Source organism: Eucyclogobius newberryi, unplaced genomic scaffold, assembly GCF_026437365.1.
Source record: "Eucyclogobius newberryi isolate DKJ021-1_F unplaced genomic scaffold, fEucNew1.0.hap1 SCAF_23, whole genome shotgun sequence".
NCBI classification, from domain to species: domain Eukaryota; kingdom Metazoa; phylum Chordata; class Actinopteri; order Gobiiformes; family Gobiidae; genus Eucyclogobius; species Eucyclogobius newberryi.
Genome location: NW_027315868.1, coordinates 745,947 through 890,125, shown reverse-complemented (window position 1 = coordinate 890,125; position 144,179 = coordinate 745,947). Strand labels below are relative to the sequence as shown.

At 46.9% G+C, this 144,179-nt stretch overlaps 4 protein-coding genes across 4 annotated transcripts in view; 2 read left to right on the top strand and 2 right to left on the bottom strand.

The window, feature by feature from the left end:
• LOC140372417 (phosphatidate phosphatase LPIN3) overlaps positions 1–54,464 on the bottom strand; it is an 89,613-nt gene extending 35,149 nt beyond the window's left edge. Inside the window, exons 1-10 of the mRNA XM_072459513.1 lie at positions 54,285–54,464; positions 35,026–35,120; positions 25,055–25,320; positions 23,209–23,478; positions 20,606–20,741; positions 5,026–5,115; positions 3,742–3,850; positions 1,100–1,676; positions 356–449; positions 105–283 (exon numbers count right to left, since the gene is read on the bottom strand). Coding sequence (XP_072315614.1) covers positions 105–283; positions 356–449; positions 1,100–1,676; positions 3,742–3,850; positions 5,026–5,115; positions 20,606–20,741; positions 23,209–23,478; positions 25,055–25,320; positions 35,026–35,120; positions 54,285–54,464 — 1,996 coding nt within the window. The remainder of the gene's footprint in view (positions 1–104; positions 284–355; positions 450–1,099; positions 1,677–3,741; positions 3,851–5,025; positions 5,116–20,605; positions 20,742–23,208; positions 23,479–25,054; positions 25,321–35,025; positions 35,121–54,284) is intronic.
• A 19,955-nt stretch (positions 54,465–74,419) lies between these two features.
• Positions 74,420–92,709, top strand: myl9b (myosin, light chain 9b, regulatory). The gene is made up of 4 exons (XM_072459540.1): positions 74,420–74,497; positions 84,216–84,418; positions 85,836–85,997; positions 92,495–92,709. The coding sequence occupies exons 2-4, from the start codon at positions 84,235–84,237 to the stop codon at positions 92,668–92,670; spliced, it is 522 nt and encodes a 173-aa protein (XP_072315641.1). The 5' UTR covers positions 74,420–74,497; positions 84,216–84,234; the 3' UTR covers positions 92,671–92,709.
• Positions 92,710–93,850: 1,141 nt separating this feature from the next.
• Positions 93,851–111,252, bottom strand: LOC140372416 (uncharacterized). Its single transcript, XM_072459512.1, has 7 exons — positions 111,212–111,252; positions 107,272–107,381; positions 107,062–107,161; positions 106,842–106,927; positions 99,442–99,662; positions 96,068–96,682; positions 93,851–95,974 (listed from the first exon to the last, which is right to left on the bottom strand). Exons 1-7 carry the CDS (start codon positions 111,250–111,252, stop codon positions 94,961–94,963), a joined length of 2,187 nt encoding a protein of 728 aa, XP_072315613.1. The 3' UTR covers positions 93,851–94,960.
• An 11,124-nt stretch (positions 111,253–122,376) lies between these two features.
• LOC140372415 (scavenger receptor cysteine-rich type 1 protein M130-like) lies at positions 122,377–132,038 on the top strand. The gene is made up of 4 exons (XM_072459511.1): positions 122,377–122,386; positions 122,435–122,749; positions 124,845–125,171; positions 131,968–132,038. Exons 1-4 carry the CDS (start codon positions 122,377–122,379, stop codon positions 131,988–131,990), a joined length of 675 nt encoding a protein of 224 aa, XP_072315612.1. The 3' UTR covers positions 131,991–132,038.
• The last annotated feature ends 12,141 nt before the right edge of the window (positions 132,039–144,179 follow it).

Here is a 144,179-nt window from a genome sequence, read left to right as displayed (position 1 = left end):
ATGGCGCTGCTGGTATAAGTATAGTAGTAGTAGTAGAAGTAGTAGTACCTTTGCTGATGGCGCTGCTGGTATAAGTATAGTAGTAGTAGTAGAAGTAGTAGTACCTTTGCTGATGGCGCTGCTGGTCCCGGGCCCGCACAGGGACAAACTCACGTTTGCAGAGAACGACATGGAGTCAGAGAGATAATCTGTCCCACTGTCCAAGGTTCCACTGCCCACAGACTGAGGCGAGAGGGAGCCTGAGAGGGAGTGTGCCCCTAGAGGCGGGGAGGACTCCTTACCCCTGCGGGACACCAGAGCTTTAACACAATCTGAGCCTCTCACACGGCCACGCCTTTCCTCGCATGTCACTCACGTTTTGGGGAAGTAGAGGACGGCGACCTCCGGGTCCATGGAGGTCAGATCGTCCAGATAAATGTCCGACGTCCCGAGATGGTGGCTCCGCTTCTCTGCAGCACGGGGACAGAGAAAGGAACGGGTTCACGGGCCGTAAACCCTAACCCTGACCCTAACCCACCCTAACCCTGACCCTAACCCACCTTAACCCTAACCCACCCTGACCCTAACCCACCCTAACCCTGACCCTAACCCACCCTAACCCTGACCCTAACCCACCTTAACCCTAACCCACCCTGACCCTAACCCACCCTAAACCTGACCCTAACCCTCCCTAACCCACCCTAACCCACCCTAAACCTGACCCTAACCCTCCCTAACCCACCCTAACCCTAACCCACCCTAAACCTGACCCTAACCCACCCTAACCCTAACCCTGACCCTAACCCACCCTAACCCTGACCCTAACCCTAGCTACTGAACACTTTTTAAAACACATTTTCAACCAGATAAAGGTGTAAATCTGTGACAGAAGTTTCTAGAGAAAGGATTTATATACAAATAAAGTGTGTTGTGAATTTGGTTATTCTTTTATGACATTTTGATTAAATAATGCCACTGTCTTTGTCATGTTTTTCAGACTGTTTCATGTTCAGTTGATTAAGCCACCCCCTCTAATTGCTATTAACCTTGAATCAAATGGAAATGAAAAGAAAATGGCTTAAAGATGACAATAATAAGTTTGATATCTGACTGCACGTACCCTTCTTCTTTTCCTCAGACCTGGGGGCGTTGCCGCTCGCCGCTGTCGCGTTTAGCTCCTCCCCCTCCTCGGCGTCCGCGGCAGGGTCAGAGTAACTGTCCGGCTCTTTTCCTCTCTCTCTTCCGTCTTCTCCGATCTGACCGCTCTGAGCTGCTCCTCGTAAGCGCTCCTCGTCCTGTCCATCCACAGACGCCACGCTCTGTCCGTCTTTTCCGATCAAAGCGTTTTCCCACTTGCTTTCCGCACAATCTCCCGCTGTTTCATCGCTCCTGACCGCGCCGTTTGACTGAGCGGCATCTGAGACTCCGGAGCTAAACGTTGAAACGGCGGCTTCGTTTAGAGGTGTATTCTCCGGTTTGCAAAGAGGATGAAGCGGTCGGAAGGAGCAGTTGTTCAAATCCAGAGACCTTGTCCGGGCTTTGGGTCTGACCACGGTCACTCTGCCGGGCCTGACGCCGCTGGTGAGGGGCGGGGCCAGTCCCAGGTCGAAGGAGTCCTGCCGCTCGATGGTGCGGAAGTGAGCAGCGGGTGCAGAGGGTAAGCAGACGTGAACGGGGGAGCGCTGCGACTGGCATGGCTGCAGAGACGGAGAAAAACAGCACATGAAAGTGAAACATTTCCATCTGCTCTTCCTCAAAGCTGTTCAGGAGCAGGACTCTGTGTGTGATCCTGAAACTGAGGGAAACTGAGGCTGTGAAAGTCCCTGAGCACCAGTGACTACGGCCTGAAATAATAAGACATTATTGGTAAAGAAAGGATTCATTTGGCGGAGGAGGAAGCCGAACAGACTTGGCCCAAGCGCATTGTGAGTGTCTGTTGGGAACGTCTTGAGGAGCCCTCTGTCATCAGGGTCTTCAACTCACACTTCTAGGACAGCTTCTCCCAGATCCCGGGGGAGGCTGGGGACATCGAGTCTGAGTGGACCTCCTCCTCCATTGTCAATGCGGCTGCTCGGAGCTGTGGTCGCAAGGTCTCTGGTGCCTGACGCGGCGGCAACCCCTGAACCCGGTGGTGGACACCGGAAGTAAGGGACGTCGTCAGGGGGAAGAAGGAGGCCTGATAGGCCTCGTTAGCTTGTAGGTCTCCTGAGGTCGTTGACAGGTATCGGCAGGCCAAGCGGGTGCAGCTTGTGCTGTCGCAGAGGCAAAAACCTGGGGATGGATGGAGTTTGGGGAGGCCATGGAGGAGGACTATCTGTGGGCCCCAAATAAATTCTGGCAAACCGTCCGGCGCTGCAGTGCTTCACCAACACCATTTACGGTGCGGGTGGAGGCCTGCTGACCTCGACTGGGGATGTCGTTGGACGGTGGAAGGAATACTTTGTGGACCTCCTTAATCCCACCGTCACGTGTTCCGAAGAGGAAGCAGAGACCGAGGACCCGGAGGCTGGCTTGTCCCTCAACCAAGCTGAAGTCACTGAGGTTGTTGGCAAACTCCTCAGTGGCAGGGCTCCGGGGGTGGATGAGATTCGCCCTGAGGACCTAAAGTCTCTGGATGTTGTAGGACTGTCTTGGTTGACACGTCTCTGCAACATCGCGTGGCGGTCGGGGACAGTGTCTCTGGACTGGCAGACCGGGGTGGTGGTCCATCTGTTCAAGAAGGGGGACCGGAGGGTGTGTTCCAACTACAGAGGGATCACACTCCTCAGCCTCCTGGGTAAGGTCTATTCCAAGGTACTGGAGAGGAGAATCCGACCGATAGTCGAACCTCAGATTCAGGAAGAGCAGAGTGGTTTTGGTCCTGGTCGTGGAACACTGTACCAGCAGGAGCTGTGTTCACAGTCAGACCTGTTCCCAGTGCACGAGGGACTACTCAGGGCAGGGGGTCGGAGGGTGTGGTCAGGGGTCGGAGGGTGTCCGGTTTGGGGACCACAGGATCTCATCTCTGCTGTTATCAGACAATGTTGTCCTGATGGCTCCATCAAACCTGGACCTGCAGCTGCACTGGGACGGTTTGAGCCGAGTGTGAAGCGTCTGGGATGAGAATCAGCTCCAAATCAGAGGCCATGGTTCTTGACTGGAAAAAGGTGGCTTGCCCTCTCCAGGTGGGTGGGGTGTCCTTGCCCCAAGTGGAGGAGTTCAAGTATCTCGGGGTCTTGTTCACGAGTGAGTGAAGGATGGAGCGTGAGATCGACAGTTGGATCGATGCAGCGGCTGCAGTGATGCAGTCGCTGCATCGACTGTTGTGGTGAAGAGGGAGCTGAGCCGAAAGACAAAGCTCTCTATTTACAGGTCCCTCTACGTTCCTGACCTCACCTATGGTCCTGAGCTTTAATGACCCAAAGGACAAGATCGAGGATACGAGCAGTCGAAATGAGTTTCCTCCGCCGGGTGGCTGGGCGCTCCCTTAGAGATAGGGGGAGGAGCTCAGTCACATGGGAGGAGCTTGGAGTAGAGCCGTTGCTCCTCCTGGGGAGGTGTTTCTGGCATGTCCCACCGGGAAGAGGCCCCGGGGAAGACCCAGGACACGCTGGAGGGACTATGTCTCTCAGCTAGCCTGGGAACGCCTCGGGATCCCCTGGAGGAGCTGGAGGAAATGTCTGGGGAGAGGGAAGTCTGGGAGTCCCTGTTTAAACTGCTGCCCCCGCGACCCGGCCCCGGATAAGCGGAAGAAAGATGGATTAATTTGCCGTTGTCACTGACCGTGGGAAAGCCGCCCCAGTTCCACTGAATCTCGGGTCCTGAAGATCCTCGAGGTCCAACACAAAGCTCTGAGTCGCTCTTTGGAGACGAGGGACGGCTCAAGAACACACTGCAGAGAAACACACAAGGGACGGCTCAAGAACACACTGCAGAGAAACACACAAGGGACGGCTCAAGAACACACTGCAGAGAAACACACAAGGGACGGCTCAAGAACACACTGCAGAGAAACACACAAGGGACGGCTCAAGAACACACTGCAGAGAAACACACAAGGGACGGCTCAAGAACACACTGCAGAGAAACACACAAGGGACGGCTCAAGAACACACTGCAGAGAAACACACAAGGGACGGCTCAAGAACACACTGCAGAGAAACACACAAGGGACGGCTCAAGAACACACTGCAGAGAAACACACAAGGGACGGCTCAAGAACAGACTGCAGAGAAACACACAAGGGACGGCTCAAGAACACACTGCAGAGAAACACACAAGGGACGGCTCAAGAACACACTGCAGAGAAACACACAAGGGACGGCTCAAGAACACACTGCAGAGAAACACACAAGGGACGGCTCAAGAACACACTGCAGAGAAACACACAAGGGACGGCTCAAGAACACACTGCAGAGAAACACACAAGGGACGGCTCAAGAACACACTGCAGAGAAACACACAAGGGACGGCTCAAGAACACACTGCAGAGAAACACACAAGGGACGGCTCAAGAACACACTGCAGAGAAACACACAAGGGACGGCTCAAGAACACACTGCAGAGAAACACACAAGGGACGGCTCAAGAACACACTGCAGAGAAACACACAAGGGACGGCTCAAGAACACTAAAGAGATGAGATAAAAAGAACATTCAAAACCCTTTTTGTAATTCAAACTGTACTTCAAACTGTATTCAGCACTCAAACTGTACTTCAAACTGTATTCAGCACTCAAACTGTACTTCAAACTGTACTTCAGCACTCAAACTGTACTTAAAACTGTACTTCAGACTGTACTTCAAACTGTACTTCAGCACTCAAACTGTACTTAAAACTGTACTTCAGACTGTACTTCAAACTGTACTTCAGCACTCAAACTGTACTTAAAACTGTACTTCAGACTGTACTTCAAACTGTACTTCAGACCGTACTTCAGAGCTCTGTGCACCCTGTCCTACAGGGAGCACTAGGTGGCCCTGCTGTGCACTAGGTGGCCCTGCTGTGCACCCTGTCCTAAAGGGAGCACTAGGTGGCGCTGCTGCACAGATGTGGAGGCATCTTACTGTTGGTGTGGGGTCTGTTCTGAGTCGGAATGAGCGTGGGCCTCTCTCGGCTGCTCCAGCTCCTCACACATCGAGAAGTAGATGGATTTACTGCAAAACCAGACATACATTTACATTTAGTTTGATGATAATAATGAATAAAAAGTAACATGGCTCAAACTGTAACCATCATTACATGATTTTGTTTGTAAAACTGTGACTAAAACATGTCAGTAGATATTTGGACATGAATGCAGCTCGGACCCCGGGTCATTCTGCCAAATCTGTGCCTTTTCAACTTAAGTAAAATAAAAGTTATGTATGGCCTAATCTCTAATGGTAGGCGGGGCTTAATCTCCAATGGTAGGCGGGCGGGGCACATTTAACTATGGGAAATTCACTGTTTTTGAAATAAATATCTAAAATAAAGTGTTTCTTTCTGAAGCTTTTGTGAAAAACGTTGGAAAGTCAGAAGAGTCGGAAGATAATTCCCCTTTAGTGTTAAAAAACTATTAAATAATACATTGTTGTTATTAGTATATAATATTCCGATATGAAGAAAAGAAAGAGGACATAAGGAGGCCATTTCTGTTGAAAAAATAATCTCTCTTTAAGGAAAGGAGGTTCAATCTTCCCTCAGTTGATAGCAGTGTTCTAAAGCCATAGGCCATCAGCCCTCGTCATTCAGATGGTGATCAGGTACAGGGTACACGCACCCTAAACACACTATTACATGGTGTATAAGCCTAAACATACTATTACATGTGTATAAGTCTAAACATACTATTACATGGTGTATAAGTCTAAACATACTATTGCATGGTGTATAAGTCTAAAACACACTATTACATGGTGTATAAGTCTAAACACACTATTACATGGTGTATAAGTCTAAACACATTATTACATGTGTATAAGTCTAAACACACTATTACATGGTGTATAAGCCTAAACATACTATTACATGTGTATAAGTCTAAACATACTATTACATGGTGTATAAGTCTAAACACACTATTACATGGTGTATAAGTCTAAACACACTATTACATGGTGTATAAGTCTAAACACACTATTACATGTGTATAAGTCTAAACACACTATTACATGGTGTATAAGCCTAAACATACTTTTACATGGTGTATAAGCCTAAACATACTATTACATGTGTATAAGTCTAAACATACTATTACATGGTGTATAAGCCTAAACACACTATTACATGGTGTATAAGTCTAAACACACTATTACATGGTGTATAAGCCTAAACATACTATTACATGTGTATAAGTCTAAACATACTATTGCATGGTGTATAAGTCTAAACACACTATTACATGGTGTATAAGTCTAAACACACTATTACATGGTGTATAAGTCTAAACATATTATTACATGGTGTATAAGTCTAAACACACTATTACATGGTGTATAAGCCTAAACACACTATTACATGGTGTATAAGTCTAAACATACTATTACATGGTGTATAAGTCTAAACACATTATTACATGGTGTATAAGTTTAAACATACTATTACATGGTGTATAACTCTAAACATACTATTACATGGTGTATAAGTCTAAACACACTATTACATGGTGTATAAGTCTAAACACACTATTACATGGTGTATAAGTCTAAACACACTATTACATGTGTATAAGCCTAAACATACTATTACATGGTGTACAAGTCTAAACATACTATTACATGTGTATAAGTCTAAACATACTATTACATGGTGTATAAGTCTAAACACACTATTACATGGTGTATAAGTCTAAACATACTATTACATGGTGTATAAGTCTAAACATACTATTACATGGTGTATAAGCCTAAACATACTATTACATGGTGTATAAGTCTAAACACACTATTACATGGTGTATAAGTCTAAACATACTATTACATGTGTATAAGTCTAAACATACTATTACATGGTGTATAAGTCTAAACACACTATTACATGTGTATAAGTCTAAACATACTATTACATGTGTATAAGCCTAAACATACTATTACATGGTGTATAAGTCTAAACACACTATTACATGGTGTATAAGTCTAAACACACTATTACATGGTGTATAAGTCTAAACACACTATTACATGGTGTATAAGTCTAAACATACTATTACATAGTGTATAAGTCTAAACATACTATTACATGGTGTATAAGTCTAAACATACTTTTACATGGTGTATAAGTCTAAACACACTATTACATGGTGTATAAGTCTAAACACACTATTACATGGTGTATAAGTCTAAACACACTATTACATGGTGTATAAGTCTAAACACATTATTACATGGTGTATAAGCCTAAACACACTATTACATGGTGTATAAGTCTAAACACACTATTACATGGTGTATAAGCCTAAACATACTATTACATGTGTATAAGTCTAAACATACTATTACATGTGTATAAGCCTAAACACACTATTACATGGTGTATAAGCCTAAACACACTATTACATGGTGTATAAGTCTAAACACACTATTACATGGTGTATAAGTCTAAACACACTATTACATGGTGTATAAGTCTAAACATACTATTACATGTGTATAAGTCTAAACGCACTATTACATGTGTATAAGCCTAAACACATTATTACATGGTGTATAAGTCTAAACATACTATTACATGTGTATAAGCGTAAACACACTATTACATGGTGTATAAGTCTAAACATACTATTACATGGTGTATAAGCCTAAACACACTATTACATGGTGTATAAGTCTAAACACATTACATGGTGTATAAGTCTAAACACATTATTACATGGTGTATAAGTTTAAACATACTATTACATGGTGTATAAGTCTAAACATACTATTACATGGTGTATAAGCCTAAACACACTATTACATGGTGTATAAGTCTAAACATAATATTACATGGTGTATAAGCTTAAACATACTATTACATGGTGTATAAGTCTAAACACATTATTACATGGTGTATAAGCCTAAACACACTATTACATGGTGTATAAGTCTAAACATACTATTACATGGTGTATAAGTTTAAACATACTATTACATGGTGTATAAGTCTAAACATACTATTACATGGTGTATAAGCCTAAACACACTATTACATGGTGTATAAGTCTAAACATACTATTACATGTGTATAAGTCTAAACATACTATTACATGGTGTATAAGTCTAAACACACTATTACATGGTGTATAAGTCTAAACACACTATTACATGTGTATAAGTCTAAACATACTATTACATGTGTATAAGCCTAAACATACTATTACATGGTGTATAAGTCTAAACACACTATTACATGGTGTATAAGTCTAAACACACTATTACATGGTGTATAAGTCTAAACATACTATTACATGGTGTATAAGTCTAAACATACTATTACATGGTGTATAAGTCTAAACACACTATTACATGGTGTATAAGTCTAAACATACTATTACATGGTGTATAAGCCTAAACACACTATTACATGGTGTATAAGTCTAAACATACTATTACATGGTGTATAAGTCTAAACACATTATTACATGGTGTATAAGTCTAAACACACTATTACATGGTGTATAAGTCTAAACACACTATTACATGGTGTATAAGTCTAAACACACTATTACATGGTGTATAAGCCTAAACATACTATTACATGTGTATAAGTCTAAACATACTATTACATGTGTATAAGCCTAAACACACTATTACATGGTGTATAAGCCTAAACATACTATCACATGTGTATAAGTCTAAACATACTATTACATGTGTATAAGCCTAAACACACTATTACATGGTGTATAAGTCTAAACATACTATTACATGGTGTATAAGTCTAAACACACTATTACATGGTGTATAAGTCTAAACACACTATTACATGGTGTATAAGTCTAAACACACTATTACATGGTGTATAAGTCTAAACACATTATTACATGGTGTATAAGTCTAAACACATTATTACATGGTGTATAAGTCTAAACACACTATTACATGGTGTATAAGTCTAAACACACTATTACATGGTGTATAAGCCTAAACATACTATTACATGTGTATAAGTCTAAACACACTATTACATGGTGTATAAGTCTAAACATACTATTACATGGTGTATAAGCCTAAACACACTATTACATGGTGTATAAGTCTAAACACACTATTACATGGTGTATAAGTCTAAACACATTATTACATGGTGTATAAGCCTAAACGCACTATTACATGGTGTATAAGTCTAAACGCACTATTACATGTGTATAAGTCTAAACATATTATTACATGTGTATAAGCCTAAACATACTATTACATGGTGTATAAGCCTAAACACACTATTACATGGTGTATAAGCCTAAACATACTATTACATGGTGTATAAGTCTAAACATACTATTACATGGTGTATAAGCCTAAACACACTATTACATGGTGTATAAGCCTAAACATACTATTACATGGTGTATAAGTCTAAACACATTATTACATGGTGTATAAGTCTAAACACATTATTACATGGTGTATAAGCCTAAACATACTATTACATGGTGTATAAGTCTAAACATACTATTACATGGTGTATAAGTCTAAACATACTATTACATCGTGTATAAGTCTAAACACACTATTACATCGTGTATAAGTCTAAACACATTATTACATGGTGTATAAGTCTAAACATACTATTACATGGTGTATGGGCCTAAACACACTATTACATGGTGTATAAGCCTAAACACACTATTACATGGTGTATAAGTCTAAACATACTATTACATGGTGTATAAGCTTAAACATACTATTACATGGTGTATAAGTCTAAACACACTATTACATGGTGTATAAGTCTAAACACACTATTACATGTGTATAAGCCTAAACATACTATTACATGGTGTATAAGTCTAAACATACTATTACATGGTGTATAAGTCTAAACACACTATTACATGGTGTATAAGTCTAAACATACTATTACATGTGTATAAGTCTAAACATACTATTACATGTGTATAAGCCTAAACACACTATTACATGGTGTATAAGCCTAAACATACTATTACATGTGTATAAGTCTAAACATACTATTACATGTGTATAAGCCTAAACACACTATTACATGGTGTATAAGTCTAAACATACTATTACATGGTGTATAAGTCTAAACACACTATTACATGGTGTATAAGTCTAAACACACTATTACATGGTGTATAAGTCTAAACACACTATTACATGGTGTATAAGTCTAAACACATTATTACATGGTGTATAAGTCTAAACACATTATTACATGGTGTATAAGTCTAAACACACTATTACATGGTGTATAAGTCTAAACACACTATTACATGGTGTATAAGCCTAAACACACTATTACATGGTGTATAAGTCTAAACACACTATTACATGGTGTATAAGTCTAAACATACTATTACATGGTGTATAAGCCTAAACACACTATTACATGGTGTATAAGTCTAAACACACTATTACATGGTGTATAAGTCTAAACACATTATTACATGGTGTATAAGCCTAAACACACTATTACATGGTGTATAAGTCTAAACGAACTATTACATGTGTATAAGTCTAAACATATTATTACATGTGTATAAGCCTAAACATACTATTACATGGTGTATAAGCCTAAACACACTATTACATGGTGTATAAGCCTAAACATACTATTACATGGTGTATAAGTCTAAACATACTATTACATGGTGTATAAGCCTATAACACACTATTACATGGTGTATAAGCCTAAACATACTATTACATGGTGTATAAGTCTAAACACATTATTACATGGTGTATAAGTCTAAACACATTATTACATGGTGTATAAGCCTAAACATACTATTACATGGTGTATAAGTCTAAACATACTATTAGATCGTGTATAAGTCTAAACACACTATTACATGGTGTATAAGTCTAAACACATTATTACATGGTGTATAAGTCTAAACATACTATTACATGGTGTATAAGTCTAAACACATTATTACATGGTGTATAAGCCTAAACACACTATTACATGGTGTATAAGTCTAAACATACTATTACATGGTGTATAAGCTTAAACATACTATTACATGGTGTATAAGTCTAAACACACTATTACATGGTGTATAAGTCTAAACACACTATTACATGTGTATAAGCCTAAACATACTATTACATGGTGTATAAGTCTAAACATACTATTACATGGTGTATAAGTCTAAACACACTATTACATGGTGTATAAGTCTAAACATACTATTACATAGTGTATAAGTCTAAACACACTATTACATGGTGTATAAGTCTAAACATACTATTACATGGTGTATAAGTCTAAACACACTATTACATGGTGTATAAGTCTAAACACACTATTACATGTGTATAAGTCTAAACATACTATTACATGTGTATAAGCCTAAACATACTATTACATGGTGTATAAGTCTAAACACACTATTACATGGTGTATAAGTCTAAACACACTATTACATGGTGTATAAGTCTAAACATACTATTACATGGTGTATAAGCCTAAACACACTATTACATGGTGTATAAGTCTAAACATACTATTACATGGTGTATAAGTCTAAACACATTATTACATGGTGTATAAGTCTAAACACACTATTACATGGTGTATAAGTCTAAACACACTATTACATGGTGTATAAGTCTAAACACACTATTACATGGTGTATAAGTCTAAACACACTTTTACATGGTGTATAAGTCTAAACACACTATTACATGGTGTATAAGTCTAAACACACTATTACATGGTGTATAAGTCTAAACACACTATTACATGGTGTATAAGTCTAAACACACTATTACATGGTGTATAAGTCTAAACATACTATTACATGGTGTATAAGTCTAAACATACTATTACATGGTGTATAAGTCTAAACACATTATTACATGGTGTATAAGCCTAAACACACTATTACATGGTGTATAAGTCTAAACACACTATTACATGGTGTATAAGTCTAAACACACTATTACATGGTGTATAAGCCTAAACACACTATTACATGGTGTATAAGTCTAAACACAGTATTACATGGTGTATAAGCCTAAACACACTATTACATGGTGTATAAGTCTAAACACACTATTACATGGTGTATAAGCCTAAACATACTATTACATGTGTATAAGTCTAAACATACTATTACATGGTGTATAAGTCTAAACATACTATTACATGGTGTATAAGCCTAAACACACTATTACATGTGTATAAGTCTAAACATACTATTACATGGTGTATAAGTCTAAACACACTATTACATGTGTATAAGTCTAAACACACTATTACATGGTGTATAAGTCTAAACACACAATTACATGGTGTATAAGCCTAAACACACTATTACATGGTGTATAAGTCTAAACACACTATTACATGGTGTATAAGCCTAAACACACTATTACATGGTGTATAAGTCTAAACACACTATTACATGGTGTATAAGTCTAAACATACTATTACATGGTGTATAAGTCTAAACACACTATTACATGGTGTATAAGCCTAAACACACTATTACATGTGTATAAGCCTAAACACACTATTACATGTGTATAAGCCTAAACACACTATTACATGGTGTATAAGTCTAAACACACTATTACATGGTGTATAAGTCTAAACACACTATTACATGGTGTATAAGTCTAAACACATTATTACATGGTGTATAAGTCTAAACACACTATTACATGTGTATAAGTCTAAACATACTATTACATGGTGTATAAGCCTAAACACACTATTACATGGTGTATAAGCCTAAACATACTATTACATGGTGTATAAGTCTAAACATACTATTACATGGTGTATAAGTCTAAACATACTATTACATGGTGTATAAGCCTAAACACACTATTACATGTGTATAAGCCTAAACACACTATTACATGTGTATAAGCCTAAACACACTATTACATGGTGTATAAGTCTAAACACATTATTACATGGTGTATAAGTCTAAACATACTATTACATGGTGTATAAGTCTAAACACATTATTACATGGTGTATAAGTCTAAACACACTATTACATGGTGTATAAGTCTAAACACACTATTACATGGTGTATAAGTCTAAACATATTATTACATGGTGTATAAGTCTAAACATACTATTACATGGTGTATAAGTCTAAACATACTATTACATGGTGTATAAGTCTAAACATACTATTACATGGTGTATAAGTCTAAACATACTATTACATGGTCTATAAGTCTAAACACATTATTACATGGTGTATAAGTCTAAACATACTATTACATGGTCTATAAGTCTAAACACATTATTACATGGTGTATAAGTCTAAACATATTATTACATGGTGTATAGGCCTAAACATACTATTACATGGTGTATAAGTCTAAACACACTATTACATGGTGTATAAGTCTAAACATATTATTACATGGTGTATAAGTCTAAACATACTATTACATGGTGTATAAGTCTAAACATACTATTACATGGTCTATAAGTCTAAACATACTATTACATGGTCTATAAGTCTAAACACATTATTACATGGTGTATAAGTCTGAACATACTATTACATGGTGTATAAGTCTAAACATATTATTACATGGTGTATAAGTCTAAACATACTATTACATGGTGTATAAGTCTAAACATACTATTACATGGTGTATAAGTCTAAACATACTATTACATGGTGTATAAGTCTAAACATATTATTACATGGTGTATAAGTCTAAACATACTATTACATGGTGTATAAGTCTAAACATATTATTACATGGTGTATAAGTCTAAACATACTATTACATGGTGTATAAGTCTAAACATATTATTACATGGTGTATAAGTCTAAACATACTATTACATGGTGTATAAGTCTAAACATACTATTACATGGTGTATAAGTCTAAACATACTATTACATGGTGTATAAGCCTAAACATACTATTACATGTGTATAAGTCTAAACATACTATTACATGTGTATAAGCCTAAACACACTATTACATGGTGTATAAGTCTAAACATACTATTACATGTGTATAAGTCTAAACATACTATTACATGGTGTATAAGTCTAAACACACTATTACATGGTGTATAAGTCTAAACACACTATTACATGGTGTATAAGTCTAAACACACTATTACATGGTGTATAAGTCTAAACACATTATTACATGGTGTATAAGTCTAAACACATTATTACATGGTGTATAAGTCTAAACACACTATTACATGGTGTATAAGTCTAAACACACTATTACATGGTGTATAAGCCTAAACACACTATTACATGGTGTATAAGTCTAAACACACTATTACATGGTGTATAAGTCTAAACATACTATTACATGGTGTATAAGCCTAAACACACTATTACATGGTGTATAAGTCTAAACACACTATTACATGGTGTATAAGTCTAAACACATTATTACATGGTGTATAAGGCTAAACACACTATTACATGGTGTATAAGTCTAAACGCACTATTACATGTGTATAAGTCTAAACATATTATTACATGTGTATAAGCCTAAACATACTATTACATGGTGTATAAGCCTAAACACACTATTACATGGTGTATAAGCCTAAACATACTATTACATGGTGTATAAGTCTAAACATACTATTACATGGTGTATAAGCCTAAACACACTATTACATGGTGTATAAGCCTAAACATACTATTACATGGTGTATAAGTCTAAACACATTATTACATGGTGTATAAGTCTAAACACATTATTACATGGTGTATAAGCCTAAACATACTATTACATGGTGTATAAGTCTAAACATACTATTACATCGTGTATAAGTCTAAACACACTATTAGATGGTGTATAAGTCTAAACATACTATTACATGGTGTATGGGCCTAAACACACTATTACATGGTGTATAAGCCTAAACACACTATTACATGGTGTATAAGTCTAAACATACTATTACATGGTGTATAAGCTTAAACATACTATTACATGGTGTATAAGTCTAAACACACTATTACATGGTGTATAAGTCTAAACACACTATTACATGTGTATAAGCCTAAACATACTATTACATGGTGTATAAGTCTAAACATACTATTACATGGTGTATAAGTCTAAACACACTATTACATGGTGTATAAGTCTAAACACACTATTACATGGTGTATAAGTCTAAACACACTATTACATGGTGTATAAGCCTAAACACACTATTACATGGTGTATAAGTCTAAACACACTATTACATGGTGTATAAGTCTAAACACACTATTACATGGTGTATAAGTCTAAACACATTATTACATGGTGTATAAGCCTAAACACACTATTACATGGTGTATAAGTCTAAACGCACTATTACATGTGTATAAGTCTAAACATATTATTACATGTGTATAAGCCTAAACATACTATTACATGGTGTATAAGCCTAAACACACTATTACATGGTGTATAAGCCTAAACATACTATTACATGGTGTATAAGTCTAAACATACTATTACATGGTGTATAAGCCTAAACACACTATTACATGGTGTATAAGCCTAAACATACTATTACATGGTGTATAAGTCTAAACACATTATTACATGGTGTATAAGTCTAAACACATTATTACATGGTGTATAAGCCTAAACATACTATTACATGGTGTATAAGTCTAAACATACTATTACATCGTGTATAAGTCTAAACACACTATTACATGGTGTATAAGTCTAAACACATTATTACATGGTGTATAAGTCTAAACATACTATTACATGGTGTATGGGCCTAAACACACTATTACATGGTGTATAAGCCTAAACACACTATTACATGGTGTATAAGTCTAAACATACTATTACATGGTGTATAAGCTTAAACATACTATTACATGGTGTATAAGTCTAAACACACTATTACATGGTGTATAAGTCTAAACACACTATTACATGTGTATAAGCCTAAACATACTATTACATGGTGTATAAGTCTAAACATACTATTACATGGTGTATAAGTCTAAACACACTATTACATGGTGTATAAGTCTAAACATACTATTACATGTGTATAAGTCTAAACATACTATTACATAGTGTATAAGTCTAAACACACTATTACATGGTGTATAAGTCTAAACATACTATTACATGGTGTATAAGTCTAAACACACTATTACATGGTGTATAAGTCTAAACACACTATTACATGTGTATAAGTCTAAACACACTATTACATGTGTATAAGTCTAAACATACTATTACATGGTGTATAAGTCTAAACATACTATTACATGGTGTATAAGTCTAAACATACTATTACATGTGTATAAGTCTAAACACACTATTACATGATGTATAAGTCTAAACACACTATTACATGGTGTATAAGTCTAAACATACTATTACATGGTGTATAAGCCTAAACACACTATTACATGGTGTATAAGTCTAAACATACTATTACATGGTGTATAAGTCTAAACACATTATTACATGGTGTATAAGTCTAAACACACTATTACATGGTGTATAAGTCTAAACACACTATTACATGGTGTATAAGTCTAAACACATTATTACATGGTGTATAAGTCTAAACACACTTTTACATGGTGTATAAGTCTAAACACACTATTACATGTGTATAAGTCTAAACATACTATTACATGTGTATAAGCCTAAACATACTATTACATGGTGTATAAGTCTAAACATACTATTACATGGTGTATAAGTCTAAACACACTATTACATGGTGTATAAGTCTAAACACACTATTACATGATGTATAAGTCTAAACACACTATTACATGGTGTATAAGTCTAAACATACTATTACATGGTGTATAAGCCTAAACACACTATTACATGGTGTATAAGTCTAAACATACTATTACATGGTGTATAAGTCTAAACACATTATTACATGGTGTATAAGTCTAAACACACTATTACATGGTGTATAAGTCTAAACACACTATTACATGGTGTATAAGTCTAAACACACTATTACATGGTGTATAAGTCTAAACACACTTTTACATGGTGTATAAGTCTAAACACACTATTACATGGTGTATAAGTCTAAACACACTATTACATGGTGTATAAGTCTAAACACACTATTACATGGTGTATAAGTCTAAACACACTATTACATGGTGTATAAGTCTAAACATACTATTACATGGTGTATAAGTCTAAACATACTATTACATGGTGTATAAGTCTAAACACATTATTACATGGTGTATAAGTCTAAACACACTATTACATGGTGTATAAGTCTAAACATACTATTACATGGTGTATAAGTCTAAACACACTATTACATGGTGTATAAGTCTAAACATACTATTACATGGTGTATAAGTCTAAACACATTATTACATGGTGTATAAGTCTAAACACACTATTACATGGTGTATAAGTCTAAACATACTATTACATGGTGTATAAGTCTAAACATACTATTACATGGTGTATAAGCCTAAACACACTATTACATGGTGTATAAGTCTAAACACACTATTACATGGTGTATAAGTCTAAACACACTATTACATGGTGTATAAGCCTAAACACACTATTACATGGTGTATAAGTCTAAACACATTATTACATGGTGTATAAGTCTAAACATACTATTACATGGTGTATAAGTCTAAACATACTATTTCATGGTGTATAAGTCTAAACACACTATTACATGGTGTATAAGTCTAAACACACTATTACATGTGTATAAGTCTAAATATACTATTTCATGGTGTATAAGTCTAAACACACTATTACATGGTGTATAAGTCTAAACACAGTATTACATGGTGTATAAGCCTAAACACACTATTACATGTGTATAAGTCTAAATATACTATTTCATGGTGTATAAGTCTAAACACATTATTACATGGTGTATAAGTCTAAACACAGTATTACATGGTGTATAAGTCTAAACATACTATTTCATGGTGTATAAGTCTAAACACACTATTACATGGTGTATAAGTCTAAACACAGTATTACATGGTGTATAAGCCTAAACACACTATTACATGGTGTATAAGCCTAAACATACTATTACATGTGTATAAGTCTAAACACACTATTACATGGTGTATAAGCCTAAACATACTATTACATGTGTATAAGCCTAAACACACTATTACATGGTGTATAAGTCTAAACACACTATTACATGTGTATAAGTCTAAACATACTATTACATGGTGTATAAGTCTAAACATACTATTACATGGTGTATAAGCCTAAACACACTATTACATGTGTATAAGTCTAAACATACTATTACATGGTGTATAAGTCTAAACACACTATTACATGTGTATAAGTCTAAACACACTATTACATGGTGTATAAGTCTAAACACACAATTACATGGTGTATAAGCCTAAACACACTATTACATGGTGTATAAGTCTAAACACACTATTACATGGTGTATAAGCCTAAACACACTATTACATGGTGTATAAGTCTAAACACACTATTACATGGTGTATAAGTCTAAACATACTATTACATGGTGTATAAGTCTAAACACACTATTACATGGTGTATAAGCCTAAACACACTATTACATGTGTATAAGCCTAAACACACTATTACATGTGTATAAGCCTAAACACACTATTACATGGTGTATAAGTCTAAACACACTATTACATGGTGTATAAGTCTAAACACACTATTACATGGTGTATAAGTCTAAACACACTATTACATGGTGTATAAGCCTAAACACACTATTACATGTGTATAAGCCTAAACACACTATTACATGTGTATAAGCCTAAACACACTATTACATGGTGTATAAGTCTAAACACACTATTACATGGTGTATAAGTCTAAACACACTATTACATGGTGTATAAGTCTAAACACATTATTACATGGTGTATAAGTCTAAACACACTATTACATGGTGTATAAGTCTAAACACACTATTACATGGTGTATAAGTCTAAACATACTATTACATGGTGTATAAGTCTAAACACACTATTACATGGTGTATAAGTCTAAACACATTATTACATGGTGTATAAGTCTAAACACACTATTACATGTGTATAAGTCTAAACATACTATTACATGGTGTATAAGCCTAAACACACTATTACATGGTGTATAAGCCTAAACATACTATTACATGGTGTATAAGTCTAAACATACTATTACATGGTGTATAAGTCTAAACATACTATTACATGGTCTATAAGTCTAAACACATTATTACATGGTGTATAAGTCTAAACATATTATTACATGGTGTATAGGCCTAAACATACTATTACATGGTGTATAAGTCTAAACACACTATTACATGGTGTATAAGTCTAAACATATTATTACATGGTGTATAAGTCTAAACATACTATTACATGGTGTATAAGTCTAAACATACTATTACATGGTCTATAAGTCTAAACATACTATTACATGGTCTATAAGTCTAAACACATTATTACATGGTGTATAAGTCTGAACATACTATTACATGGTGTATAAGTCTAAACATATTATTACATGGTGTATAAGTCTAAACATACTATTACATGGTGTATAAGTCTAAACATACTATTACATGGTGTATAAGTCTAAACATACTATTACATGGTGTATAAGTCTAAACATATTATTACATGGTGTATAAGTCTAAACATACTATTACATGGTGTATAAGTCTAAACATATTATTACATGGTGTATAAGTCTAAACATACTATTACATGGTGTATAAGTCTAAACATATTATTACATGGTGTATAAGTCTAAACATACTATTACATGGTGTATAAGTCTAAACACATTATTACATGGTGTATAAGTCTAAACATACTATTACATGGTGTATAAGCCTAAACATACTATTACATGGTGTATAAGTCTAAACACACTATTACATGGTGTATAAGTCTAAACACACTATTACATGGTGTATAAGTCTAAACACACTATTACATGGTGTATAAGTCTAAACACACTATTACATAGTGTATAAGTCTAAACACACTATTACATGTGTATAAGTCTAAACACACTATTACATAGTGTATAAGTCTAAACACACTATTACATGTGTATAAGTCTAAACACACTATTACATGGTGTATAAGTCTAAACACACTATTACATGGTGTATAAGTCTAAACATACTATTACATGGTGTATAAGCCTAAACATACTATTACATGGTGTATAGGCCTAAACACACTATTACATGGTGTATAAGTCTAAACACACTATTACATGGTGTATAAGTCTAAACATACTATTACATGGTGTATAAGTCTAAACACACTATTACATGGTGTACAAACAGACATTTGAATATTGGCTTCCCAAAACTTAATGGAAATGATAAATAAACACAAAGACATAGTACTTTAAATGTTTTACCAATTGACACTGTATAATACACAATAATTCACATTGGTACAGTTTTATCTCATGGCAGTATCAGGCTGAAATCATTTGGACACATCAACTCTTTGTGTTTTTTTCATCCATTGGACACAGACTCAGAGTCAGGACCATCAGGGATATTTGGACCTTCAGTTCCAGGAGCATCAGGTTCTCCAGCATCTTTGTTGACAGAGAACTCCTTGACTTGGTCTTTATTCTCCCTAAAGTGGAGAACTCCCTCTCACAATCTGAAATTGAGAAATGACCACATTGAGATCGTCTCAAGAGGATGAGAGAGTGAGAAACTCATGTTTCTTGCCAAAACAATATTACCAGCAGTAGACACAGAAATCAGCAAATACAATTTTGACAAGGTTGCTAGACTTGGGAATACTCCAGCAAGTGGGCTGTTCTTATTAGCTAACATTTTCATGGCCTCACAAGCTGTCAACAACTTCATGTTTTCATCTGCAGCCACTGTGTGCTTGAATAGAAGCCATTCCCTCTTGGTTTCAGTCTTGTCAAGGTGTGGCAGTGCATGGAAGTGGTCCAGGATCATCTGCATGGAAAAATAAAATGTTCAGCTATTTTCATTCATAAAAACTGTATATAACCCTCACCTTGACAGTAATTCAACTTACACCAATTGCTTCATCCCCATGTGTGTTCATCCTGAGGGAATTTAGAGGGATCCAGGACAGAGAAGGCGTCAATGATGTTGACATCAGGAAATCTCTTTTACAAATGGCTTAATAAGTTCTGGAGGAAAGGTTTTTTAAACCTGGAAAAAATAGTTAATAGGTGAATTAAAGCTTGCCATTGATGTTTGTGTTCTTTTCAGGTAAGAATGAGCAACAAGTGTCTACCTGGTTATTATAGGTTGTGAGAGCTTCTTCTGTTGGGGTAACTTCTATGATGTCCTGGTTGTCAATAAGGAACTGTGGAAGTTGTCTCATGTATTCTCCCTGTTCAGTAAGTAATCCACGGATTGTTGCTTTTGTGCCTTGAACAAGTGGCTTTACCACAGATTGATCAATTACTGATGCCTAAAACAAATTGTGAAAGGTTGAATAGAGATTGAGAACTTTAAAAAACCTTGATACCTATATGAAGCTTACCTGAAATGCTTTAGAAAGCTGTGAGAGGTGATAGAACATCACTGAATGTGTGAATTGATGCTATGAAGTTGTACATCTGAATACATTTCACTAATCCTAGGGCTTGGGCATCATTTCTCTCCTGTGCTTCTTTTGACAAACTACTGATTATAGCAGGTAAATATTTTCTTACAGCACTAACAGCCATATCATGGGAGAACCAGCGAGTGTCACAAGCATGTTTGAGCTGGAGCTGTGGTTGCTCAAGTGCTTTCTGTAATGAAAACTCAGCAGGATTTTTATTCATTCAAGAATCATTTTTATGAAAATTGACAAATACAGTTACCTGAATTTCTGCTAGCCCAGCTGTTCTGACAGCAGAACATTTGTAGAATCTGTAGAGCTGGTCCAGAATTGATTTGAACTTGTTGAGGTAGGCAACACTGCTTGAAGCCTGTCCAGCAGCAGGAGCCAGCTGATGAGCGACACAGTGATGATATCAGCCATGGTACTGTTCCTTTGATTCTAGCAGCTACACCATTGTTACGGCCAAGCATCACACTTGCTCCATCACTTCCTAAAGCAACTGGTTCGGGATCAAGTCCTAAGTCCCTTATCTTATTCATGACAGCATCTGTGATTGTTTTTGCACTCCCATCTGGTATTGGCAACATGGACAAATAACGGACATCAGGAGCACCATTGAAGATATACCGGCAGTATATGATGAGTTGTTTTTTTATCTGTTGTCTCGAATGTCTCGCAGTGAATACAGCTTGGAGTCATTGATCTTTTCAAGGAGGGGCTGAGATACTGTGTTTGCCAAACAGCCAACTAAATCCTGGATAGTTTTGACTTTGATAGTCAACACTTCTGACTACTCTCAGGTCATCTAAATAATCACATCCAAGAGATTTTGCCAATTTAATCACTGATGGGAATTTTGTAGATTGGGCTATCTCCTGCTGGCAACACCAATACATACACTTGAGCTTTCTTTTCAGCTGATGTCACTGGATTTTCTTCTGGTCGAATCAGGGCTTGATCCCGAAAGTAGACCTTCTATACGAACTGTATCCTGGTGACAATCAGATTTGGCATGTTTTTGGACCACATCCATCCAAATTGATACACGCCACATCAACCCAGGGAACTTTTCCATATACAGCCCTTTTTGGCCTCTTCCCATTTTCCCCAGTTTTCTGTACAACAAGCACAGCTTTCCTCCTGAAATAAAAAATACATTGTTTTAGAGTGTATGAATGAAGTGAATTTCAGATCATTTGCTTGCAATGCCATAATCCAAATTCTTGTGAGAACCAGAAGAGTGTGTGTTCAATGATTAACAAAAGAAGAATGTATTAACACTTTATTATCATTTCATTATTTGAATGATTTTATTAGCCAGCTGTTAAGTGGTATCAACATCCTTTACAATCTATTTCGCCAAAGCAACCTCCTACATCTGTTCAGCATGTTCAAAAGTCATTAAATAACATCATGATTCAGTAGACATGGTAGGCCTACTCGGTTACTGACATTATCAAATAATATTGTTCTGTCATCACTGACTGTTCATTGTTGGTGCTTATACAAAAACGTGTCGGGCCTCACTTACCTTCTGCTGCTGAGATCCAGGGGATTTTTTCCTTCAAAGCAGAATCAATCCCAGAATTTTGTCCATGAGCAGGTTTTTTTGAACTGTTGTCATCTTGGACTTGGTTGTGTTCACCATCGTCACCCTCCTCGACCCCGGGCTCGGCAATCACCACATCAGCATTTTCAACAGGGGCAGAGGGAGTTCCACTTTCTTCTTCAGCAGCCTCAGCCCGTTGTTGACCAAATACAATTTCATCTCCCGCATCCTGTGTTGCTGGCATTAAACCATCTTCACAGGAGAAATAGCATTTCTCAGTTGATTTTTTAAAAGAACCTGTAATATTCAATTGTCTGCGTTTGGACATGCTGTCAGAATGACTGAAGCAGTGCACGTGCTTTCGTCTCACGTCTTCTGTGATTGGCCGAAACCTAATGCGGGGTTTCTTTTGTTCCTTCTTCCGGGCAGTGCGTAGCACGTCACTAGAGCGTAATCTCTTGATTGGTTGCTGCGCCGCATCTTTGCCGCAAAAAATGGTTTTCCAACTTTTCTGTGCTAGCCGCGCTCCCCGCGCTGGCCACGGCACCGCCCGTCGCGCGCTGGCCACGGCACCGCCCGTCGCACGCTGGCCACGGCACCGCCCGTCGCGCGCTGGCCACGGCACCGCCCGTCGCGCGCTCCCTGCCCGTCGCGCGCTCCCCACCGCCCGCTCCCCACAGCCCGCCGTGCGCTCACCGCCGCTCTACGTGCCGGATTGTAGGGATGGTTTATATTCTCCCCATGTCAAAACAGATGGTGGGCCATTTTGATTTATCATGTAAGGCAGTGGTCCCCAAACTTTTTGACTCAAGGGCCACATTGGGTTCTAAAATTTGGCCGAGGGGCGGGGCCAGGAGAGGGGCGGGGCCAGGAAAATATGGTGTGTTTGTGTGAACGAATGAATTACTATAAATGACACGCAAGATTTGACCTGTAACTTGTAACAAAGCAACAAATGCATTAAATAATGATTAATTATCTACTGTCTTCTACTGTCCACATGAGTCTTCTTCTGTCCACAAGAGTCTTCTACTGTCCACAAGAGTCTTCTTCTGTCCACAAGAGTCTTCTACTGTCCACAAGAGTCTTCTACTGTCCACAAGAGTCTTCTACTGTCCACAAGAGTCTTCTTCTGTCCACAAGAGTCTTCTACTGTCCACAAGAGTCTTCTACTGTCCACTAGAGTCTTCTACTGTCCACAAGAGTCTTCTACTGTCCACAAGAGTCTTCTACTGTCCACAAGAGTCTTCTACTGTCCACAAGAGTCTTCTTCAGTGTCAAACACTTGTGCTTCCTGCTTGATTGGCCCCAGTGGCCGTTTGTGGTGAATTTTATTTTCTGCGCGCCATAGATTTTCTTGTGCGAGCAGTGCACTAAGTGCGAGCAGTGCGCAGCTGCAGCTTAGAGGGAACAGTGCCATCTCTTGGGGAAATGTGGGCATTACAGGCCAAAGGTAAAATGAACGGCCACAGTATCGTGAGTTTGAATCCCGACTCCTTTCTCTCTCATCATTCCCCTTCCTTTCTTTCTCATTCCATCTACTGTCTAATAAAGCCTACGGCAAAAAAATAAAAATAAATAAATAAAGATATATTTTTTTTTTAAATGTTTAATATAACGGACAAGCTTGGCGGGCCGGATTGAAAGGCCATAGTTTGGGGACCACTGATGTAAGGGATGGCGGGGCGAGACCCCTGGCCAGGTATTAAGATCATGGCACGCAAACGGCACGGCACGAATGAGGGATTACACCCAGTGAGTAATACATTTACTGTATTACTGTACTAGGTGAGTACTTGTAAAAGGAGTGTATGTGTTGCAGTGTCACACCTGGACTGCAGCGCTGAGCTGGACCCATCCAGCGCTGAGTTTGACCCGTACAGCGCCGGGCTCGACCTGTGCAGCGCCGGGCTCGAGCTCTCCTCTCGACCCTCGGAGGAACTCTCGTCTCTCGGGTGACAATCCGACCGAAAACGTTTCTTCCTGCGCTTCCGCCTGCGTCCTCCGCTGGCTGTGGCGCCCTCTACGGGCTCCTGCTGCTCCTCCAGCTCGCGGGGGATCGGGGACGTGCACAGATGAGCCGGGACCTCACACAAAAAAAGGATCGTTACAGTCCAAACTCGGGCAGAATCGTGAAATCAGGCTAATTTCAGTGAATTACAGCGTTTAACACCATCGACCACAACATTCTATTGCAGAGGCCCCGCCCTCAGCTGCTTTACATCCTATTTATCTGATAGGTACCAGTTTGTCCATGTAAACCAGAGCTCCTCCCCTTGTTCTAAAGTAACTTACGGTGTGCCTCAGGGGTCAGTACTGGGTCCAGTTCTGTTTCCTCTTTACATGCTGCCGTTAGGTCACATGATCAGGTCACATGACATTACCTTCCACTGCTCTGCAGATGACACTGAGCTGTATTTATCAATGAACCTGATCAGAGTAATCAAGTAACAGACTTAGTGCTTGTGTGAAGGAGATAAAAACCTGGAGGACACTTAAAGGTTGAATGGACGATTTTTTTGGCCCAAAAATGAGGCTCATTTCCTCGTGGCGTGGACTGCCTATTAGTCCTGCCACGTAGCAATCATAAAACGCACCTACCGCTCACCTGCAGCCGTGTGCGGCTCGTCCCCACGTTTCCGCATGTCTAAGCGCATTGATCTATCATCATATAGTTCCCTTAGTGTACGGGACAAAATGAAGACAGAGAAAGACTGTTCGAGCTGACTCAGAAGAAGACGGAAATCTATGGGAGACGAGAGATGCGATGCGATCCGTCGCGCTAATAAACAAATGCACGTGTGTGTTGTATCAGTACGCACGGGGGAGTGCGCATGCGCACTTCCACCTGCGTGCTTCTAAACCCTGAAAAAAACGAGGTCATTGTGCTGGTCTTAAAAATGTACGAGATGCTCTATCTGAGCAGATAGTCACACTGGACAATGTCAGTGAAGCCTCCAGTTCTACTGTAAGAAACCTTGTAGTCTTATTTGACCAGGAGCTCTCATAACCTGTTACCATCCACCTATTTCGACCTATGCACAATGGTTGGACATACCCAAATGGCATTGCTTTTTTTTATTGCTTACAGCCCACATGCAAGTGTGATGCATCATTAGAAAGCTTAGGCCTTCTAGTTTCTGCAGATAAGATAAGATAATCCTTTATTGTCCCACATGGGGAAATTTCAATGGTGCAACGCAGGAAGATACAGAGGTAGATACAGAAGAAAAGAACAGATCACTTATAGGAAGTTTGAAAAACACTTTCAGTAGAAGATCTCTTATAAACAAAAACTCCCATAGACAAAACCCAACAAGGGATGGAGGGGAAAAAATAATAAAAATAAAAATAAATAAATACATAAATACCATTGCATGTGATCCCGACAGTAATTGCACATGAATATGTGTCACGACGGCACATGGATTGCACATGAATTTCACAGTAATTGCACATGAATCACAACAGTAATTGAACATATGACGGAATTGCACATGGTTACATCAGTATTGCGAGTGTTCAGGACTAACATTGTTTGTTATAAAGTCTGACAGCAGCAGAAGGAAAGACCTGCGAAACCTTTCCTTCACACAGCGAGGGTGGATCAGTCTCTCACTGAAGCTGCTCTCCAGAGTGGACAGAGTGTCCTGCAGGGGGCGACACTCATGGTCCAGCATAGATGTGAATCTAGCCAGGACCCTTCTGTCCCCCACCTCCTGCACCGAGTCCAGAGGACAGCCCAGGACGGAGCTGGACTTCTTGATGGCACCACGAGCGAGCGGCACCGCTTCTCCTCCGCTGCACCAGCGTTTCCGTGTCCGATCACCGGCTCCACCACGAGCGGCACACACCACCACGAGCCGCACGCACCACGAGCAAGCGGCACCGCTTCTCCTCCGCTGCACCGGCGTTTCCGTGTCCGATCACCGGCTCCACCACGAGCGGCACACACCACCACGAGCCGCACGCACCACGAGCAAGCGGCACCGCTTCTCCTCCGCTGCACCGGCGTTTCCACGTCCGATCACCGGCTCCACCACGAGCGGCACGCACCACCACGAGCGGCACGCACCGCCACGAGCCGCACGCGGCTCCGCTTCTCCTCCGCTGCACCGGCGTTTCCACGCCCGAACACGGTTCCGCGCTCCCGCACCCGTCGCCCCGGAGGTCTGTACCTGGGCGAAGGTGTGGCCCCAGCCCGCCACAGGAGCAGACACGGAGAGCGGGGCACCGGCTCCACCCGGAGAAAAGCAGCCCCATACAACCAAGGTACAGCCCCGTTTCTCTGCTTTCCCCCGCTCCACAGACGGGGGCGATCTGGTCACAAAACTGGACTCAAATGCGTCTTGATTGGGCTAGAGCAACGCCGGCGTCTGGTATGTGGACTGCCGCTTCTGTCCCAACGTCTTTGTTTTGTTAGTCGTTTCCATTGTTTTGTTTTGTTCCCGAGTCTCTGTGTTGTCTTCTGTCTACATCCCTGTTCCTTCACTTCATCGGACATTACTGCACCGTCCATCGCTCATCTCCTCCCTCACTCCTGGACTATCTACTGCCCTAGCCGCCAGCTAACAGCTGGCTTAACACCTGCTGAGGTCCGTCATGGTATCGCGGGGCCTCCCTGCTGTGCAGACAAGGTCTGGGGCAACCAACGCCACTCACTCCACCAGCTTCAACACCCGGTCCACTGCTGCTTTTTCACAACTCTCTGCCCACCAGCTTCTAGTTAACCAGCCTCTAGCCACTGCCAACATACTAACTGGATTACTCTCATCTGCTGCTACGTTCCATCTCCTCCTCGGACTATCACTCCCGCGCCTCCAGGCCACCGCTCCACCAACTTCTCGCCTACTCACCTACACCGCTGCTGACCTTCACCTCCTCAACCATAACCACTGTCTCCCAGCTGCTGCTGCCTCTGCAGCTAGCTCAGCTGGGATCCTTCGCCGGCCCCGCTACATCCACAGGGGCTCTGGTCTCTCCCATAACCAACACTCCAACGACGGCTCACCTATCCCCTCACTCTGGACTAGTTTTCGCCCCCCCCGTCACCCCCACCTGCCGCACTGCCAACCTCAGCAACCTCCGCCCCTCCACCCCTGCGCCCCCATCCATCTCCGAGTCCCCATCCATCTCCCTTGCACTGCTGAACTGCCGCTCCCTCTCCAACAAATCACCTGTTATATCTGAATTGCTACTGGACAATAACATTGATCTGCTTCTCCTCTGTGAAACATGGCAACAGCCCCCGGACTTCTATGCTCTCAACCAAGCCACTCCCTCCAACTACACTTACACTGCCAAACCCCGCCTTTCCGGGCGTGGGGGAGGTCTTGCTGTTATTCATAAAAAATCTACATCCATCACTGAACTGAACCTCAACCTTCCATCCATCTCATCATTTGAATACCTCGCCTTCTCCCTCCCCAACTCCATCACCGCTATCCTGATCTATCGTCCCCCAAAGCCCCACCCCTCTTTCCTCACTGAATTGTCTGAACTCCTCACCATCGCATCCTCTCTCTCTGCCCGCCTCCTACTCACTGGTGACTTCAACATCCACATTGACTGCCCCAACGCCCCACTGACATCCGACTTCCTCTCTCTCCTGGACTGCTTCCATCTCACCCAACATATTGACTTCCCCACCCATACCAAAGGCCACACTCTGGACTTAGTCTGTTCCTCTCTCCTACCCATATCTAAGCCCCACCCCCTCCCCTTCCCACTCTCTGATCATCTCTGCATCCTTTTCTCCGCCCCCCTACCCTCGCCCCACAACCCCAAAAAACGCACCATCACCTACCGCAATATCAAGTCAGTCAACCCCCTCACGCTCTCCCAGCTCATATCCTCTGCTTTCCCCCCTGACTCCCCCCCCTCTTCCCCCGACGACTATGCTGTCATGCTCAACACCACCCTCTCCGACTCCCTTGACTCCCTAGCCCCCTGGAAAACCTCCTCCGTCTCATACATCAACCCCGCCCCCTGGTACACCCCTGAACTCCGCACCATGAAGCAGACTGGCCGCCAACTCGAACGACTCCTCAAAAGAACCCGCCTCACCGTCCACGCCGAAGCTTTCAAATTACACATCTCCTCCTACCGTGACGGTCTCCAAGCCGCCAAATCTGCCCACCTCTCCACCATCATCAGCAGCTCCCACCGGAGCCCTCGCACCCTGTTCTCCACCGTCAACAAGCTGCTCCAGCCACCGGACATCACTCCACCCTCCTCCCCTGACCTCTGCAACTCTTTCCTCCTTGCCTTCAATGACAAAATTTCCAAAATCAACAGCTCCATGACTGCCGTCTCCATTAACTCCATCACCACCCCCACCCCTGCCACCCCCCCTCTCCCTGACCACCCACCCTTCCCTCCCCTCACCACCTTCTCCTCTGTTAACTCCTCTCATATCATAGACCTCATCACTGCTTCCAAAACCACCACCTGCTCTCTCGACCCCCTCCCAACGACTCTAACCAAGGCCTGCCTCCCTGCTCTCATCCCCCATCTCACCACCCTCTTCAACCAGTCTTTATCCCTCGGCCATGTTCCTTCCATCTACAAACTGGCCTCCATCACCCCCATCCTCAAAAAACCCACCCTAGACTCCGCCAACCTCTCCAACTACCGCCCCATCTCCAACCTGCCGTTCCTCTCAAAAACGCTGGAACGCATCGTCGCCGCCCAACTTCACACCCACCTCCAGTCAAACAACCTCTATGAACCCCTCCAATCTGGCTTCCGCCCACTTCACAGCACTGAAACAGCCCTGGTCAAAGTACTCAACGATCTCCTCACCTCTGCAGACTCCGGGGCCCTCAACATCCTGTTACTACTAGACCTCAGCGCAGCCTTTGACACTATAAACCATTCCATCCTCCTACAAAGGCTGCGCCAACTGGGTGTTGAGGGCTCTGCACTTGACTGGCTCACATCCTACCTCACCAACAGGCAAGAGTTCATTTCCCTCTCCGGTCACTCATCCACCCTCTCCCCAGTAACGCAGGGGGTCCCCCAGGGCTCAGTCCTCGGCCCCTTCCTCTTCATCTGCTACATCTTCCCCCTTGGTCACATCCTCCGCCAACTCAACCTGGACTTTCACTGCTACGCTGACGACACCCAGATATACCTCACCACCAAATCCACCCAAAACCCTCCCCTCAGCCACATCGAAACCTGCATCTCTACAATAAAATCATGGCTCACTCTCAACTCACTCAAACTGAACAGTGACAAAACAGAGCTCCTCCTCATTGGCACCAAATCCACTCTCAATAAAACTGGTCCCTTTTCACTCAGCATCGACACCTCGACCATCACCCCCTCTACCCTGGTACGCAATCTCGGCGTCATCATGGACCCCACCCTCTCCTTCACTCCACATGTCAGCCACATCGTCAAGACCTCATACTTCCACCTCCGCCGCATCGCCAAAATCCGACACTGCCTCACCCTCCCCGCTGCTGAATCCCTCATCCATGCCTTCATCTCCTCCCGCCTCGACTACTGCAACTCCCTCCTCACTGGCATCTCCTCCCATTCCCTCCATAGACTCCAAATGGTCCAAAACTCCGCTGCCCGCCTCCTCACCCACACCCGGTCCCGTGATCACATCACTCCCGTTCTCCGCTCTCTCCATTGGCTCCCCATCAAGCAGCGCATAAACTTTAAAATACTCCTCCTCACCTTCAAAGCTCTTCACCACCTTGCCCCCCCCCCACCTGTCTGACCTCCTCATCCCCCACCGCCCCACCCGAGCTCTCCGATCCTCCTCCTCTCTCACCCTGACTGCACCAACATCCCGACTCAAAACTTTTGGCGACAGATCATTCTCCCGAACAGCACCCCGACTCTGGAACTCCCTCCCCCAACCTGTCCGCCACTCTCCCTCACTCACAACATTCAAATCCCGCCTAAAAACATACCTCTTCACCCAAGCCTATGACCTCCCCTACCCCATTGCCTACTCTTCTTCCCCCTGTTACATCCCCATCTTTTTCTCTCTACTTCTTCTGTCTTGTTCATTTTATCTGTATATTAATGTGTATTGTACGTGTTGTCCCCCGATGTCTGTAAATACCCCCCCCCCCTTTTTTATTATGTTCAGTGTCTTTGGGTCACTGAAAAGCGCTACATAAATAAAAGTTATTATTATTATTATTATTATTGATGACTTTGTGCAGCTTCTTCCTCTCCCTCTCTGTGATGCTGCTGCTCCAGCAGGCCACACCGTACAGGAGGGCTGATGCCACCACAGAGTCATAGAAGGTCTTCAGGAGTGGCCCTGTGACTCCAAAAGACCTGTGTCTCCTCAGGAGGTAGAGCCGACTCTGGCTCTTCCTGTACAGTGCGTCTGTGTTATGAGTCCAGTCCAGTTTGTGGTTCAGATGAACACCCAGGTACTTGTATGAGTCACTCTCTCAATGTCCCATCCCTGGATGTTCACTGGTGAGGGGGCAGTGGGGTGGCGTCTGCGGAAATCCACCACCATCTCCTTGGTCTTCCTCGCTTAGATGAGGAGGTGGTTCCACAAAGTCCTGCTCCAGTCCTCTGCACTCCGCATCATCGTCGTCCGTGATGAGTCCGATGATGGCAGAGTCATCAGAGAACTTCTGCAGGACACAGCTGTCCGTGTCGTGTCTGAAGTCTGCAGTGTAAAGGGTGAAGAGAAAGGGCGCGAGGACAGTGCCCTGGGGCGCCCCCACACTGCAGGTCCGAGTGTCAGACACACAGTCCCGGGCTCTCACAAACTGGGGTCGGTCTGTGAGGTAGTCCAGGATCCACTCTGCCAGGTCATACTCCACACCAGCCGTCTCCAGTTTGTCCCTCAGGAGCAGCGGCTGGATGGTGTTGAAGGCGCTGGAAAGATCGAAGAACAGGATCCTCACAGAGCTGCCAGGCTTTTCCAGGTGAGAGAGAGAGCGGTGCAGCAGGGAGATGACGGCATCCTCCACTCCGAAGCCAGGCCGATATGCAAACTGCAGCGGGTCCATGGCTGAGCTCACGGTGGAGCGGAGGTGGTCCAGGACCAGCCGCAGGTGGGACGTGAGAGCCACCGGCCTGAAGCTGTTGAGGTCTTTGGCACAGGTACCAGACAGGAGGTCTTCCAGACCTGTGGTACCACCCTCAGCTTCAGGCTCATGTTGAAGACATGCTCCATAACTCCACACAGTTCATCTGCGCAGGACTTAAGGAGCCTGGGGCTGATGCCGTCAGGTCCTGCTGCCTTCCTCACTTTAACCCTCTTCAGCTCACTCCTCACCTGTGCTGCTGTGACAATCAGTGGTTGGCAGGGGGGCTGCGTGCTGGGGGGATGGGTGAGTCCAGGCGAAGTGGGGAGCTGATGGTCCGGGGCAGAGAAGTGAAGAGGAACAGATGCAGGGCATTGTCCAGCTGTGGAAAAGGGGGAGGGGCGGGTGACCGATCAAATCTCAAGAAGTGAGCATTTAAATCATTCACCCACTGTAGATCCCCCTCTGTCTGGGCAGGGGGGATTTTGAAGCCCGAGATGGTTTTCAGGCTTCTCCACACTCCCTGAATGTTCTTCTGCTGCTGCAGCTGCTCCTCCATCCTCCTCTTGTAGCCGGCCTCGGCCTTCCTGATCTTCCTCCTCAGCTCCTTCTGCACAGTCCTCAGCTCCTCCTTGTTCCCTGACCTGAAGGCTCTCTTCTTCTCCTTCAGCAGAGCCTTCAGTTCACGGTTAGTCCATGGCTTGTTGTTTGGAAAATACTGTCCGGGAGGGAATAATGTTCTCAAAACAGAAGTTGATGCAGTCAGTGATGCACTCTGTGATGGTGTTGATGTCCTCCCCATGTGGGCCATAGAGCTCAGTCCAGACAGTGGTGCTGAAGCAGTCCCTCAGAGCCTCCTCACTCTCAGCAGACCACATCCTCACCTCAGGGGACACCACAGGCTGACTGCGCACGATGGGTTCATACACAGGCCTCAGATGTACAAGGTGGTCCGAGCTGCCCAGGGGAGGGAGGGGGGAAGAAGAATAAGCCTCTTTGGTGTTGGCAAAAAACAAGTCCAGTGGTTCTATTGTTTCTGGTGGGGCAGGTAACATACTGGGTGTATGTTGGTAGAACAGAAGAGGGAGGAGCGTGGTTAAAGTCACCAGAGACGAGGAAGAGAGCCTGTGGATGCTGTGTTTGCAGCCTACAAGTGCAGGAGAGCAGTGCTTCACAAGCATATTCAGCATTGGCAGACAGGGCCACATAGACTGCAATCAAAATCACATGTGAGAACTCCCGGGGCAGATAATATGGCCTCATGCCAATAGCCAATAGTTCAATATCCCTGTTACATAGCTGCCGCTTCACTGTGCAGTGTTTGGGTTTGCACCAGCTCGTGTTCACATACACAGCCAGACCTCCACCTCTTTTCTTCCCGCATTCTCTCGTTCTGTCCGCCCGCATCAGATGAAAATTGTCCAAACCTACAATAGAGTCTTGCATTTCTGCTGTTAACCAGGTCTCTGTGAAAATCAAGACGCTGCTGTCCCTATAAATCCTCTGGGACTGCATGAGGCTCGCTATTCCCGTCATTTTATTTTGAAGGGACCTCACGTTACCCATGACTACGGCGGGAACAGGCTTTCTATTTCCTCCTCTCTTCTCTTGGATTTTACGTCCAGCCCTTCTGCTTCTCTGTGTTTTCCTAAGGATGTCCGCCGGGATAACGTGACGATCTCCGGGTAAGACGACGGTTCTCCGCAGTTTCATAAGTTCTTCCTTTGTGTAAACGCGGTACGGCGCCGGCCGTGGGGCGCGGGGGGGCCGGGGGGCTCGGAGCCAAGGCACATCGCGACCAAAACACTCAATCCAGCCGAATAAAGTCAAAACAAGTTGAATTAAAGCGATTCCAGTGCGTGTCCCGATCGTTCGTGAAGTTCCTCTTTTATATAAACGTGTACCGGCGACATACTGTACATCAGCGGCGACCGGAGGGCGCGGGGGGGCTGGGGGCTAGCTCAGAGCTAGCTCACATCACGATGACACAACGAAAAACACTCAAATCCAGCCGAAAAAAGTCAAAAACAGTTGAATTAAAAACGATTCCAGCGCGTGTCCCTATCGTACAAAATATATACAAAATATAGCAGATAAAGCACAATAAGTGTGAGAAAAAAGAGGAGCGTTTACACCGGGCTGCCAGCTGTACCAGCGCCTTATGACGTATCCTGCACATGTGCACATGAACACTGTCAGGGCTTCAGAACTTACACTACAGAAGCCCAAACATAAACAAAACATCCTTATTTTAGTCTCGCCTGAATATTGGGGTAAAAGCTCATATAAATCAAGCCTGTAAAACAGCCTATTTCCATTTGCGTAATATAGATAAAATCCGAAGAATCCTGCCTAAAAGCGATGCTGAACAACTTATCATGCATTTGTAACGTCTAGATTAGACTGTAACTCCTGCTCACAGCGTGTCCTAAAAGCTCCATAAAAAGCTTTCAACTGGTTCAAAATGCAGCAGCAAGATTACAAACGGAACTAAAAGAAGAGAGCTCACGGTGCTGGAGTCTCTTCACTGGCTCCTGTCCAGTTTAGAATCACATTTAAACTCCTCCTCCTGACTTACAAACCCATAAATGACATGGCCCCAGCTCAAAGATGCTATGCCAGTGTGAACATGCAGGGACTGACTCTGGCTCAGATCAGGTTCTGACAGTACGAGAGCTCGAAACTCTCTCCCGCCCTGTCAGCGAGTCAAACACGAGACCTTCCTGCTGTGAGGCCGAAGCACTAACACCTGCCACTCCAGAGTAACTGTTCTTCACTCACCTCCAGGTCCTCGTTCTCCTCCACAAAGAAGGCTTCTCCGTTGTCCCCCAGCTTCATGTGGAGATCCACTGGCTCCCCGTTTATCTCGATGTCCACCTGAGACCAGAGAAAGGAGAAGAGACTCACACACTTCTAGAGAGACTGCTGAGAATGAAGCACAAATCCTGTTCATAGTTGACTCTGGTTACCATGGGGATGCTACAGTTTTTCCTGGAATGTTGGAAAGTATGGTATTTTACATCTATTCGACTGCAGGTGCTAATGTCAAATAATATGGTTGTTGAACATGCGCTGTGCTGTGAGCAGGGTCACCTCCCCACAGATCTGACTTGTAACTAGGTCTAATTGTCTCCATGCCATACTGTGGAACCTTCCAGGTCAGCTCTCTGGAGACGAGCTCCTGCTCCAGGAAAGTGACTGTGCAAATCAGACCCTTTCATAACATAAAAACGAAGGACAGTGAAGCGGGAAATGAGACTGGGGAAGGACATGCAGCAAAGTGGAACTCACGCTGCTGACGACAGCCCAATGCACTAGGGCTGCAACGATTATTCGAGTTAATCGAATAATTCGATTACAAAAAAGCTTTGATTATTATATTGATTTGATGCTTCGTTAAATTTACATATTTTTATTAAAAACATGTGAATCTGTGGCGCGCGGAGCGCACGGAACGACTTGTGGCGCTTTTGTTCCCCACGGAGCTTCTTCTTGAAGCAGCTGAAGCACAACAGAGAGAGCGGCGTGTTTTAAACTCAGGAGTGTGACCCATGGATCTATTATAGGTGCGACCGGGAAGAGTTTTGTTGTGTGTCCTCACCGCGGACCCCCGCTCCACACTCGCTCCACACTCTGCTTCCCAGTCACACTCGTACGTTTCAAACATGCCACACGCTCGTCTGCAGCGCCTTGAAACTTCCAACACATCTATGGAAACAGCAGGAGGAGCACGGCCGTGTTATAATAATCTGATGTGAAACAGAAAGTCCGCGATGACATGGAGCCAACGCCGTAAGTAGAGCCACCACTCCAAACAGCAGCATCACTGTCCCACACACAATGTTTTACAAACTAATATCTTATTTTAAGTTATGTGACAGAAACGCAAATGAATTCAAACTGTAACTGTTACAAACAGTCTGGTGACAAGTTAATTAGCCCTTGCACTCTCATTGATAGAGCTGGGTTTCGATTCAAATTTCAAGAATCGATTCGATTCCGATTTTTACATTTCAAAATCGATTTTTTCCGATTTTCTCAGATTCCATCCGATTCGCTCCAATTTTGATCTGATTTCCGATTCGATCCGATTTCGATTCGATCCGGGGGTTAATGTTATTAAAAATTAAAAATGTATTTGAACCGTTTCCTTCACTTCATGACTGTGTAGAGAAGCAACATATTAAAACTAGAGATGCACTGATTCCAAAATTCTTGGCCGATACCGATTTTCGGTTTTTAAGGAGGTCGGACCTGCCAAAACCGATTTTTCCGATACTGATTTTCTATCTAGCCACTGATTTCCCCACAAACTACCCAGTATTATATTTGTGAAAAAGGTGCATGTATACAGGACACACGTTTTATAATATAAAATGTAATTTATTTTGTGGAAAAATAAATATATATATATACAGAAGTATATACTAACTAGTATATGTCCTGGAGAAGAGTGGGGGACACAGAGGAAAAAGGAGTCCATTTCTCCTGCAGAAGATGCAGCTCCAGTGGTTCCAGATTGAAATCAAATGAACTATTTTCATATAGTAATTTATACAATTGTAATTTTACACATTTTGAATGAGCTGGAACCTTCTGCAGGAGAGGAAGCAGGTGGAACATGAGGAGAAGGTCAGTCCCAGAGCGCTGCCAGCACCTCCCTCTCAAAGCTGGAGGACTCTGGTTCCAGCACCTCCCTCTCAAAGCTGGAGGACTCTGGCTCCAGCACCTCCCTCTCAAAGCTGGAGGACTCTGGCTCCAGCACCTCCCTCTCAAAGCTGGAGGACTCTGGCTCCAGGACCTCCCTCTCAAAGCTGGAGGACTTTGGCTCCAGCACCTCCCTCTCAAAGCTGGAGGACTCTGGCTCCAGCACCTCCCTCTCAAAGCTGGAGGACTCTGGTTCCAGCACCTCCCTCTCAAAGCTGGAGGACTCTGGCTCCAGCACCTCCCTCTCAAAGCTGGAGGACTCTGGCTCCAGCACCTCCCTCTCAAAGCTGGAGGACTCTGGCTCCAGCACCTCCCTCTCAAAGCTGGAGGACTTTGGCTCCAGCACCTCCCTCTCAAAGCTGGAGGACTCTGGCTCCAGGACCTCCCTCTCAAAGCTGGAGGACTTTGGCTCCAGCACCTCCCTCTCAAAGCTGGAGGACTCTGGCTCCAGCACCTCCCTCTCAAAGCTGGAGGACTCTGGCTCCAGCACCTCCCTCTCAAAGCTGGAGGACTCTGGCTCCAGAACCTCCCTCTCAAAGCTGGAGGACTCTGGCTCCAGCACCTCCCTCTCAAAGCTGGAGGACTCTGGCTCCAGCACCTCCCTCTCAAAGCTGGAGGACTCTGGCTCCAGGACCTCCCTCTCAAAGCTGGAGGACTTTGGCTCCAGCACCTCCCTCTCAAAGCTGGAGGACTCTGGCTCCAGCACCTCCCTCTCAAAGCTGGAGGACTCTGGTTCCAGCACCTCCCTCTCAAAGCTGGAGGACTCTGGCTCCAGCACCTCCCTCTCAAAGCTGGAGGACTCTGGTTCCAGCACCTCCCTCTCAAAGCTGGAGGACTCTGGCTCCAGCACCTCCCTCTCAAAGCTGGAGGACTCTGGCTCCAGCACCTCCCTCTCAAAGCTGGAGGACTCTGGCTCCAGCACCTCCCTCTCAAAGCTGGAGGACTTTGGCTCCAGCACCTCCCTCTCAAAGCTGGAGGACTTTGGCTCCAGCACCTCCCTCTCAAAGCTGGAGGACTCTGGCTCCAGGACCTCCCTCTCAAAGCTGGAGGACTTTGGCTCCAGCACCTCCCTCTCAAAGCTGGAGGACTCTGGCTCCAGCACCTCCCTCTCAAAGCTGGAGGACTCTGGCTCCAGCACCTCCCTCTCAAAGCTGGAGGACTTTGGCTCCAGCACCTCCCTCTCAAAGCTGGAGGACTTTGGCTCCAGCACCTCCCTCTCAAAGCTGGAGGACTCTGGCTCCAGGACCTCCCTCTCAAAGCTGGAGGACTTTGGCTCCAGCACCTCCCTCTCAAAGCTGGAGGACTCTGGCTCCAGCACCTCCCTCTCAAAGCTGGAGGACTCTGGCTACAGGTCCTCTTCCTCGTGGTTCTACAAAAAAACACACATTGCAATTTAGATGACACGGGCTAAAAAACAAACTGTAATCCAACCAAATGCTTTTACACCTGTGGGTGCAGCAGAAGGGCCAGCATCCCCTGAAGGAGCAACAGGAGCAGGAGCAACAGGAGCAGGAGCAACAGGAGCAGGAACAACAGGAGCAGGAACAACAGGAGCAGGAACAACAGGAGCAACAGGAGCAGGAACAACAGGAGCAGGAACAACAGGAGCAGGAACAACAGGAGCAGGAACAACAGGAGCAGGAACAACAGGAGCAACAGGAGCAGGAACAACAGGAGCAGGAACAACAGGAGCAACAGGAGCAGGAACAACAGGAGCAGGAACAACAGGAGCAGGAACAACAGGAGCAGGAACAACAGGAACAACAGGAGCAGGAACAACAGGAGCAGGAACAACAGGAACAACAGGAGCAGGAACAACAGGAGCAGGAACAACAGGAGCAACAGGAGCAGGAACAACAGGAGCAGGAACAACAGGAGCAGGAACAACAGGAGCAGGAACAACAGGAACAACAGGAGCAGGAACAACAGGAGCAGGAACAACAGGAGCAGGAACAACAGGAGCAACAGGAGCAGGAACAACAGGAGCAGGAACAACAGGAGCAGGAACAACAGGAGCAACAGGAGCAGGAACAACAGGAGCAGGAACAACAGGAGCAACAGGAGCAGGAACAACAGGAGCAGGAACAACAGGAGCAGGAACAACAGGAGCAGGAACAACAGGAACAACAGGAGCAGGAACAACAGGAGCAGGAACAACAGGAGCAACAGGAGCAGGAACAACAGGAGCAGGAACAACAGGAGCAGGAACAACAGGAGCAGGAACAACAGGAACAACAGGAGCAGGAACAACAGGAGCAGGAACAACAGGAGCAACAGGAGCAGGAACAACAGGAGCAGGAACAACAGGAGCAGGAACAACAGGAGCAGGAACAACAGGAACAACAGGAGCAGGAACAACAGGAGCAGGAACAACAGGAGCAACAGGAGCAGGAACAACAGGAGCAGGAACAACAGGAGCAGGAACAACAGGAGCAGGAACAACAGGAACAACAGGAGCAGGAACAACAGGAGCAGGAACAACAGGAGCAGGAACAACAGGAGCAACAGGAGCAGGAACAACAGGAGCAGGAACAACAGGAGCAGGAACAACAGGAGCAACAGGAGCAGGAACAACAGGAGCAGGAACAACAGGAGCAGGAACAACAGGAGCAGGAACAACAGGAACAACAGGAGCAGGAACAACAGGAGCAGGAACAACAGGAGCAACAGGAGCAGGAACAACAGGAGCAGGAACAACAGGAGCAGGAACAACAGGAGCAGGAACAACAGGAGCAGGAACAACAGGAACAACAGGAGCAGGAACAACAGGAGCAGGAACAACAGGAACAACAGGAGCAGAACAACAGGAACAACAGGAGCAGAACAACAGGAGCAGGAACAACAGGAGCAGGAACAACAGGAGCAACAGGAGCAGGAACAACAGGAGCAGGAACAACAGGAGCAGGAACAACAGGAGCAGGAACAACAGGAACAACAGGAGCAGAACAACAGGAACAACAGGAGCAGAACAACAGGAGCAGGAACAACAGGAGCAGGAACAACAGGAGCAACAGGAGCAGGAACAACAGGAGCAGGAACAACAGGAGCAGGAACAACAGGAGCAGGAACAACAGGAGCAGGAACAACAGGAGCAGGAACAACAGGAGCAGGAACAACAGGAGCAGGAGCAACAGGAGCAGGAACAACAGGAGCAGGAACAACAGGAGCAGGAACAACAGGAGCAGGAACAACAGGAGCAGGAACAACAGGAGCAGGAACAACAGGAGCAACAGGAGCAGGAACAACAGGAGCAGGAACAACAGGAGCAGGAACAACAGGAGCAACAGGAGCAGGAACAACAGGAACAACAGGAACAACAGGAACAACAGGAACAACAGGAGCAGGAACAACAGGAACAACAGGAGCAGAACAACAGGAGCAGGAACAACAGGAGCAGGAACAACAGGAGCAACAGGAGCAGGAACAACAGGAGCAACAGGAGCAGGAACAACAGGAACAACAGGAGCAGGAACAACAGGAGCAGGAACAACAGGAGCAGGAACAACAGGAGCAGGAACAACAGGAGCAGGAACAACAGGAGCAACAGGAGCAGGAACAACAGGAGCAGGAACAACAGGAACAACAGGAGCAGGAACAACAGGAGCAGGAACAACAGGAGCAGGAACAACAGGAGCAGGAACAACAGGAGCAGGAACAACAGGAGCAGGAACAACAGGAGCAACAGGAGCAGGAACAACAGGAGCAGGAACAACAGGAGCAGGAACAACAGGAACAGGAACAACAGGAACAACAGGAGCAGGAACAACAGGAGCAGGAACAACAGGAGCAGGAACAACAGGAGCAGGAACAACAGGAGCAGGAACAACAGGAGCAGGAACAACAGGAGCAACAGGAGCAGGAACAACAGGAGCAGGAACAACAGGAGCAACAGGAGCAGGAACAACAGGAGCAGGAACAACAGGAGCAACAGGAGCAGGAACAACAGGAGCAGGAACAACAGGAACAACAGGAGCAGGAACAACAGGAGCAGGAACAACAGGAGCAGGAACAACAGGAGCAGGAACAACAGGAGCAGGAACAACAGGAGCAGGAACAACAGGAGCAGGAACAACAGGAGCAACAGGAGCAGGAACAACAGGAGCAGGAACAACAGGAGCAGGAACAACAGGAACAGGAACAACAGGAGCAGGAACAACAGGAGCAACAGGAGCAGGAACAACAGGAGCAGGAACAACAGGAGCAGGAACAACAGGAACAGGAACAACAGGAGCAGGAACAACAGGAGCAACAGGAGCAGGAACAACAGGAGCAGGAACAACAGGAGCAGGAACAACAGGAACAACAGGAGCAGGAACAACAGGAGCAGGAACAACAGGAGCAGGAACAACAGGAGCAGGAACAACAGGAGCAGGAACAACAGGAGCAGGAACAACAGGAGCAACAGGAGCAGGAACAACAGGAGCAGGAACAACAGGAGCAGGAACAACAGGAACAGGAACAACAGGAGCAGGAACAACAGGAGCAACAGGAGCAGGAACAACAGGAGCAGGAACAACAGGAGCAGGAACAACAGGAACAGGAACAACAGGAGCAGGAACAACAGGAGCAACAGGAGCAGGAACAACAGGGAGGACTGAAGGCAAATCCAGATCTTCAAAAAGAACATTGTACAGCAGTTATATTTTAGCCCAGTACATTTACTGCAATATCATTCAAACTTTTACTATTATAATACAGTATATTAAATGAGGCACATATGTTGCCAATATCATGTTCCAGTTTCATCAGCTCTTTGATAACTTCACACGCTCACTAGAAGCACAATCAGCTGTGCACTATAGAGTCTAGAGCACTATAGAGTCTAGAGCACTATAGAGTCTAGAGCACTATAGAGTCTAGAGCACTATAGAGTCTAGAGCACAGCTGATTGCGTGAACATTTCTTTGAGGCTGTGGGACAATGAAATAGTCCTGACATTAGATTGTAGTCACTCATTTCGCTCTTCGAGTCAGTAATTTAAGTTTTGTATCTACATCATGTGATTTCAAATGCATCAAAGTATTTTTAAAGTCTCATTTCAGGTGGATGAGATCTCTTGTTAGCATTAGCTCGTAGCCTAGCTCTCTGCTAGTTGAGCAGAACAACAACAACAACAACAACAACAACTAACTCTTCTGACAGCCCTGCTGCTGCTTCTTCTGGCCCCTTCATGTGTCCCTACTCTTCTGCAGATGTCCTCTGTCTTCTGGCCCCTTCATGTGTCCTTACTCTTCTGCAGATGTCCTCTGTCTTCTGGCCCCTTCATGTGTCCTTACTCTTCTGCAGATGTCCTCTGTCTTCTGGCCCCTTCATGTGTCCCTACTCTTCTGCAGATGTCCTCTGTCTTCTGGCCCCTTCATGTGTCCTTACTCTTCTGCAGATGTCCTCTGTCTTCTGGCCCCTTCATGTGTCCCTACTCTTCTGCAGATGTCCTCTGTCTTCTGGCCCCTTCATGTGTCCTTACTCTTCTGCAGATGTCCTCTGTCTTCTGGCCCCTTCATGTGTCCCTACTCTTCTGCAGATGTCCTCTGTCTTCTGGCCCTTTCATGTGTCCCTACTCTTCTGCAGATGTCCTCTGTCTTCTGGCCCCTTCATGTGTCCCTACTCTTCTGCAGATGTCCTCTGTCTTCTGGCCCCTTCATGTGTCCCTACTCTTCTGCAGATGTCCTCTGTCTTCTGGCCCTTTCATGTGTCCCTACTCTTGTGTAGATGTCCTCTGTCTTCTGGCCCCTTCATGTGTCCCTACTCTTCTGCAGATGTCCTCTGTCTTCTGGCCCCTTTCATGTGTCCCTACTCTTGTGTAGATGTCCTCTGTCTTCTGGCCCTTTCATGTGTCCTTACTCTTCTGCAGATGTCCTCTGTCTTCTGGCCCCTTCATGTGTCCTTACTCTTGTGTAGATGTCCTCTGTCTTCTGGCCCTTTCATGTGTCCCTACTCTTGTGTAGATGTCCTCTGTCTTCTGGCCCTTTCATGTGTCCTTACTCTTCTGCAGATGTCCTCTGTCTTCTGGCCCCTTCATGTGTCCTTACTCTTGTGTAGATGTCCTCTGTCTTCTGGCCCCTTCATGTGTCCTTACTCTTCTGCAGATGTCCTCTGTCTTCTGGCCCTTTCATGTGTCCCTACTCTTGTGTAGATGTCAAACACAAACCAGCGCAAATTATTTTGACTGCATCAACTATCAACACGTAGATTGTAATTGTCTCAGAGTTATAATAACTTACCCCACAGTCCAGTCTCCTCTGATCCTCCTCCAGGCTCGCTCCTTCTGGTGTTCCACCAAAGTTGAACAAATCTGAACTTTTCTGCCACGAACGATTTTAACGCTTTGAAGCTTATGCGCCTGTCAAAGCGTCTAGAGCGGAAAACACCAAAACGCACCCACCGAGCCGCGCGCCGCGCTCCACGCCGAAAAAGCAGGACTCGCGCCGCGGGAAACGCAGGAGGTGTTCGACACACGTTTACGCAGACTTGAGTGTAAACTGGACGCTTTGGCCGCCGCGCTCTGAAAGAGTCTTGTAGTTTTTAGCTGTTTTGCTCTGGGCGCGTTGAGCTGCTGCGCACCGCGCATGCGGGTCAGTTTGGATCGGCCGAAAACCGGCAATTACGACATGGACCGGCCGGTCACCGATTCTGGCCGATTCGACCTAAAACCGGCTTTTTTTAATCGGCGGCCGATTGATCAGTGAATCTCTAATTAAAACTAGTATTATATCAAGACTAAACAGCAAATCTTACAAGTATTGGTAGTTACTGATGGAAGACTGATGAAAAGGTTAAGGGTCAAGCTACCTTCAAGAAAGATCATCCAGGAGTCCTGAATTATCTTTCTTGAAGGTAGATTGAAGTTCACTGAGGGAAATGTAGAAAAGAATTTTAATTAAAAAAAAATCATTCATTAATATAGTCATTAATATGCAAATCGATTAAAAATCGGAAAATCGATTATTTCAACCCAGCTCTACTCATTAACATGCACTCTCATTAATATGCACTCTCATTAACATGCACTCTCATTAATATGCACTCTCATTAACATGCACTCTCATTAACATGCACTCTCATTAATATGCACTCTCATTAAAAACTCTCATTAACATGCACTCTCATTAATATGCACTCTCATTAACATGCACTCTCATTAACATGCACTCTCATTAACATGCACTCTCATTAATATGCACTCTCATTAAAAACTCTCATTAACATGCACTCTCATTAATATGCACTCTCATTAACATGCACTCTCATTAACATAACTCTCATCAACATGCACTCTCATTAACATGCACTCTCATTAACATAAACTCTCATTAACATGCACTCTCATTAACATGCACTCACATTACCATGCACTCTCATTAATATGCACTCTCATTAACATGCACTCTCATTAACATGCACTCTCATTACCATGCACTCTCATTAATATGCACTCTCATTAACATGCACTCTCATTAACATGCACTCTCATTAATATGCACTCTCATTAATATGCACTCTAATTAACATGCACTCTCATTAATATGCACTCTCATTAATATGCACTCTCATTAACATGCACTCTCATTAATATGCACTCTCATTAACATGCACTCTCATTAACATGCACTCTCATTAACATGCACTCTCATTAATATGCACTCTCATTAAAAACTCTCATTAACATGCACTCTCATTAATATGCACTCTCATTAACATGCACTCTCATTAACATGCACTCTCATTAACATGCACTCTCATTAACATGCACTCTCATTAATATGCACTCTCATTAAAAACTCTCATTAACATGCACTCTCATTAATATGCACTCTCATTAACATGCACTCTCATTAACATAACTCTCATCAACATGCACTCTCATTAACATGCACTCTCATTAACATAAACTCTCATTAACATGCACTCTCATTAACATGCACTCTCATTACCATGCACTCTCATTAATATGCACTCTCATTAACATGCACTCTCATTAACATGCACTCTCATTAACATGCACTCTCATTACCATGCACTCTCATTAATATGCACTCTCATTAACATGCACTCTCATTAACATGCACTCTCATTAATATGCACTCTCATTAATATGCACTCTAATTAACATGCACTCTCATTAATATGCACTCTCATTAATATGCACTCTCATTAATATGCACTCTAATTAACATGCACTCTCATTAATATGCACTCTCATTAATATGCACTCTAATTAACATGCACTCTCATTAATATGCACTCTCATTAATATGCACTCTCATTAATATGCACTCTCATTAACATGCACTCTAATTAACATGCACTCTCATTAATATGCACTCTCATTAACATGCACTCTCATTAACATGCACTCTCATTAATATGCACTCTCATTAACATGCACTCTCATTAATATGCACTCTCATTAACATGCACTCTCATTAACATGCACTCTCATTAATATGCACTATCATTAATATGCACTCTCATTAAAAACTCTCATTAACATGCACTCTCATTAACATGCACTCTCATTAACATGCACTCTCATTAACATGCACTCTCATTAATATGCACTCTCATTAACATGCACTCTCATTAATATGCACTCTCATTAAAAACTCTCATTAATATGCACTCTCATTAATATGCACTCTCATTAACATGCACTCTCATTAATATGCACTCTCATTAACATGCACTCTCATTAATATGCACTCTCATTAATATGCACTCTCATTAATATGCACTCTAATTAACATGCACTCTCATTAACATGCACTCTCATTAACATGCACTCTCATTAACATGCACTATCATTAATATGCACTCTCATTAAAAACTCTCATTAATATGCACTCTCATTAATATGCACTCTCATTAACATGCACTCTCATTAACATGCACTCTCATTAATATGCACTATCATTAATATGCACTCTCATTAAAAACTCTCATTAACATGCACTCTCATTAATATGCACTCTCATTAACATGCACTCTCATTAATATGCACTCTCATTAATATGCACTCTCATTAATATGCACTCTAATTAACATGCACTCTCATTAACATGCACTCTCATTAATATGCACTCTCATTAACATGCACTCTCATTAATATGCACTCTCATTAATATGCACTCTAATTAAAATGCACTCTAATTAAAATGCACTCTCATTAACATGCACTCTCATTAACATGCACTCTCATTAACATGCACTCTCATTAACATGCACTCTCATTAATATGCACTATCATTAATATGCACTCTCATTAAAAACTCTCATTAACATGCACTCTCATTAACATGCACTCTCATTAACATGCACTCTCATTAACATGCACTCTCATTAATATGCACTCTCATTAACATGCACTCTCATTAATATGCACTCTCATTAAAAACTCTCATTAATATGCACTCTCATTAATATGCACTCTCATTAACATGCACTCTCATTAATATGCACTCTCATTAACATGCACTCTCATTAATATGCACTCTCATTAATATGCACTCTCATTAATATGCACTCTAATTAACATGCACTCTCATTAACATGCACTCTCATTAACATGCACTATCATTAATATGCACTCTCATTAAAAACTCTCATTAATATGCACTCTCATTAATATGCACTCTCATTAACATGCACTCTCATTAACATGCACTCTCATTAATATGCACTATCATTAATATGCACTCTCATTAAAAACTCTCATTAACATGCACTCTCATTAATATGCACTATCATTAATATGCACTCTCATTAACATGCACTCTCATTAATATGCACTCTCATTAATATGCACTCTCATTAATATGCACTCTAATTAACATGCACTCTCATTAACATGCACTCTCATTAACATGCACTCTCATTAACATGCACTCTCATTAATATGCACTCTCATTAATATGCACTCTCATTAATATGCACTCTAATTAACATGCACTCTCATTAACATGCACTCTCATTAACATGCACTCTCATTAATATGCACTATCATTAATATGCACTCTCATTAAAAACTCTCATTAATATGCACTCTCATTAATATGCACTCTCATTAACATGCACTCTCATTAACATGCACTCTCATTAATATGCACTATCATTAATATGCACTCTCATTAAAAACTCTCATTAACATGCACTCTCATTAATATGCACTATCATTAATATGCACTCTCATTAACATGCACTCTCATTAATATGCACTCTCATTAATATGCACTCTCATTAATATGCACTCTCATTAATATGCACTCTAATTAACATGCACTCTCATTAACATGCACTCTCATTAATATGCACTCTCATTAACATGCACTCTCATTAATATGCACTCTCATTAATATGCACTCTCATTAACATGCACTCTCATTAACATGCACTCTCATTAACATGCACTCTCATTAACATGCACTCTCATTAATATGCACTCTCATTAACGGCGCTCTGCAGGTGCGAGTAGGGGTGTGTACAGCTACGACGGACCGGATCCGGACTTGTAAAAACGTTTCGGTTCAGGTCCAAAAAAAACGAAACCCCGGTGATTCGGTTCTGGACTCATTAAAAATCTACCACTCACATTCTATATCCTTTACGTTCTAGAATCTAAACCATCTGAAACCTTCCATAGATCGCTGTCAATGGCGCACCCGGAGCCATCAGCGACGCACGCGTCTTCCCCGCGGCAGAAGTTGAAGCCGGTGAAATGAGTTTAAAGAAGCAAGAGACCGAACATTCGGGAAGATCGCTGGCTTATTTGAAGCGTTTGAAGCCGCCGCGTGCGTCGCCGCTTGTGCCGCTCCGTGAGTTAGTTTAAGACGTTAAAGGAGCGGGTTGTGCTTTGGTTTGGGTGTAAATATTGTAACTTCTTGCTCAGGTCAGTAATGCTGGTTTAGTACTCACAAGTTGTCACTTTATGTCTTGAACAGAGTTGGTTACTGTTGGCCGTAACCATGGCGATGGAACAAGAAAATCAAAAACCACCTTGTCTCCTGAGCCCGCTCTTAGCTCCGCCCCAGAGACCGCGCACGCGCACTAGAGACTAGGGTCGCTACAATATGAGTAAAATAACTGTTATGTTGTGATGTAGCATTTATTTAGGTGGGTTAATGTGCAATATACATATTTATACATCTAAGTAAATACTAAGTCAAAGTAATATTGTTTAATTGCTGGATTCATTAATTGGAGCTTTTGTAGATAGAGATTTAGTAATTAGGCCCGAGCCCCAGCAGGGCGGAGGGCCTATTGCAACTGTCTGACCAAACATGCGGGCACAGCCCGCATGTTTGGTACCCCGTCGCCCCTGGCAAGTACAGTGAACTAGCCCATGCCGAAGGCATGGATCATGCATACTTACTCCTGCTATGACAGAAATAGTCAACAATTAGTGAATGGGCGTAGCCCATTCACTAATTGTTGACAACAGCAGCGCGAAGCGCTGCATTCCTCCAAAAACCCTCCTGGCATCGTCCCGTACGCGAGAATCCATGCCACAGGCATGGGCCATGCTTGTATCTGCTCAAATCAATGGAAGTCTATGCGGAGTGGGCGGGGCATCCCGACGGAATAGGGAGTGACGAGCGCGTAAGCGCTCGTAATGATGATTCCACCCCATGGCGGCATCGAGAAGGCTTAGAGCTTTCAAACGATGTATAATTTGTTGTTATAGTGGAAACGGCTATATTGTTTTTGCTAAAAATATTATTATTATTTTTCTTGTTCTTCATCGCTTTGATCTCTAATTTGACCCCCTGAACATGCTCAAAAACTCACCAAACTTTGCCCAAAATTCAGAATCGGCGAAAAATTTTATTTTTTCTGGGCCATTTTTTTTTTCGTTAAAAAATGGCGCGACAGCGCCACCGACAAAAGTCAAAATACATTGCGCCTATGGGAGACGCCCCGAGGTCAACTTTGGCGTAAAGCTACGAAATTCGGGACACGCATTCCTCTCGTGAGGACGAACAAAAAAAATCATTGTGGCCACGCCCCCAGACTTACCCTATGGCCGCCATCTTCCTTTGAAAATGAAAATACGCTGTGTTAGTCATTTTGTTCACGTCAAACTTTGACGAACTCCTCCTAGGGCGTTTTGCCCACCGACTTCAAAATCGGCGTACGTCCTCTGGACAAGTGGGGCATCTAAAGTTATTAAATTTTTTGAGATACCTTTAACGGTCTGTGTGCGGCGCAGCCGCAAAGTTGGACAACTTATTTTGGAATATTGCAGATCTAAAAATTGCTCCCATTTGATCAAAACCAGTCCGATTAGGACCAAATTTGAATCAGTTGTTAAACTTTCTAGTTTGGACCAGTTTAGGCTGACAAAATTGAAATGGCCGCGATAGCGCCCCCTACAGAGTGACCTTTAAATTAACATTGAAGGTCAAAAATTAGTTTTATCAAAATTGTCTAAACTTTACCCAAAATTCTATTTTGCCGTCCCGATCACAAAAGCCAATCACAAAAATGCCTAAATTTTTACGGCGTAGTCGTAGCGATGACAGAAACCTCCCATGTTATCCCTATTGGAAAACCACCAAATCTCTCAAATTACCACATTTTTATGTTTTACACTTCAACGAACTCCTCCTAGTGCGTTTTGCCCACCAACCTCAAAATCGGTGTACGTCCTCTAGACAAGTGGGGCATCTAAAGTTATCCAAATTTTAAGGATAACTTTTACGGTCTCTGTGCGACGGAGCCGCAAACGTTTCCCAGAATTCTGACTATTTGGCCTTCAGAGTGGCCTATAAACAATAGAGTTTTTCCAAATGACATGATATTTTGAACAAAATTCTAATTTGCCATCCTGATCATAAAAGTATGAGAGCCAAAGTCATATTTTGTACGGCGTAACCGAAGCGTTGACAGAAACATCCCATGTTATCCTTATGGGAAAATCGTAGAATCGCTCAAATCACCACATTTTTACACTTCACACTTTAACAAACTCCTCCTAGGGCGATTGTCCGATCAAGCTCATATTTGGGGAAAATCATCTACACAAGCGGGCCATCAAAACTTACCCATATTTTGATTCTAAGTGCTACGGTCTCTGTGTGGCGGACCCGCAAATATATGTCAGAAATGGGAAAACAGCGAAATCTCTAAAATGACCACATTTTCACGCTTCACACTTTCACCAACTCCTCCCAGGGCGATTGCCCGATCAAGCTCATATTTGGGGAAATCATCTACACAAATGGGGCATCAAAAGTTATCCATATTTTGATTTTAAGTGCTACGGTCTCTGTGCCGTGGAGCTGCAAATATACTGTCACAAATGGGAAAAACGCCAAATCCTTGAAATGTTCACATTTATGCTTCACACTTTAATGAACTCCTCTGTGGGCAATAGCTCGATCAAGCTCATATTTGGGAAAAATCATCTACACAAGCGGAGCATCAAAAGTTATCCATATTTTTATTCCAAGTGTCACGGTCTCTGTGCGCTGGAGCTGCATATTTGACCGACATTTGTGTTCATTTGCACTGGTTGTCCACATGTCCAATGTGTCGCTGTCTTAGTTCTTAGATAATTGCGTTAGCGCCATCTCTGTAAAATGCAGAGAGCAGAGTCGGAAGGCCGGCGGCCCGCGAGGGCCGTTGGATGCCGCTTGCGGCTTTAATTTTTATTATTTTTCTTGTTCTTCTGCTTTTTGAGCTCTAATTTGACCCCCTGAACATGCTCAAAAACTCACCAAACTTTGCCCAAAATTCAGAATCGGCGAAAAATTAGATTTTTTCAGGGCCATTTTTTTTTTCGTCAAAAAAATGGCGTGACAGCGCCACCGACAAAAGTCAAAATACATTGCGCCTATGGGAGACGCCCCGAGGTCAACTTTGGCGTAAAGCTACGAAATTTGGGACACGCATTCATCTCGTGAGGACAAAAAAAAAAATCATTGTGACCACGCCCCCAGACTTACCCTATGGCCGCCATCTTCCTTTGAAAATGAACACACGCTGTGTTAGCCATTTTGTTCACGTCAAACTTTGACGAACTCCTCCTAGGGCGTTTTGCCCACCGACTTCAAAATCGGCGTACGTCCTCTGGACAAGTGGGGCATCTAAAGTTATCCAATTTTTTGAGATACCTTTTACGGTCTGTGTGCGGCGCAGCCGCAAAGTTGGACAACTTATTTTGGAATATTGCAGATCTAAAAATTGCTCCCATTTGATCAAAACGAGTCCGATTAGGACCAAATTTGAATCAGTTGTTAAACTTTCTTGTTTGGACCAGTTTATGATGACAAAATTGAAATGGGCGCGATAGCGCCCCCTACAGAGTGACCTTGAAATTAACATTGAAGGTCAAAAATTAGTTTTACCAAAATGTTCTAAACTTTACCCAAAATTCTATTTTGGCGTCCCGATCAAAAAAGCCAATCAGACAAATGCCTTATTTTTTACGGCGTAGTCGTAGCGATGACAGAAACCTCCCATGTTATCCCTATGGGAAAACCGCAAAATCTCTCAAATTACCACATTTTTATGTTTTACACTTTAACGAACTCCTCCTAGTGCGTTTTGCCCACGAACCTCAAAATCGGTGTACGTCCTCTAGACAAGTGGGGCATCTAAAGTTATGCAAATTTTAAGGATAACTTTTACGGTCTCTGTGCGACGGAGCCGCAAACATTTCCCAGAATTCTGACTATTTGGCCTTCAGAGTGGCCTATAAACAATAGAATTTTTCCAAATGACATGATATTTTGAACAAAATTCTAATTTGCCATCCTGATCATGAAAGTATGAGAGCCAAAGTCATATTTTGTACGGCGTAACCGAAGCGTTGACAGAAACATCCCATGTTATCCTTATGGGAAAATTGTAGAATCGCTCAAATCACCACATTTTTACGCTTCACACTTTAACGAACTCCTCCTAGGGCGATTGCCCGATCAAGCCCATATTTGGGGAAAATCATCTTCACAAACGGGGCATCAAAAGTTAGTCATATTTTGATTTTAAGTGGTACGGTCTCTGTGCCGTGGAGCTGCAAATATACTGTCACAAATGGGAAAAACGCCAAATCCTTGAAATGTTCACATTTACGCTTCACACTTTAACAAACTCCTCCGTGGGCAATAGCCCGATCAAGCTTTACTTTGGGAAATATCATCTACACAAGCGGAGCATCAAAAGTTATCCATACTTTTATTCCAAGTGCTATGGTCTCTGTGCGGCGGAGCAGCAAATTTGACTGACACTTGTGTTGATTTGCACTGGATTGGCCATGTCCAATGTGTCGCCGTCTGTCAAGTTCTTTTTTAATTCAACACACAATAAGGGCGCCATCTTTATCAAGTCGAAAGCGCAGAGTCGGAAGGCCGGCGGCCCGCGAGGGCCATTGGATGCCGCTTGCGGCTTTAATAGTATTTGTATTCTACAGTTGTTAAATATGGTCTTGTGTTTAATGCTGTTAATATGATGTATTGTGTGTAGTGTCAAATATTTTCATATTCTATTTTTGATACTGCTAAGTTGATTGATTTATAGTGGTTCTAGTTGACTTTTATGCTAGTTTTTGAAGGTTTTTACCTGACTTTGATGCCAATTGATCTGCAAAATTAAAGAGTGGAAATGTATCTAAAGCATTAAACTTCAGGTGTGGGGAACAGCCCAGTCAAACCAGTAATACACTTGACAAACATAGTATCAGCTGAAACAGCTGCCCTAATACCAATACTCAACATGCTCTTGTTCAGAAGTTGTCCTCTAGTAAAACACATGAATGTGTGTTAGCTCGCAGCTTGTGATTTGTAAGTTGTAACTTCTGTTAATAAACAATGAATAAACCAGATAAATTGAGTTTATTTCTCTCTGCAGTTAAGCCTTGTGTTTGATAGTCGTCCTTGTTCAAGTGTCTTCAACTTAATTTAGCGAAGTGTCTTGTGTTAAACTGTTATAACATTATGTAAATATGGCATGAGTTCAGCCGGACTCATTAGGTCCGGACCTGAACCTAAACCTCTGGATTCGAATCCGGACTTGAACCTGAACGTGGGTTTAGGTCTGCATCCCTACCTGCAGAGCGCTCTGCAGGTGCGACCATCGCCTGCGAGCGCTCTGCAGGTGCGACCATCGCCTGCGAGCGCTCTGCAGGTGCGACCATCGCCTGCGAGCGCTCTGCAGGTGCGACCATCGCCTGCGAGCGCTCTGCAGGTGCGACCATCGCCTGCGAGCGCTCTGCAGGTGCGACCATCGCCTGCGAGCGCTCTGCAGGTGCGACCATCGCCTGCGAGCGCTCTGCAGGTGCGACCATCGCCTGCGAGCGCTCTGCGGGTGCGACCATCGCCTGCGAGCGCTCTGCGGGTGCGACCATCGCCTGCGAGCGCGCTGCAGGTGCGACCATCGCCTGCGAGCGCTCTGCGGGTGCGACCATCGCCTGCGAGCGCTCTGCGGGTGCGACCATCGCCTGCGAGCGCTCTGCGGGTGCGACCATCGCCTGCGAGCGCTCTGCAGGTGCGACCATCGCCTGCGAGCGCTCTGCAGGTGCGACCATCGCCTGCGAGCGCTCTGCGGGTGCGACCATCGCCTGCGAGCGCTCTGCGGGTGCGACCATCGCCTGCGAGCGCTCTGCGGGTGCGACCATCGCCTGCGAGCGCTCTGCGGGTGCGACCATCGCCTGCGAGCGCGCAGCGGGTGCGACCATCGCCTGCGAGCGCGCTGCAGGTGCGACCATCGCCTGCGAGCGCGCTGCAGGTGCGACCATCGCCTGCGAGCGCTCTGCAGGTGCGACCATCGCCTGCGAGCGCTCTGCTGGTGCGACCATCGCCTGCGAGCGCTCTGCGGGTGCGACCATCGCCTGCGAGCGCTCTGCGGGTGCGACCATCGCCTGCGAGCGCTCTGCGGGTGCGACCATCGCCTGCGAGCGCTCTGCGGGTGCGACCATCGCCTGCGAGCGCTCTGCGGGTGCGACCATCGCCTGCGAGCGCGCAGCGGGTGCGACCATCGCCTGCGAGCGCTCTGCAGGTGCGACCATCGCCTGCGAGCGCTCTGCAGGTGCGACCATCGCCTGCGAGCGCTCTGCAGGTGCGACCATCGCCTGCGAGCGCGCTGCAGGTGCGACCATCGCCTGCGAGCGCGCTGCAGGTGCAACCATCGCCTGCGAGCGCGCAGCGGGTGCGACCATCGCCTGCGAGCGCGCAGCGGGTGCGACCATCGCCTGCGAGCGCGCAGCGGGTGCGACCATCGCCTGCGAGCGCTCTGCAGGTGCGACCATCGCCTTCCTTCAGCGGCGATGGGACAATACTTTAGTCAGAAGTCATTTATCAACGTTTTAGATGTTTTTAAGACCCTCCCCCTTTAACTCCTCACCACTTTCTCCTTGGAGCGCAGCACGCCCAGTTTGCCGAAGCGCACGTGAAACGGCGAGCACTGGAAGGACCCGTCCGGCTGCCGCACCACGATCACGTCGATGGCACCGCTGAGCGTCGCCGGGTTCAGACCACGGTACATCTCCTTCATGGTCCCGAAGACTGAGGCCACGATGTTCATGGTGCCTGGAGCAGGGAGAGAAGAGCCAAGGAGAAGAGCCAAGGAGAAGAGCCAAGGAGAAGAGCCAAGGAGAAGAGCCAAGGAGAGAAGGGCCAAGGAGAGAAGGGCCAAGGAGAGAGGAGCCAAGGAGAGAGGAGCCAAGGAGAGAGGAGCCAAGGAGAGAAGAACCAAGGAGAGAGGAGCCAAGGAGAGAAGAGCCAAGGAGAAGAGCCAAGGAGATAAGAGCCAAGGAGAAGAGCCAAGGAGAGAAGGGCCAAGGAGAGAGGAGCCAAGGAGAGAGGAGCCAAGGAGAGAGGAGCCAAGGAGAGAAGAACCAAGGAGAGAGGAGCCAAGGAGAGAAGAGCCAAGGAGAAGAGCCAAGGAGATAAGAGCCAAGGAGAAGAGCCAAGGAGAAGAGCCAAGGAGAGAAGGGCCAAGGAGAGAAGAACCAAGGAGAGAAGAACCAAGGAGAGAGGAGCCAAGGAGAGAGGAGCCAAGGAGAGAAGAACCAAGGAGAGAGGAGCCAAGGAGAGAAGAGCCAAGGAGAAGAGCCAAGGAGAGAAGAGCCAAGGAGAAGAGCCAAGGAGATAAGAGCCAAGGAGAAGAGCCAAGGAGAGAAGGGCCAAGGAGAGAAGAACCAAGGAGAGAGGAGCCAAGGAGAGAGGAGCCAAGGAGAGAGGAGCCAAGGAGAGAGGAGCCAAGGAGAGAGGAGCCAAGGAGAGAAGAACCAAGGAGAGAGGAGCCAAGGAGAGAAGAGCCAAGGAGAAGAGCCAAGGAGAAGAGCCAAGGAGAGAAGGGCCAAGGAGAGAAGAACCAAGGAGAGAGGAGCCAAGGAGAGAGGAGCCAAGGAGAGAGGAGCCAAGGAGAGAGGAGCCAAGGAGAGAAGAACCAAGGAGAGAGGAGCCAAGGAGAGAAGAGCCAAGGAGAAGAGCCAAGGAGATAAGAGCCAAGGAGAAGAGCCAAGGAGAAGAGCCAAGGAGAGAAGGGCCAAGGAGAGAAGAACCAAGGAGAGAGGAGCCAAGGAGAGAGGAGCCAAGGAGAGAAGAGCCAAGGAGAAGAGCCAAGGAGAAGAGCCAAGGAGAAGAGCCAAGGAGAGAGGAGCCAAGGAGAGAGGAGCCAAGGAGAGAGGAGCCAAGGAGAAGAGCCAAGGAGAGAAAAGCGAAGGAGAGAGGAGCCAAGGAGAGAGGAGCCAAGGAGAGAAGAACCAAGGAGAGAGGAGCCAAGGAGAGAGGAGCCAAGGAGAAGAGCCAAGGAGAGAAGAGCCAAGGAGAAGAGGCAAGGAGAGAGGAGCCAAGGAGAGAAGAGCCAAGGAGAGAGGAGCCAAGGAGAGAGGAGCCAAGGAGAGAGGAGCCAAGGAGAGAAGAACCAAGGAGAGAGGAGCCAATGAGAGAAGAGCCAAGGAGAGAAGAGCCAAGGAGAGAGGAGCCAAGGAGAGAGGAGCAAAGGAGAGAAGAGCCAAGGAGAGAAGAGCCAAGGAGAGAGGAGCCAAGGAGAGAGGAGCCAAGGAGAGAGGAGCCAAGGAGAGAGGAGCCAAGGAGAGAAGAACCAAGGAGAGAGGAGCCAAGGAGAGAAGAGCCAAGGAGAAGAGCCAAGGAGATAAGAGCCAAGGAGAAGAGCCAAGGAGAAGAGCCAAGGAGAGAAGGGCCAAGGAGAGAAGAACCAAGGAGAGAGGAGCCAAGGAGAGAGGAGCCAAGGAGAGAAGAGCCAAGGAGAAGAGCCAAGGAGAAGAGCCAAGGAGAGAGGAGCCAAGGAGAGAAGAATCAAGGAGAGAGGAGCCAAGGAGAGAGGAGCCAAGGAGAGAAGAACCAAGGAGAGAGGAGCCAAGGAGAGAGGAGCCAAGGAGAGAAGAGCCAAGGAGAAGAGCCAAGGAGAAGAGCCAAGGAGAGAGGAGCCAAGGAGAGAGGAGCCAAGGAGAGAGGAGCCAAGGAGAGAAGAACCAAGGAGAGAGGAGCCAAGGAGGAAGAGCCAAGGAGAGAAGAGCCAAGGAGAGAGGAGCCAAGGAGAGAGGAGCCAAGGAGAGAGGAGCCAAGGAGAAGAGCCAAGGAGAGAAAAGCGAAGGAGAGAGGAGCCAAGGAGAGAGGAGCCAAGGAGAGAGGAGCCAAGGAGAAGAGCCAAGGAGAGAAAAGCGAAGGAGAGAGGAGCCAAGGAGAGAGGAGCCAAGGAGAGAAGAACCAAGGAGAGAGGAGCCAAGGAGAGAGGAGCCAAGGAGAAGAGCCAAGGAGAGAAGAGCCAAGGAGAAGAGGCAAGGAGAGAGGAGCCAAGGAGAGAAGAGCCAAGGAGAGAGGAGCCAAGGAGAGAGGAGCCAAGGAGAGAGGAGCCAAGGAGAGAAGAACCAAGGAGAGAGGAGCCAATGAGAGAAGAGCCAAGGAGAGAAGAGCCAAGGAGAGAGGAGCCAAGGAGAGAGGAGCAAAGGAGAGAAGAGCCAAGGAGAGAAGAGCCAAGGAGAGAGGAGCCAAGGAGAGAGGAGCCAAGGAGAGAGGAGCCAAGGAGAGAGGAGCCAAGGAGAGAAGAACCAAGGAGAGAGGAGCCAAGGAGAGAAGAGCCAAGGAGAGAAGAGCCAAGGAGAAGAGCCAAGGAGAAGAGCCAAGGAGAGAGGAGCCAAGGAGAGAAGAATCAAGGAGAGAGGAGCCAAGGAGAGAGGAGCCAAGGAGAGAAGAACCAAGGAGAGAGGAGCCAAGGAGAGAGGAGCCAAGGAGAGAAGAGCCAAGGAGAGAGGAGCCAAGGAGAAGAGCCAAGGAGAGAGGGGCCAAGGAGAGAGGAGCCAAGGAGAGAGGAGCCAAGGAGAGAAGATCCAAGGAGAGAGGAGCCAAGGAGGAAGAGCCAAGGAGAGAAGAGCCAAGGAGAGAGGAGCCAAGGAGAGAGGAGCCAAGGAGAGAGGAGCCAAGGAGAAGAGCCAAGGAGAGAAAAGCGAAGGAGAGAGGAGCCAAGGAGAGAGGAGCCAAGGAGAGAAGAACCAAGGAGAGAGGAGCCAAGGAGAGAGGAGCCAAGGAGAAGAGCCAAGGAGAGAAGAGCCAAGGAGAAGAGGCAAGGAGAGAGGAGCCAAGGAGAGAAGAGCCAAGGAGAGAGGAGCCAAGGAGAGAGGAGCCAAGGAGAGAGGAGCCAAGGAGAGAAGAACCAAGGAGAGAGGAGCCAATGAGAGAAGAGCCAAGGAGAGAAGAGCCAAGGAGAGAGGAGCCAAGGAGAGAGGAGCAAAGGAGAGAAGAGCCAAGGAGAGAAGAGCCAAGGAGAGAGGAGCCAAGGAGAGAGGAGCCAAGGAGAGAGGAGCCAAGGAGAGAGGAGCCAAGGAGAGAAGAACCAAGGAGAGAGGAGCCAAGGAGAGAAGAGCCAAGGAGAAGAGCCAAGGAGAAGAGCCAAGGAGAGAAGGGCCAAGGAGAGAAGAACCAAGGAGAGAGGAGCCAAGGAGAGAGGAGCCAAGGAGAGAAGAGCCAAGGAGAAGAGCCAAGGAGAGAAGAGCCAAGGAGAGAAGAGCCAAGGAGAAGAGCCAAGGAGAAGAGCCAAGGAGAGAGGAGCCAAGGAGAGAAGAATCAAGGAGAGAGGAGCCAAGGAGAGAGGAGCCAAGGAGAGAAGAACCAAGGAGAGAGGAGCCAAGGAGAGAGGAGCCAAGGAGAGAAGAGCCAAGGAGAAGAGCCAAGGAGAAGAGCCAAGGAGAGAGGAGCCAAGGAGAGAGGAGCCAAGGAGAGAGGAGCCAAGGAGAGAAGAACCAAGGAGAGAGGAGCCAAGGAGGAAGAGCCAAGGAGAGAAGAGCCAAGGAGAGAGGAGCCAAGGAGAGAGGAGCCAAGGAGAGAGGAGCCAAGGAGAAGAGCCAAGGAGAGAAAAGCGAAGGAGAGAGGAGCCAAGGAGAGAGGAGCCAAGGAGAGAAGAACCAAGGAGAGAGGAGCCAAGGAGAGAGGAGCCAAGGAGAAGAGCCAAGGAGAGAAGAGCCAAGGAGAAGAGGCAAGGAGAGAGGAGCCAAGGAGAGAAGAGCCAAGGAGAGAGGAGCCAAGGAGAGAGGAGCCAAGGAGAGAGGAGCCAAGGAGAGAAGAACCAAGGAGAGAGGAGCCAATGAGAGAAGAGCCAAGGAGAGAAGAGCCAAGGAGAGAGGAGCCAAGGAGAGAGGAGCAAAGGAGAGAAGAGCCAAGGAGAGAAGAGCCAAGGAGAGAGGAGCCAAGGAGAGAGGAGCCAAGGAGAGAGGAGCCAAGGAGAGAGGAGCCAAGGAGAGAAGAACCAAGGAGAGAAGAGCCAAGGAGAGAAGGGCCAAGGAGAGAGGAGCCAAGGAGAGAGGAGCCAAGGAGAGAAGAACCAAGGAGAGAAGAGCCAAGGAGAGAAGGGCCAAGGAGAGAGGAGCCAAGGAGAGAGGAGCCAAGGAGAGAGGAGCCAAGGAGAAGAGCCAACGAGAGAAGGGCCAAGGAGAGAAGAGCCAAGGAGAGAAGGGCCAAGGAGAGAGGAGCCAAGGAGAGAGGAGCCAAGGAGAGAGGAGCCAAGGAGAGAGGAGCCAAGGAGAGAAGAACATGATTAGACCTAGGCGATATTGACAGATTTATATGTCTTTGGACCGTATTCTGACCATATTCGGACCATATTTGGACCATATTTGGACCATGTTTGGACCATATTTGGACCATATTTGGACCATATTATGACCATATTATGACCATATTATGACCATATTATGACCATATTATGACCATATTATGACCATATTTGGACCATATTATGACCATATTTGGACCATATTATGACCATATTATGACCATATTATGACCATATTATGACCATATTATGACCATATTATGACCATATTATGACCATATTTGGACCATATTATGACCATATTATGACCATATTATGACCATATTATGACCATATTATGACCATATTATGACCATATTTGGACCATATTATGACCATATTTGGACCATATTATGACCATATTATGACCATATTATGACCATATTATGACCATATTATGACCATATTTGGACCATATTATGACCATATTTGGACCATATTATGACCATATTTGGACCATATTATGACCATATTATGACCATATTATGACCATATTATGACCATATTATGACCATATTTGGACCATATTATGACCATATTTGGACCATATTATGACCATATTATGACCATATTATGACCATATTATGACCATATTATGACCATATTATGACCATATTATGACCATATTTGGACCATATTATGACCATATTCGGACCATACTCGGGTCATTTTCAGACACATGTCAAACGTCTGTAAAATCCACCATAAAAGTGCAGAAACAACACCATAAACCTGAAACCTTTTTGAAATTTAGAAACATTAGAGGGACAAGAAATCTATAAATGTGTCGTATCAGATCTGAAAATGAAAAATTGACTAAATGAAGTTATTAACATTAAAATAATGTAATAATAATAATAAAAAAAATCTATTAAACTGAGAACAGAACAATGATTGGATTTCGGGGGTAAAATATATGTTTAAAGTAATAACTACAGAATTAATGTTTAGTTCAGAATCAAAATGACTTGATAAATATGATAAATAAAACATGATAAAGTCTGACTCTTTATCACATGTTCAGAGGACCCGGATGATGAAACTGTTATACGTGTTATTCATATATTAAAACTCTTAATTCAGAATAAACTGAGATTTGACCAGAACACGCTGAAAACAGAGGCTATATTTATATGTAAATATAATGTAAATCTGAATCAGTTTAAATTTATGCTTGTTTTAATTGTAGTTTCAAAACACATTATAATTATGTCAGTTAATCCGCAGATTTAGATTTCGGAACATTTCTGAGAATAAAGCGTTTAAAAAGGTAATAAAAAGAGCGCAAACGGCGCGCGCGGACGAGACTTTACTTCCGCACTTTTGGACACGTCGTAATCAGTTTGCGCCTCGTCAGTAAAAAACATTTAGTTTCGAGAACCGTTAATTTGGTTTAAAATTCTCAAGGGAATTTATGAATTAGTGAAGTTTGATCGGAAGAAGCAGGAGGAAAAGTACAAGTGCGAACTCTTTTACAAACGTGAACAAACTCGTCGTGACAACAGGATTTTCAACTTTACGACAACTTTCATGCCTTAAAAACGTTTCGTAAAATTAAATGTGTCGTTTTTCTCTCGTTTCGTTCAGGTTTAAAAATCGTCTTACCGTTTGAGTTTTCTTTCAGAGTATCATTTGTAAACACATCGATGCTCCGCGACACTTCCGGGGTCTGAGCTGTCAATCCCTTGAGCCAAGGAGAGAGGAGCCAAGGAGAGAGGAGCCAAGGAGAGAGGAGCCAAGGAGAGAAGAACCAAGGAGAGAGGAGCCAAGGAGAGAAGAGCCAAGGAGAAGAGCCAAGGAGATAAGAGCCAAGGAGAAGAGCCAAGGAGAAGAGCCAAGGAGAGAAGGGCCAAGGAGAGAAGAACCAAGGAGAGAGGAGCCAAGGAGAGAGGAGCCAAGGAGAGAAGAGCCAAGGAGAAGAGCCAAGGAGAAGAGCCAAGGAGAGAGGAGCCAAGGAGAGAAGAATCAAGGAGAGAGGAGCCAAGGAGAGAGGAGCCAAGGAGAGAAGAACCAAGGAGAGAGGAGCCAAGGAGAGAGGAGCCAAGGAGAGAAGAGCCAAGGAGAAGAGCCAAGGAGAAGAGCCAAGGAGAGAGGAGCCAAGGAGAGAGGAGCCAAGGAGAGAGGAGCCAAGGAGAGAAGAACCAAGGAGAGAGGAGCCAAGGAGGAAGAGCCAAGGAGAGAAGAGCCAAGGAGAGAGGAGCCAAGGAGAGAGGAGCCAAGGAGAGAGGAGCCAAGGAGAAGAGCCAAGGAGAGAAAAGCGAAGGAGAGAGGAGCCAAGGAGAGAGGAGCCAAGGAGAGAAGAACCAAGGAGAGAGGAGCCAAGGAGAGAGGAGCCAAGGAGAAGAGCCAAGGAGAGAAGAGCCAAGGAGAAGAGGCAAGGAGAGAGGAGCCAAGGAGAGAGGAGCCAAGGAGAGAGGAGCCAAGGAGAGAGGAGCCAAGGAGAGAGGAGCCAAGGAGAGAAGAACCAAGGAGAGAGGAGCCAAGGAGAGAGGAGCCAAGGAGAGAGGAGCCAAGGAGAGAAGAACCAAGGAGAGAGGAGCCAAGGAGAGAAGAGCCAAGGAGAAGAGCCAAGGAGATAAGAGCCAAGGAGAAGAGCCAAGGAGAAGAGCCAAGGAGAGAAGGGCCAAGGAGAGAAGAACCAAGGAGAGAAGAACCAAGGAGAGAGGAGCCAAGGAGAGAGGAGCCAAGGAGAGAAGAACCAAGGAGAGAGGAGCCAAGGAGAGAAGAGCCAAGGAGAAGAGCCAAGGAGATAAGAGCCAAGGAGAAGAGCCAAGGAGAAGAGCCAAGGAGAGAAGGGCCAAGGAGAGAAGAACCAAGGAGAGAGGAGCCAAGGAGAGAGGAGCCAAGGAGAGAAGAGCCAAGGAGAAGAGCCAAGGAGAGAAGAGCCAAGGAGAGAAGAGCCAAGGAGAAGAGCCAAGGAGAAGAGCCAAGGAGAGAGGAGCCAAGGAGAGAAGAATCAAGGAGAGAGGAGCCAAGGAGAGAGGAGCCAAGGAGAGAAGAACCAAGGAGAGAGGAGCCAAGGAGAGAGGAGCCAAGGAGAGAAGAGCCAAGGAGAGAGGAGCCAAGGAGAAGAGGAGAGAAGGAGAGAAGAGCCAAGGAGAGAAGAGCCAAGGAGAGAGGAGCCAAGGAGAGAGGAGCCAAGGAGAGAGGAGCCAAGGAGAGAGGAGCCAAGGAGAGAAGAACCAAGGAGAGAAGAGCCAAGGAGAGAAGGGCCAAGGAGAGAGGAGCCAAGGAGAGAGGAGCCAAGGAGAGAAGAACCAAGGAGAGAAGAGCCAAGGAGAGAAGGGCCAAGGAGAGAGGAGCCAAGGAGAGAGGAGCCAAGGAGAGAGGAGCCAAGGAGAAGAGCCAACGAGAGAAGGGCCAAGGAGAGAAGAGCCAAGGAGAGAAGGGCCAAGGAGAGAGGAGCCAAGGAGAGAGGAGCCAAGGAGAGAGGAGCCAAGGAGAGAGGAGCCAAGGAGAGAAGAACATGATTAGACCTAGGCGATATTGACAGATTTATATGTCTTTGGACCGTATTCTGACCATATTCGGACCATATTTGGACCATATTTGGACCATGTTTGGACCATATTTGGACCATATTTGGACCATATTATGACCATATTATGACCATATTATGACCATATTATGACCATATTATGACCATATTATGACCATATTTGGACCATATTATGACCATATTTGGACCATATTATGACCATATTATGACCATATTATGACCATATTATGACCATATTATGACCATATTATGACCATATTATGACCATATTTGGACCATATTATGACCATATTATGACCATATTATGACCATATTATGACCATATTATGACCATATTATGACCATATTTGGACCATATTATGACCATATTTGGACCATATTATGACCATATTATGACCATATTATGACCATATTATGACCATATTATGACCATATTTGGACCATATTATGACCATATTTGGACCATATTATGACCATATTTGGACCATATTATGACCATATTATGACCATATTATGACCATATTATGACCATATTATGACCATATTTGGACCATATTATGACCATATTTGGACCATATTATGACCATATTATGACCATATTATGACCATATTATGACCATATTATGACCATATTATGACCATATTATGACCATATTTGGACCATATTATGACCATATTCGGACCATACTCGGGTCATTTTCAGACACATGTCAAACGTCTGTAAAATCCACCATAAAAGTGCAGAAACAACACCATAAACCTGAAACCTTTTTGAAATTTAGAAACATTAGAGGGACAAGAAATCTATAAATGTGTCGTATCAGATCTGAAAATGAAAAATTGACTAAATGAAGTTATTAACATTAAAATAATGTAATAATAATAATAAAAAAAATCTATTAAACTGAGAACAGAACAATGATTGGATTTCGGGGGTAAAATATATGTTTAAAGTAATAACTACAGAATTAATGTTTAGTTCAGAATCAAAATGACTTGATAAATATGATAAATAAAACATGATAAAGTCTGACTCTTTATCACATGTTCAGAGGACCCGGATGATGAAACTGTTATACGTGTTATTCATATATTAAAACTCTTAATTCAGAATAAACTGAGATTTGACCAGAACACGCTGAAAACAGAGGCTATATTTATATGTAAATATAATGTAAATCTGAATCAGTTTAAATTTATGCTTGTTTTAATTGTAGTTTCAAAACACATTATAATTATGTCAGTTAATCCGCAGATTTAGATTTCGGAACATTTCTGAGAATAAAGCGTTTAAAAAGGTAATAAAAAGAGCGCAAACGGCGCGCGCGGACGAGACTTTACTTCCGCACTTTTGGACACGTCGTAATCAGTTTGCGCCTCGTCAGTAAAAAACATTTAGTTTCGAGAACCGTTAATTTGGTTTAAAATTCTCAAGGGAATTTATGAATTAGTGAAGTTTGATCGGAAGAAGCAGGAGGAAAAGTACAAGTGCGAACTCTTTTACAAACGTGAACAAACTCGTCGTGACAACAGGATTTTCAACTTTACGACAACTTTCATGCCTTAAAAACGTTTCGTAAAATTAAATGTGTCGTTTTTCTCTCGTTTCGTTCAGGTTTAAAAATCGTCTTACCGTTTGAGTTTTCTTTCAGAGTATCATTTGTAAACACATCGATGCTCCGCGACACTTCCGGGGTCTGAGCTGTCAATCCCTTGAATCGGCCAATCAGCGGGGAGAGGACCTGTAAGCCCCGCCTTCCCCTTCAAACTACACCGATTTTGTCTCATTTTATCAAGTTTAAAACAATTAACGCAACTTTATTTTTAACGTGACTAAAACAAACGCATTATTTTGATTTTTGTTTTATAACTGGAGGGAATTTAGTGGAGTAGAAAGTATTATATTTGTCTTTCAAATGTAGAGGAGACAAAGTAATAAGTATCAGTTAAAATACGACTCTAGAAAAGAACTGATTTATTTAACTGACTATTTTACTTTATTTTACTGCTTCAGTCACATATTTACACCTTTATTTGGTTCAAAATGTGTTTTCAAAAGTTGACTAATTGAAAATATAATCGATGACTCGTCGATTACTAGAATAATAGTGACATCTCTGTTTACATATGCGCTCATTCCATCACACAGAAGGTTCCTCTGCGACGACCTGGGCCCATCGCACAGAAGGTTCCTCTGCGACGACCTGGGCCCATCGCACAGAAGGTTCCTCTGCGACGACCTCATTCCATCGCACAGAAGGTTCCTCTGCGACGACCTGGGCCCATCGCACAGAAGGTTCCTCTGCGACGACCTGGGCCCATCGCACAGAAGGTTCCTCTGCGACGACCTGGGCCCATCGCACAGAAGGTTCCTCTGCGACGACCTCATTCCATCGCACAGAAGGTTCCTCTGCGACGACCTGGGCCCATCGCACAGAAGGTTCCTCTGCGACGACCTGGGCCCATCGCACAGAAGGTTCCTCTGCGACGACCTGGGCCCATCGCACAGAAGGTTCCTCTGCGACGACCTCATTCCATCGCACAGAAGGTTCCTCTGCGACGACCTCATTCCATCGCACAGAAGGTTCCTCTGCGACGACCTGGGCCCATCGCACAGAAGGTTCCTCTGCGACGACCTGGGCCCATCGCACAGAAGGTTCCTCTGCGACGACCTGGGCCCATCGCACAGAAGGTTCCTCTGCGACGACCTCATTCCATCGCACAGAAGGTTCCTCTGCGACGACCTCATTCCATCGCACAGAAGGTTCCTCTGCGACGACCTGGGCCCATCGCACAGAAGGTTCCTCTGCGACGACCTGGGCCCATCGCACAGAAGGTTCCTCTGCGACGACCTCATTCCATCGCACAGAAGGTTCCTCTGCGACGACCTCATTCCATCGCACAGAAGGTTCCTCTGCGACGACCTGGGCCCATCGCACAGAAGGTTCCTCTGCGACGACCTGGGCCCATCGCACAGAAGGTTCCTCTGCGACGACCTGGGCCCATCGCACAGAAGGTTCCTCTGCGACGACCTGGGCCCATCGCACAGAAGGTTCCTCTGCGACGACCTCGGCCCATCGCACAGAAGGTTCCTCTGCGACGACCTCGGTCCATCGCACAGAAGGTTCCTCTGCGACGACCTCGGCCCATCGCACAGAAGGTTCCTCTGCGACGACCTCGGTCCATCGCACAGAAGGTTCCTCTGCGACGACCTCGGTCCATCGCACAGAAGGTTCCTCTGCGACGACCTCGGTCCATCGCACAGAAGGTTCCTCTGCGACGACCTCGGTCCATCGCACAGAAGGTTCCTCTGCGACGACCTCGGCCCATCGCACAGAAGGTTCCTCTGCGACGACCTCGGCCCATTGCACAGAAGGTTCCTCTGCGACGACCTCATTCCATCGCACAGAAGGTTCCTCTGCGACGACCTCGGTCCATCGCACAGAAGGTTCCTCTGCGACGACCTCATTCCATCGCACAGAAGGTTCCTCTGCGACGACCTGGGCCCATCGCACAGAAGGTTCCTCTGCGACGACCTGGGCCCATCGCACAGAAGGTTCCTCTGCGACGACCTCAGCCCATTGCACAGAAGGTTCCTCTGCGACGACCTCGGTCCATCGCACAGAAGGTTCCTCTACGACGACCTCGGCCCATCGCACAGAAGGTTCCTCTGCGACGACCTCATTCCATCGCACAGAAGGTTCCTCTGCGACGACCTCGGTCCATCGCACAGAAGGTTCCTCTGCGACGACCTCGGTCCATCGCACAGAAGGTTCCTCTGCGACGACCTCGGTCCATCGCACAGAAGGTTCCTCTGCGACGACCTCGGTCCATCGGACAGAAGGTTCCTCTGCAATGACCTGAAGCTCACCAGCAGAACCAAGGAGTGGCTCTGTAAGAAGCATCTGAAGGTTCTGGAGCGGCCTAGGCTCAGATCTAAATCCAATAGAACATCTTTGGATGGAGCTGAAACTCTGTGTTTCTCAGCAACAGCCCTGAAACCTGACAGAGAAGATCTGTGTGGGGGCGTGGCCAAAGTCCAGCTACAGTGTGCGCAAACCTGGTCCAGAATTACAGGAAACATCTGACCTCTGTAACTGTAAACAAAGGCTTCTTTCCCAAATATTAACTCCAAAACAAAAAAATAAATTACTTAAAAATCAAACAATGTGATTTCTTGATTTTTAGATTCTGTGTCTCACAGTGGAAAAGCACCTATGATGAAAATTTCAGATCCTCCCGTTATTTCTAAGTTGGGGAACTTGCTGTTGTTGTTGCTGTTGTTGTTTTTGCCGTTGTTGTTGTTGTTGTTATTGTTGTTGCTGTTGTTGTTGTTGTGCTACTACTTTACGGCAGTTGGCAGCCAACTTAAAAGGTGTATTTACCGCCACCTACTTGAGTTGTACATCTTCAAAATCTGTGTTTTAAGCCATTATATGCTGTAAAGAAGAACAAAGAGCGGAAGCAAGAGAAACAACCCTAACCCAGGGTTTTGAAAAACTCACTTCCTCACTGTACTGTATATAACTTACTTAAAATCTGCCAGCTTTCTTTGAGCTTCAGAGCTGGGCTGTAACAACCACTTAAAACTCTTACAATGTTCTTGATGTCTTCTTTTTGTGTTTATGGCAGCTCTACAAAGTCCATCAACCGAATGGGGTTCACCTAAGACCAGTGTGGGAAGACATGGCACTTTGCTTCTCAGCTCAAAACTCACTACAGAACTCACGTTGTAGAAAGATCATACAAGTGTGACCAGTGTGGAGCAGTCTTTCTAAAAGAGAACGTCTCAATAGCCACAGCAGAATCCACACTGAAGAGGAAACATTCAGCTGTGATGTTTGTGAGGAGGCTTTTTCACAATTAAGATATTTAGTCACACATATGAGAAGCCATACTGGAGAGTGTGACCAGTGTGGAAGCAGATATTGAGTCCACACTGTAGAGAGAAAAGGCGTTTCAGTGTGATCAGACATGTCGCTCTGCTTTCATTCTTAAAACCACGACAGAACTCACACAGGAGAAAGACCATTTGAATGTGACCAGTGTGGGAAGTGTTTTTCTACAGCAAAAGAATCCAAACGGGAGAGAAACCGTTCAGATGTGAGGTTTGTGAGAAGGCTTTTTGATCATCGAACAACTTCACGCATACCAGAGTGACCGGTGTGGAAGCCACGCGCTTCCATACCAGAGTGACCGGTGTGGAAGCCACGCGCTTCCATACCAGAGTGACCGGTGTGGAAGCCACGCATACCAGAGTGACCGGTGTGGAAGCCACGCATACCAGAGTGACCCGCATACCAGAGTGACCGGTGTGGAAGCCACGCGCTTCCATACCAGAGTGACCGGTGTGGAAGCCACGCATACCAGAGTGACCGGTGTGGAAGCCACGCATACCAGAGTGACCCGCATACCAGAGTGACCGGTGTGGAAGCCACGCGCTTCCATACCAGAGTGACCGGTGTGGAAGCCACGCATACCAGAGTGACCGGTGTGGAAGCCACGCATACCAGAGTGACCCGCATACCAGAGTGACCGGTGTGGAAGCCACGCATACCAGAGTGACCGGTGTGGAAGCCACGCATACCAGAGTGACCAGTGTGGAAGCCACGCGCTTCCATACCAGAGTGACCGGTGTGGAAGTCACGCATACCAGAGTGACCGGTGTGGAAGCCACGCATACCAGAGTGACCCGCATACCAGAGTGACCGGTGTGGAAGCCACGCATACCAGAGTGACCGGTGTGGAAGCCACGCATACCAGAGTGACCGGTGTGGAAGCCACGCGCTTCCATACCAGAGTGACCGGTGTGGAAGCCACGCATACCAGAGTGACCGGTGTGGAAGCCACGCATACCAGAGTGACCCGCATAGCAGAGTGACCGGTGTGGAAGCCACACGCTTCCATACCAGAGTGACCGGTGTGGAAGCCACGCGCTTCCATACCAGAGTGACCGGTGTGGAACCCACGCATACCAGAGTGACCCGCATACCAGAGTGACCAGTGTGGAAGCCACGCATACCAGAGTAACCGGTGTGGAAGCCACGCATACCAGAGTGACCCGCATACCAGAGTGACTGGTGTGGAAGCCACGCACACCAGAGTGACCCGCATACCAGAGTGACTGGTGTGGAAGCCACGCACACCAGAGTGACCAATGTAGAAGCCACCCATACCAGAGTGACCGGTGTGGAAGCCACGCATACCAGATTGACCAGTGTGGAAGCCACGCATACCAGAGTGACCCGCATACCAGAGTGACTGGTGTGGAAGCCACGCACACCAGAGTGACCAATGTAGAAGCCACCCATACCAGAGTGACCGGTGTGGAAGCCACGCATACCAGATTGACCAGTGTGGAAGCCACGCATACCAGAGTGACCAGTGTGGAAGCCACGCATACCAGAGTGACCAGTGTGGAAGCCACGCATACCAGAGTGACCAGTGTGGAAGCCACGCATACCAGAGTGACCAGTGTGGAAGCAGTTTTTCTAGTGACCGCAGTAAGCACACAAGCTCTGATTGTCGTAGTCAGACATTTAAACACAATAATTGTTATATATTGTACGTTGCTGTGAGAATGTTTTGTGTGTTAAAAGAACATGATTTTATTGTCCTGACTAACTCTGTTCCTTAAAATGTTATCGGATGAGTTTGGACTCTTGGCATAAACATTTGTGCCGTCCTAACACCTAAAAACATGAAACAAGTTTAAACAAGTTTTAACCAGAAGAAGCTCGTCCCTCAGTTATCCACCAGGGGGAGCGCAAGAGACTTAACACATTATATCTGCAGTATGTGTGTGTTTGTTGTTGTTTGTTAAATCTCTGGGGCGTCGTGTGGCAGCCGTACTTCCTCAATCACATCATTATTTGACAAACACTACAGACATAATATTTGCACATTTGACGTTTTATCAATGTCAGTGTCACATTCAAATATCACACATGAAAAGATTTTTACATTTGTTATAAAACTGACACAAACGTCACAAACGTCACAAACGTCACAAACGTCACAAACGTCACAAACGTCATGTGGAATGCTCCGTTCATTGAGTTTTAATTCACTTTTGACAAATAAAAACAGTATAAAAAAGTCTGAAAATGCAGTTACTTAGAACTCATTGAATTTGAATTAATATTGTAACTCGTACTTCACCATTTTCACAGTTTTCGTACTTAAAGGATCCTGTGGGTACATTTGCGTGTACATTTCTGATGTACATTTGCGTGTACATTTCTGATGTACATTTGCGTGTACATTTGCGTGTACATTTGCGTGTACATTTCTGATGTACATTTGCGTGTACATTTGCGTGTACATTTGCGTGTACATTTCTGATGTACATTTGCGTGTACATTTGCGTGTACATTTCTGATGTACATTTGCGTGTACATTTGCGTGTACATTTGCGTGTACATTTGCGTGTACATTTGCGCGTACATTTGCGTGTACATTTGCGTGTACATTTCTGATGTACATTTGCGTGTACGTTTGCGTGTACATTTGCGTGTACATTTGCGCGTACATTTGCGTGTACATTTGCGTGTACATTTCTGATGTACATTTGCGTGTACGTTTGCGTGTACATTTGCGTGTACATTTGCGCGTACATTTGCGTGTACATTTGCGCGTACATTTGCGTGTACATTTGCGTGTACATTTGCGTGTACATTTCTGATGTACATTTGCGTGTACATTTCTGATGTACATTTGCGTGTACATTTCTGATGTACATTTGCGTGTACATTTGCGTGTACATTTGCGTGTACATTTGCGCGTACATTTGCGTGTACATTTGCGTGTACATTTCTGATGTACATTTGCGTGTACATTTGCGTGTACATTTGCGTGTACATTTCTGATGTACATTTGCGCGTACATTTGTGATGTGTGTAACTAATGTTTTAATTGTATTTTTAATAGGCTCCTCCCACTAAAACCATGTACAGTCGGCTCCTCCCACTAAAACCATGTACAGTCGGCTCCTCCCACTAAAAAACATGTACAATAGGCTCCTCCCACTGAAAACCATGGACAATAGGCTCCTCCCACTGAAAACCATGGACAATAGGCTCCTCCCACTAAAACTATGTACAGTCGGCTCCTCCCACTGAAAACCATGTACAGTAGGCTCCTCCCACTAAAAACATGTACAATAGGCTCCTCCCACTGAAAACCATGGACAATAGGCTCCTCCCACTAAAACCATGTACAATAGGCTCCTCCCACTAAAACCATGTACAGTAGGCTCCTCCCACTAAAAACATGTACAATAGGCTCCTCCCACTGAAAACCATGGACAATAGGCTCCTCCCACTAAAACCATGTACAATAGGCTCCTCCCACTAAAACCATGTACAGTAGGCTCCTCCCACTAAAAACATGTACAATAGGCTCCTCCCACTAAAACCATGTACAATAGGCTCCTCCCACTAAAACCATGTACAGTAGGCTCCTCCCACTAAAAACATGTACAATAGGCTCCTCCCACTGAAAACCATGTACAGTAGGCTCCTCCCACTAAAAGCATGTACAGTCGGCTCCTCCCACTGAAAACCATGTACAGTAGGCTCCTCCCACTGAAAACCATGTACAGTAGGCTCCTCCCACTAAAACCATGTACAGTAGGCTCCTCCCACTAAAAACACTTTCCTTAAGTTTGATCTATAGATCCACATCAATGACACAACAGTTCTGATCTGACACAATAATACCATAAACACCTTTATTTAGTCCAACCATGTCTTTGTGTCACACACTGATGACATCACAGAGGGACTAAGCTCTACTTCCTGTCATTTAAACTCGTCACATCATCATCTTCACAAACTGCAACTTAACTTATACACATTTAGCACAGATGCTCTCCCACCAAACTGTGTCAGGATTAGAGAAACAGGAGAACCTTCATGTGGACTTTAACTTCATTGTAAGTAAATGTTTTGGCAGCAGTATTAGTCATGTACCTGTACTTTGACTTGAGTACAAGTACTTGGTGCTTCAGACAGACTCCATCATTCAAACGAGGTCCTGCTCCTCTGTTCACTCTCACTGTTTATTGTCCCTCTCTTCTCGTCCTCTCTCCTTTTTTCTCTTGTCTCCAGCTCTTTCTCTAAATAAGGCCGTGGAATGCCAGGAAGCTCCTCCCACCACACTGTGCCCCCCCCTCGCTGACACTTCCTCTAAATACTACGAATACACAAAGTAAACGTGCATCACTGCAACAGGTTTGACTGCAGTTCATGAACATTATTATATTTAAGTTAAGTAATTAAGTTTGACAGTTTTATTACGTTTACAATGTTACTTCCTGGTTAGACACGGACTGTTACCTAGCAACCACAATGTAAACACAGGCAAACTCCGCATAAGTGTCACGGTCGTTCTGTTTGACTCATAATGACACTTGATTACGCCTCTGTTTTCTAAAGCAGGAAAATGTGTCAGTTGCATTTTTGACCGATCGTCGTCGCACATTGATGACATCACAGGGGGAATCTTGTCGACTTTTCCTTCTCAACTTTCCTTGACCGACTGCTGCTTGGCGGATGCAAAGCTGTAATAAACGCTGACCACAGGTTCTCTCTGACCAAACGGAGTCATGACAAAACACATTTGAAAAAACTTTAACTCTGGACTTTAAGTTTTGACTCTCAAAAAGAGTTCAGTCAGATCTTTAGTTCCTCAGAACTCTAAACTCCTCCGTGCAGTTTGTTTGCGTGTGATGTGTGAAACGTCTCGAGCACGTGACACCGGGGCAAACGCTGCGTCCAGACGCGTCTCTCCCTCGGTCTTTCCCCGGGTCCGAGCGCATTCCTTCGCCTTGTATGGACACTCACTGTGGGCCTCGGTCACCTCCACCTCCTCCCCCTCCACCCAGCTCCGCCCACCGCCTTTGTGCCTCGTGTTATGGAGCTGCAGCGCGGAGCAGCAGCGCTCACAGGCGCACGCGCACAAACGAGCCGCATTTGAGCCAGAACTTTCTCTTTTTGACTTCTATAGGTTGTTTTATCACTTTATCATCTTATCATTGTTTTATGTTGCACCGAATCCTGTTTGTGAATTCTGTTCATTGACAATGGAAATAAACCCTTTCTAATCCTGATTCTGAAATACTGCGAATTCAACCCGTCATCAGGTCTAAACCAGGACTAAACCAGGACTAAACCAGGTGTGAACCAGGTCTAAACCAGGACTAAACCAGGTCTAAACCAGGACTAAACCAGGTCTAAACCAGGTCTACACCAGGTCTAAACCAGGACTAAACCAGGTCTAAACCAGGTCTAAACCAGGACTGAACCAGGTCTAAACCAGGACTAAACCAGGTCTAAACCAGGTCTACACCAGGACTAAACCAGGTCTAAACCAGGTCTAAACCAGGACTAAACCAGGTCTACACCAGGACTAAACCAGGTCTAAACCAGGTCTAAACCAGGACTAAACCAGGTCTAAACCAGGTCTAAACCAGGACTAAACCAGGTCTACACCAGGACTAAACCAGGTCTAAACCAGGTCTAAACCAGGACTAAACCAGGTCTAAACCAGGACTAAACCAGGTCTAAACCAGGTCTAAACCAGGACTAAACCAGGTCTAAACCAGGACAAAACCAGGTCTAAAACAGGTCTAAACCAGGACTTAACCAGGTCTAAACCAGGACAAAACCAGGTCTAAACCAGGACTAAACCAGGACTAAACCAGGACTAAATCAGGTCCAAACCAGGACTAAACCAGGACTAAACCAGGTCTAAACCAAGTCTAAACCAGGACTAAACCAGGACTAAACCAGGTCTAAACCAAGTCTAAACCAGGACTAAACCAGGTCTAAACCAGGACTAAACCAGGACTAAACCAGGTCTAAACCAAGTCTAAACCAGGACTAAACCAGGTCTAAACCAGGACTAAATCAGGTCCAAACCAGGACTAAACCAGGACTAAACCAGGTCTAAACCAAGTCTAAACCAGGACTAAACCAGGACTAAACCAGGTCTAAACCAAGTCTAAACCAGGACTAAACCAGGTCTAAACCAGGACTAAACCAGGACTAAACCAGGTCTAAACCAAGTCTAAACCAGGACTAAACCAGGTCTAAACCAGGACTAAATCAGGTCCAAACCAGGACTAAACCAGGACTAAACCAGGTCTAAACCAAGTCTAAACCAGGACTAAACCAGGACTAAACCAGGTCTAAACCAAGTCTAAACCAGGACTAAACCAGGTCTAAACCAGGACTAAACCAGGACTAAACCAGGTCTAAACCAAGTCTAAACCAGGACTAAACCAGGTCTAAACCAGGACTAAACCAGGTCTAAACCAAGTCTAAACCAGGACTAAACCAGGTCTAAACCAGGACTAAACCAGGACTAAACCAGGTCTAAACCAGGTCTAAACCAGGACTAAACCAGGACTAAACCAGGACTAAACCAGGTCTAAACCAGGACTAAACCAGGACTAAACCAGGTCTAAACCAGGACTAAACCAGGACTAAACCAGGTCTAAACCAGGTCTAAACCAGGACTAAACCAGGACTAAACCAGGACTAAACCAGGTTAAACCAGGTCTAAACCAAGTCTAAACCAGGACTAAACCAGGTCTAAACCAGGACTAAACCAGGACTAAACCAGGACTAAACCAGGTCTAAACCAGGACTAAACCAGGACTAAACCAGGACTAAACCAGGACTAAACCAGGTCTAAACCAGGACTAAACCAGGACTAAACCAGGACTAAACCAGGTCTAAACCAGGATTAAACCAGGACTAAACCAGGTCTAAACCAGGACTAAACCAGGACTAAACCAGGACTAAACCAGGTCTAAACCAGGACTGAAGCTGCTGCTGGTGTCAAACTGCTGGTCCTAAGCTCCGCCCACTCTGCCCCGGACAGCGCAGGCGGGGAGGCGGGGGAGGGGGCGGGGCTCTAAACAAACTCCTGGAGTGAACTTTTTCGGCTCGTGCCTCTCAAGTGTCCTAAAGGTCCGACTCCATCCGCAGTCTGAGCTCAGGTGAGACCTTTTCTTCTGTTTCCTTCTGTTTTCTTCTGTTTCTTCTGTTTTCTTCTGTTTTCTTCTGTTTTAGTGGTGAAAGTCTCAAAGTTTAAATCTTTTCACACGTTTAGAACTGTCAAAGTGTTAAATGTAGTTTTGGTGAACATTTCAGATACATTTTCTTGTGAATCTTATTTATATATGTTTTTTTCGTTGCTCAAAGCCTGAATCCAGATATTTTATGTAGAATATTTGTACTTTTCAGTCCAGTTCAAAAGTGCAGTAATAATACAGCTCTGAGTGAAAGTAAAAGTATCCATAGTAGCGTGTACTTCAGTCAGTACAGTTACTTTGATCACAAACAGGATGAAGTGTGTGACTTCTTATAGTTGGTGAGTTTGAACACTGGGGTCCGGTGTGTTCAGGGTCCGGTGTGTTCAGGGTCCTGTGTGTTCGGGGTCCGGTGTGTTCAGGGTCCTGTGTGTTCGGGGTCCGGTGTGTTCGGGGTCCGGTGTGTTCGGGGTCCTGTGTGTTCGGGGTCCGGTGTGTTCAGGGTCCTGTGTGTTCGGGGTCCGGTGTGTTCGGGGTCCGGTGTGTTCAGGGTGTGTTCAGGGTCTGTTGTGTTCAGGGTCTGGTGTGTTCAGGGTCCGGTGTGTTCGGGGTCTGGTGTGTTCAGGGTCTGGTGTGTTCAGGGTCCGGTGTGTTCAGGGTCCGGTGTGTTCAGGGTCCGGTGTGTTCAGGGTCCGGTGTGTTCAGGGTGTGTTCAGGGTCCGGTGTGTTCGGGGTCCGGTGTGTTCATGGTCTGGTGTGTTCAGGGTCCGGTGTGTTCAGGGTCCGGTGTGTTCAGGGTCCGGTGTGTTCAGGGTGTGTTCAGGGTCCGGTGTGTTCGGGGTCCGGTGTGTTCGGGGTCCGGTGTCTTCATGGTCTGGTGTGTTCAGGGTCCGGTGTGTTCAGGGTCCGGTGTGTTCGGGGTCCGGTGTCTTCATGGTCTGGTGTGTTCAGGGTCCGGTGTGTTCAGGGTCCGGTGTGTTCAGGGTCCGGTGTGTTCAGGTTCACTTTGCCAGTTTGTCCAGTAACATATGCAAATGCAGCAGAAGTAAAAGTATCGTGTTACTTGAGTATTAGCGCTGCAAATGTAAGAAAACACTTTAGTCCAGCACTGCAAATAATACATAATAATACATAGTAATACATAATAATACATAATAATACATAATAATACATAATAATACATAGTAATACATAATAATACATAGTAATACATAATAATACATAATAATACATAATAATACATAATAATACATAATAATACATAATAATACATAGTAATACATAATAATACATAATAATACATAATAATACATAATAATACATAGTAATACATAATAATACATAATAATACATAATAATACATAATAATACATAGTAATACATAGTAATACATAGTAATACATAATAATACATAATAATACATAATAATACATAGTAATACATAATAATACATAATAATACATAATAATACATAGTAATACATAATAATACATAATAATACATAATAATACATAATAATACATAGTAATACATAATAATTCATAAAAAATCATAATAATTCATAATAATACATAGTAATACATAGTAATACATAATAATACATAATAATACATAATAATACATAATACTGCGAGTGTGAAATGTACTTGCACGTTAGCAACAGCTGTTGCTAACGTGCTTTGCTAGCTATGTGTTGCTAAGGCTCCACATAGTCGTTAGAGTTAGCACAAGATCAAGTTTGCTTGTTGCCGATTGGTTGCCGGTTTCTCTTGTCCAATCATCTGGCGCTAAAGCTATCCGGGGCTGAAGCTAGTATGGGTGTGTGAGCGCCCAGGGCCCGTCAGGGGAAACACACCGTCCTGAACGGCTCCTCTGGATCGCGGGATAAAATGATGAGAAAACATGTCTCTGTTTGAGAGAAGATCGTTCCACTGTTCTACTCACAAAAGCGCCTTTAAATACTTTAATATTACATAACAGATAAGTAGCCGCTAACAGGCGCTAACAGGCGCTAGCAGAGTCAGGACTAAACATGGAGCGGCCTCCTGCTGGTGCCAGAGTCAGGACTAAACATGGAGCGGCCTCCTGCTGGTGCCAGAGTCAGGACTAAACATGGAGCGGCCTCCTGCTGGTGCCAGAGTCAGGACTAAACATGGAGCGGCCTCCTGCTGGTGCCAGAGTCAGGACTAAACATGGACCGGCCTCCTGCTGGTGCTAGAGTCAGGACTAAACATGGACCGGCCTCCTGCTGGTGCTAGAGTCAGGACTAAACATGGACCGGCCTCCTGCTAGTGCCAGAGTCAGGACTAAACATGGAGCGGCCTCCTGCTGGTGCCAGAGTCAGGACTGAACATGGAGCGGCCTCCTGCTGGTGCCAGAGTCAGGACTAAACATGGACCGGCCTCCTGCTGGTGCTAGAGTCAGGACTAAACATGGACCGGCCTCCTGCTGGTGCCAGAGTCAGGACTAAACATGGACCGGCCTCCTGCTGGTGCCAGAGTCAGGACTAAACATGGACCGGCCTCCTGCTAGTGCCAGAGTCAGGACTAAACATGGAGCGGCCTCCTGCTGGTGCCAGAGTCAGGACTAAACATGGACCGGCCTCCTGCTGGTGCCAGAGTCAGGACTAAACATGGACCGGCCTCCTGCTGGTGCCAGAGTCAGGCCTCCTGCTGGTGCCAGAGTCAGGACTAAACATGGACCGGCCTCCTGCTGGTGCCAGAGTCAGGACTAAACATGGACCGGCCTCCTGCTGGTGCCAGAGTCAGGACTAAACATGGAGCGGCCTCCTGCTGGTGCCAGAGTCAGGACTAAACATGGACCGGCCTCCTGCTGGTGCCAGAGTCAGGCCTCCTGCTGGTGCCAGAGTCAGGACTAAACATGGACCGGCCTCCTGCTGGTGCCAGAGTCAGGACTAAACATGGACCGGCCTCCAGCTGGTGCCAGAGTCAGGACTAAACATGGACCGGCCTCCTGCTGGTGCCCAGAGTCAGGACTAAACATGGACCGGCCTCCTGCTGGTGCCAGAGTCAGGCCTCCTGCTGGTGCCAGAGTCAGGACTAAACATGGACCGGCCTCCTGCTGGTGCCAGAGTCAGGAATAAACATGGAGCGGCCTCCTACTGGTGCCAGAGTCAGGACTAAACATGGACCGGCCTCCTGCTGGTGCCAGAGTCAGGACTAAACATGGACCGGCCTCCTGCTGGTGCCAGAGTCAGGACTAAACATGGACCGGCCTCCTGCTGGTGCCAGAGTCAGGACTAAACATGGACCGGCCTCCTGCTGGTGCCAGAGTCAGGACTAAACATGTTCCAGCCTCCTGCTGGTGCCAGAGTCAGGACTAAACATGGACCGGCCTCCTGCTGGTGCCAGAGTCAGGACTAAACATGGACCGGCCTCCTGCTGGTGCCAGAGTCAGGCCTCCTGCTGGTGCCAGAGTCAGGACTAAACATGGACCGGCCTCCTGCTGGTGCCAGAGTCAGGACTAAACATGGACCGGCCTCCTGCTGGTGCCAGAGTCAGGACTAAACATGGAGCAGCCTCCTGCTGGTGCCAGAGTCAGGACTAAACATGGACCGGCCTCCTGCTGGTGCCAGAGTCAGGACTAAACATGGAGCGGCCTCCTGCTGGTGCCAGAGTCAGGACTAAACATGGACCGGCCTCCTGCTGGTGCCAGAGTCAGGCCTCCTGCTGGTGCCAGAGTCAGGACTAAACATGGACCGGCCTCCTGCTGGTGCCAGAGTCAGGACTAAACATGGACCGGCCTCCAGCTGGTGCCAGAGTCAGGACTAAACATGGACCGGCCTCCTGCTGGTGCCCAGAGTCAGGACTAAACATGGACCGGCCTCCTGCTGGTGCCAGAGTCAGGCCTCCTGCTGGTGCCAGAGTTAGGACTAAACATGGACCGGCCTCCTGCTGGTGCCAGAGTCAGGAATAAACATGGAGCGGCCTCCTACTGGTGCCAGAGTCAGGACTAAACATGGACCGGCCTCCTGCTGGTGCCAGAGTCAGGACTAAACATGGACCGGCCTCCTGCTGGTGCCAGAGTCAGGACTAAACATAGACCGGCCTCCTGCTGGTGCCAGAGTCAGGACTAAACATGTTCCAGCCTCCTGCTGGTGCCAGAGTCAGGACTAAACATGGACCGGCCTCCTGCTGGTGCCAGAGTCAGGACTAAACATGGACCGGCCTCCTGCTGGTGCCAGAGTCAGGACTAAACATGGAGCGGCCTCCTGCTGGTGCCGGAGTCAGGACTAAACATGGAGCGTCCTCCAGCTGGTGCCAGAGTCAGGACTAAACATGGACCGGCCTCCTGCTGGTGCCAGAGTCAGGACTAAACATGGACCGGCCTCCTGCTGGTGCCAGAGTCAGGACTAAACATGGACCGGCCTCCTGCTGGTGCCCAGAGTCAGGACTAAACATGGACCGGCCTCCTGCTGGTGCCAGAGTCAGGCCTCCTGCTGGTGCCAGAGTCAGGACTAAACATGGACCGGCCTCCTGCTGGTGCCAGAGTCAGGACTAAACATGGAGCAGCCTCCTGCTGGTGCCAGAGTCAGGACTAAACATGGACCGGCCTCCTGCTGGTGCCAGAGTCAGGACTAAACATGGACCGGCCTCCTGCTGGTGCCAGAGTCAGGACTAAACATGGAGCAGCCTCCTGCTGGTGCCAGAGTCAGGACTAAACATGGACCGGCCTCCAGCTGGTGCCAGAGTCAGGACTAAACATGGACCGGCCTCCTGCTGGTGCCAGAGTCAGGACTAAACATGGACCGGCCTCCTGCTGGTGCCAGAGTCAGGCCTCCTGCTGGGGCCAGAGTCAGGACTAAACATGGACCGGCCTCCTGCTGGTGCCAGAGTCAGGAATAAACATGGACCGGCCTCCTGCTGGTGCCAGAGTCAGGACTACACATGGACCGGCCTCCTACTGGTGCCAGAGTCAGGACTAAACATGGACCGGCCTCCTGCTGGTGCCAGAGTCAGGACTAAACATGGACCGGCCTCCTGCTGGTGCCAGAGTCAGGCCTCCTGCTGGTGCCAGAGTCAGGACTAAACATGGACCGGCCTCCTGCTGGTGCCAGAGTCAGGCCTCCTGCTGGTGCCAGAGTCAGGGCTCCTGCTGGTGTCAGAGTCAGGCCTCCTGCTGGTGCCAGAGTCAGGCCTCCTGCTGGTGTCAGAGTCAGGCCTCCTGCTGGTGTCAGAGTCAGGCCTCCTGCTGGTGCCAGAGTCAGGCCTCCTGCTGGTGTCAGAGTCAGGCCTCCTGCTGGTGTCAGAGTCAGGCCTCCTGCTGGTGTCAGAGTCAGGCCTCCTGCTGGTGTCAGAGTCAGGCCTCCTGCTGGTGCCAGAGTCAGGCCTCCTGCTGGTGCCAGAGTCAGGCCTCCTGCTGGTGCCAGAGTCAGGCCTCCTGCTGGTGCCCTGGTAGACTCGCCCTTTGAGGCTTTTTCTTCTTCCATTGAATCCAAACATTTCTCTTCAGGTTTTTTCTTGACAAGAAACAGAGTCGTCCAAACTAAACACACGGAGCAGACGTCCATGTAAGGGCCCCAAGCGCACGCGGGGGCCGAACGCACGAGCAGGGGCCAGAGCAGGGGCCAGAGCAGGGGCCAGAGCAAGGGCCAGAGCAGGACCAGAGCAGGGGCCAGAGCAGGGGCCAGAGCAGGGTCCAGAGCAGGGGCCAGAGCAGGGGCCAGAGCAGGGTCCAGAGCAGAGGCCTGAGCTGGGGCCAGAGCAGGGTCCAGAGCAGGGGCCAGAGCAGGGGCCAGAGCAGGGTCCAGAGCAGAGGCCTGAGCTGGGGCCAGAGCAGGGGCCAGAGCAGGGGCCAGAGCAGGGGCCAGAGCAGGGGCCAGAGCAAGGGCAAGAGCAGAGGCCTGAGCTGGGGCCAGAGCAGGGGCCAGAGCAGCACCAGAGCAGGGGCTAGAGAAGGGGCCTGAGCAGGGGCCTGAGCCTTGGCCTGAGCAGGGGCCAGAGCAAGGGCAAGAGCAGAGGCCTGAGCAGGGGCCCGAGCAGGGGCCTGAGCCGTGGCCTGAGCAGGGGCCCGAGCAGGGGCCTGAGCAGTGGCCTGAGCAGGGGCCTGAGCAGGGGCCTGAGCAGAGGCCTGAGCTGGGGCCAGAGCAGGGTCCAGAGCAGGGGCCAGAGCAGGGGCCAGAGCAGGGTCCAGAGCAGAGGCCTGAGCTGGGGCCAGAGCAGGGGCCAGAGCAGGGGCCAGAGCAGCACCAGAGCAGGGGCTAGAGAAGGGGCCTGAGCAGGGGCCTGAGCAGGGGCCTGAGCAAGGGCAAGAGCAGAGGCCTGAGCAGGGGCCCGAGCAGGGGCCTGAGCCGTGGCCTGAGCAGGGGCCTGAGCAGGGGCCTGAGCAGTGGCCTGAGCAGGGGCCTGAGCAGGGGCCTCATGAAACAGCTGATCTAAAGAGCAGATCTCAAAATAAACTGGGACAATGTGACCTCATTCCAATCAATTGACCGTCTGTTCTGTTCGCTCACATTTACACTCATTTACACTCATTTACACTCATTTACACTCATTTACACTCATTTACACTTATTTACACTCATTTACACTCATTTACACTTATTTACACTCATTTACACTTATTTACACTTATTTACACTTATTTACACTTATTTACACTCATTTCACACTTATTTACACTTATTCACACTTATTTACACTTATTTACACTCATTTACACTCATTTCACACTCATTTACACTCATTTACACTCATTTACACTTATTTACACTTATTTACACTTATTCACACTCATTCACACTCATTTCACACTCATTTCACACTCATTTACACTCATTTACACTTATTTACACTCATTTACACTCATTTACACTCATTTACACTTATTTACACTTATTTACACTTATTTACACTTATTTACACTCATTTCACACACATTTACACTCATTTACACTTATTTACACTTATTTACACTCATTTACACTCATTTACACTCATTTACACTTATTTACACTCATTTACACTCATTTACACTCATTTACACTTATTTACACTTATTTACACTTATTTACACTCATTTACACTCATTTCACACTTATTTACACTTATTCACACTCATTTCACACTTATTTACACTTATTTACACTCATTTACACTCATTTCACACTCATTTACACTCATTTACACTCATTTACACTTATTTACACTTATTTACACTTATTCACACTCATTCACACTCATTTCACACTCATTTACACTCATTTACACTCATTTACACTTATTTACACTCATTTACACTTATTTACACTTATTTACACTTATTTACACTTATTTACACTCATTTCACACACATTTACACTCATTTACACTCATTTACACTTATTTACACTTATTTACACTCATTTACACTCATTTACACTCATTTCACACACATTTACACTCATTTACACTCATTTACACTTATTTACACTCATTTACACTCATTTACACTCATTTACACTCATTTACACTCATTTACACTTATTTACACTCATTTACACTCATTTACACTTATTTACACTTATTTACACTCATTTCACACTTATTTACACTTATTCACACTCATTTCACACTTATTTACACTTATTTACACTCATTTACACTCATTTCACACTCATTTACACTCATTTACACTCATTTACACTTATTTACACTTATTTACACTTATTTACACTCATTCACACTCATTCACACTCATTTACACTCATTTACACTCATTTACACTTATTTACACTCATTTCACACACATTTACACTCATTTACACTCATTTACACTTATTTACACTTATTTACACTCATTTACACTCATTTACACTCATTTCACACACATTTACACTCATTTACACTCATTTACACTTATTTACACTCATTTACACTCATTTACACTAATTTCACACACATTTACACTCATTTACACTCATTTACACTTATTTACACTTATTTACACTCATTTACACTCATTTACGCTCATTTCACACTCATTTACACCTATTTACACTCATTTACACCTATTTACACTTATTTACACTCATTTACACTCATTTACACTCATTTACACTCATTTACACCTATTTACACTCATTTACACCTATTTACACTCATTTACACTTATTTACACTTATTTACACTCATTTACACTCATTTACGCTCATTTCACACTCATTTACACCTATTTACACTCATTTACACCTATTTACACTTATTTACACTCATTTACACTCATTTACACTCATTTACACTCATTTACACCTATTTACACTCATTTACACTCATTTACACTCATTTACACTCATTTACACCTATTTACACTCATTTACACTCATTTACACTCATTTACACTCATTTCACACACATTTACACTAATTTACACTCATTTACTCATTTACACTTATTTACACTCTTTTACTCTCATTTCACACACATTTACACTTATTTCACACACATTTACACTCATTTACACTCATTTCACACACATTTACACTTATTTCACACACATTTACACTCATTTACACTCATTTCACACTCATTTGCACTCATTTCACACACATTTACACTCATTTACACTTATTTCACACACATTTACACTAATTTCACACACATTTACACTCATTTACACTTATTTACACTCATTTACACTAATTTCACACACATTCACACACATTTACACTCATTTCACACTCATTTACACTCATTTACACTCATTTCACACACATTTACACTCATTTACACTTATTTACACTTATTTACACTCATTTACACTCATTTCACACACATTTACACTCATTTACACTCATTTACACTTATTTACACTCATTTACACTCATTTACACTCATTTACACTCATTTCACACACATTTACACTCATTTACACTTATTTACACTTATTTACACTCATTTACACTCATTTACACTCATTTACACTAATTTCACACACATTCACACACATTTACACTCATTTCACACTCATTTACACTCATTTACACTTATTTACACTTATTTACACTCATTTACACTCATTTCACACACATTTACACTCATTTACACTCATTTACACTTATTTACACTCATTTACACTCATTTACACTCATTTCACACACATTTACACTCATTTACACTTATTTACACTTATTTACACTCATTTACACTCATTTACACTCATTCACACTTATTTACACTCATTTACACTCATTTCACACACATTTACACTCATTCACACTTATTTACACTCATTTACACTCATTTCACACACATTTACACTCATTTCCTCAAATTTCCCTCAGAATTTATCATCATTATTTTTCAATGTTCCTCAAATTTTCTTCACATTTTCCAAAAATATATTTTCCACAAATTTCCCGACAACGTTCTCATGTCCTTTTTACACACACTTTGACCTCTGACCTCTGGACTCGCAGCTCCAGGTAAAAGTCCATCACACACACTTTGACCTCTGACCTTTGGACTCGCAGCCCCAGGTGAAGGTCCCTCACACACACTTTGACCTCTGACCTCTGGACTCGCAGTTACGGGTGAAGGTCCATCACACACACTTTGACCTCTGACCTTTGGACTCGCAGCCCCAGGTGAAGGTCCCTCACACACACTTTGACCTCTGACCTCTGGACTCGCAGCTCCGGGTGAAGGTCCATCACACACACTTTGACCTCTGACCTCTGGACTTGCAGCTCCAGGTGAAGGTCCAACATGTCGAGCAAACGTGCCAAAGGGAAGACAACCAAGAAGCGTCCGCAGCGCGCCACGTCCAATGTCTTCGCCATGTTTGACCAGTCGCAGATCCAGGAGTTCAAAGAGGCCTTCAACATGATCGACCAGAACAGAGACGGCTTCATCGACAAAGAAGATCTGCACGACATGCTCGCCTCCCTCGGTCTGAGCGCTCGCCACGGACACCTTAGAGTCTGCGGGAACCTTAGAGAGCGCGAGAACCTTAGAGTGCGCGAGAACCTTAGAGTCTGCGGAAACCTTAGAGAGCGCGAGAACCTTAGAGTGCGCGAGAACCTTAGAGTCTGCGGAATCCTTAGAGTCTACCAGAATCTTAGAGTCTGCCAGAACCTTAGAGAGCGCCAGAACCTTAGAGTGCGCGAGAACCTTAGAGTCTGCGGGAACCTTAGAGTCTGCCAGAATCTTAGTCTGCCAGAACCTTAGAGAGCGCCAGAACCTTAGAGTCTGCCAGAACGTATGAGAGCGCCAGAACCTTAGAGAGCGCCAGAACCTTAGAGTCTGCCAGAACATAAGAGAGCGCCAGAACCTTAGAGAGCGCCAGAACCTTAGAGTCTGCCAGAACATAAGAGAGCGCCAGAACCTTAGAGTGTGCGAGAACCTTAGAGTCTGAGGGAATCTCAGAGTCTACCAGAATCTTAGAGTCTGCCAGAACCTTAGAGAGCGCCAGAACCTTAGAGTTTGCCAGAACATAAGAGAGCGCCAGAACCTTAGAGAGCGCCAGAACCTTAGAGTCTGCCAGAACATAAGAGAGCGCCAGAACCATAGAGAGCACCAGAACCTTAGAGTCTGCGGGAACTTTAGAATCTGCCAGAATCTTAGAGTCTGCCAGAACCTTAGAGTCTGCCCAACATTAGAGAGCGCCAGAACCTTAGAGTCTGCTGGAACCTTAGAGTCTGCAGGAACCTTAGAGAGCGTGAGAACATTAGAGTCTGCCAGAACCTTAGAGAGGGCGTGAACCTTAGAGTCTGCAGAACCTTAGAGTCTGCCAGAACCTTAGAGTGCGTGTGACCCTTAGAGTCTGCCAGAACCTTAAAGTCTGTGAGACCCTTAGAGTGCACAAGAACCTGAGAGAGCGCGAGGACCTTAGTGTGCCAGAACCTTAGAGTCTGCAAGAACCTTAGACTGTGCCAAAACCTTAGAGAGCGTGTGAACCTTAGAGTTTGCCAGAACCTTGGAGTCTGCCAGAACCTTAGAGTGCGCGAGAACCTTACAGAGCGCGAGAAACTGTAGAGTCTACGAGAACCTTAGAGTCTGCCAGAACCTTAGAGTCTGCCAGAACCTTAGAGTGCACGAGTACCTTAGAGTCTGACCTAACCTTAGAGTCTGCGAGAACCTTAGAATCTGCCAGAACCTTAGAGTCTGACAGAACCTTAGAGTCTGCAAGAACCTTTAGACCTGGTTTAGTCCTGGTTTAGTCCTGGTTTAGTCCTGGTTTAGACCTGGTTTGGACCAGGTTTAGTCCTGGTTTAGTCCTGATTTAGTCCTGATTTAGTCCCGGTTTAGACCTGGTTTAGTTTTGGTTTAGTGCGTCTTCTGAACGTGGATGGTGTTATTTGTTTTAGGGAAGAACCCGTCGGACGAGTACCTGGAGGCCATGATGGCCGAGGCTCCGGGACCTATCAACTTCACCATGTTCCTGACCATGTTCGGAGAGAGACTGAACGGGACAGACCCGGAAGACGTGATCAGGAACGCCTTCGCCTGCTTCGATGAGGAGGGCTCCGGTCAGTACAGAGCCTGACCTGTGTGAGGGGGCTTGGCTAAAGCTAGTGTGTGTGAGGGGCGTGTCTGAAGCTAGTGTGTGTGAGGGGCGTGTCTGAAGCTAGTGTGTGTGAGGGGCGTGGCTAAAGCTAGTGTGTGTGAGGGGCGTGTCTGAAGCTAGTGTGTGTGAGGGGCGTGTCTGAAGCTAGTGTGTGTGAGGGGCGTGGCTAAAGCTAGTGTGTGTGAGGGGCGTGTCTGAAGCTAGTGTGTGTGAGGGGCGTGTCTGAAGCTAGTGTGTGTGAGGGGCGTGGCTAAAGCTAGTGTGTGTGAGGGGCGTGTCTGAAGCTAGTGTGTGTGAGGGGCGTGTCTGAAGCTAGTGTGTGTGAGGGGCGTGGCTAAAGCTAGTGTGTGTGAGGGGCGTGGCTAAAGCTAGTGTGTGTGAGGGGCGTGTCTGAAGCTAGTGTGTGTGAGGGGCGTGGCTAAAGCTAGTGTGTGTGAGGGGCGTGTCTGAAGCTAGTGTGTGTGAGGGGCGTGTCTGAAGCTAGTGTGTGTGAGGGGCGTGGCTAAAGCTAGTGTGTGTGAGGGGCGTGTCTGAAGCTAGTGTGTGTGAGGGGCGTGGCTAAAGCTAGTGTGTGTGAGGGGCGTGTCAGAAGCTAGTGTGTGTGAGGGGCGTGTCTGAAGCTAGTGTGTGTGAGGGGCGTGGCTAAAGCTAGTGTGTTTGAGGGGCGTGGCTAAAGCTAGTGTGCGTGAGGGGCGTGTCAGAAGCTAGTGTGTGTGAGGGGCGTGTCTGAAGCTAGTGTGTGTGAGGGGCGTGTCTAAAGCTAGTGTGTGTGAGGGTCGTGTCAGAAGCTAGTGTGTGTGACGGGCGTGTCTGAAGCTAGTTTGTGTGAGGGGCGTGTCTAAAGCTAGTGTGTGTGAGGGGCGTGGCTAAAGCTAGTGTGTGTAAGGGGCTTGGCTAAAGCTAGTGTGTGTGAGGGGCGTGTCAGAAGCTAGTGTGTGTGAGGGGCGTGGCTAAAGCTAGTGTGTGTGAGGGGCGTGTCTGAAGCTAGTGTGTGTGAAGGGCGTGGCTAAAGCTAGTGTGTGTGAGGGGCGTGTCAGAAGCTAGTGTGTCTGAGGGGCGTGGCTAAAGCTAGTGTGTGTGAGGGGCGTGGCTAAAGCTAGTGTGTGTGAGGGGCGTGTCAGAAGCTAGTGTGTGTGAGGGGCGTGGCTAAAGCTAGTGTGTGTGAGGGGCGTGTCAGAAGCTAGTGTGTGTGAGGGGCGTGGCTAAAGCTAGTGTGTGTGAGGGGCGTGGCTAAAGCTAGTGTGTGTGAGGGGCGTGGCTAAAGCTAGTGTGTGTGAGGGGCGTGTCAGAAGCTAGTGTGTGTGAGGGGCGTGGCTAAAGCTAGTGTGTGAGGGGCGTGTCTGAAGCTAGTGTGTGTGAGGGGCGTGTCAGAAGCTATTGTGTGTGAGGGGCGTGGCTAAAGCTAGTGTGTGTGAGGGGCGTGTCAGAAGCTCGTGTGTGTGACGGGCGTGTCTGAAGCTAGTGTGTGTGAGGGGCGTGGCTAAAGCTAGTGTGTGTGAGGGGCGTGGCTAAAGCTAGTGTGTGTGAGGGGCGTGTCAGAAGCTAGTGTGTGTGAGGGGATTGGCTAAAGCTAGTGTGTGTGAGGGGCGTGGCTAAAGCTAGTGTGTGTGAGGGGCGTGTCTGAAGCTAGTGTGTGTGAGGGGCGTGTCTAAAGCTAGTGTGTGTGAGGGGCGTGGCTAAAGCTAGTGTGTGTAAGGGGCTTGGCTAAAGCTAGTGTGTGTGAGGGGCGTGTCAGAAGCTAGTGTGTGTGAGGGGCGTGTCTAAAGCTAGTGTGTGTGAGGGGCGTGGCTAAAGCTAGTGTGTGTGAGGGGCGTGTCAGAAGCTAGTGTGTGTGAGGGGCGTGTCTGAAGCTAGTTTGTGTGAGGGGCGTGTCTAAAGCTAGTGTGTGTGAGGGGCGTGGCTAAAGCTAGTGTGTGTGAGGGGCGTGTCAGAAGCTAGTGTGTGTGAGGGGCGTGGCTAAAGCTAGTGTGTGTGAGGGGCGTGTCAGAAGCTAGTGTGTGTGAGGGGCGTGGCTAAAGCTAGTGTGTGTGAGGGGCGTGTCTGAAGCTAGTGTGTGTGAAGGGCGTGGCTAAAGCTAGTGTGTGTGAGGGGCGTGTCAGAAGCTAGTGTGTGTGAGGGGCGTGGCTAAAGCTAGTGTGTGTGAGGGGCGTGGCTAAAGCTAGTGTGTGTGAGGGGCGTGTCAGAAGCTAGTGTGTGTGAGGGGCGTGGCTAAAGCTAGTGTGTGTGAGGGGCGTGTCAGAAGCTAGTGTGTGTGAGGGGCGTGGCTAAAGCTAGTGTGTGTGAGGGGCGTGGCTAAAGCTAGTGTGTGTGAGGGGCGTGGCTAAAGCTAGTGTGTGTGAGGGGCGTGTCAGAAGCTAGTGTGTGTGAGGGGCGTGGCTAAAGCTAGTGTGTGAGGGGCGTGTCTGAAGCTAGTGTGTGTGAGGGGCGTGTCAGAAGCTATTGTGTGTGAGGGGCGTGGCTAAAGCTAGTGTGTGTGAGGGGCGTGTCAGAAGCTCGTGTGTGTGACGGGCGTGTCTGAAGCTAGTGTGTGTGAGGGGCGTGGCTAAAGCTAGTGTGTGTGAGGGGCGTGGCTAAAGCTAGTGTGTGTGAGGGGCGTGTCAGAAGCTAGTGTGTGTGAGGGGCTTGGCTAAAGCTAGTGTGTGTGAGGGGCGTGGCTAAAGCTAGTGTGTGTGAGGGGCGTGTCTGAAGCTAGTGTGTGTGAGGGGCGTGGCTAAAGCTAGTGTGTGTGAGGGGCGTGTCAGAAGCTAGTGTGTGTGAGGGGCGTGGCTAAAGCTAGTGTGTGAGGGGCGTGTCTGAAGCTAGTGTGTGTGAGGGGCGTGTCAGAAGCTATTGTGTGTGAGGGGCGTGGCTAAAGCTAGTGTGTGTGAGGGGCGTGTCAGAAGCTCGTGTGTGTGACGGGCGTGTCTGAAGCTAGTGTGTGTGAGGGGCGTGGCTAAAGCTAGTGTGTGTGAGGGGCGTGGCTAAAGCTAGTGTGTGTGAGGGGCGTGTCAGAAGCTAGTGTGTGTGAGGGGCTTGGCTAAAGCTAGTGTGTGTGAGGGGCGTGGCTAAAGCTAGTGTGTGTGAGGGGCGTGTCTGAAGCTAGTGTGTGTGAGGGGCGTGGCTAAAGCTAGTGTGTGTGAGGGGCGTGTCTAAAGCTAGTGTGTGTGAGGGGCGTGGCTAAAGCTAGTGTGTGTAAGGGGCTTGGCTAAAGCTAGTGTGTGTGAGGGGCGTGTCAGAAGCTAGTGTGTGTGAGGTGCGTGTCTGAAGCTAGTGTGTGTGAAGGGCGTGGCTAAAGCTAGTGTGTGTGAGGGGCGTGTCAGAAGCTAGTGTGTGTGAGGGGCGTGGCTAAAGCTAGTGTGTGTGAGGGGCGTGGCTAAAGCTAGTGTGTGTGAGGGGCGTGTCAGAAGCTAGTGTGTGTGAGGGGCGTGGCTAAAGCTAGTGTGTGAGAGGGGCATGGCTAAAGCTAGTGTGTGTGAGGGGCGTGTCAGAAGCTAGTGTGTGTGAGGGGCGTGGCTAAAGCTAGTGTGTGTGAGGGGCGTGGCTAAAGCTAGTGTGTGTGAGGGGCGTGGCTAAAGCTAGTGTGTGTGAGGGGCGTGTCAGAAGCTAGTGTGTGAGGGGCGTGGCTAAAGCTAGTGTGTGAGGGGCGTGTCTGAAGCTAGTGTGTGTGAGGGGCGTGTCAGAAGCTAGTGCGTGTGAGGGGCGTGGCTAAAGCTAGTGTGTGAGGGGCACGGCTAAGGCTAGTGTGTGTGAGGGGCGTGGCTAAAGCTAGTGTGTGAGGGGCGTGTCAGAAGCTAGTGTGTGTGAGGGGCGTGTCTGAAGCTAGTGTGTGTGAGGGGCATGGCTAAAGCTAGTGTGTGTGAGGGGCGTGGCTAAAGCTAGTGTGTGTGAGAGGCGTGGCTAAAGCTAGTGTGTGTGAGGGGCGTGGCTAAAGCTAGTGTGTGTGAGGGGCATGGCTAAAGCTAGTGTGTGTGAGGGGCATGGCTAAAGCTAGTGTGTGTGAGGGGCGTGGCTAAAGCTAGTGTGTGTGAGGGGCGTGTCTGAAGCTAGTGTGTGTGAGGGGCATGGCTAAAGCTAGTGTGTGTGAGGGGCGTGGCTAAAGCTAGTGTGTGTGAGAGGCGTGGCTAAAGCTAGTGTGTGTGAGGGGCGTGGCTAAAGCTAGCGCGTGTGAGGGGCACGGCTAAAGCTAGTGTGTGTGAAGGGCGTGGCTAAAGCTAGTGTGTGAGGGGCGTGGCTAAAGCTAGTATGTGAGGGGCGTGTCAGAAGCTAGTGTGTGTGAGGGGCGTGTCTGAAGCTAGTGTGTGTGGGGAGCGTGGCTAAAGCTAGTGTGTTTGAGGGGCGTGGCTAAAGCTAGTGTGCGTGAGGGGCGTGTCAGAAGCTAGTGTGTGTTAGGGGCGTGGCTAAAGCTAGTGTGTGTGAGGGGCGTGTCTGAAGCTAGTGCGTGTGAGGGGCGTGGCTAAAGCTAGTGTGTTTGAGGGGCGTGGCTAAAGCTAGTGTGCGTGAGGGGCGTGTCAGAAGCTAGTGTGTGTGAGGGGCGTGGCTAAAGCTAGTGTGTGAGGGGCGTGTCTGAAGCTAGTGTGTGTGAGGGGCGTGTCAGAAGCTAGTGTGTGTGAGGGGCGTGGCTAAAGCTAGTGTTTGTGAGGGGCACGGCTAAAGCTAGTGTGTGTGAGGGGCGTGGCTAAAGCTAGTGTGTGTGAGGGGCGTGGCTAAAGCTAGTGTGTGTGAGGGGCACGGCTAAAGCTAGTGTGTGTGAGGGGCGTGTCAGAAGCTAGTGTGTGTGAGGGGCGTGGCTAAAGCTAGTGCGTGTGAGGGGCATGGCTAAAGCTAGTGTGTGTGAGGGGCGTGGCTAAAGCTAGTGTGTGTGAGGGGCGTGGCTAAAGCTAGTGTGTGTGAGGGGCGTGGCTAAAGCTAGCGCGTGTAAGGGGCTTGGCTAAAGCTAGCGTGTGTGAGGGGCGCGTCAGAAGCTAGTGTGTGTGAGGGGCGTGGCTAAAGCTAGTGTGTGTGAGGGGCACGGCTAAAGCTAGTGTGTGTGAAGGGCGTGGCTAAAGCTAGTGTGTGTGAGGGGCGTGGCTAAAGCTAGTGTGTGAGGGGCGTGTCAGAAGCTAGTGTGTGTGAGGGGCGTGTCTGAAGCTAGTGTGTGTGGGGAGCGTGGCTAAAGCTAGTGCGTGTGAGGGACGTGGCTAAAGCTAGTGTGTGTGAGGGGCGTGGCTAAAGCTAGCGTGTGTGAGGGGCGTGGCTAAAGCTAGTGTGTGTGAGGGGCGTGGCTAAAGCTAGCGTGTGTAAGGGGCTTGGCTAAAGCTAGCGTGTGTGAGCGGCGCGTCAGAAGCTAGTGTGTGTGAGGGGCGTGGCTAAAGCTAGCGCGTGTAAGGGGCTTGGCTAAAGCTAGCGTGTGTGAGGGGCGCGTCAGAAGCTAGTGTGTGTGAGGGGCGTGGCTAAAGCTAGTGTGTGTGAGGGGTGTGGCTAAAGCTAGTGTGTGTGAGGGGCGTGGCTAAAGCTAGTGTGTGAGGGGCGTGTCAGAAGCTAGTGTGTGTGGGGAGCGTGGCTAAAGCTAGTGCGTGTGAGGGGCATGGCTAAAGCTAGTGTGTGTGAGGGGCGTGGCTAAAGCTAGTGTGTGTGAGGGGCGTGGCTAAAGCTAGTGTGTGTGAGGGGCGTGGCTAAAGCTAGCGCGTGTAAGGGGCTTGGCTAAAGCTAGCGTGTGTGAGGGGCGCGTCAGAAGCTAGTGTGTGTGAGGGGCGTGGCTAAAGCTAGTGTGTGTGAAGGGCTTGGCTAAAGCTAGTGTGTGTGAGGGGCGTGGCTAAAGCAAGTGTGTGTAAGGGGCTTGGCTAAAGCTAGCGTGTGTGAGGGGCGCGTCAGAAGCTAGTGTGTGTGAGGGGCGTGGCTAAAGCTAGTGTGTGTGAGGGGCGTGGCTAAAGCTAGCGTGTGTAAGGGGCTTGGCTAAAGCTAGCGTGTGTGAGGGGCGCGTCAGAAGCTAGTGTGTGTGAGGGGCGTGGCTAAAGCTAGTGTGTGTGAGGGGCGTGGCTAAAGCTAGCGTGTGTAAGGGGCTTGGCTAAAGCTAGCGTGTGTGAGGGGCGTGGCTAAAGCTAGTGTGTGTGAGGGGCGTGGCTAAAGCTAGCGTGTGTAAGGGGCTTGGCTAAAGCTAGCGTGTGTGAGGGGCGTGGCTAAAGCTAGTGCGTGTGAGGGGCGTGGCGTTTGAACCTCTCTTTATGTCGTGCTTTGGATCATGTCAGACGCATCATGAGCTGGAAATATCAGATTGTGGCTCTTGACAAAGCGAGTGCCGTTCGGCCATAAACAGGAAACAGCTGTTGCTAACGCGCTTTGCTAGCTCTGTGCTGCTAAGGCTCGAAATATAAGTTAACATCAGTGGAAATTCAGTGAAAATTGTAGCATTTTGTTGCCTTTAGATGTTCTTTTCGGGCTCACTTTGTCTCCCAGTTGTGTTCTTTTTGAAATAAAATCATAAAAATGGCTCGCCTTGTGTAGGCTCCATCCACGAGGACCACCTGAGGGAGCTGCTGACCACGATGGGCGACCGTTTCACCGACGAGGAAGTGGACGAGCTTTTCCGAGAGGCGCCGATCGATAAGAAGGGAAACTTCAACTACGCCGAGTTCACGCGAATCCTGAAGCACGGCGCCAAAGACAAGGACGACGAGTGACACGCCCGGCGCCCGCCGTGTCAGCGCTTTTGAAACCTTTTGAAATCTGTCTGGGCCTAACTTCTGATCTTGAATATGAAGTTAATGAAATATAAAGTTTAAACTGTTGAGTTAAAATTTTTATTTCACCTTCAGATTATTTTTTATTTCCATGTTAAAATTCAGAATGCAAATTAAAGTTAAAATTCAAATTAATGTTACATTTCAGAATTCAAAACATTAAAGTTAATATTCAAAATTCAAATTAAAGTTAAAATTCAAATTAAAGTAAAAAAAAAAAGACCAAAAAAGTTTGAATTTGAAACAAACACATTTTGAAGGTGAAAAAAGATTTGTATTTTCACATTAGAAATCGATCCATTCTTTTGTTTCAAAGATTCTGAACGTCTTGAAAACTAAATCATTTGTGCATTTTGTGTTTCTTTCTTTTGTCGGTTTGAAATTCGACGTTTGAAAATGTGATCTTGCCTTTTGAGTGAATTTATTTTATCGACAAAATGGAAAAAAGAAAAACTTTCATTTCAAACTGAGACACAATATTCTTTATTTCTTTTTTAAACACAGTAAATATAATCTGTATTAAACGTCCTTTATGTTCAAATAAGGCTCCGAGCAATAGCTGCCAGCACAGAAAGGCCAACTCTCCTCATGACATCACGAGGTGGCACAGGCTCTGCAGACGTCCTTCTTCTTCACTCTTTTTTACAGATACAATCTAAAAACTGAATCAAATCTAAAAAGCAAAAAGGTGTGGCTTCATTTCAAGATTTGTCCATTTTTCGCTCGATTATTTTGTAAAACATAAAATTAGAGGTGGAAAAATATCACATAAAAATAAAAATTATTCTTCCTCTCATGTTGATGAATTGTAAAGTATAAGTTAAATTGTCAATGTCTGAACAAAATTGCCAAAAGAGGATTTAATTTGCCAAACCATCGAAACTCCTGATCTTGAATATGAAGTTAATGAAATATAAAGTTTAAACTGTTGAGTTCTATTTCACCTTCAGATTATTATTTTTTATTTCTATGTTAAAATTCAGAATTAAAGTTAAAATTCAGAACACACACGTTGCTGTTGATAAATTGTAAAGAATAAGACAATGGTCAATGTCTGGACAAAATTCCCAAACAAACCGTCGACGTGTAAAGAAATGTAAAAAAACAGCGTTACAAAAAAGGTTTAATTTTCTGAAATGATACAAAACGTGAGGTTTAATATTGCACAGTTTCTACAGAAGTTTGTCATAAAAAGAGCGTTTAAGGCACAACATTCAGTCAATACTGCAAAAAAACAAACACTTTGGATAAAAAGGCCACAAAATCATGAAGAAAAACTCATATTTTACACTTTAGTCTAAAAAGGACTTAAAGTAACCTCGACCTTAGAGTGTGCGAGAACCTTAGAGTCAGCTTAGTCCTGGTTTAGACCTGGTTTAAAAAGTAAAAAGGACTTAAAAAACCTCGAGGGCGTTTGTAACAGTTGAATACATTTGAAAATGAGGTACATAAAAAGATCAATGTGAAAATGCAAAAAATATCTACGAGAATTCATAAAAATATATAAAGTAATGACGTTTTAACACGAGGGAAATGGAAGTAATTGTGCTTTTAACAATTCCGGCGACAAATTCAAACGATGTTACAAGTCGGACAGAAGTCGCACCGGAGCAAAAACGAGACCAAAATGTGAAAAAATTGGCATTAAAAATCCAGCCTCGACTTGAATCAGTTTCACGGAAACTACAAAAGTGTAAAAGGATCGAATGTAAATGTGTGAATGCGTTCAGCGAGCTACACGTTCAGCGAGCTACACGTTCAGCGAGCTACACGTTCAGCGAGTTACGCGGCTCGACACGGGCATTACTTTGTCTTCTACACGTTCAGCGAGCTACACGTTCAGCGAGCTACACGTTCAGCGAGCTACACGTTCAGCGAGCTACGCGGCTCGACACGGGCATTACTTTGTCTTCTACACGTTCAGTGAGCTACGCGACTCGGGCTCCTGGAGATCGGGTCAGTTATTTGGAAATGTGTCCTGAAGCAGAGGAAGAAGAAGACGACACCCGTGGTCCTACATTCATTGAACGCTACAGAGAAGTGTGCTGGTGCTAAACCCACCCACAAATGTACATCGTTCAGTTTCAAACGTCCATCTCTCGGTCCATTGGCATCTCGAGGGTCCCTCCATCTCGAGGGTCCCTCCATCTCGAGGGTCCCTCCATCTCGAGGGTCCCTCCATCTCGAGGGTCCCTCCATCTCGAGGGTCCCTACATCTCGATCGCATCCCTCAGTTGACCGTTTCTCGGTGCAAACCGTGCTTGGGGGCCCAGACGGCGGCGATCGGCGCCTGCACCACCTTCATGGGTCCGTTCGGCCTGGTCTCCGGGCGCACAACGTTCCAAACCGGCCGGTGGCCTACGCTCGAGGACGCCGCGCCGACCTGCGCCGCCGCCATCCGAACCGGGGCCGAAGTCAGAGGCGATTGGCCGGAGTTCGGCGCGGGCGAAAGCTGATTGGCGGAGGAGCACGGGATGGAGCATTTGTGGATTGGAAGGTAGAGAGGAAGCCCGAGCGGAGACGAGACGAGCGCCAAGGCGGGAGGAGGCGGCTTCTGAGACGAGACGGGTGCCACGGCGGGAGACGAGACGAGCGCCATGGCGGGAGGCGGCTTCTGAGAGGAGACGAGCGCCATGGCGGGAGGCGGCTTCTGAGAGGAGACGAGCGCCATGGCGGGAGGCGGCTTCTGAGAGGAGACGAGCGCCATGGCGGGAGGCGGCGGCTTCTGAGAGGAGACGGGTGCCACGGCGGGAGACGAGACGAGCGCCATGGCGGGAGGCGGCTTCTGAGAGGAGACGAGCGCCATGGCGGGAGGCGGCTTCTGAGAGGAGACGAGCGCCATGGCGGGAGGCGGCTTCTGAGAGGAGACGAGCGCCATGGCGGGAGGCGGCGGCTTCTGAGAGGAGACGAGCGCCATGGCGGGAGGAGGCTTCTGAGAGGACAGAGTTATGAGCGGAGACGCAGAGGAAGAGGGGGACGAGCCGGGCGTGGCCTTCTCTTTCCCCAAGGCGCTCCAGATGACTTTAGTGAGCGTGGGAGCGGCTAAAACCACTCCGGAAGACGACGGGAAGGAGGCGGTTTGAGGTCTGACCGCAGCGCCGGAGGACGAGGGCGGAGACATGGCGACGGAGGACGAGGGCGGAGACATGGCGACGGAGGACGAGGGCGGAGACATGGCGACGGAGGACGAGGGCGGAGACATGGCCTTTTCCATCAGGATCTGGGCTCGAGACGGGTCCAAGATCTGGAAGAAACGAGGAAGAGGTTACAAGTCAAACATCTTCGGGTGAAACATGGGTCAAACGCCGGAGCTCCGGGTGAAACCAGCTCTTCTCACCTGTTGACCTTCTTCTGGAGGCGGAGTTGGTCCCAAATCCCTCCCTTCTCGCTCTTCTGCTTGGATCAGGAAGTCTTCTCTCCTCCTCCTCCTCTGCTCTTCTTCTCTCCTCCTCGGCTCCTCTTCTCTCCTCCTTGGCTCCTCTTCCCTCCTCTGACTCTCCTGCTCGGCCGCTCGCTGCAGCGCCGCGTCCACGAGCAGTTTGAGGTCACTGAAGTCGTGCGAGGGCGGCAGCTCGGGGGGCGTGGGCGGCGGCGTGTTGAAGACGTGGTTCTGCCCGGCCCCGCCCCCCTGCCGCTCCTCCGCCTCCCGCAGCAGACTCCGCGTGTCCAAACTCAGCAGCGCCTCTTTCCCCCTGAAGCCGCTGAGGATGGCGGCGGCGGTGTTCCCGAGCGCCGCCAGGTCGAGCGTGGGGCCAGAGCGGATGACGGATGGGCGCCGGGGCTGGTGATGGGAGGAGCCAGAGGAGGAGGACGAGTGGTGTTCTGGAGAAGAGCCGGGTTCACATTTGAGGCCCACTTTCCGTGAGATGGTGAACTTGGCGGGGTCTTTGCCGTCTTTGCGCAGCAGGTCAGGCAGGAGGCGCCGGCGAGCGTTGATGAACCAGTTACAGATCTGGAACCATGAAAGAAAAGTGTCATAATCAAGTCAAGAGAAGCGCTTTCTGCTTATGGCTTTACATCTGAATTCTGATTTGATTAAAGGTGTTCCTCAAGGATACGTCCTTGGACCAATTGTATTTACATTTACAGCAGCATCCACTTGTGCAGATGATGTGATTCTATTGGTTGGAGCGCCCCCTGCTGCACAAGTGAGTCCAAATATTCAAGTGGATTTTCATCATTTCATTTCATTTCAACAAAACTGTGGATTTAAAATAAATTAAATTCAAATGAAATATGTGTTCTCCAAAAGGCTCCATCAATGGTCATGTGACTAAACAAGTACATGTTAAAAATACTTTCAAACACGTACAAGAGCAGATTGTCATTCTTCCCAAATAAAGTCTAAAACAGTTAATCCAGGCGACATTTGTCCTGAGCTCAGTTTATCACTCAGCTTCATGTTGTGGTGGAAAACTTACTAAAGAACTAATACTCTTTATCTTGTACTTTTGTAACAAATACTTTGATCATGTGACTGAAAAGGCTGAACTGAATCTACTTTCAAAGTACAAATACTGCATTATGTTTGTATAGTTTTGTACTGTATTGTACTTTAGTATCTCATGTTTTAGAACAAAAACAACTGTTTTAAATAGACTTTTGCCTCCATCTACTGGCAGCAGAGGGAATTACACGGGTGAGATGAAGAGCATGCAGTTGTAATGAAGGAGAGTCTGGAGAGGGTTTATAGATCTCAAACAACAATGAAACAATTGCAACAATGAAATTTCCCCATGTGTGGACAATAAAGGATTATCTTATCTTAAACAGCACAGGAGACCTCGGAGCGTGACCTTTGACATCGGGAGTGTATTTGAGGCTCGGAAGGAGAGGACTTTCGAACCAGGAAGTGAATGAAGCTAAATGTTCTCCAGAGTTTGTGACGAGGAACAATGTGAGAACAGAGTTAAAGACAATGTCCTTTAACCTCTTGATGTCTGAATTATTGTCCAAATATAAAACTAAAATATTTAAAAATGGTGCCTTTGACCTCAATTAGACCCCAAAACCATTTAAATACTTTTAAAAGTACTTTAAATAATGGTAGTTTTGGGGTTTGTGGCATATGTGCGACATCAGACCACACGGGAGCGAAAAGGACATGATTCACAAGATATTTATCGATGTCTCAAACTGATGCATATGAAAAATTGTTACGACCAAACGATGACTGACTAGGACCTCAGGGTGGGCCTAAAATATGCCTGAAAGTCGAACAGCACAAATCCAGCACTGACGGGGCTAAAACACATTATTGAACATATATTTGAATAAAACTAAACACATTGATATATAATTGACACTCTGACAGGGTGTATGGTGTAATGTGCAGCGCTGGCTCACCTGCAGCACAGACAGGTGCGTCCTGGCTGACAGGGTGTATGGTGTAATGTGCAGCGCTGGCTCACCTGCAGCACAGACAGGTGCGTCCTGGCTGACAGGGTGTATGGTGTAATGTGCAGCGCTGGCTCACCTGCAGCACAGACAGGTGCGTCCTGGCTGACAGGGTGTATGGTGTAATGTGCAGCGCTGGCTCACCTGCAGCACAGACAGGTGCGTCCTGGCTGACAGGGTGTATGGTGTAATGTGCAGCGCTGGCTCACCTGCAGCACAGACAGGTGCGTCCTGGCTGACAGGGTGTATGGTGTAATGTGCAGCGCTGGCTCACCTGCAGCACAGACAGGTGCGTCCTGGCTGACAGGGTGTATGGTGTAATGTGCAGCGCTGGCTCACCTGCAGCACAGACAGGTGCGTCCTGGCTGACAGGGTGTATGGTGTAATGTGCAGCGCTGGCTCACCTGCAGCACAGACAGGTGCGTCCTGGCTGACAGGGTGTATGGTGTAATGTGCAGCGCTGGCTCACCTGCAGCACAGACAGGTGCGTCCTGGCTGACAGGGTGTATGGTGTAATGTGCAGCGCTGGCTCACCTGCAGCACAGACAGGTGCGTCCTGGCTGACAGGGTGTATGGTGTAATGTGCAGCGCTGGCTCACCTGCAGCACAGACAGGTGCGTCCTGGCTGACAGGGTGTATGGTGTAATGTGCAGCGCTGGCTCACCTGCAGCACAGACAGGTGCGTCCTGGCTGACAGGGTGTATGGTGTAATGTGCAGCGCTGGCTCACCTGCAGCACAGACAGGTGCGTCCTGGCTGACAGGGTGTATGGTGTAATGTGCAGCGCTGGCTCACCTGCAGCACAGACAGGTGCGTCCTGGCTGACAGGGTGTATGGTGTAATGTGCAGCGCTGGCTCACCTGCAGCACAGACAGGTGCGTCCTGGCTGACAGGGTGTATGGTGTAATGTGCAGCGCTGGCTCACCTGCAGCACAGACAGGTGCGTCCTGGCTGACAGGGTGTATGGTGTAATGTGCAGCGCTGGCTCACCTGCAGCACAGACAGGTGCGTCCTGGCTGACAGGGTGTATGGTGTAATGTGCAGCGCTGGCTCACCTGCAGCACAGACAGGTGCGTCCTGGCTGACAGGGTGTATGGTGTAATGTGCAGCGCTGGCTCACCTGCAGCACAGACAGGTGCGTCCTGGCTGACAGGGTGTATGGTGTAATGTGCAGCGCTGGCTCACCTGCAGCACAGACAGGTGCGTCCTGGCTGACAGGGTGTATGGTGTAATGTGCAGCGCTGGCTCACCTGCAGCACAGACAGGTGCGTCCTGGCTGACAGGGTGTATGGTGTAATGTGCAGCGCTGGCTCACCTGCAGCACAGACAGGTGCGTCCTGGCTGACAGGCTCAGTTTCTCCTGCTCAGACGGATAGGCGTTGAAGCGGTGCTCGTACAGCCAGTCTCTGAGCGTCTGCACAGCCTCTTTGGGCAGGTTTCCTCTGCGTCTGCGTTTGGCTCCAGAAAGGTCCAGAGGAAAACCATCGTCACTGTCGGACACGGCGGACGAGAGGCCCGGCTCCTCGGGCTCCAGAGCTGAGGAGGAGACGAGGAGAGAGGTGAGGCGGAGGTGTACGACAGGAGGTAAAGGAGGAGGTGCATAACAGGAGGTAAAGGAGGAGGTGCATAACCGGAGGAGGTGCATAACCGGAGGTAAAGGAGGAGGTGCATAACCGGAGGTGTATAACAGGAGGTGTATAACAGGAGGTAAAGGAGGAGGTGCATAACAGGAGGTGTATAACAGGAGGTAAAGGAGGAGGTGCATAACAGGAGGTAAAGGAGGAGGTGCATAACAGGAGGTAAAGGAGGAGGTGCATAACAGGAGGTAAAGGAGGAGGTGTATAACAGGAGGTGCATAACAGGAGGTAAAGGAGGAGGTGCATAACAGGAGGTAAAGGAGGAGGTGTATAACAGGAGGTAAAGGAGGAGGTGTATAACAGGAGGTAAAGGAGGAGGTGCATAACAGGAGGTAAAGGAGGAGGTGCATAACAGGAGGTAAAGGAGGAGGTGCATAACAGGAGGTAAAGGAGGAGGTGTATAACAGGAGGTGTATAACAGGAGGTGTATAACAGGAGGTAAAGGAGGAGGTGCATAACAGGAGGTAAAGGAGGAGGTGTATAACAGGAGGTAAAGGAGGAGGTGTATAACAGGAGGTAAAGGAGGAGGTGTATAACAGGAGGTAAAGGAGGAGGTGTATAACAGGAGGTAAAGGAGGAGGTGCATAACAGGAGGTAAAGGAGGAGGTGCATAACAGGAGGTAAAGGAGGAGGTGTATAACAGGAGGTGTATAACAGGAGGTAAAGGAGGAGGTGCATAACAGGAGGTGTATAACAGGAGGTAAAGGAGGAGGTGCATAACAGGAGGTAAAGGAGGAGGTGTATAACAGGAGGTAAAGGAGGAGGTGCATAACAGGAGGTGTATAACAGGAGGTAAAGGAGGAGGTGTATAACAGGAGGTAAAGGAGGAGGTGTATAACAGGAGGTGTATAACAGGAGGTGTACAACAGGAGGTGTACAACAGGAGGTGTACGACAGGAGGTGTATAACAGGAGGTGTATAACAGGAGGTGTATAACAGGAGGTGTATAACAGGAGGTGTATAACAGGAGGTGTATAACAGGAGGTGTATAACAGGAGGTGTACGACAGGAGGTGTACAACAGGAGGTGTACGACAGGAGGTGTACGACAGGAGGTGTACGACAGGAGGTGTACGACAGGAGGTGTACAACAGGAGGTGTATAACAGGAGGTGTACAACAGGAGGTGTATAACAGGAGGTGTATAACAGGAGGTGTATAACAGGAGGTGTATAACAGGAGGTGTATAACAGGAGGTGTACAACAGGAGGTGTACAACAGGAGGTGTACAACAGGAGGTACCCAACACGGCTCTTCTAGGCAAGGCAAGTTTATTTGTAGAGCACATTTCATACACAAGGCAATTCAAAGTGCTTCACAACAGGAAACATGCATTAAAATCAAAGAAATGACAGAAACAGAAATACAATAAAATTAACCAATTAATAATAATAATAAAAAAAAACACCTAGCCACAAAGGGTCCAACTGATTGTCAAAACTAATGGAATCACAAAACAATTTAAGTCAGAAAAGTGCAAAGAAAAATCCTTTCAGTCAAACACAGCAAAACAAAACTGTTTTTAGCTTAGATTTGAACATTGTCAGAGTAGAAGCCTGTCTCACATCTTCAGGAAGAATGTTCCAGATTTTAGCTGCATAAAACTGAAACATAGATTCCCCATGTTTAGTCCTGACTCTGGCACCAGCAGGAGGCCGCTCCATGTTTAGTCCTGACTCTGGCACCAGCAGGAGGCCGCTCCATGTTTAGTCCTGACTCTGGCACCAGCAGGAGGCCGCTCCATGTTTAGTCCTGACTCTGGCACCAGCAGGAGGCCGGTCCATGTTTAGTCCTGACTCTGGCACCAGCAGGAGGCCGGTCCATGTTTAGTCCTGACTCTGGCACCAGCAGGAGGCCGGTCCATGTTTAGTCCTGACTCTGGCACCAGCAGGAGGCCGGTCCATGTTTAGTCCTGACTCTGGCACCAGCAGGAGGCCGGTCCATGTTTAGTCCTGACTCTGGCACCAGCAGGAGGCCGCTCCATGTTTAGTCCTGACTCTGGCACCAGCAGGAGGCCGCTCCATGTTTAGTCCTGACTCTGGCACCAGCAGGAGGCCGGTCCATGTTTAGTCCTGACTCTGGCACCAGCAGGAGGCCGCTCCATGTTTAGTCCTGACTCTGGCACCAGCAGGAGGCCGCTCCATGTTTAGTCCTGACTCTGGCACCAGCAGGAGGCCGGTCCATGTTTAGTCCTGACTCTGGCACCAGCAGGAGGCCGGTCCATGTTTAGTCCTGACTCTGGCACCAGCAGGAGGCCGCTCCATGTTTAGTCCTGACTCTGGCACCAGCAGGAGGCCGGTCCATGTTTAGTCCTGACTCTGGCACCAGCAGGAGGCCGCTCCATGTTTAGTCCTGACTCTGGCACCAGCAGGAGGCCGGTCCATGTTTAGTCCTGACTCAACAAAGTTCTTCCTGTCTTCCAGATAGGACATAACCAGTTTAGGGCGGGGCCAGTGATGTCCAGTCCTCTAGTCTCTGTAAGAGGATCCCATGATGGACAGTGTCAGAGGCAGCATCAGATCTAAGGGATCATCTCAAAATGGGTTGAAGCTGAAAAGATGTCTCTTTTTTCCTCTCTCTCTGGAGCCCCTCCCCCTCTCAAAAGACTGGCTTCACCTCAAATGTGACGCGTTGATAAAACGATAGTAGCTTGATAGACCTGCTTCACCTCTAGTGAACATCCCTGAACATCCTTTGGTAAGTTTATATTTAGAAGTTATGAACTCTCCAAATAATGTCACCTGTCACTCATGTTTGTTTACTCAATCCACATGGTCCACGGCGCACCGTGGCCAGCGCGGGGGAGGGGGGGACGGGTGCTCCCTCACGCTGGTCACTGCGCGCCGTGATCACAACGCACCGTGCGCACGGGCCACACACGGGCCGCGGTGCGTCATGCTCCCCCGTACGCGCTCCCCGTGCTCCGCGCACGCACTCGCCGCCTAATGTCGGCCTAATGCTCGTTGCTGAGAGAGTTTTTTAGCATTTCAAAACAATGACACACAACGATGTAATGAAGCTTCAAAGCAACAAAGAGACGAAATGTAGGCAAGTAGGTAAGTTTTTGATTTTTTTTGTCATTTTTAATGCCCTGAACTTTGTCATTAAAGAATAATGCAAACTGTGGAAATGAGTTCTAACGGCAGCTGAGCTGGAGGGTTTGTTCCTCTGTTACTGTGGCAACAGGACATGCCAGCAAATGAGGTTGTACATGTTCAGCTTCTCTGTGTAAATCTCTTTTTGAACCTGGAGCTTTGACTTGCACTATTTCCGTTCGGCCCGGTGACTCTCCCTTTTCTGTGCCCTGACCCAATCATCATGTCTCCATGGCAACTTCAGCTTAATTTGAACCATTTTAGCCTTCATTAGGGCCAAACTCGTAGACTCCAGGTTTCACACGTTACGTTGCAGCCATTTTCCAATGAAATGCAGTGAAACAGCAGGGGGCGCTGTTCGAATGCAAATCACACTTTCCTGTCGTCTGGAAGTGTTAGATATGCAAGAGACACAACCCAACCATCAGATGTGACGTTTTACAGCTCCAGAGACGTTTAGGAAGAAGTCGAGACGTTTGGAAAGAGGAAGTCGAGGAAACGGCTGTTGTGATTTCAAGCGTTAAAGTAAATCAAAAGTGACCAATGGTTCAGTGAAAATGTGAAACTTTTGAAAAGAAGCTCAAAGCGGCTGAAGTGACAGAAGCAGAGTTTCTTTCGGGGACTCGTCTTCACACAGTTTCTTTCGGGGACTCGTCTTCACACAGTTTCTTTCGGGGACTCGTCTTCACACAGTTTCTTTCGGGGACTCGTCTTCACACAGTTTCTTTCGGGGACTCGTCTTCACACAGTTTCTTTCGGGGACTCGTCTTCACACAGTTTCTTTCGGGGACTCGTCTTCACACAGTTTCTTTCGGGGACTCGTCTTCACACAGTTTCTTTCGGGGACTCGTCTTCACACAGTTTCTTTCGGGGACTCGTCTTCACACAGTTTCTTTCGGGGACTCGTCTTCACACAGTTTCTTTCGGGGACTCGTCTTCACAGAGTTTCTTTCGGGGACTCGTCTTCACACAGTTTCTTTCGGGGACTCGTCTTCACACAGTTTCTTTCGGGGACTCGTCTTCACACAGTTTCTTTCGGGGACTCGTCTTCACACAGTTTCTTTCGGGGACTCGTCTTCACACAGTTTCTTTCGGGGACTCGTCTTCACAGAGTTTCTTTCGGGGACTCGTCTTCACACAGTTTCTTTCGGGGACTCGTCTTCACACAGTTTCTTTCGGGGACTCGTCTTCACAGAGTTTCTTTCGGGGACTCGTCTTCACACAGTTTCTTTCGGGGACTCGTCTTCACACAGTTTCTTTCGGGGACTCGTCTTCACACAGTTTCTTTCGGGGACTCGTCTTCACAGAGTTTCTTTCGGGGACTCGTCTTCACACAGTTTCTTTCGGGGACTCGTCTTCACACAGTTTCTTTCGGGGACTCGTCTTCACACAGTTTCTTTCGGGGACTCGTCTTCACAGAGTTTCTTTCGGGGACTCGTCTTCACACAGTTTCTTTCGGGGACTCGTCTTCTCGCTGAGCCTCAAACATTGAGCTTCTGTTTGAACAGCAGTGAAACCTGAGCCTCTCCAGCCCTGGAGCTGCACAAAGACCATTGTTCATCCAAAAACAGCTCCGAGTCTGGACAGGAGGAGCAGAGACGGGAGCAGGAGGAGCAGGGCCAGGAGCAGGAGGAGCAGGGCCAGGAGCAGAAACGGGAGCAGGGCCAGGAGGGGGCGCCACATCCTGCCCTCATTCCAGCCACAGGGGGCGCCACACTCTGCCCTCTCCATTCCAGCCACAGGGGGCGCCACATTTACATTTAAAGCTTTATGCAAAAACAAGGAGCTTCCTGCGGAGACGGAGCGGGGCCAAATTTGAAAGACAAAAAACACTTTTCACACGAGTCGCTGTCGTTTTAACCGTCTGAGCTGCACAGGACTCACACAAATACACAAATATACAAGTACATAAGCACACAAGTACACGAGCACACAAATATACAAGCACACAAGTATACGAGCACACAAATACACGAATATACAAGCACACAAGTATACGAGCACACAAGTACACGAGCACACAAGTACACGAATATACAAGCACACAAGTATACGAGCACACAAGTACACGAGCACACAAGTACACGAATATACAAGCACACAAGTACACGAGCACACAAGTACACGAATATACAAGCACACAAGTACACAAGTATACGAGCACACAAGTACACGAATATACAAGCACACAAGTACACAAGTATACGAGCACACAAGTACACGAGCACACAAGTACACGAGCACACAAGTACACGAATATACAAGCACACAAGTACACGAGCACACAAGTACACGAGCACACAAGTACACGAATATACAAGCACACAAGTACACAAGTATACGAGCACACAAGTACACGAGCACACAAGTACACAAATATACAAGCACACAAGTACACAAGTATACGAGCACACAAGTACACGAGCACACAAGTACACGAATATACAAGCACACAAGTACACAAGTATACGAGCACACAAGTACACGAGCACACAAGTACACGAGCACACAAGTACACGAATATACAAGCACACAAGTATACGAGCACACAAGTACACGAGCACACAAGTACACGAATATACGAGCACACAAGTACACGAGCACACAAGTACACGAGCACACGAGTACACGAGCACACAACTATACAAGCACACAAGTACACGAGTACACAAGTACACAAATATACAAGTACACGAGCACACAAGGACACAACTATACAAGCACACAAGTACACGAGTACACAAGTACACAAATATACAAGCACACAAGTACACGAGCACACGCGTATGACGAAAAAGTTAGAGTATTTCAAAATGAGCAGATTTAACCGTTAAAACAGATGTCGTGATTTTACGTTTTAGAGAAGAATTCATGACCGTTTCTCGAGCTCCGTTCCTCACGGCCTTCTGATCATAAAAAGTACTTTACATTTATACTGACGATTAGTTTTTCCCGAACCATCGCGATTATCGACGGAACGTTCCGGAAACACAGACTTTCTGCTGCGTCCGGAGAATAAGATAATCCAAAATGACCGATACTGGAGCAACAGCAAATGAACGAAAACGAGCTGCAGAACGTGTTTTACAGAAGTACAAGTACAAACAGAAGGATCGCACTACGAGGCGGTGGAAACTTTTAAACAAGTTAATTTCAAAGTGTCAAATGTTGAACTCTTCAGACAAAAGCTTTTCATTTAAAGTGGTTTATTTCAGGTCAAATCAAACCGTGTTCTGCTGTTGTACTTTAACTTTTTGTGCGTTCCCTGGACCGGACCGTGCGCGTCCCGCTGTTTGAGAAGCACAGACGCGGAGACAGACAAACAAACAAACAAACAAACAAACAAACAGAGCGTCTGCAGGAGCCCGAGGAGCCGCAAACGATCATGGGAAAAACGCTCATTAAAAAGGCAAAGTTAAACGGGTTTGTGACGTCACGTTTCTAAAGATGAAACGTAAAATGTAAAACGTCTGAACCTTTAAAAAGCTCCTTCATCAGAACAATGAGGAGCAGAACACATTTAAAAGCAACACGTGTAAATTAAATGACAGTAAAAAGCTAATAATGGTTTTAAATGCCGCGTGCGCGTCATAATGCGCGTTAAATGTGTTTAAAGCAGCTGTGACGTCACTCTCGGACATTAAATCCACTTTTTAAAATCACGTCAGATTTGAGCGTTTTCCGTCTCAAACTTTCCGTCTTTTGTTTCCAAAGTGACATCACCGCGTCGGGACAAACGTTACCGTCATTTGTCTCTTTGTCCGCGGGGAACGTCACACCGAGCGCGCGCGGAGCCGCGGCGAGAGCGACACGCGGCGGGTGCGTTTTCGGTGCCGCTCGGAGACAAAGCGCCACCGAAATCCGCCGCCGCCGTTTGGTCGTTAGCTGCCGCGGCGTCCGTGCGCACGACGCGGGGGAAAGTCACGGAACCGGAGCGCAGCCGCGGCGCGAGCGCTTAAACGACGCGCGGAAAGAAAGCGCTTACCTCGTTTGAACGCTCTCATTGTTCCGGTGCAGCCGCCGTCCCGAGCCGCGGGACAAAGCGTGCTCTTTCTTCTCCCGGACTCGCGCCTTCTCACGCCGTGGCCTCGGTTCACAATCACGTCACGCGGCGGCGGCGGCGGCACAAACACGCGCTTCCATTCCGCTCACGAGCTCCGGACGTGCAAATGTTGGATCGTTGATGTCCGTTTTGTTTTTTTTACCTGCACGTAGCCACGAGCTCTTGACAGACGCGGCTGGGTTTGTCCCGCCTTCGGAGCTCGTCTGGGCCAATCAGCGCGCGTTCTGGAGCCCTCTTCACGACTGCAGACCAATGGGAGCGCGGGGGAGGAGCGACGCGCTGTGGTGACGGACGCGGAGACGCTTCTCATTCAAAAAAACACGTCCATTCAAGACGTTTTACTACAACATACGGTCACGGACGGGAACGGGAGAGGCGGGGCTACCGGGAGAGGCGGGGCTACCGGGAGAGGCGGGGCTACCGGGAGCTCTGCGCACGGGCGCGTTGCGTTTGGACGCGTCGCTGCGCGTTTACGTAACAGAGAAAAACGTTACATAAATCCAAACGTGAGAGATGCGCGTGAAACGTCCGTGCGCGGAACAAATATAATATAACATGTCCCAAGTATGAATAATAATGATAATTTAATAATAATAAGGTCTAATAGTTATTACAGAACATTCTTAGCCTCTACACAAGAGGCTTTATCAGCACAGAAGAAATACAAGTTCAGGACCTCAGAGTGCCGTGCATCTCCATCTTGAAGCCTCTAATCACTCGTTTGAAGACGGTGAGGTGAAGGTTTTAAGCAGGAGAAAAGATGGTTTGAAAGAGGAGTCAAGGAAGCTATTTTTGTTAAAAAAGAAAGACCTTCTTTAAACAGAAATGGAGGGCTAAGGTTTCATCTTCCTGTTATTTATAATGGGTTACTGAACCCCTGGAAAGGTAGAGGACCAGGACCAGGACATTTAGATGCTAATCAGGTCCTCAGGGTGGTTGAGCCAGGGTCTCACAAAGACAAAGAGGATTCTAATAGCCCATTAAAATTCTGAATAGGCTCGGTAGATACAAGGGGGAGTTTCTGTTGAAACAAACAACTCTTTCTACTTCAGGAAGGCTCCTCCCAATGGGCGGGTCTTACCACAGAAGAGTACAAATATCGGAGTTCTCAATCTAAATTCTTTTATTGACAATGACTCTTGAGTCCAGATGACTACAACTGAAGCTTTTTCTACTATAGAACATTCTTAGGTCCAGAATCTGAACAGGCTGAACTTACACTAGATCGCTGCAGTCAAATATGGCTCATTAAATAACTAATTCAAAGAGAAGGTGCAAGAAATACGATTCATTTTATTCATAAAGGGAAAACATCATGAGAACAGTTCTCTTTCTCACCTGTGAAAACACAGAATAAACACTCAAATGAACTGGTCACATTGACACTGTGGGTGGTCCTTGACCTGAGCTTTAAAATTGTCTAAAGAAATAAAATTATTTCATGAGTTTTTTTCCTCAGGAGAAAAGTGTCTGAGGTCCTGAGACCTCAGACAGGACCTTAGAGCTGGACCTTAGAGCTGAACCTCAGAGCTGGACCTTAGAGCTGGACCTTAGAGCTGGACCTTAGAGCTGAACCTTAGAGCTGGACCTTAGAGCTGGACCTTAGAGCTGAACCTTAGAGCTGAACCTTAGAGCTGGACCTTAGAGCTGGACCTTAGAGCTGGACCTTAGAGCTGAACCTCAGAGCTGGACCTTAGAGCTGGACCTTAGAGCTGGACCTTAGAGCTGAACCTTAGAGCTGAACCTTAGAGCTGGACCTTAGAGCTGAACCTTAGAGCTGGACCTTAGAGCTGGACCTTAGAGCTGGACCTTAGAGCTGGACCCAGGGACGGGGCATTGAGAGAGTGCCTGGGTGTTCAGAGACTGCACATAGACTGTACAGGAAGAACCAGAGTCGGCTCTACCTCCTGAGGAGACTCGGGTCTTTTGGAGTGACAGGGCCACTCCTGACAGGGCCACTCCTGACAGGGCCGCTCCTGAAGACCTTCTCCTCCTCTGTGGTGCATCAGCTCCTGTAGGTGTGGTCTGCTGGAGCAGCAGCATCACAGAGAGGGAGAGGAAGAAGCTGGACAAAGCTCCGTCCTGGGCTGTCCTCTGGACTCGGTGCAGGAGGTGGGGGACAGAAGGGTCCTGGCTAAACTCACATCTATGCTGGACCATGAGTGTCGCCCCCTGCAGGACACTCTGTCCCCTGCAGGACACTCTGTCCCCTGCAGGACACTCTGTCCTCTGCAGGACACTCTGTCCACTCTGGAGAGCAGCTTCAGAGACTGATCCACCCTCGCTGTGTGAGGGAGAGGTTTCACAGGTCTTTCCTTCTGCTGCTGTCACACTCTACAACAAACACTTTCATACCCATGTGCAATACTGTCATGTGCAATACTTTCATACCCATGTGCAATACTGTCATGTGCAATAATGTCATATCCATGTGCAATACTGTCATATTCATGTACAATACTGACATACCCATGTGCAATACTGACATATTCATGTACAACACTGACTTAATTATGTGCAATACTGTCATGTGCAATACTGTCATGTGCAATACTGTCACGTGCAATACTGCCATGTACAATACTGACAATGATGTGCAATGCTGTTATACCCATGTGCAATACTGACTTAATAATGTGCAATACTGTCATATGCAATACTGTCATGTGCAATATTGGCATGTACAATACTGTAATATTCACGTGCAATACTGCCATGTACAATACTGTCATATCATGTGCAATAGTCATATTCATGTGCAATACTGACTTAATCATGTGCAATACTGTCATATGCAATACTGTCATGTGCAATATTGGCATGTACAATACTGTAATATTCACGTGCAATACTGCCATGTACAATACTGTCATATCATGTGCAATAGTCATATTCATGTGCAATACTGACTTAATCATGTGCAATACTGTCATACCCATGTGCAATACTGACTTAATCATGTGCAATACTGTCATATTCATATGTCAATCATCTTGGTGCAATATTCTCTGTCCATATAACAGCTGTAAATAAGAGTGTTACTACTTTTTTATTAAGAATATAAGAGTTTTATAAGAGCTTTTCTATTAAGAGTGTTTTTAAACTTGTTTTTATAAGTTCTTCTTTATTATTCACTTCTGTACCTACTTTGTGTTGCAACACTGGAATTTCACCATTGCGGTACAAATAAAGGCTTATCTTACCTTAGAGCTGGACCTTAGAGCTGAATTTGGCCTGGATGAACTGTTTTCTACACGTTTTATTTCTAAAGAAGAATGACAATCTGGATTTAGGATTATTTGTACGTGTTTGAAAGTATTTGTAACAGAGTACTTGTCGTAGAGTACTTGGTCATAGAGTACTTGGTCATAGAGTACTTGTTCAGTCACATGACCATCAAGCGTAAGAATGGATGTTTGTGTCACTAGAGTTTCTTTTGGAGAACGACACACATTTAGTTTTATTTGAATCCATGAACAATTTTAAATGAACAGTTTTGTGAAAATCCACTTGAATATGTTGAACACTTGTGCAGCAGAGGGCGCTCTAACTTACCGGGGGGCGCTCTAACTTACCGGGGGGCGCTCTAACATACAGAGTCACATCATCTGCACAAGTGGATACTACTGTGTTTTAGATTATGACAAATTAAGTTTATATAAATTATAAACAACAGTGGTCCAAGGACAGAGCCTTGAGGAACTCCTTTATAAAGGTCAGAACACTCAGATTGAAGGCATCAGCAGAAACAGCTTGAGCTCCATTTGTGAAGAAATCTATTGGATCAAAAACATTTGACCCGATAAAGTAGAGTTTTTATACTTGTAACTTTACTTTTACATACTCTTTCCTCCATTTGTGTAGTTTCACGTGTAATATTTGAGTGAAGTGTCTGTGATGGACACGTCTGTGGTGGGGATGGTCCTGCTCACGTGGGGCGTGGTCCTGCTCACGTGGGGCGTGGTCCTGCTCACGTGGGGCGTGGTCCTGCTCCTGTGGGGCGTGGTCCTGCTCACGTCCTGCTCACGTGGGGCGTGGTCCTGCTCACGTCTTGCTCACGTCCTGCTCACGTGGGGCGTGGTCCTGCTCACGTGGGGCGTGGTCCTGCTCACGTGGGGCGTGGTCCTGCTCACGTGGGGCGTGGTCCTGCTCCTGTGGGGCGTGGTCCTGCTCACGTCCTGCTCACGTGGGGCGTGGTCCTGCTCACGTCCTGCTCACGTGGGGCGTGGTCCTGCTCACGTGGGGCGTGGTCCTGCTCACGTGGGGCGTGGTCCTGCTCACGTCCTGCTCACGTCCTGCTCACGTGGGGCGTGGTCCTGCTCACGTGGGGCATGGTAAGTAAAACAGAAGGTCATTAGGCCAAAGCGCCTCCCCATGGTACAACGAAGAACTGCGTCCACATAAACAAAGAGTTAGAACATTAGAAGGATCATTTGGCCCCTCCCACACAGAAGAATCCTTAAAAGTGTGGAAAAGCTGCTACTGTCCTATTAGCAGCCAAACCAGATACTATTCACATCTAATAGAAGTCAACAAAAGTAACACGCTGTAGCCATGGTAACATGGTAAGCAGTAGAGCCCTCACTCCCAGATACTCCCTAATTATAGACTCTATTCTTAATATAATAAATACTTCATTAGAAAGTGCTTATGTTCCACATCCTTCAAACATTCAGTCATTAAACCTCTTTTGAAAAAGCCTAACCTCGATCCTGACCTATTGGTAAACTACAGACCTATTTCAAATCTTCCCTTTGTCTCTAAAAGCCCACCACAGCAGTGTTCAGAGCCCACCACAGCAGTGTTCAGAGCCCACCACAGCAGTGTTCAGAGCCCACCACAGCAGTGTTCAGAGCCCACCACAGCAGGGTTCAGAGCCCACCACAGCAGGGTTCAGAGCCCACCACAGCAGTGTTCAGAGCCCACCACAGCAGTGTTCAGAGCCCACCACAGCAGGGTTCAGAGCCCACCACAGCAGTGTTCAGAGCCCACCACAGCAGTGTTCAGAGCCCACCACAGCAGGGTTCAGAGCCCACCACAGCAGGGTTCAGAGCCCACCACAGCAGTGTTCAGAGCCCACCACAGCAGTGTTCAGAGCCCACCACAGCAGTGTTCAGAGCCCACCACAGCAGTGTTCAGAGCCCACCACAGCAGTGTTCAGAGCCCACCACAGCAGGGTTCAGAGCCCACCACAGCAGGGTTCAGAGCCCACCACAGCAGTGTTCAGAGCCCACCACAGCAGTGTTCAGAGCCCACCACAGCAGGGTTCAGAGCCCACCACAGCAGTGTTCAGAGCCCACCACAGCAGTGTTCAGAGCCCACCACAGCAGGGTTCAGAGCCCACCACAGCAGGGTTCAGAGCCCACCACAGCAGTGTTCAGAGCCCACCACAGCAGTGTTCAGAGCCCACCACAGCAGTGTTCAGAGCCCACCACAGCAGGGTTCAGAGCCCACCACAGCAGGGTTCAGAGCCCACCACAGCAGGGTTCAGAGCCCACCACAGCAGACGATGAACTGGTCTCAATCCTGGTTCTGACCTCAGCGTTTGACACCATCAACCACAACATTCTACTGCAGAGGTTAGAATGTGATGAAGGTGTCAGAGGCCCCGCCCTCAGCTGCTTTACATCCTATTTATCTGATAGGTACCAGTTTGTTCATGTAAACCAGAGCTCCTCCCCTTGTTCTAAAGTAACTTACGGTGTGTCACAGGGGTAAGTACTGGGTCCAGTTCTGTTTCCTCTTTACATGCTGCCGTTAGGTCACATGATCAGGTCACATGACATTAACTTCCACTGCTCTGCACATGACACTGAGCTGTATTTATCAATGAACCTGATCAGAGCGATCAAGTACAGACTTAGTGCTTGTGTGAAGGAGATAAAAACCTGGAGGACACTTAATTATCTGCTTCTTAACCCTGAACAAACCGAGGTCATTGTGCTGGTCCTAAACATGTACGAGACGCTTTATCTGAGCAGATAGTGATACTGTAAGAAACCTCAGAGTCTTATTTGACCAGGAGCTCTCATTTAAAGCTCATATAAATCAAGCTTGTAAAACAGATTAGACTGTAACTCGCAGCGTCTCCTAAAAGCTTCATATCACGCTGTATTACGCCTCTTATTTCAGACGATCATGAGCAATAACTGATGATAAGTTATATTCTCTCCTCTTCTGAGGATCTCCATGTCTGCGCCGGCAGCTTTGTTCTTGTCCCGTAGTGTTTCCAGACTCGTGCCTTCCTCGTTTAAACATCTCATTTCCAAACTGCACTGCTCCTCAAACACATTCAAATGAAGCAGCTCTTTTGTGGCGCTCCCGTTCCTGAAGCCGTCGTTAAAAAGCTAATCTCCCTCTGACTGTTCTCTGGCCTATTAGCATTATTAGCATCATTAGCATCATTAGCATGTCAAAGTCCTGGTTTGGCGTAGCTTTTGTTGAGCTCAAACTCAGGCTTTGTGCTCGTGTTTGTTTGAGCTTCGCCTGATTTGATTTCGACTGTCGCTGGAAAGTGGTTTGACAGGTTCAAATGTAAGAAAGAAAAAGGAGGAGAAACGATCAACGAATGTCTCAGCGTCCCGTGTCCTCAGACAAATGTCCCAGGGTCCCGTGTCCTCAGACAAATGTCCCAGGGTCCCGTGTCCTCAGACAAATGTCCCAGGGTCCCGTGTCCTCAGACAAATGTCCCAGGGTCCCGTGTCCTCAGACAAATGTCCCAGGGTCCCGTGTCCTCAGACAAATGTCCCAGCGTCCCGTGTCCTCAGACAAATGTCCCAGGGTCCCGTGTCCTCAGACAAATGTCCCAGGGTCCCGTGTCCTCAGACAAATGTCCCAGCGTCCCGTGTCCTCAGACAAATGTCCCAGCGTCCTGTGTCCTCAGACAAATGTCCCAGCGTCCCGTGTCCTCAGACAAATGTCCCAGCGTCCCGTATCCTCAGACAAATGTCCCAGGGTCCCGTGTCCTTAGACAGTCTCGTAGATGTTTAGGACCAGCACAATGACCTCGGTCTTTTCAGGGTTTCTCTTTCACATTGCTCAGTCCAGACCTTAGAGTTGTAACGATTTAATCCTCATTTTATAATCTCTGGATTTCACAGCCTCAAACACAGAAAGAGCTTTTTAAATGTGTTTATTTGTGACGGAGCAGAATATAATAAACCTCATCAGCTCTTCTCCCTGTACACAAACTGCTGCTCCAGCCACGACGACACCACCCTCATGGCCACGACGACACCACCCTCATGGCCACGACGACACCACCCTCATGGCCACGACGACACCACCCTCATGGCCACGACGACACCACCCTCATGGCCACGACGACACCACCCTCATGGCCACGACGACACCACCCTCATGGCCACGACGACACCACCCTCATGGCCACGACGACACCACCCTCATCGCCACGACGACACCACCCTCATGGCCACGAAGACACCACCCTCATGGCCACGACGACACCACCCTCATGGCCACGACGACACCACCCTCATGGCCACGACGACACCACCCTCATGGCCACGACGACACCACCCTCATGGCCACGACGACACCACCCTCATCGCCACGACGACACCACCCTCATCGCCACGACGACACCACCCTCATGGCCACGACGACACCACCCTCATGGCCACGACGACACCACCCTCATGGCCACGACGACACCACCCTCATGGCCACGACGACACCACCCTCATGGCCACGACGACACCACCCTCATCGCCACGACGACACCACCCTCATCGCCACGACGACACCACCCTCATCGCCACGACGACACCACCCTCATCGCCACGACGACACCACCCTCATGGCCACGACGACACCACCCTCATGGCCACGACGACACCACCCTCATGGCCACGACGACACCACCCTCATCGCCACGACGACACCACCCTCATCGCCACGACGACACCACCCTCATGGCCACGACGACACCACCCTCATGGCCACGACGACACCACCCTCATGGCCACGACGACACCACCCTCATGGCCACGACGACACCACCCTCATGGCCACGACGACACCACCCTCATGGCCACGACGACACCACCCTCATCGCCACGACGACACCACCCTCATGGCCACGACGACACCACCCTCATGGCCACGACGACACCACCCTCATGGCCACGACGACACCACCCTCATGGCCACGACGACACCACCCTCATGGCCACGACGACACCACCCTCATGGCCACGACGACACCACCCTCATCGCCACGACGACACCACCCTCATCGCCACGACGACACCACCCTCATGGCCACGACGACACCACCCTCATGGCCACGACGACACCACCCTCATGGCCACGACGACACCACCCTCATGGCCACGACGACACCACCCTCATGGCCACGACGACACCACCCTCATGGCCACGACGACACCACCCTCATCGCCACGACGACACCACCCTCATCGCCACGACGACACCACCCTCATCGCCACGACGACACCACCCTCATCGCCACGACGACACCACCCTCATGGCCACGACGACACCACCCTCATGGCCACGACGACACCACCCTCATCGCCACGACGACACCACCCTCATGGCCACGACGACACCACCCTCATGGCCACGACGACACCACCCTCATGGCCACGACGACACCACCCTCATGGCCACGACGACACCACCCTCATGGCCACGACGACACCACCCTCATCGCCACGACGACACCACCCTCATCGCCACGACGACACCACCCTCATCGCCACGACGACACCACCCTCATCGCCACGACGACACCACCCTCATGGCCACGACGACACCACCCTCATGGCCACGACGACACCACCCTCATCGCCACGACGACACCACCCTCATGGCCACGACGACACCACCCTCATGGCCACGACGACACCACCCTCATGGCCACGACGACACCACCCTCATGGCCACGAAGACACCACCCTCATCGCCACGACGACACCACCCTCATGGCCACGAAGACACCACCCTCATGGCCACGACGACACCACCCTCATGGCCACGACGCCACGACGACACCACCCTCATGGCCACGACGACACCACCCTCATGGCCACGACGACACCACCCTCATGGCCACGACGACACCACCCTCATGGCCACGACGACACCACCCTCATGGCCACGACGACACCACCCTCATGGCCACGACGACACCACCCTCATCGCCACGACGACACCACCCTCATCGCCACGACGACACCACCCTCATCGCCACGACGACACCACCCTCATGGCCACGACGACACCACCCTCATTCTTCCAGGATTCTCTGGAAGAGAAACGTTCATGACACTGGATTTACACTCGTTTAAATGTAGAACCTTTAGTGTTGGTGATGCTCACTCTGGTGACTCCTCCTCTGCCCGTCGCTACGGTTACAGATCTGGAACCATGACAGAAACGTGTCATTTGGTTTTTGAAGATGACCTTGAAGATGCTCAGTGTTGTGGCTCATCTCATGCAGGTCACTTAAGGTCAGACGTCACTCATTCAAAAGGGAAACTCCACTTTTCCCTCTTTTAAAGACCTTTCCAGGCAGATGATGCATTTGTATTTTCAGAGTCTCAATGGAGTCTGAACAGGACTTGGCTTCAGCCCGCTCTGCTCTGGAGCGACTGGAATCACGCTCTTTAAGATCATTAAAGTATAATCAAAAACAATTATGGCAACAATTGAGTTATAATCAAGTCAAGAGAAGCGCTTTCTGCTTATGGCTTTACATCTGAATTCTGATTTGACTAAGGCCGTGGCTGCAGAGCCGCTGCGCGGTCAAATAACCCAGCAGTTTCAGGAGCCGCGACACAGCCATATAGCCTCATGGCTAACCCTAACCCTAACCTTAACCCTAACCCTAACCCGGCGCGGTCAAATAGCCCAGCAGTTTCAGGAGCCGCGGCACAAAAAACTCTAAACTCTGACTAAAGGTGTTCCTCAAGGATACGTCCTTGGACCAATTGTATTTACATTTACAGCAGCATCCACTTGTGCAGATGATGTGATTCTATTGGTTGGAGCGCCCCCTGCTGCACAAGTGAGTCCAAATATTCAAGTGGATTTTCATCATTTCATTTCATTTCAACAAAACTGTGGATTTAAAATAAATTAAATTCAAATGAAATATGTGTTCTCCAAAAGGCTCCATCAATGGTCATGTGACTAAACAAGTACATGTTAAAAATACTTTCAAACACGTACAAGAGCAGATTGTCATTCTTCCCAAATAAAGTCTAAAACAGTTAATCCAGGCGACATTTGTCCTGAGCTCAGTTTATCACTCAGCTTCATGTTGTGGTGGAAAACTTACTAAAGAACTAATACTCTTTATCTTGTACTTTTGTAACAAATACTTTGATCATGTGACTGAAAAGGCTGAACTGAATCTACTTTCAAAGTACAAATACTGCATTATGTTTGTATAGTTTTGTACTGTATTGTACTTTAGTATCTCATGTTTTAGAACAAAAACAACTGTTTTAAATAGACTTTTGCCTCCATCTACTGGCAGCAGAGGGAATTACACGGGTGAGATGAAGAGCATGCAGTTGTAATGAAGGAGAGTCTGGAGAGGGTTTATAGATCTCAAACAACAATGAAACAATTGCAACAATGAAATTTCCCCATGTGTGGACAATAAAGGATTATCTTATCTTAAACAGCACAGGAGACCTCGGAGCGTGACCTTTGACATCGGGAGTGTATTTGAGGCTCGGAAGGAGAGGACTTTCGAACCAGGAAGTGAATGAAGCTAAATGTTCTCCAGAGTTTGTGACGAGGAACAATGTGAGAACAGAGTTAAAGACAATGTCCTTTGAGGTCCTTGTGTCAGGATAAAGTCGTTTCAATATCGTTCATCGTGACATTTCCCTGCAGCAGTTTAATCGCACTTCAAATGTGTTTCACACAAATATGTCCGCAAATACGAACAAATGTATTTAGCACCACTATCCACAGATAAACTGGCCTCACGGTCCAGAGGGAACCTCACGGTCTAGAGAGGACCTCAGGGTCCAGAGGGAACTTCACGGTCTAGAGAGGACCTCAGGGTCCAGAGGGAACCTCACGGTCCAGAGAGAACTTCACGGTCCAGAGGGAACCTCACGGTCTAGAGAGGACCTCAGGGTCCAGAGGGAACCTCACGGTCTAGAGAGGACCTCAGGGTCCAGAGGGGACCTCAGGGTCCAGAGGGAACATCACGGTCTAGAGAGGACCTCACGGTCCAGAGGGAACCTGATGGTCCAGAGGGAACCTCACGGCCCAGAGGGAACCTCACGTTCTAGAGAGGACCTCACGGTCCAGAAGGAACTTCACGGTCTAGAGGGGACCTCACGGTCCAGAGGGGACCTCAGGGTCCAGAGGGAACATCACGGTCTAGAGGGGACCTCACGGTCCAGAGGGGACCTCAGGGTCCAGAGGGAACATCACGGTCTAGAGAGGACCTCACGGTCCAGAGGGAACCTGATGGTCCAGAGGAGACCTCACGGTCCAGAGGGGACCTCACGGTCCAGAGGGGGGACCTCACAGTCCAGAGGGGACCTCACGGTCCAGAGGGGACCTCACGGTCCAGAGGGGGGACCTCACAGTCCAGAGGGGACCTCACGGTCCAGAGGAACAGAGTTATTGGAGACGTGTTCCACAAAACTAACGCGTTTACCTCGTTCTACCTCGTTCCGCCTCGTTCCACACATGCTTCTTCTTCTTTCAGACTCACACGCTGTCGCCTCGGTTTAAAAGCTCGTCCGGGCCAATCACTCACTGGGTTGGTTATTAAGTAAGTAAGAAGTAAGTAAGAAGTATGTAAGTAAGTAAATAAATACATAAATAAATGCTTCTCTCTTGTGTCGTGCCTTAAGGTTTAATAAACACTTAAATCGTGTAAAACATCAGATTCTGGCCGAGCTCTGGGTTTAAACGAGAAAAACCACAAACGATGAAGAGATAAATATATGTCAAAAACAGGAAACTTTCACAGGCCAGACTCAGACCGGTTTAAGTCCTGGTTTAGTCCTGCTATAGTCCTGCTTTAGTCCTGCTTTAGTCCTGGTTTAGTCCTGCTTTAGTCCTGCTTTAGTCCTGCTTTAGTCCTGGTTTAGTCCTGCTTTAGTCCTGGTTTAGTCCTGCTTTAGTCCTGCTTTAGTCCTGCTTTAGTCCTGGTTTAGTCCTGCTTTAGTCCTGCTTTAGTCCTGGTTTAGTCCTGCTTTAGTCCTGGTTTGGTTTAGTCCTGCTTTAGTCCTGCTTTAGTCCTGGTTTAGTCCTGGTTTAGTCCTGGTTTAGTCCTGCTTTAGTCCTGCTTTAGTCCTGCTTTAGTCCTGCTTTAGTCCTGCTTTAGTCCTGGTTTAGTCCTGCTTTAGTCCTGCTTTAGTCCTGCTTTAGTCCTGGTTTAGTCCTGCTTTAGTCCTGGTTTAGTCCTGCTTTAGTCCTGCTTTAGTCCTGCTTTAGTCCTGGTTTAGTCCTGCTTTAGTCCTGCTTTAGTCCTGGTTTAGTCCTGCTTTAGTCCTGGTTTGGTTTAGTCCTGCTTTAGTCCTGCTTTAGTCCTGGTTTAGTCCTGGTTTAGACCTGCTTTAGTCCTGCTTTAGTCCTGCTTTAGTCCTGCTTTAGTCCTGCTTGAGTCCTGGTTTAGTCCTGGTTTAGTCCTGCTTTAGTCCTGCTTTAGTCCTGCTTTAGTCCTGCTTTAGTCCTGCTTTAGTCCTGGTTTAGTCCTGCTTTAGTCCTGCTTTAGTCCTGCTTTAGTCCTGCTTTAGTCCTGCTTGAGTCCTGGTTTAGTCCTGCTTTAGTCCTGCTTTAGTCCTGGTTTAGTCCTGCTTTAGTCCTGCTTTAGTCCTGCTTGAGTCCTGGTTTAGTCCTGGTTTAGTCCTGGTTTGGTTTAGTCCTGCTTTAGTCCTGCTTTAGTCCTGCTTTAGTCCTGGTTTAGTCCTGCTTTAGTCCTGCTTTAGTCCTGGTTTAGTCCTGCTTTAGTCCTGCTTTAGTCCTGGTTTAGTCCTGCTTTAGTCCTGGTTTGGTTTAGTCCTGCTTTAGTCCTGCTTTAGTCCTGCTTTAGTCCTGGTTTAGTCCTGGTTTAGTCCTGGTTTAGTCCTGCTTTAGTCCTGCTTTAGTCCTGGTTTAGTCCTGGTTTAGTCCTGGTTTGGTTTAGTCCTGCTTTAGTCCTGCTTTAGTCCTGGTTTAGTCCTGGTTTAGTCCTGCTTTAGTCCTGCTTTAGTCCTGCTTTAGTCCTGCTTTAGTCCTGGTTTAGTCCTGCTTTAGTCCTGCTTGAGTCCTGGTTTAGTCCTGCTTTAGTCCTGCTTTAGTCCTGCTTGAGTCCTGGTTTAGTCCTGGTTTAGTCCTGGTTTGGTTTAGTCCTGCTTTAGTCCTGCTTTAGTCCTGGTTTAGTCCTGCTTTAGTCCTGGTTTAGTCCTGCTTTAGTCCTGCTTTAGTCCTGGTTTAGTCCTGCTTTAGTCCTGCTTTAGTCCTGGTTTAGTCCTGCTTTAGTCCTGGTTTAGTCCTGGTTTAGTCCTGCTTTAGTCCTGCTTTAGTCCTGCTCTAGTCCTGCTTTAGTCCTGCTTTAGTCCTGCTTTAGTCCTGGTTTAGTCCTGCTTTAGTCCTGCTTTAGTCCTGCTTTAGTCCTGCTTTAGTCCTGGTTTAGTCCTGCTTTAGTCCTGCTTTAGTCCTGCTTTAGACCAGCTTTAGTCCTGCTTTAGTCCTGCTTTAGTCCTGCTTTAGTCCTGCTTTAGTCCTGCTTTAGTCCTGCTTTAGTCCTGCTTTAGTCCTGGTTTAGTCCTGCTTTAGTCCTGCTTTAGTCCTGCTTTAGTCCTGCTTTAGTCCTGCTTTAGTCCTGGTTTAGTCCTGCTTTAGTCCTGCTTTAGTCCTGCTTTAGTCCTGGTTTAGTCCTGGTTTAGTCCTGCTTTAGTCCTGCTTTAGTCCTGCTTTAGTCCTGCTTTAGTCCTGCTTTAGTCCTGGTTTAGTCCTGCTTTAGTCCTGCTTGAGTCCTGGTTCCTGGACATGGATCTGGTGCTGCTCCTGGTTTTGTGCTTCTTCTTTTCGGGTAAGTGACACTTCTTTTCTCTTGGTTTGTGGCTGTGAGAGTCGCTGTCTTTAACTTCCTGGAAACATTTTAAAAACATGTTGTTATTTCTAATGTCAGGAGGATGAAATATATTCCTGGTGTTTGTTCATAAAAACACACAAATCCTCACACTCGTCGCTCTTAAAGCCTGATTATGTCACATTGACTTCCATAAACACATATTTTCACCTCAAAAGTGGAATCATGTTCAAACTTTTGAGATGAAAAATACAGACATTTTCTTGTGTCGTCAGAGGGACATTGTGGGAGTCATATTTCACATTGATTACAATCGGAAATAGTGAATATTCTGTTTGTCTCCATTTGATTCAAACATGAGCCTCACTTTAGACCTGCACATTATTGGCTTTTCAGATTCTTTTCATCACAGCGTTTGGACTTGAAAAAATGTGTCAAATGATGTCTTTGTTTGTTCTCCAACATTAAAATAGTTGTTTTCTCTTGCGTGTGTCGGGATGATGTGTGCTTTTGACATGTTTGAAGTCAGATTCCACAGGAGGTTTGGAGCTCATCAAATCCCATGTGTTCCTAAAATTAGCTGAAGAGGAAGAGCAGGACTTTCTGCACATTTGTCTAAATAACAGCAAAACCAAAAGAATCACATGTTGTTCTGTCCGGGGCCAGTAATACCACGTTTCATCCTTTATGTGGGACATGCAGCGTCTTAAACACTTTCGTGCTCAGATCAAACTCTAATTGCCGTTGATTTGACTCCATCTGCTTGAAGTCCTTTCTCATAAACAGGACTCACATTTCATGTTTCACACACAGCTCCCAAAACTCTGTCCTCCTTTTGCAGAACACTGGGCCACACACCGAGGATTCTTAGTCCTTAAACGTTCACGTGTTTTATGAGGGAAAATATGTCTTAAGAAGGTGAATAAACGTGTGTCAAACCTCGGAGTTAGCTTCCTGTTTCCATCAAACTGATCAAATGTGTGCTTCACTGACGGGAACAGCAGCCATTTTGTGTCATGCGACCTCCATCTTGTGGACTTTTCTTTGTGCAGGGGTCCTGTCTGAAAAAAACAACGCAGCAGGTAAAGACACTTAGACTGAGGATAACCACTCTGCCACAGTCACACACTCAGAGATGCTGCGTTCACGTGATCTCGGAAACTCTGTGGATCCCAAATCCGACTCGGGAAAACGGCCTTGAACACAACTCGGGTCGGAATGAGGCGCTGGGACAAAGGACTTTGATTTATATCACACACAGATCACATTCAAGACACAATTCAGAGGCAAAACAACTAATTGTAGTATCTTTATTTTAGATGGTAGGCTTTATTTAACACATGTGCTGTCACCTCAACCACTCCACCACTGCAGCTTTCCACTGAATCTAATGAGACGATCAGAGTTCTGCAAATGTAAATGTATGCAGGTAAAGGGGCGGGGCTTCAGCTGCTCAGGTAAAGGGGCGGGGCTTCAGCTGCTCATGTTCATCTTGTCTGTTCAGAGCCGCTCAGGCTGGTGGGAGGAGCCAGTCGCTGTGCTGGGACTGTGGAGGTGAAACACAGAGGAGAGTGGAGACGAGGGGTGACATTTGTTCACTGGGACCTGGGGGCCACAGCTGCTGTGTGTCGAGCCCTAGACTGTGGTTCTGCTGTTTCTGGAGGAGAAAGATATGATTTTCCACGGAGTCATGTGTGGTACATCAGATCTGACTGTGTGAAGAACTCTACAGTGACAGAGTGTGTCGAGAGCAGAGACTCATCTTCTTATGGTCTGGAGGTGGTGTGTTCAGGTAAAAGTCTGGTCTTCAATCCTCAGGTTGATTCTCTCAGATGTTCCTCACAGACTCCTCCTCTCTGTAGCTGGAGTCAGTCATTATGGAAGTATTATTGGCTCAATATAACAGATGATGAACAGTTTGATGCTAAAGCTTTGCGTTAGCTCTCTAAATATCCAAATACGAATAATGAAGAGGGTTTGGGCTGGGACCACCACAGTGTCAGGAGCACAGACTCGTCTCCCTCACGCCGGGGTCTGGAGGTGTGTTCAGCTCTGATATTAAATTCTCCTCTTCACGCTCACATCTTTGTCTCTGAGGATTGAATTTGTACTTTTTATATTATAAATCCAGACAAACAGAACAAGACCAGAGAGAGAAAGAGCAAATACCTGAAAATAAAATGTCCTCCAGGCACATGTCCATCTGTATCTTTCCCATCTGTCCCAGTGTCTGGACAATCTGTCCATGTTTAACTTTAATCATGTTTTAGCTCTAGTTTCTCCAGAGGAACGTCAGCTGTAAAAGATCTCTGTGGAACGTCCAATTAGAGTTTAGATCAGGCCCAAAACATCCAGCCCCACCCGAGTCCTGCACTCATAGAATCAGAGTTACTTTAAGTAACCAGAGTTTGATTGTCAGAATAAAGTGAAAGAGCTTCATGTGTTCACAGCTTTAGTGTTCTACCTGCAGATGTCTCTGGACCAGAAGAGCTCGTCCTCAGACTTCTGACCCATATTATCTCTCTCTGTCCTTTTTTTCTCTCTTTCAGGGCATCTGACTTCCTCTGGTCTCCGCTCTTTCCCCTCTGTTCTTCATCCACGTTCTTTCACTCACACTCCTCCATGTCACACATGTGTGTGTCCTATTGGCTCAGAGTGGTGATGTCACACATGTGTGTGTCCTATTGGCTCAGAGTGGTGATGTCACACATGTGTGTGTCCTATTGGCTCAGAGTGGTGATGTCACACATGTGTGTGTCCTATTGGCTCACAGCGGTGATGTCACACATGTGTGTGTCCTATTGGCTCAGAGTGGTGATGTCACACATGTGTGTGTCCTATTGGCTCACAGCGGTGATGTCACACATGTGTGTGTCCTATTGGCTCACAGCGGTGATGTCACACATGTGTGTGTCCTATTGGCTCAGAGTGGTGATGTCACACATGTGTGTGTCCTATTGGCTCAGAGTGGTGATGTCACACATGTGTGTGTCCTATTGGCTCAGAGTGGTGATGTCACACATGTGTGTGTCCTATTGGCTCACAGCGGTGATGTCACACATGTGTGTGTCCTATTGGCTCAGAGCGGTGATGTCACACATGTGTGTGTCCTATTGGCTCACAGCGGTGATGTCACACATGTGTGTGTCCTATTGGCTCACAGCGGTGATGTCACACATGTGTGTGTCCTATTGGCTCACAGCGGTGATGTCACACATGTGTGTGTCCTATTGGCTCAGAGCGGTGATGTCACACATGTGTGTGTCCTATTGGCTCACAGCGGTGATGTCACACATGTGTGTGTCCTATTGGCTCAGAGCGGTGTGGCTCTGCTGTTTCTGGAGGAAACAGAGGTGGTTTTCCAGATCTGACTGTGTGAAGAAGTCTACAGTCAGAGAGTGAGACTTTACGTCTCCTCGGGCTCTGGATGTGGTTTGTTCTGGTAAAAGTGAGAGTCTGATACATTTTAGGTTTTCTCTTGAACTCGGCGATAAGACGTAAACAATTATAATAATCACAATAATCCTTCCAAACTCATGAGTTCAGGCATTTTATTTGATTTTATTACAAGTTTTATATTGTTTTATTACAAGGAAATAAAAAATATTTTCAATATTAATTTCCTTAACATAAACTTTTAATCAGTGCTTTTAACACAAAAAATATGACATTTGTTCCTCCAAAGTCTGAACCTTTAGTGAGCCTCACGTTCTTCCTCTCTCGCTCCTTCTGCCCTCACCTCACACATTTGACCCTTTATTTACTTTGGAGGGAAACATTTGTGTCGACAGGAAAAGAGAACACTGCACCCAGAATGTGACCTCTGACCCTGGACTCGGGCCTCAGTCGGGTCAAGAATTAAACTTCTTCATCCTCTCTCTCCACAGACTTACTGAATCATCCAATCATCTCCCTGTCTGTGTTAGACGGGGCCTCCGAGGCCCTGCCACAGGGGGTCCGGGTGATGCCGGGGTCAAAGTTCAGGGTCAAATGCTCTGTGGAGCCACAGTTCACAGGAGGCTCCTTCCAGCTCCTCTCTCCCACTGTGGACCTCACTCAGAACCACACCCTGCCCGCTGTCAATCACTCTGCACACTTCCTGTTCTCTGACACTGGCCCCGCCCACAAAGGAAACTACACCTGTGTTTACCACCTGCAGGTGTTCGACCACACCTTCTCCTCTCAGAGCCACGCCCTCCAGCTCAATGTGGAAGGTAAGTACAGCAACACAGCCTCATGTTAGAGTCACAGCCTCATGTTAGAGTCACAGAACCTCATGTTAGAGTCACAGTCTCATGTTAGAGTCACAGTCTCATGTTAGAGTCACAGTCTCATGTTAGAGTCACAGCCTCATGTTAGAGTCACAGTCTCATGTTAGAGTCACAGTCTCATGTTAGAGTCACAGCCTCATGTTAGAGTCACAGTCTCATGTTAGAGTCACAGAACCTCATGTTAGAGTCACAGTCTCATGTTAGAGTCACAGCCTCATGTTAGAGTCACAGAACCTCATGTTAGAGTCACAGCCTCATGTAAGAGTCACAGCCTCATATTAGTCACAGCCTCATGTTAGAGTCATAGCCTCATGTTAGAGTCACAGTCTCATGTTAGAGTCACAGCCTCATGTTAGAGTCACAGTCTCATGTTAGAGTCACAGCCTCATGTTAGAGTCACAGTCTCATGTTAGAGTCACAGAACCTCATGTTGGAGTCACAGCCTCATGTAAGAGTCACAGCCTCATATTAGAGTCACAGCCTCATGTTAGAGTCACAGCCTCATGTTAGAGTCATAGCCTCATGTTAGAGTCACAGCCTCATGTTAGAGTCACAGAACCTCATGTTAGAGTCACAGCCTCATATTAGTCACAGTCTCATGTTAGAGTCACAGCCTCATGTTGGAGTCACAGTCTCATGTTGGAGTCACAACCTCATGTTAGAGTCACGGCCTCATGTTGGAGTCACAGTCTCATGTTGGAGTCACAACCTCATGTTAGAGTCACGGCCTCATGTTGGAGTCACAGCTTCATGTTAGAGTCACAGCCTCATATTAGTCACAGTCTCATGTTAGAGTCACAGTCTCATGTTAGAGTCACAGTCTCATGTTAGAGTCACAGCCTCATGTTAGAGTCACAGCCTCATGTTAGAGTCACAGTCTCATGTTGGAGTCACAGTCTCATGTTAGAGTCACAGTCTCATGTTGGAGTCACAGTCTCATGTTGGAGTCACAGTCTCATGTTAGAGTCACAGTCTCATGTTAGAGTCACAGCCTCATGTTAGAGTCACAGCCTCATGTTAGAGTCACAGCCTCATGTTAGAGTCACAGTCTCATGTTAGAGTCACAGTCTCATGTTAGAGTCACAGCCTCATGTTAGAGTCACAGCCTCATGTTAGAGTCACAGCCTCATGTTAGAGTCACAGTCTCATGTTAGAGTCACAGTCTCATGTTGGAGTCACAGTCTCATGTTAGAGTCACAGTCTCATGTTAGAGTCACAGTCTCATGTTAGAGTCACAGTCTCATGTTAGAGTCACAGCCTCATGTTAGAGTCACAGTCTCATGTTGGAGTCACAGCCTCATGTTAGAGTCACAGTCTCATGTTAGAGTCACAGTCTCATGTTAGAGTCACAGCCTCATGTTAGAGTCACAGAACCTCATGTTAGAGTCACAGTCTCATGTTAGAGTCACAGTCTCATGTTAGAGTCACAGTCTCATGTTAGAGTCACAGCCTCATGTTAGAGTCACAGTCTCATGTTGGAGTCACAGCCTCATGTTAGAGTCACAGCCTCATGTTAGAGTCACAGTCTCATGTTAGAGTCACAGCCTCATGTTAGAGTCACAGTCTCATGTTAGAGTCACAGTCTCATGTTAGAGTCACAGCCTCATGTTAGAGTCACAGTCTCATGTTGGAGTCACAGCCTCATGTTAGAGTCACAGCCTCATGTTAGAGTCACAGCCTCATGTTAGAGTCACAGCCTCATGTTAGAGTCACAGTCTCATGTTAGAGTCACAGTCTCATGTTAGAGTCACAGTCTCATGTTAGAGTCACAGTCTCATGTTGGAGTCACAGTCTCATGTTAGAGTCACAGTCTCATGTTAGAGTCACAGTCTCATGTTAGAGTCACAGTCTCATGTTAGAGTCACTGCCTCATGTTAGAGTCACAGTCTCATGTTAGAGTCACAGCCTCATGTTAGAGTCACAGTCTCATGTTGGAGTCACAGTCTCATGTTAGAGTCACAGTCTCATGTTAGAGTCACAGCCTCATGTTAGAGTCACAGTCTCATGTTAGAGTCACAGCCTCATGTTAGAGTCACAGTCTCATGTTAGAGTCACAGTCTCATGTTAGAGTCACAGCCTCATGTTAGAGTCACAGTCTCATGTTGGAGTCACAGTCTCATGTTGGAGTCACAGTCTCATGTTAGAGTCACAGTCTCATGTTAGAGTCACAGTCTCATGTTAGAGTCACAGAACCTCATGTTAGAGTCACAGAACCTCATGTTAGAGTCACAGTCTCATGTTAGAGTCACAGTCTCATGTTAGAGTCACAGCCTCATGTTAGAGTCACAGTCTCATGTTGGAGTCACAGCCTCATGTTAGAGTCACAGTCTCATGTTAGAGTCACAGTCTCATGTTAGAGTCACAGCCTCATGTTAGAGTCACAGTCTCATGTTAGAGTCACAGTCTCATGTTAGAGTCACAGCCTCATGTTAGAGTCACAGTCTCATGTTAGAGTCACAGCCTCATGTTAGAGTCACAGCCTCATGTTAGAGTCACAGCCTCATGTTAGAGTCACAGTCTCATGTTAGAGTCACAGCCTCATGTTAGAGTCACAGTCTCATGTTAGAGTCACAGCCTCATATTAGTCACAGCCTCATATTAGTCACAGCCTCATGTTAGAGTCACAGCCTCATGTTAGTCACAGCCTCATGTTAGAGTCACAGCCTCATGTTAGTCACAGCCTCATGTTAGAGTCACAGCCTCATGTAAGAGTCACAGCCTCATATTAGAGTCACAGCCTCATATTAGTCACAGCCTCATGTTAGAGTCACAGCCTCATGTTAGAGTCACAGAACCTCATGTTAGAGTCACAGCCTCATATTAGTCACAGCCTCATGTTAGAGTCATAGCCTCATGTTAGAGTCACAGCCTCATGTTAGAGTCACAGTCTCATGTTAGAGTCACAGTCTCATGTTAGAGTCACAGTCTCATGTTGGAGTCACAGTCTCATGTTAGAGTCACAGCCTCATGTTAGAGTCACAGTCTCATGTTAGAGTCACAGTCTCATGTTGGAGTCACAGTCTCATGTTGGAGTCACAGTCTCATGTTGGAGTCACAGTCTCATGTTAGAGTCACAGTCTCATGTTAGAGTCACAGCCTCATGTTGGAGTCACAGCCTCATGTTAGAGTCACAGCCTCATGTTAGAGTCACAGTCTCATGTTAGAGTCACAGTCTCATGTTAGAGTCACAGCCTCATGTTAGAGTCACAGTCTCATGTTGGAGTCACAGCCTCATGTTAGAGTCACAGCCTCATGTTAGAGTCACAGCCTCATGTTAGAGTCACAGTCTCATGTTAGAGTCACAGTCTCATGTTAGAGTCACAGTCTCATGTTAGAGTCACAGTCTCATGTTGGAGTCACAGTCTCATGTTAGAGTCACAGTCTCATGTTAGAGTCACAGTCTCATGTTAGAGTCACAGCCTCATGTTAGAGTCACAGTCTCATGTTAGAGTCACAGTCTCATGTTAGAGTCACAGTCTCATGTTAGAGTCACAGCCTCATGTTAGAGTCACAGTCTCATGTTGGAGTCACAGTCTCATGTTGGAGTCACAGTCTCATGTTAGAGTCACAGTCTCATGTTAGAGTCACAGTCTCATGTTAGAGTCACAGAACCTCATGTTAGAGTCACAGTCTCATGTTAGAGTCACAGTCTCATGTTAGAGTCACAGTCTCATGTTAGAGTCACAGTCTCATGTTAGAGTCACAGTCTCATGTTAGAGTCACAGAACCTCATGTTAGAGTCACAGTCTCATGTTAGAGTCACAGTCTCATGTTAGAGTCACAGTCTCATGTTAGAGTCACAGTCTCATGTTGGAGTCACAGCCTCATGTTAGAGTCACAGCCTCATGTTAGAGTCACAGTCTCATGTTAGAGTCACAGTCTCATGTTAGAGTCACAGTCTCATGTTAGAGTCACAGCCTCATGTTAGAGTCACAGTCTCATGTTAGAGTCACAGCCTCATATTAGTCACAGCCTCATATTAGTCACAGCCTCATGTTAGAGTCACAGCCTCATGTTAGTCACAGCCTCATGTTAGAGTCACAGCCTCATGTTAGTCACAGCCTCATGTTAGAGTCACAGCCTCATGTAAGAGTCACAGCCTCATATTAGAGTCACAGCCTCATATTAGTCACAGCCTCATGTTAGAGTCACAGCCTCATGTTAGAGTCACAGAACCTCATGTTAGAGTCACAGCCTCATATTAGTCACAGCCTCATGTTAGAGTCATAGCCTCATGTTAGAGTCACAGCCTCATGTTAGAGTCACAGTCTCATGTTAGAGTCACAGTCTCATGTTAGAGTCACAGTCTCATGTTGGAGTCACAGTCTCATGTTAGAGTCACAGCCTCATGTTAGAGTCACAGTCTCATGTTAGAGTCACAGTCTCATGTTAGAGTCACAGTCTCATGTTAGAGTCACAGTCTCATGTTAGAGTCACAGCCTCATGTTAGAGTCACAGTCTCATGTTAGAGTCACAGCTTCATGTTAGAGTCACAGCCTCATATTAGTCACAGTCTCATGTTAGAGTCACAGTCTCATGTTAGAGTCACAGTCTCATGTTAGAGTCACAGTCTCATGTTAGAGTCACAGTCTCATGTTAGAGTCACAGCCTCATGTTAGAGTCACAGTCTCATGTTGGAGTCACAGCCTCATGTTAGAGTCACAGTCTCATGTTGGAGTCACAGCCTCATGTTAGAGTCACAGCCTCATGTTAGAGTCACAGCCTCATATTAGTCACAGTCTCATGTTAGAGTCACAGTCTCATGTTAGAGTCACAGTCTCATGTTAGAGTCACAGTCTCATGTTAGAGTCACAGCCTCATGTTAGAGTCACAGTCTCATGTTAGAGTCACAGTCTCATGTTAGAGTCACAGTCTCATGTTGGAGTCATAGCCTCATGTTAGAGTCACAGTCTCATGTTAGAGTCACAGTCTCATGTTAGAGTCACAGTCTCATGTTAGAGTCACAGCCTCATGTTAGAGTCACAGTCTCATGTTGGAGTCACAGCCTCATGTTAGAGTCACAGTCTCATGTTGGAGTCACAGCCTCATGTTAGAGTCACAGCCTCATGTTAGAGTCACAGTCTCATGTTAGAGTCACAGCCTCATGTTAGAGTCACAGTCTCATGTTGGAGTCACAGCCTCATGTTAGAGTCACAGTCTCATGTTGGAGTCACAACCTCATGTTAGAGTCACGGCCTCATGTTGGAGTCACAGTCTCATGTTGGAGTCACAACCTCATGTTAGAGTCACGGCCTCATGTTGGAGTCACAGCTTCATGTTAGAGTCACAGCCTCATATTAGTCACAGTCTCATGTTAGAGTCACAGTCTCATGTTAGAGTCACAGTCTCATGTTAGAGTCACAGTCTCATGTTAGAGTCACAGTCTCATGTTAGAGTCACAGCCTCATGTTAGAGTCACAGCCTCATGTTAGAGTCACAGTCTCATGTTAGAGTCACAGTCTCATGTTAGAGTCACAGCCTCATGTTAGAGTCACAGTCTCATGTTAGAGTCACAGTCTCATGTAAGAGTCACAGTCTCATGTTAGAGTCACAGTCTCATGTTGGAGTCACAGCCTCATGTTAGAGTCACAGCCTCATGTTAGAGTCACAGTCTCATGTTGGAGTCACAGTCTCATGTTAGAGTCACAGTCTCATGTTAGAGTCACAGTCTCATGTTGGAGTCACAGTCTCATGTTGGAGTCATAGCCTCATGTTAGAGTCACAGTCTCATGTTAGAGTCACAGTCTCATGTTAGAGTCACAGTCTCATGTTAGAGTCACAGCCTCATGTTAGAGTCACAGTCTCATGTTGGAGTCACAGCCTCATGTTAGAGTCACAGTCTCATGTTGGAGTCACAGCCTCATGTTAGAGTCACAGCCTCATGTTAGAGTCACAGTCTCATGTTAGAGTCCTTTTGTGCAGCTTCAGACTCATACTTGATCTTCAGAGTCCTGGTCGTTCTACTGTTGATTGTCGTAGTCGTCGTTCTACTTTTCTACTACTGCAAGTACTGGAGTCTTTAGTCCTGGTTTGGACCTGGTTTAGTCCTGGTTTAGTCCTGGTTTAGTCCTGGTTTAGTCCTGGTTTAGTTCTGGTTTAGTCCTGGTTTAGTTCTGGTTTAGTCCTGGTTTAGTTCTGGTTTAGTCCTGGTTTAGTCCTGGTTTGGACCTGGTTTAGACCTGGTTTAGTCCTGGTTTAGTTCTGGTTTAGTCCTGGTTTAGTTCTGGTTTAGTCCTGGTTTAGTTCTGGTTTAGTCCTGGTTTAGTCCTGGTTTAGACCTGGTTTAGTTCTGGTTTAGTCCTGGTTTAGTTCTGGTTTAGTCCTGGTTTAGTCCTGGTTTGGACCTGGTTTAGTTCTGGTTTAGTCCTGGTTTAGACCTGGTTTAGTCCTGGTTTAGTTCTGGTTTAGTCCTGGTTTAGTTCTGGTTTAGTCCTGGTTTAGTTCTGGTTTAGTCCTGGTTTAGTCCTGGTTTAGACCTGGTTTAGTTCTGGTTTAGTCCTGGTTTAGACCTGGTTTAGTCCTGGTTTAGTCCTGGTTTGGACCTGGTTTAGACCTGGTTTAGTCCTGGTTTAGTTCTGGTTTAGTCCTGGTTTAGTCCTGGTTTAGTCCTGGTTTAGTTCTGGTTTAGTCCTGGTTTAGTTCTGGGTTAGAACTACTTCAGTTATTGTTTGTTTGGGGTTTATTCTTCATATTTTTTGACCTGAATGTTTGTTGTGAACAGAACCTCCTGTTGTTTCAGGTCAGGGCCAGAGGCGGCGCTAGAGAGACGCCCGAAGTGGAGCTGGAGTTAGACCTGTTCAGATCCTCCTGACCTGTGGCACTGTAGTCATGAAGTCATTTGAGCGCCTGGTCCTTCACCTCCCCCCTGCTGGACCTCCTGCCACGACTCCATAAAACTGATCAAGTTTGTGGACGACACCACCCTCATCTCCATGACGACACCACCCTCATCTCCATGACGACACCACCCTCATCGGGCTCATCTGGGACGGGGATGAGTCTGTCTACAGGAGGTGGACCGGCTGGTGTCCTGGTCCATCACCAGGACCTCAAGTGGGAGCCACCATTACCAGGACCTCAAGTGGGAGCCTCCATCACCAGGACCTCAAGTGGGGGCCACCATCACCAGGACCTCAAGTGGGGGCCACCATCACCAGGACCTCAAGTGGGGGCCTCCATCACCAGGACCTCAAGTGGGAGCCTCCATCACCAGGACCTCAAGTGGGAGCCACCATCACCAGGACCTCAAGTGGGAGCCACCATTACCAGGACCTCAAGTGGGAGCCACCATCACCAGGACCTCAAGTGGGGGCCTCCATCACCAGGACCTCAAGTGGGAGCCTCCATCACCAGGACCTCAAGTGGGAGCCACCATCACCAGGACCTCAAGTGGGAGCCTCCATCACCAGGACCTCAAGTGGGAGCCACCATTACCAGGACCTCAAGTGGGAGCCTCCATCACCAGGACCTCAAGTGGGAGCCACCATCACCAGGACCTCAAGTGGGAGCCACCATTACCAGGACCTCAAGTGGGGGCCTCCATCACCAGGACCTCAAGTGGGGGCCACCATCACCAGGACCTCAAGTGGGGGCCACCATCACCAGGACCTCAAGTGGGGGCCACCATCACCAGGACCTCAAGTGGGAGCCACCATCACCAGGACCTCAAGTGGGAGCCTCCATCACCAGGACCTCAAGTGGGAGCCACCATCACCAGGACCTCAAGTGGGAGCCACCATCACCAGGACCTCAAGTGGGGGCCTCCATCACCAGGACCTCAAGTGGGAGCCACCATCACCAGGACCTCAAGTGGGAGCCTCCATCACCAGGACCTCAAGTGGGAGCCACCATCACCAGGACCTCAAGTGGGAGCCACCATTACCAGGACCTCAAGTGGGAGCCACCATCACCAGGACCTCAAGTGGGAGCCACCATCACCAGGACCTCAAGTGGGAGCCACCATCACCAGGACCTCAAGTGGGGGCCTCCATCACCAGGACCTCAAGTGGGGGCCACCATCACCAGGACCTCAAGTGGGGGCCACCATCACCAGGACCTCAAGTGGGGGCCACCATCACCAGGACCTCAAGTGGGAGCCACCATCACCAGGACCTCAAGTGGGGGCCTCCATCACCAGGACCTCAAGTGGGAGCCTCCATCACCAGGACCTCAAGTGGGAGCCACCATCACCAGGACCTCAAGTGGGAGCCACCATTACCAGGACCTCAAGTGGGAGCCACCATCACCAGGACCTCAAGTGGGGGCCTCCATCACCAGGACCTCAAGTGGGAGCCTCCATCACCAGGACCTCAAGTGGGAGCCACCATCACCAGGACCTCAAGTGGGAGCCTCCATCACCAGGACCTCAAGTGGGAGCCACCATTACCAGGACCTCAAGTGGGAGCCTCCATCACCAGGACCTCAAGTGGGAGCCTCCATCACCAGGACCTCAAGTGGGAGCCACCATCACCAGGACCTCAAGTGGGAGCCTCCATCACCAGGACCTCAAGTGGGAGCCACCATTACCAGGACCTCAAGTGGGAGCCTCCATCACCAGGACCTCAAGTGGGAGCCACCATCACCAGGACCTCAAGTGGGAGCCACCATCACCAGGACCTCAAGTGGGAGCCACCATCACCAGGACCTCAAGTGGGGGCCTCCATCACCAGGACCTCAAGTGGGGGCCACCATCACCAGGACCTCAAGTGGGGGCCACCATCACCAGGACCTCAAGTGGGGGCCTCCATCACCAGGACCTCAAGTGGGAGCCACCATCACCAGGACCTCAAGTGGGGGCCTCCATCACCAGGACCTCAAGTGGGAGCCTCCATCACCAGGACCTCAAGTGGGAGCCACCATCACCAGGACCTCAAGTGGGAGCCACCATTACCAGGACCTCAAGTGGGAGCCACCATCACCAGGACCTCAAGTGGGAGCCTCCATCACCAGGACCTCAAGTGGGAGCCACCATCACCATGACCTCAAGTGGGAGCCTCCATCACCAGGACCTCAAGTGGGAGCCACCATAACCAGGACCTCAAGTGGGAGCCTCCATCACCAGGACCTCAAGTGGGAGCCACCATCACCAGGACCTCAAGTGGGAGCCACCATTACCAGGACCTCAAGTGGGGGCCTCCATCACCAGGACCTCAAGTGGGGGCCACCATCACCAGGACCTCAAGTGGGGGCCACCATCACCAGGACCTCAAGTGGGGGCCTCCATCACCAGGACCTCAAGTGGGAGCCTCCATCACCAGGACCTCAAGTGGGAGCCTCCATCACCAGGACCTCAAGTGGGAGCCTCCATCACCAGGACCTCAAGTGGGGGCCTCCATCACCAGGACCTCAAGTGGGGGCCTCCATCACCAGGACCTCAAGTGGGGGCCTCCATCACCAGGACCTCAAGTGGGGGCCACCATCACCAGGACCTCAAGTGGGAGCCACCATCACCAGGACCTCAAGTGGGAGCCACCATCACCAGGACCTCAAGTGGGGGCCACCATCACCAGGACCTCAAGTGGGGGCCACCATCACCAGGACCTCAAGTGGGGGCCTCCATCACCAGGACCTCAAGTGGGAGCCACCATCACCAGGACCTCAAGTGGGGGCCTCCATCACCAGGACCTCAAGTGGGAGCCTCCATCACCAGGACCTCAAGTGGGGGCCACCATCACCAGGACCTCAAGTGGGGGCCACCATCACCAGGACCTCAAGTGGGAGCCACCATCACCAGGACCTCAAGTGGGAGCCACCATCACCAGGACCTCAAGTGGGAGCCACCATCACCAGGACCTCAAGTGGGGGCCACCATCACCAGGACCTCAAGTGGGAGCCACCATCACCAGGACCTCAAGTGGGAGCCTCCATCACCAGGACCTCAAGTGGGAGCCTCCATCACCAGGACCTCAAGTGGGAGCCTCCATCACCAGGACCTCAAGTGGGAGCCACCATCACCAGGACCTCAAGTGGGAGCCTCCATCACCAGGACCTCAAGTGGGAGCCTCCATCACCAGGACCTCAAGTGGGAGCCTCCATCACCAGGACCTCAAGTGGGAGCCTCCATCACCAGGACCTCAAGTGGGAGCCACCATCACCAGGACCTCAAGTGGGAGCCACCATCACCAGGACCTCAAGTGGGAGCCACCATCACCAGGACCTCAAGTGGGGGCCACCATCACCAGGACCTCAAGTGGGGGCCACCATCACCAGGACCTCAAGTGGGAGCCACCATCACCAGGACCTCAAGTGGGGGCCTCCATCACCAGGACCTCAAGTGGGAGCCTCCATCACCAGGACCTCAAGTGGGGGCCACCATCACCAGGACCTCAAGTGCCACCATCACCAGGACCTCAAGTGGGAGCCACCATCACCAGGACCTCAAGTGGGGGCCACCATCACCAGGACCTCAAGTGGGAGCCACCATCACCAGGACCTCAAGTGGGAGCCACCATCACCAGGACCTCAAGTGGGGGCCTCCATCACCAGGACCTCAAGTGGGAGCCACCATCACCAGGACCTCAAGTGCGAGCCACCATCACCAGGACCTCAAGTGGGGGCCTCCATCACCAGGACCTCAAGTGGGAGCCACCATCACCAGGACCTCAAGTGGGAGCCACCATCACCAGGACCTCAAGTGGGGGCCACCATCACCAGGACCTCAAGTGGGGGCCTCCATCACCAGGACCTCAAGTGGGAGCCACCATCACCAGGACCTCAAGTGGGGGCCTCCATCACCAGGACCTCAAGTGGGAGCCACCATCACCAGGACCTCAAGTGGGGGCCACCATCACCAGGACCTCAAGTGGGAGCCACCATCACCAGGACCTCAAGTGGGAGCCTCCATCACCAGGACCTCAAGTGGGGGCCACCATCACCAGGACCTCAAGTGGGGGCCACCATCACCAGGACCTCAAGTGGGGGCCTCCATCACCAGGACCTCAAGTGGGGGCCTCCATCACCAGGACCTCAAGTGGGAGCCACCATCACCAGGACCTCAAGTGGGGGCCTCCATCACCAGGACCTCAAGTGGGAGCCACCATCACCAGGACCTCAAGTTTGGGCCACCATCACCAGGACCTCAAGTGGGGGCCTCCATCACCAGGACCTCAAGTGGGAGCCTCCATCACAAGGACCTCAAGTGGGAGCCACCATCACCAGGGCCTCAAGTGGGGGCCTCCATCACCAGGACCTCAATTGGGGGCCTCCATCACCAGGACCTCAAGTGGGGGCCTCCATCACCAGGACCTCAAGTGGGGGCCTCCATCACCAGGACCTCAAGTGGGAGCCACCATCACCAGGACCTCAAGTGGGAGCCACCATCACCAGGACCTCAAGTGGGGGCCTCCATCACCAGGACCTCAAGTGGGGGCCTCCATCACCAGGACCTCAAGTTTGGGCCACCATCACCAGGACCTCAAGTGGGGGCCACCATCACCAGGACCTCAAGTGGGGGCCTCCATCACCAGGACCTCAAGTGGGAGCCTCCATCACAAGGACCTCAAGTGGGGGCCTCCATCACCAGGACCTCAAGTGGGGGCCTCCATCACCAGGACCTCAAGTGGGGGCCTCCATCACCAGGACCTCAAGTGGGAGCCACCATCACCAGGACCTCAAGTGGGAGCCACCATCACCAGGACCTCAAGTGGGGGCCTCCATCACCAGGACCTCAAGTGGGGGCCTCCATCACCAGGACCTCAAGTGGGGGCCTCCATCAGCTCCTCATCAAGAAGGTCCAGCAGAGGATGTAAAGACAAGCTGACAGCAGAGATGATGGTGCAGTTCTACACAGCCATCATTGAGTCCATCCTCACTTCCTCCATCACCTCCTCCATCAACTCCTCCATCAACTCCTCCATCACCTCCTCCATCACCTCCTCCATCACTTCCTCCATCACCTCCTCCATCACCTCCTCCATCACCTCCTCCATCACCTCCTCCATCACCTCCTCCATCACCTCCTCCATCACCTCCTCCATCACTTTCTCCATCACCTCCTCCATCACTTCCTCCATCACCTCCTCCATCACCTCCTCCATCACCTCCTCCATCACTTCCTCCATCACCTCCTCCATCACCTCCTCCATCACCTCCTCCATCACTTCCTCATCACCTCCTCCATCACCTCCTCCATCACCTCCTCCATCACCTCCTCCATCACTTCCTCCATCACCTCCTCCATCACCTCCTCCATCACTTCCTCCATCACCTCCTCCATCACCTCCTCCATCACCTCCTCCATCACCTCCTCCATCACTTCCTCCATCACCTCCTCCATCACCTCCTCCATCACCTCCTCCATCACCTCCTCCATCACCTCCTCCATCACCTCCTCCATCACTTTCTCCATCACCTCCTCCATCACCTCCTCCATCACCTCCTCCATCACTTCCTCCATCACCTCCTCCATCACCTCCTCCATCACCTCCTCCATCACCTCCTCCATCACCTCCTCCATCACTTCCTCATCACCTCCTCCATCACCTCCTCCATCACCTCCTCCATCACCTCCTCCATCACTTCCTCCATCACCTCCTCCATCACCTCCTCCATCACTTCCTCCATCACCTCCCCCATCACCTCCTCCATCACCTCCTCCATCACTTCCTCCATCACTTCCTCCATCACCTCCTCCATCACCTCCTCCTTCACTTCCTCCATCACTTCCTCCATCACCTCCCCCATCACCTCCTCCATCACTTCCTCCATCACTTCCTCCATCACCTCCTCCATCACTTCCTCCATCACCTCCTCCATCACCTCCTCCTTCACTTCCTCCATAACTTCCTCCATCACCTCCTCCATCACCTCCTCCATCACTTCCTCCATCACTTCCTCCATCACTTCCTCCATCACCTCCTCCATCACCTCCTCCATCACTTCCTCCATCACCTCCTCCATCACCTCCTCCACCACCTCCTCCATCACTTCCTCCATCACCTCCTCCACCACCTCCTCCACCACCTCCTCCATCACCTCCTCCACCACCTCCTCCATCACCTCCTCCATCACCTCCTCCATCACCGTATGGTACACTGGAGCCACAGACAGGGACAAACAGAGACTACAGCGCCCTCTGCTGAGAAGGTGATCGGCTGCAGACTTTCATCTCTGCAGGAGGCCACTCCCCTCAGGCAGGAGGCCACTCCCCTCAGGCAGGAGGCCACTCCCCTCAGGCAGGAGGCCACTCCCCTCTGGCAGGAGGCCACTCCCCTCAGGCAGGAGGCCACTCCCCTCAGGCAGGAGGCCACTCCCCTCAGGCCGGAGGCCACTCCCCTCAGGCAGGGGAGTGCCTCCTAGAATAGAAATAAAAATAACAATAAGAATAATTTCTATTCCTTATTAAGAATATGAGAGGTTTTGTCTATAAGAGTTTTGTTTATAATAGGCCATAGGCTGTAACTCAGAATGTGGCTAGAAAAGGAATTTCGCTCCACCACATCAAGACTACTTTTCAGAAGTGGTTTTCCAATCTCAAAGATGTACTTGAGCTGGGGAAAAAGTTCTCCGCATGATTTTTGCCAATATTTGAGGAAATAGGTTGCCAGTTTACCCAAATACGTGACAAATTGGGGTGTACACCCATCTTCATACCTTCTTATTTTTTTCATTCTTTGATTGATTACTTCAGAAATTCAGATTCTCAGAGACATAACTACTTTCTTGGAGGATGTAAAGTGGTGAGACTCTGGGTGCTTTAGTTTATGTGCAAACTTAAGTGCAATTTTGCATGTTATGGTTACGCACTTGAAAACTCTTACTCCACATTTAGTATTCAACTGATGCTTCAACAATGACACATGCTCTAGTCTTGATTCATACTACACTATAAAAACATAATCTAAAAGTAGTATTTTAACCCTTTCAACACCAGTTGCCCAGTTGGAGAAAGAAAACATAGGCTATTGGTAAAGGTTTTATTCTATAGAACGGATATAATTTTATGTAATGTATTTACAATATGAACAATATGAATAATTACAATCATAAAAGCAGTATTTACATCGTGATAAACAGGCTAATTAACATGTGTATCTTTCGATCTAGTATAAGGCAAACTTTCTGCAGAATAGGATATACATACAAACAGAGGAATGATATAAGTATGATTGATGTCAAAATGTGTAAGTACAACACTGGTTTGATTTTGACCTTTTGAGGACAAATATATATCTTGGCAAATTGACAGTAAACAAAGATCAACCTCCTCGGATACATTTACCATGTTAGACAATGTCAATTTATCACTAGCACCTACACACCAAGCTAGTAAGTTATAAAGTTCAATTGGCACAATCTTTCTGGCAGAGGAAACATTTAGATCCTCTGATGTAGGAGGCAGATTTACATCCATACTAGGGGCACTTTTGACCGCTTGTTTCATCCATACTAGGGGCACTTTTGACCGCTTGTTTCATCCATACTAGGGGCACTTTTGACCGCTTGTTTCATCCATACTAGGGGCACTTTTGACCGCTTGTTTCATCCATACTAGGGGCACTCTTGACCGCTTGTTTCATCCATCCTAGGGGCACTCTTGACCGCTTGTTTCATCCATCCTAGGGGCACTCTTGACCGCTTGTTTCATCCATCCTAGGGGCACTCTTGACCGCTTGTTTCATCCATACTAGGGGCACTCTTGACCGCTTGTTTCATCCATACTAGGGGCACTTTTGACCGCTTGTTTCATCCATCCTAGGGGCACTCTTGACCGCTTGTTTCATCCATCCTAGGGGCACTCTTGACCGCTTGTTTCAGTGATACTAGGGGCACTCTTGACCGCTTGTTTCATCCATCCTAGGGGCACTCTTGACCGCTTGTTTCATCCATCCTAGGGGCACTCTTGACCGCTTGTTTCATCCATCCTAGGGGCACTCTTGACCGCTTGTTTCATCCATCCTAGGGGCACTCTTGACCGCTTGTTTCATCCATCCTAGGGGCACTCTTGACCGCTTGTTTCATCCATCCTAGGGGCACTCTTGACCGCTTGTTTCATCCATACTAGGGGCACTTTTGACCGCTTGTTTCATCCATCCTAGGGGCACTCTTGACCGCTTGTTTCATCCATCCTAGGGGCACTCTTGACCGCTTGTTTCAGTGATACTAGGGGCACTCTTGACCGCTTGTTTTATCCATACTAGGGGCACTTTTGACCGCTTGTTTCATCCATCCTAGGGGCACTCTTGACCGCTTGTTTCATCCATCCTAGGGGCACTCTTGACCGCTTGTTTCATCCATCCTAGGGGCACTCTTGACCGCTTGTTTCATCCATCCTAGGGGCACTCTTGACCGCTTGTTTCATCCATCCTAGGGGCACTCTTGACCGCTTGTTTCATCCATCCTAGGGGCACTCTTGACCGCTTGTTTCATCCATCCTAGGGGCACTCTTGACCGCTTGTTTCATCCATACTAGGGGCACTCTTGACCGCTTGTTTCAGTAATACACCTGCACTGTAAACTGTCCTTGAGAGCTCTCGCAGTGCTGCATCTTTACCACTTTCTGGCACCATTTCTCCATCACTACATGACATCTCAGAAACTGACATATCAGTTTCAGTTGAAAAATCCTGGTGGAGAAGTCCTGTCGTCACCGTGGAAACCATTTCACTCAGGTTTCTTCTTGGTGGTTTGTGAATATTCAGCTGTGGGAAGTCTCGCTGTAATCTCTTCTTCAGAAGATCGGATCTGTAAAAATTAGACAAGGAATAGAAATTCATAAGTATTGATAGATTACTATTTTATTTGTGTTTTAGTTTTAGAATTATTATTTTATTTGTGTTTTAGTATCCTATGTTTGTTGTTTATTTTGTGTTGTGTTTTAACAGGGTAACCACTTTTCTCACTGGGTTTTCCCTGTATAAATAAACAAAATGAATGGAAATATGTAGACTCCTGTAGCTAACTGGATTGGTTTGATCTTGAATGAAATTTCATGAATAAACATAGCTGTGATGTTTATCTGATCTTCTCTTGTTTTCTTTCATAAACAATAAGAATAATTTAATTACCGGTAACTTCCATGACCAGGGTGTTTTTTGATGAATTTCTGGAACAGGGACAAGAGCATCTTCTGAGGATTTCCTGGTTTTCAATCAGTCGTGTCCGGATGACAGTGTCACAGAATGCTGTATGCCTGCCGTACTCCCAGACTTTAGCTCACCTGTATAAAGCAAGGAAATGCAGTGATTGGTCAGTGATTGAAATATACTAGCTCACTACAAACAGAAATTTGCTTTGATTCAAACGTCTTTAAAATTATCGTGTAGTCATTACAATCATTTTCAATTAAATTATGAATTTATCTAAATATATGGAAATATATATATATTTTATTTGATTACCAAAATGTTACCTTTCATCACTTGTCTTCTTTGTCAGAAAGCTTGTGTATTCTTTGTAACACCTCTTGTGATAGAGGTGCCTCTGGTACACATCAGGATGGATTCATCTGCTCTTGATTCAGCTGCTTTGACCAAACTTCCCAGTAAAGGAGAAGTAAAAGAATTTCAATCAAGGGTGAGCACAATCAGTAAACAATCGCAAAAGTTGTATTGCCTTTTTATTCAACTCACATCATCATACAGTCTTACGTACATTACATCTACACCTACATGTAATAAACTAGGCACATATTCCTATAGTGATCTGTTCTTTTCTTCTGTATCTACCTCTGGATCTTCCTGCGTTGCATCAATGAAATGTCCCCATGTGGGACAATAAAGGATTATCTTATCTTATCTTTTCTATGTATATTTTGGCCAACTTATTTCACTGTGATTAGTCCTATTTACCACGAGCAAGAGAAAACACACATGCAAGAATCAGTATATAATCTACTCACCAGCAGTTAAAGTTTCAGCTTGGACCAATTTATCTTTCTTTGTCTTGTGAGCCTCTTTGATACAGCGATCAACCTTCTGCAAATGATGCAAACTGCAGGAAGTACATTGCTCGACTTTTTAGATGATTTTGTCTTAACATCTGTGGTAGATCTCAGTGGTTTGGGAGAAGGTGGCAGAGTTGATGTGGTAGATTCAGCGTCATCCTCACCCTCTCCATGCTGCCCACAGACCGACTGTTTTGCTTTTCAGCACTAGTAATTTGTTTCTTGTCAATGAAACGTCTATAGCATGTAGGGTGAAACGTCTATAGCATGTAGGGTGAAACGTCTATAGCATGCAGGGTGAAACGTCTATAGCATGTAGGGTGAAACGTCTATAGTATGTAGGGTGAAACGTGTATAGCATGTAGGGTGAAACGTCTATAGCATGTAGGGTGAAACGTCTATAGCATGTAGGGTGAAACGTCTATAGCATGTAGGGTGAAATGTCTATAGCATGTAGGGTGAAACGTCTATAGCATGTAGGGTGAAACGTCTATAGCATGTAGGGTGAAACGTCTATAGCATGTAGGGTGAAACGTCTATAGCATGTAGGGTGAAACGTCTATAGCATGTAGGGTGAAACGTCTATAGCATGCAGGGTGAAACGTCTATAGCATGCAGGGTGAAACGTCTATAGCATGTAGGGTGAAACGTCTATAGCATGCAGGGTGAAACGTCTATAGCATGCAGGGTGAAACGTCTATAGCATGTAGGGTGAAACGTCTATAGCATGTAGGGTGAAAAGTCTATAGCATGTAGGGTGAAAAGTCTATAGCATGTAGGGTGAAACGTCTATAGCATGTAGGGTGAAACGTCTATAGCATGTAGGGTGAAACGTCTATAGCATGTAGGGTGAAACGTCTATAGCATGTAGGGTGAAACGTCTATAGCATGTAGGGTGAAACGTCTATAGCATGTAGGGTGAAATGTCTATAGCATGTAGGGTGAAACGTCTATAGCATGTAGGGTGAAACGTCTATAGCATGTAGGGTGAAACGTCTATAGCATGTAGGGTGAAACGTCTATAGCATGTAGGGTGAAACGTCTATAGCATGCAGGGTGAAACGTCTATAGCATGTAGGGTGAAACGTCTATAGCATGTAGGGTGAAACGTCTATAGCATGTAGGGTGAAACGTCTATAGCATGTAGGGTGAAACGTCTATAGCATGTAGGGTGAAACGTCTATAGCATGTAGGGTGAAATGTCTATAGCATGTAGGGTGAAACGTCTATAGCATGTAGGGTGAAACGTCTATAGCATGTAGGGTGAAACGTCTATAGCATGTAGGGTGAAACGTCTATAGCATGTAGGGTGAAACGTCTATAGCATGTAGGGTGAAACGTCTATAGCATGTAGGGTGAAACGTCTATAGCATGTAGGGTGAAACGTCTATAGCATGTAGGGTGAAACGTCTATAGCATGTAGGGTGAAAGCCTGGCTTGTTACTTTCCAGAAAATGAGAAAGATTTCCGTCCGAAGAAGCCACAGAAGACGTAGGATAGTTTTGTTTGACGAAGTCATCGTTGTGACACAAACAGCTGCCGCTAACGCGCGGTCTATTCCATCGATTTCTATTCACTTCTGAACACAAGTCACCAGCTTCCTCCAGCGGACAACAGCTTCCTCAGAGGACAACAGCTTCCTCCAGCGGACAACAGCTTCCTCCAGCGGACAACAGCTTCCTCCAGAGGACAACAGCTTCCTCCAGCGGACAACAGCTTCCTCCAGCGGACAACAGCTTCCTCCAGCGGACAACAGCTTCCTCCAGCGGACAACAGCTTCCTCAGAGGACAACAGCTTCCTCCAGCGGACAACAGCTTCCTCCAGCGGACAACAGCTTCCTCCAGAGGACAACAGCTTCCTCCAGCGGACAACAGCTTCCTCCAGCGGACAACAGCTTCCTCCAGCGGACAACAGCTTCCTCCAGCGGACAACAGCTTCCTCCAGCGGACAACAGCTTCCTCCAGCGGACAACAGCTTCCTCCAGCGGACAACAGCTTCCTCCAGCGGACAACAGCTTCCTCCAGCGGACAACAGCTTCCTCCAGCGGACAACAGCTTCCTCCAGCGGA

What these genes read in the sequence shown, in the direction of transcription:
- LOC140372416 (XM_072459512.1), bottom strand. Translation starts at nt 111,252, where the DNA reads ATGCCCCACGTGAGCAGGACCACGCCCCACGTGAGCAGGAC. An exon ending in TCCCGTTCCCGTCCGTGACC is followed by an intron (nt 107,162 to 107,271) that starts GTATGTTGTAGT and finishes ATTGGTCTGCAG; the next exon opens with TCGTGAAGAGGGCTCCAGAA. An exon ending in CGCACCTGTCTGTGCTGCAG is followed by an intron (nt 96,683 to 99,441) that starts GTGAGCCAGCGC and finishes TCATGGTTCCAG; the next exon opens with ATCTGTAACTGGTTCATCAA.
- myl9b (XM_072459540.1), top strand. Translation starts at nt 84,235, where the DNA reads ATGTCGAGCAAACGTGCCAAAGGGAAGACAACCAAGAAGCGTCCGCAG. An exon ending in CGACATGCTCGCCTCCCTCG is followed by an intron (nt 84,419 to 85,835) that starts GTCTGAGCGCTC and finishes TATTTGTTTTAG; the next exon opens with GGAAGAACCCGTCGGACGAG. An exon ending in CTTCGATGAGGAGGGCTCCG is followed by an intron (nt 85,998 to 92,494) that starts GTCAGTACAGAG and finishes CGCCTTGTGTAG; the next exon opens with GCTCCATCCACGAGGACCAC.
- LOC140372415 (XM_072459511.1), top strand. An exon ending in TCTGGAGGTGGTGTGTTCAG is followed by an intron (nt 122,750 to 124,844) that starts GTAAAAGTCTGG and finishes CTCTCTCCACAG; the next exon opens with ACTTACTGAATCATCCAATC. An exon ending in CCTCCAGCTCAATGTGGAAG is followed by an intron (nt 125,172 to 131,967) that starts GTAAGTACAGCA and finishes CTGTTGTTTCAG; the next exon opens with GTCAGGGCCAGAGGCGGCGC.